The sequence below is a fragment of the Sarcophilus harrisii genome, chromosome 5 (assembly GCF_902635505.1).
Source record: "Sarcophilus harrisii chromosome 5, mSarHar1.11, whole genome shotgun sequence".
In the NCBI taxonomy this organism is placed as follows: Eukaryota; Metazoa; Chordata; class Mammalia; order Dasyuromorphia; family Dasyuridae; genus Sarcophilus; species Sarcophilus harrisii.
This window is the reverse complement of record NC_045430.1, coordinates 218,058,532-218,202,710: the sequence shown is the minus strand read 5'-3', so window position 1 is coordinate 218,202,710 and position 144,179 is coordinate 218,058,532. Positions and strand designations below refer to the sequence as shown.

Below are 144,179 nucleotides of genomic sequence, written 5' to 3'. Positions count from 1 at the left end.
AATTGTATTTCAGTTTTAATCACTGGAAAATTGGTCTAGATCTTCCAAAATTTCTTTGGACATACAAATAAATGATATTGAATGTAGGTCCAAAAAATCATCAAAGTGATAAACTCAGTCAATTAAATGGAGAAAATGACAACAAGTGCTTTTGTACTAGATTTTTCATTTCACAGGTATAGCAACATATTGCATAACTCTCTGTTTTACCACTAAAACTGTTGTGCCACAGTTCCCATCTAATTGTCCTGCCTCAGTTTCCCTGAATAGTTCTGCCTCAATCTGCCTCAATCCCTTTGGATTCTAGGAGATGATAGTCTCATTCAGCCCTAGAACCAAAACATGGATCTCTCCCTTTTAATTAAAATATTAAAAACTCTCTAATCTGTATCTTGTCTTAGTTTCTGCAGCATTATAAAACACATCTGTGATCTCATTGATACAGAGGGTCCCACCAGTGATGCACATTGCAATTCATCTATGCCTACTCACCTTAAGTGACTCCCATCCATGCTTTCCCAAAAGTTTGGCACAGAAAGTATGTCTAAAATGATGGAAATATTCCTCATTATTCCCCAAATCAAGCATAAAGCAGTAGAACTGGTCATCTGGCATCTATCACTCTTATCATATGACCAACCCATCTTTTCTTTCTGCCATATAATTCTGTGATGTCATTCTTTACTCAGAATTCTGGGGTGGTTATATGTTACAGACAATACATCCACCATTCTCCTTTCCTTTGTCTTCTAGATGAAACTCATCTTTACTTCTTCAGAGTCAATTCTGTTCCAGGTTTCACAGTCTTAAGGCAATATCAGGAAAATATTTATGTTGAAAACAAGGACCTTTATGGGATATTGGTCATCAGTTAATATTTTTGCAATTCCTTCCCTACCCCCTCTACCAAAAAGAAAAATCCAGCCTGATTTTCTCTTCCTTATCAACTCAGGAATCAGCTAATTGTTTACCCCAATTATATCTGCTGTTGAGTCTTTAGGATTTCTATTCAATATCATGGTGAAATCTGGGCACTGAGCAATCTGCATCCATTTGATCTTTTTGTTTGTTTGTTTGTTTGTTTGGGTGGATATTTCAAGATATTCTAAATGATAAAAAAATATCTTCCAGGAGTCTCTGGGGGCATTCCAGGAGGGGATGTACTGGGGCTTGAGACAATCAACACAATGTCACTGATAAACAGGAGCTTTTTAGAATACCTTGCAATCCACAGGGAATCCCTTCTCATCTTATACTCCCATAACTGGATCTGTTCCATCACATCACTCAGTACTTTGGATGATTATACATCTTTTTGTTTCATGCCTCACATAATGTTTATCATCAGAAGGTCATTGGACACATTATTTCTATTGTTCCATATTCCAAAAAATTTTGAATTATTATAAGAATATGAAGTACTGCTGTATAAGGGTCTGTAATGTAATGCCAGAGGAACTGAGGCATGATAGAGATTAGAGAGTATTTAAAATTTTATTTAAAAGGGAGAGATATACTGGGAGCAAATAGATCCATGATTAGGTCCCAGGGCTGAATGAGACTATAGTCTCTAAGAATCCAGCAAACAATATGAGTTCTCAATGATATACATACCATGGCTCAGACTCAGGGGTTAGACTGAAGCAGGGGCAGAGTCAGGTGCTTGAGAGAGGGAATGGGACTCTGACAGGGTAGGGTGAGCCACCAGAGATGGGATAATATAGGAGATGGGATGACCTAATGGGGGAAGGAATAGGGAGATAGGGAAAGGCATCTTGAGAAGACAGCATCTGATATTCTGATAGCTTGGAATGGGGAGAGGCATTCTGATAAGCTAAAACATAAGATCTTTTATCCTTATCAAATATTCTGATAAAGAGGTAGGGGTGGTTTTGCAGGACTGAGCTTTGAGCTGACAATTATAAACTGAAGCAGAATAATTAGGGAACCTGAGTCTGGACTGGGTCAGGATAATTAGGGAAAGTGAGTCAGGAAATAAAACAGAACTGTGGCACAACATTCCACACTTTCTTCTGAAAATTCAGATCATTGAATTACCTTCCTCTAGAAGGTCTTAGCACCATAATTTTTTACCAACCCTATGTAAAACAAATAAACTAAAATAAAACTAGAAAAATGCAGAGATTTATGGCAAGGACAAGTCTATCCCTGATAACCCCAGAGTTATTAGCATAAAAACAGCATCCCTTATTTAGGAAGACACACAGGCTTCCCTGTTGCAGAAATAGCAGGTCCTTTGCAGTTGGGGAGCATCTTAGCCGGAGAATCCAGTTTGAGATGGACAGTTCACTGTGAGTTAGGTCTGTGGTCATTTGTGCATTTAACTCAGCCTCTGCTGAGTAGCAGTGCTCAAGACAGTCCTGCTGCCCATCCTAAGAGGGGCTCCTCAAGTCTGTCAGGGACTCCAAAGGGGGAAAAAAGTAGGGCCTGGAGTAGCTCCACCTGTCCCCTCTCATAGAATAGGAGCTGCTACTAGGAAACAGATTTCTGAGCAGATTATGCAGTTAGACCAAGGTAGGCAACCCCAAACTATTAGAGGCCTAATACCAAAATGCTGAAATACTAATTAAGGAACTGGGGTAACAGGAATGAAGAAACAGATCAGAGAGACTGCTAATCCCAGGGCAGGTATCTGATTTCTGGTTGTTTCCAAAAAATAATCCCCAAAACTAAGTCTGCCAGAGCAATTCCAGCAGAATAAGAGATTTCAAAGTTAAAACATAACAAGCAAATCATAGTCCAATAAATTTTAAGCAAGGAGTAGAAATGAAAAGGACTGTTTAAAAAATCTCCAACTCAATGGGAACTAATGAGATAGGGGGCAGGGCAGAAGTGCCTAAGAAAAATATACCAGTTTTCCCAATTTCCAAAACAGTTTCAACCAGTTTCTTTCTTTTGTTTTTTCATGGAAAGGAATTATCAAATAACCATTCCACATATAAATCCCAAGAGTGAATCAAAATTCCTGTGCATAACAGACTGGTACAGTAAGTTTCCTAAAAATCCCTCAAACATACAACAATAGCTACAGTTACAAATCTTAAACACAGTAATACAGTTAAAATTTTAACAATAATTCAACCACTTTTCCACTCCCCTATATCAGTCCAATTTACATCAAGAGCAGTGGTCCCAAAAACTGCTTCATGCTGAGGATGGTCTGAGATGCTCCGTACAGGGAGAGGATGGGTGTGGCCAGGCTACCTGCTACCAAGGCTTCAAATAGCCTGATCTAGGTTCCAGAAGCAAGTCAATACCTGTAATTTGAATAAACTTTAGAACAGAAAGCACAAATCTAACAAATGAAGGTTAGAACAGACTGATACAAAATGTGAAGAGGCCAGTATGAATTGGTCAGCAGCTTAATAGATTTTCTTCACAGGACAGGCTCCATAAATAAATAGCAGTTAGGTCTCACTGTGCTAACTGTCCTCTCATTATTTAGAAACCTTTAAAAACTTGAATATCCAGACACAACTATTCAGTAACAGATAGATGACCAGGACAAATACTCATTTGCCAAGTACTGAGGATATAATGATTACATATAGCCAGGTTGGAAAAAGCAAGGTATAAGGTATAACCAGATTGGAAATAGCAAGGTATGACATAATTGAATTACATTAACACGTTCTTATTGACCATTGCTCTGATCATAGAAATTAGTTACAGGAGGAAAAGATGCAGGGCCACAACTATAACATAAGCAGTTAAAACTTAACTTTCAGCAAAACAGGATGAAATAGCTTTTTACTCCAGTTAACTGTCTCATTAACTGTCAGAGGGTGGAGCTTTAAAACTCCCAATAGCATTAACTATAAGCCTAAGGAATTTTACTTTCAATAACAAATTCCATTAGCTGAAGTTTCAGATAAATGCTAAATAGATATTTCCCATGACCTTATTTATAACAGTAAAAATTTGTCTCAGTAAATTCATTTCTTTCATATCTAAATAGATGTTTCCATAAGTGAACATTACACATATAAATCAGTTTGCCTTTAAAAATACCCAATACATAGATAAATAATCCAAATTACATATTGTCTATAACAGAAACATTTTCAAAAGGACCAAAAGTATTATTTTCAGAGGCTTTTCGAATGACCCCATGATGACCCACACAATCAATTAAAATTTAGAATATCCTATAGAGAATATCCTAATACCACATAAGAATCCAAGAGGTTCTTAAAACTATTAAACTTTTTAAAATACCACAACCTCATATTGATAACAGTAATAAATTTGTTTCAGTAATTTCACAAGTTATCTTTCATATTTAACAGAAACATTTTCAAAAGGACAAGGGAAAAATTATTATTATTATTTTCAGAAGCCTTTAAAATGATGGGCATAAACTCAGGATACAATCAATTAAACTTATACAGAATACCTAATTCTACATAAAAGAATCTGAAAGATCCTTAAAGATATCCTTTAGACTTTTAGAAATAGCTCTACCAAATTATAGATAACTTAAAAGAAGGCCTATCTCTTGAAATCTTTTGCCAAAGCCAAGCCTTTGCAGAAAGAGGCTGGAACACACTTAGTGAGGAGTGAGGGGTGCAGAATTCCACCTCCAAAAAGGCAGAGGGGAGGAAAGGTGAGCTAAACTTCACCCCAGGCTAACTAGGTGTTCCATAGCTGAAGTAGCAGAAAGCATTGGGGGTGAATTTAATCTTCAGTTTTGAACACAAAGATCTCTACCCCACCCAACCTTTAAAGTGGCAGAAAATAGTGGAATGGGGGTGGGGGTGAGGATTCCACATGGCCACCCTTTCCAACTTTGGCCAGAGTTGGAATCTTAAGAAAAATCAAGACTTTTTTTTTTTTTTTTTTTAAACCTAATTAGAGGCACATAACTCCTTTCAGGTAAGTTAACAGAACTTCACTTCCACAAGTTCTTAAGATCTTACATTCAAAGATAACTAAATCTAGCATGCATAGGCAACAGCAAAATTATTTCCCACAATTTTAAAATCATCCTAAAATTCCTAATCAGATGTTTTTCCCAGCCTGAGTTTCTTTCTTTTAAAAAAAAAATTAATTAATTAATTTTTATTATTAAGCTTTTTATTTACAAGATATATGCATAGGTAATTTTTTAGCATTGACAGTTGCAAATCCTTTTGTTCCAACTTTTTCCCTCCTTCCCCCCCTTCCCTCCCCCAGATGGCAGGTTGACCAATACATGTTAATATGTTAAGGTATAAGTTAAATACAATATATGTATACATGTTCAAACAATTATTTTGCTGTATAAAAAGAGTTGGACTTTGAAATAGTGTACAATTAGCCTGTGAAGGAAATAAAAAATGCAGGTGGACAAAAATCGAGGGATTAGAAATTCTATGTAGTGGTACATAGTCATCTCCCAGAGTTCTTTCCCTGGGTGTAGCTGGTTCAATTCATTACTGCTCTATTGGAACTGATTTGGTTCATCTTCATTGTTGAAGAGGGCCACGTCCATCAGAATTGATCATCATATAGTATTGTTGTTGAAGTATATAATGATCTCCTGGTCCTACTCATTTCACTCAACATCAGTTCATATAAGTCTCTCCAGGCCTTTCTGAAATCATCCTGCTGGTCATTTTTTACAGAGCAATAATATTCCATAATATTCATATATCACAATTTATTCAGCCATGCTCCAGCTGCTGGGCATCCACTCAGTTTCCAGTTTCTGGCCACTACAAAGAAGGCTGCCACAAACATTCTTGCACATACAAGTCCCTTTCCCTTCTTTAAAATCTCTTTAGGATATAAGCCCAGTAGTAACACTACTGGGTCAAAGGATATGCACAGTTTGATAGCTTTTTGAGCATAGTTCCAAATTGTTCTCCAGAATGGCTGGATGTATTCACAATTCCACCAACAATGTATCAATGCCCCCCATTTTCCCACATCCCCTACAACATTCCGCATTATCTTTCCCTGTCATTCTAGCCAATCTGACAGGTGTGTAGTACTATCTCAGAGTTGTCTTAATTTGCATTTCTCTGATTAATAATGACTTGGAGCATCTTTTCATATGGCTAGAAATAGTTTCAATTTCTTCATCTGAGAATTGTCTGTTCATATCCTTTGACCATTTATCAATTGGAGAATCCCAGCCTGAGTTTCAGAAACTTTATTGCTAGAGTACTAGCAGGCTCAGAAAACCTGATTCAAGGAAAAACTGTCTGCCTTTTTGTTACTTTTATTCATAAATTAGTACAAAAGGTTAAAAGTTTAAAATCACAAGCAAATTTTATACTAAGTACAGAGCAACACTAAAATAACCAATTCCCAAATTTATTAATTTAGCAGAGTTCTGAACCAAACAAGTCACAAACAAGTGACACAGAAAATAAGTCACACAGACCACTCAGACATTGACTGACAGTCAAAAATATTTAACACAGAGACTAGGAGCTATGTGGAAAGAATAGCCATGAGGGAAGTTGTCAATTTGAGAGTCTTCCCTCCCAATTTGGTGCATTTCTCTGCCTTCATAGAGAATGCCCAGATTAAAACAAAGTAGTACCAAAAGGTACTCAGGTATCCAAAGGGTACTTCAGATAATGCCATGTAGTATCCTACTGGCATTTCCCAGAGTTGTATGGCTCATCAGCCCAACTTTCAGCAATTGGGAACCAGATTTTCTAGCATTCAGACCTGCAAAAAACTTACCCTGCAGGGGTTTCAGACCAGATTCTCCCCTGACCAAATGGAGGTGTCCACCATCAGGCATCAGGTACAGGTACATCCAGCACCAGGTTGCTGGAAACTGCACTTTCCCGGAGCCTCTGGAAAAAAATCCAGAGGGTCAGCCTCTCCAAGCAAAGAACTCAGATTCCCCAGTTGCCCTGAGACCCAAAGCGGAGACCCAAAGGTCTTTGAATCTCTAATCCTGCTCTCATTTTCTCAGATCTTGGTGGGAAGCCTCCAAAATGTAATGTCAGAGAAACGGAGATGATAGAGATTAGAGAGAATTTAAAAGGGAGAGATATACACTAGGACCAAATGGATCCATAGTTTGGTCTCAGGGCTGAATTGTCTTCAAGAATCCAGCAAACAATGTGAGTTATCAATGACATATATATACATGGCTCAGATTCAGAGGGTAGATTGAGGCAGGGGCAAAGTCAGGGTGCTGAGAGTGGGCACAGGATTCTGACAGGATGGGGGTTGACACAGGAGATGGGATGACCTAATGGGGGGAGAAACCTTGGAGATGGGAAGAGGCATATTGATAAGACAGTATCTGACATTCTGATAGGTTGGGATGGGGAGAGGAATTCTGATATGCTAAAACATAAGATCTTTGACCCTTATCATATATTCTTATAAAGAGGGAGGGGTGGTTTTGCAGAACTGAGCTTTGAACTAACAATTATAAGCTGAAGCAGAACAATTAGAGAAATTGAGTCAGGACTGGGTCATGATAATTAGAGAAACTGAGTATTTTTCTTTGAATATAGTATTTTTTTCTCATAATTAAACAATAAACATATTCTCATCATTCTGTTCATTGTGAGATAGTCAATGTATGTTCTATTGTTGAATAAATTTCCCTACTTTTCCCTTTATTAAACATTCTTTCTACATGTTTCTACCTAGCTATCAAAAAGAGATTTTGTAAAGATCAAGCACTGGCATATCATGCAACAGTTACATATATTTTCTCTGACACATTATATGGGAATCCATAAGATCTGATACTTTTTGTACATCTTTTTCACTTTCACTGCTCTTAGATAGTGTCTCAATTATTCCCTTCATATACTCATAAGTTTATCACCTCTGATATACATATTCTCAATTTAGAATCATTCCAATCTGTCTGTTTTTTCTTTCTTCTTTCTCTTTAGTGGCATGCATCATCATCATCATCATCATCATTAGAGTTTATCTAGTGTTTTAAAATTTTCACACATTAAATGATTTTATACATATTATTTTATCTGTACACCCACCCTAGGACATAGGTATTATGATTATTATTTGAGTACTTTTAAAAAATTCTTAAACATCAGGAAAATGTAAAAGATGAAAATTAAATGATATGCTCAAGGTCACACAGTTACCTCTGATGCATATATCAAGGACTCATCATAGGAACATAATGTTTTCACTGGACACACTTTAGGAAAAATTCTATGTTTGCATTTTAGTTTACCAAACCAAATAGCTTAATTAATCATGTAACCAGCAAAGAATAAACACAGAATGTCTTTTGTCATCTGAACCTTTCAATCAATGGTATAATAATAAATGAGATCTGCTGGGGAAAAATAGCTCTTGTGTGTGTGTACATATATAGTTACACATATAGTTTCATATATATATATACACATGTGTACAGTTATACATGTATTTACATATGTATGTACATATGGTTATAGTTACAATAATACTTATATATATTTACATAAATAGTTACATATTTTATAGATACATAGTTTTATTTAGATATAGTTATGTATATAATTATATAGAATATATAATTACATATATAGTTATGTATATAGTTATATATGCATACATAGTTACATATATAGCTACATAGTTATATATCATCTATTGTTACATATAAAGTTACATATAGCTACATATATAGGCACACATAATTATATCTATATGCTTATATATTATATGCTTATATATTACAAAATACAGCCATATATAAATAGTTACATATAGAGTTACAGATATAATTATATAGTTACATATACAGTTATATTTGGTTATAAATCTATATTTATATCTATATATTTTTATTATGTATATTACAAGTTAATCTGTCTCTATACTTTATTTTGAATCTTTTTATTGTATTACAATCATTCTCACAAAGATATTATAGAAATGACAAAGGATGGTTGAAAATTAGTTAAATTAGGATAGAAGATAAAGCACTGGATATGGAGTTAGGAAGTCCCAAGTTCAAATTTTACCTTAGATATTTACTTATCTATCTGACTAATTCACTTAACAAAGTTAAGGAAATTTTGAGTTTTCTTATTTGTAAAAAAGGAAATATAATGATAGTATCTATCTCCCGGGTTGCTTTTAGGGTTAAGTGAAATAATGTTCACACCTAGACCATTGTAGAAATAATAGCTTTTGTTAGTAATCATACACCTTCCCCTCTGCCTTATTATTTAGTTTTTTTAATTTTCTTTAAGATAACAATTGTGTTATCAAGATCAACATATATCATATATAATTTTTTTTTATTTGAAGGCCCTATATAGCTACATTATAATTTTGATAGTAATGTTTGAAAATGCAGTTTCTTAATGCTATCAAAAAAGAAATGCCTCCAGAACAGATTTCCTCTATTTATATTCTGTTCCATATGTTCTTCTCTCTCTCTCTTTTTTCTTTCCTAACATTTCTACTACTTTCTATAGCATATTGGGCAATGAAAGATTAGAGCTTAAATGTGGTAGTTCCAAAATCATTAATGAAGAAAATCTTCATTAAGAAAACATTGACAAATATGTTGCATATTACAGATGTTTGTTTTCTTCTTTTGCTAGTCTTATATTTAATTGCACTTGAGATGATCTAGCTTATCTTAGCCTCACAATAAGTTTTTTTAAAATCTATTTCCTCCCATCATTCCCCAAGGTTTTATGAGGCCATACTGCTCATATTCATTCACCACCCTCCTCAGTAAAGGTTTTACAATGTCATTTGTATTCTAAAACAGTGTTGCCCTTGGCTGTTATGACTTGTCTTGGTGAGAAGCACAAGTGCATTCTAGCTATGATAGTTTCTAGCCTCCTTTGACTTCCTTAAGATGATTGTTTTGCAACTGTTAAACTTTATTTGGAAATAGTAATTGCCCCAAAGTCATAGGATCATGGCAATCATAATAATTTATGCCCTATGATTTTTGGGGCATATTGATAAGACAGTATCTGTTGTTCATCTCATTTAGCCCTAGCATGCTAAAGTTCTAGAAGTTAGATCATCACTTTTGCTAAATGTCATTACCTGAAGATATGTGACTACCTTAACACATGAATTGGATCTGATATAAGATTTCAGGTCAATGTTTACTACAATTCAGCATTCAATCTCTTTGACACTTCAGAGATGTAGGCTAATTGTATTGCCTGAATCCTAACAACATCATGTGACAAATGATGGACATCTCATGACAACAGGAAATAACACAAATTTTTCATTGATGCAAATTTATTTTTAATATCAAAACTCAAGACTAATTTTCCATTTCCAATCCTGCTAGGATGTTAAGATTGCTTGGTTGGGTGATCAGTATAAAAGAGTTCTAGGTCATAAAAATACTTGGTAATTTTTTGTTTGTTTGTTTGTTTGTTTTTATGATCATTATTGATACACTCAAGGAGACCAAGGCTCAGTTTTCCCAGAGGAAGGCCTAGTACCTGGTCTTGAGTCTGGAAGTGACAGAAAAATGACTATCCTTTTTTACTAACTTGCTGGCCCTACTAATATAATGGTTAAATCACCTAGAAACTATGTCTCGATCCTTTTTAAACATCATAGTTATGGCTAACCACAAAAGAACCACAGAATGTTTTTATTTTAGATTTTTAACAAGGAGCTACTCTTAGTTGAGTTCATCTGAAGAGTTTCTCCATAAAGAGTGCTTTCTGCTAGGACTCTGGCCATGATGTGACCCACTTTTTACTCACTTTAGTAATTTTTATGTGAGTAAGCATGTATGTGTCTGTATCTGTTTTGGGGGTATGTGGTGCAAGTTTTTTTTTTTTTTTTTTTTTTTTCCTCTTTCCTAATTTTCACTCTCACAGAGATGCAATTCTCAGGTAGATGCATCTACTGGGGGAAAAAAAATCTTCTGAAATAAGCTATATGGAAATAAGAGGGAGAAAATTTGTATGCAGAGTAAGGGGCTACCCTAAGGAATTAGGGATATTCAACCTATGAAACCAATTACTAGTAAATTCTCCAAAGTACTAGTAATATATTTCACATTTCTCATAGGATTGAAGTTTCAAAAAGGGAAATCCAGTGGGCCAATATGCCCATATAAACTAAGCTATTTTTGTGTATAATTAACTCTTTTATTTTTGTGGTTTTTACTGAGACAATTGGGTTTAGTAATTTGCCCAGAATCACACAGTTAGGAAGTGTTAAGTGTCTGAGGTCAGATTTGAACTCAGGTGCTCCTGACTTCAGAGCTAGTGATCTATCCATTGCACCAATAGCTGTCCCAGAAATTAACTCTTTAAGTAAAGGTGTAGAGGTGTGTAAAATTGCGCAAGAGGCCATCAAGGCCCTATTCTTAAAGTTTTCAGGCAGTGGTGTATCAAAAAGATTCTTGCTGTTAGATAAAGTAAGTAAACTAAGTGAAACATTAAAACATGGAAAGAAAGGTTTTAATCTCAGATTTTCACCTTTTGGGTAATTAAGACTCTGTTCTGTCTGTCCCTGTGTCCATTTGTGTGAGGTTTTCTAAGATTAGCCTGTTAAGTAAGGGAACTGAAAAAAGAAGAATGAGACTCTCCCAGATATTAGTTTGGGAGGTGGAATCAGAGAAGGGAGGTTTCTTACCAAATAAAAATGTTAATTATTAAATGTCAACTCTCCAGATTGTAAAAGGTGAAGAGCAGCAGGACAAAAAAGACAATAAATATGATGTTTAATTTGGAAAACTATTAAGTAGGCAATCAAGTCCTTTGTAATTTGTTAATGGATTTGAGAGTAGTCAGAATGCAACTCTTGTATTTTTGGGGGAACATCAAATGCTGTATGTCTCATAAGTTTGTTTTTTTTTTTTTGTAATCACTAAAAAAAAAATCATAATTAATTTCTTTCAATTGCTTTTCCTTTATTGGGACTAAGAATAAACAGTACAGATTTCTATCTTTTGAAGAGAGAATGAGAGATTTGAAGCTCTATGATATCCTGGCAAATACCTGAATTTTGCTTTATGCATATTAATGAAGAGAATCCCTTGGGCTGAAATTCACTCCATATCTTAGGAAAATAGGATTATTGTAAGACATTGGTGTGTGCAGCCAGGGTTATAGTTGAAGTATAAAAGAAAGTTTAGTAGTCTGAGTAATGGGTTTGAAAAATATTAGAAAGAGAAATAAAACCTTGAGCAAAAATATAAAAGGTATGGGGGCAAATGAGATATACTCTGTCCACAGTAAACAGGCAGGAGCAAATCCAGGTGTTCCAAGACCTTCCAGTAACTGGATAGTTCCTCTGAGTATCCTTGTGCCAGTTTCAAATGGTTTAAACATGTTGAGAGGAAGTGAGAATTTCTTTTTGTTTTAAGTCACAAGATTGAAAATAAAAATGTTGTAACTTAATTTGGAAGTCAATAGACAAAATTATAAGGGATAAGAAGAATCAAAAGGGGGGCAAACCTCTATTTCAAGCCCCTCTTTTTACATATGGTTACTTTCAAATCTTTTGTAATAGGTTATCTAGAAAAAGTGAATTCCATTATATGAAATGTTTGGAATAAATAATCCTTGTTTAAAATATAATACTAAATAATTGAAATTATAAATTGAGGTGATATATTTTGAATCCAGGTATAACTGAATTTATTCTAGTCACATTTTTAATTGAATTTATTATTATTATTATTATACCATATCAGGAAACTTGTTAGCCATGTAATTTTAAGTTATTCCAGTTATATTTTTAAAATTCATAAAGATAATGCTTAATATTAATTTGATAATTTATTGTATTAGCAATATTTTGGATTATGGATTTAAGTTTCTAAAAGACTTGTAAAAAAAAAAAGAATATATTTTAAGCTTAGTGCATAAATTCAGTTAAGAACTAGAAATTTCAAAGCAAAAGATATTTAGAAATCAGTCTAAAAGTAAGGAAAGATCACCTTGATGAGATCCTGAATGATTGGGTGTGGGGCAAAGGGAAACTGAAGTATTAATAAAATTATTCCTAGGGAAGGTAAGAAGAAAGTTCTGATAATGGAGATCAGCCTAGTTTAGTGGTTCCACCCTGTGTGGACATAATCCAGTCAAAAATCCAAGTTATATCAAATCCCTGAGGCTAAATTTTCCCAATAAATGTACTTATGGTCCAGGGCTTCAACATCATACTCCTTTGAGTCTGTCCATGATGACAGACACCCTGCCTTATGATGTCTTTCACCTTATTCCTTTCCAGTGCCACATGGTATCTTTCCTAACACCTACCAGTCTTAGGGTGTCTTTCTTTTCCTGACCCCACTTCTCCTTATAGCTAACTCTTTTGGGATGCTAAATCCCTTTCAGGATGTAGCCTGCCAGTTAAAGGCATGTCACAATCTCACGGGGTGTTTTCTTAATTGGTGGAACTTGCCTTTTCCATAAAACACCTTTCCATGCTTTTCCAACCCTATTTCATATTTACCATTCCTGGGGTATATTATATTTCTTCATTATCTGTAATCTCTTCTAAATAAATGTACCTTTTGTCAAAGAGAATGGCCATTGTGAATTCTTTGCATGAACAAACCCCAATATTTGGTGCCTATCATTATCTGATGACTACATCAGCACATCAGTCTGATTAACCATGTCCAGCCCTCCTTTCAGCATAAATATGTAGGAAGGTCTTATTAAATTTAAACTATAAAAATATGGACTATGATAAAGGTATTGATTATTGTGATTGTGATTATTGTGTAAAGTCTTAAATGTTTTCTTGTACTATTCATTTATCTTATTATTTTAATTCAACCATTTAAATAATTATAAAAACTCAGTTTTTTGCCTGGGGAAATTAGATCATGACTTGCTGCCATTAAATCAAATTCCTTATTTAGGTCTCTTTGCCTGGGCCACAAAGCAGCAGTGCAGTTTAGCCCAGCATATTTTAAGCTAAGCTAATGATAACAAGTGTGATTTTAAACTGTTTGCAAAACTATATATGTATTTCCTAGTATAAGCAGGAAATTCCCAAGAGAATAGGAATGGAGAGCTGGTATATTCTTTATCTGATAATTCTCAAATGTAGAGGCAGACGATTCTAGCTTTTAAGTATAGCAAAAGTTTCTAGGAACTTGGAATTGAAGCTGCTAATTGTCAGCAAAATATCTTTAGAAGAAAAAGAATATTATCCATACATTAATATATTTCCTTTTTTTAAAATTTTAAAGACTTTAGAAATTAAAATGTGTTATCATTAGTGACTGTTAATTTGGATTTGATTTGATTTAAGCCAAAATATATTCTGAAGGATATAAGATTGGGAATGGAGAATTGTGTCCTTATCTCTCATAAGAGGAAAAAGATATTTGTTATTTGGCATTAAATTTTCATTAGCTGTATGGTCCCAAGAAGGTTCAATTTACCTAAATTTATTTACTGTTCCATAAGGGGAAAATAAAACTCACCTCCTAGGATTATTGTGAACAGGCCTTCTTAAACTTGTTTTACTTGAGACTGTGAGAACTGGATGAGTTTAATTTCCAGTTACAAAACTTAAATTAGAGAAATAAAGAGAATTACAACATAAATCAGGGGGAAAAAATTGAAACCTATGAAATGGAATCTAAAAGTTAACAAGAGGAAACAAAAACTTACAAAAGAGGAAGCCATAAATTAGAATAAGAAACATATTATAAAATGTAATTGAGGGGTAGAGAATCAGACTGACAGATGGAGAGAAGATTTAATCAGAGATTGACACTCACACTCAAGTGAGGTAGCCAGGAGATCTAATAATGTAATTGGGATTGGGACACATGTGGGGAAATAAGACTCTAGAGATAGATTGTAACTTTTGTAGTACTCAGCCAATTAGGAATCAGGGGAACTGCACTACATCCAAATAAGGTGAACACCAAAGGGAGCTGTAATTGGGAATGAGGATTTGCATTCATGTAGAGGGATTAGGCAATCTAGAAATTGCTATAACCTGTTAGAAGCCAGTCAATGGAGAATCAGGGAAGGGACTTGCATTTCAGGATAGGGAAACTTTTGTGCTTCATGGGCAGGCCTCTTTTATAGGATTCTCACTAATGCATTTGTGTAATAAAATGGATTTTTAACTTGACCTTTTCCAAATTCAGTGGATTTATTTCTCACAGAGATCAGTTTTCACAGGAGAAATTTTTTTTTTACAAGATCCTGAGTATAAAGATATATAAAACATATATACAAATCAAACATTTACTGATAAAAAATCATAATTTCATAACCCCCACATTCAGTTATGCAACTGCATATAGAGTTGCAACCCACACTTTAAGAAACCTTTGTTATAAAGAAATGATGTATGCCAATGATCTTGTGATGAAGAGAGCGATCTACACCCAGGGAGAAGACTGTGTGAACTGAATGTGTATCACAAGATAACATTCTCATTCTTTTTATTATTTTTCACTTGCATTTTGTTTCCTTTTTGTTCTGATTTTTCTTGTGCAGCAAGAGAATTGTATAAATGTTTACAGATATTGGATTTCACATAAATTTTAACATATATAGCATATATTGGATTGCTTGCCATCTAGCAGAGGGGGTGGAGGGAAGGAGGGGAAAATCTGAAACACAAGGCTACGCAAGGGTCAATGTTGAAAAATTATCTGTACATATGTTTTGAAAATAAAAAGCTTTAAAAATAAAAAAAAAAAGAAACTTTTGTTATAAGGATCATATGATTAAATAGGTCTCAACATTAAGTAAATGTTGTATAAATGTTGTTTTTATTATTTAATTAATTGCAATTTCTTCATACATGATCAGTATACATTGCCAACAGAGATGAGATGAATGATTTTCTGTGCAAGGTAATTTGGAAGCACATGCAAGTTAAATTAAGGTCATCTTATTGGTAATAAATTTTCTTCAACTTTTAAATATCACACTATTATTTGTGGTGGTGTTATATTTCTAAATAATCTTAAATTATATAATTTGGTAAGCAATTATATCAACTATGTTGTTAGAAATGTAATTTCTCTTTTAATCTATATGTTGTTAGATTAAGAATAGGCCTTAAGGATTAAGAATAGAATTAAGAATCAGCCCTGTTGATCACTTGCTGTGATATTTTAAAGAATTGTAATTAGGAATTTATGAACTTTTAAGTTTTGTATATAATTAAAAGTGAGTTTCATTTAAAATTATGTGGATATCACTTATGAAAATTATGACATTGTTCACTAAGGTATTTAAAGTTATTATTTTAATCAAGTATTTACATACGTATTTTTTAAAGGGAAAAATGGTAATTGTAAATAAAGAAAAGACCTTGTAAAATCACGTCTGCAAACCTTTAGAGATTCTTAGAATCATCTAGTCATAAATTCTTATCAACTCTGCAAGACTTTTCTGTGTTGTGGAATTCCTAATGAGCAAACAGGATACAGATAGCCCGTACAGAAAATGAAAGCAAAATTTTCAAGCCTACCTATAATGTGGAATGAATCCTATATTCCATCTAAGGTTATTTGTATATCATATGTGAAGATTGTATATATCAGAAACAACTTGGTCTTAACAAACTCATTCATTCATTATTTGTGCCTCATTCTAGAATCCCACTATTTTTCTTGATTTCCAGTGATATGTAAAGACAAAATGATATTGAATAAAGATATTGAATATTTTTTTTAAGGCCTGGTAAACTTTGTTATTGTGAAAAGGCTAATTTATTTGGGTATGTTCTTTTTGGTTTTTCTTACTACCACAAAAGTCTTTTGATAAGAATAAGGTGGTGCTTAGGAATTTGCAAGATTAGGTACTTATTTTGTTGTTATATCATTTTAGGATTTATTTATGCTACTTAAAAACATTTAGAACTAACTTAGTCTTGATAAATTCCAATTTTAAAGGTTATTAAGGTTGGGTAGTATAATATTATCTCTAAAATATAATATTCTCTGTGGAGGTTTTCTTGGGGTTTCTGGAGGCAGCCTTCCTTTCAGTTCAGTAATCACCACATGAGTGGTCCAAATCCTTTATAGTCTCCTTCAAAATCTTATCTCCTTCACTTGAGGCTGGACTAGTTTTCTTAGAGGCCTATCTCTTTCTTTGATTAAACTCCTGCTGCCAGTCCTTTGTCTTCTCTGATTCTGCCAGCTTCTTGAGGTCCTGCTGAATGCGTCTTGGCTTCTGTGGGGGAGGCAAGAGGAACACCACCATAGTCTGTCTTCCCTAGTTCTCATTCTGGCTGTGTTTGTTCGAGCTTATATATTCTCTAATTTAAGGTGTGAATCTTGTAGAACTATAGTACATGTACTGAATTAGAGAACTGTTAAGCACCATTGTCTCTATCAATTCCACTGACTTAATACTTTGTTTCAAGGTATTTCAAGGTATTGGCCCATAACAGGGTAGAGACCGTTCCTTTTGTCTAGATAGGTGGAATCTAGGGGTGGTCTGAATAGAGATAATTTATCTTTCCTGGTGTTATTCTCTGCCCTTCATTGAAAAGGATATACATTCTTTAACTACATAGCTTAAAGCAATGTATGGTCTACTATAGAGATACCTTCCCTATCTAAGAGAAACTCAGTGTTTTGGTTACATAAACTAAAGTGAGTCTGCCACCATGATTTATTTTTGATCTGAGAGAGATGGCTAAATGATCATCCTTTTATTTGTAACTTCACTGGCATTATTAATAAAATTATTAAATGACCCAGAAACTATACCTTTTGATCTTTTTTAAAAATCACACAATTAAAGCTTTTCTGAGGGATTGTGTGGCTCAGGCAGAGAGATGAGTGACCAACATATAATAAAATAATTGGAGATAACTCTAGGAGCAAAATGGAGATTTATTATAAATTCTCCTGAGGTCTTTACTGTAGTGGAATAAGCAATTGAAGGGAGAAGGTGCCTTATAGAGACAGAACAGCAGATTAAATAGTCCCTAAGGCAAAAAAGTCTGTCCTACTACAACCCTTGTCTTCATTGGCTGAATGAATGGGTCTTAACATTTTAAAAGCAGGAACTACCCGAGGAAATTGAGCTTTTGCCAATAAATCATATTTGGTTTAAGTTGAGATAGCAAGCAAATAAGGTCATGGAAAAATAGCAGGAAGGGAAGGAAGATTTGTCCTAATGGATGTTGGTTTAGGCCTACACCAACTTTGGGGTTAGTTAAGTTTTACTCAATTTTCAAGACAGTCTGAGAGATCTTACTCCATCTTGTTTAGGACCAAGCAATTATTATTACCAAGTAATAAAAACAATTACTGCTAATTCTTCTGTAGCAAAATAAACAAACAAATAAATAAATAATATGTTGTTTGAATTTGGAAGTATAGCAATAAAACTAGGTAAAAAACCAACCTCCTATTAACCATTGCTAGGAAGAAAAAATATGCTTTTGGTGAGCAAGAACATGACAAGACAAAAAAAGCAATTTTTACCTCTTTTTCATTCAAAATTATGGCCAAACTTTTTTCCCCCTGAAGAAAATCAATGATAACCTGGAAGAATTGGGGGAAATATCTTGATTTATGAGTGAATTGGATTTAATTGATATAGAGTTACCATCCTTACTTTCTCTTCCAGAATCATGGAAGTTCAGGAAGAAGACCAATTTCAAGATGACTAGTAATGACTTGGGATGCAGTAGATGAGCTAGGATGAACTATTCTTCAAAATTCTCCTTGTTATCTAAAGTAATGTAAGTTTGATGAAGAATAAAATAATTTTCTTATGATTTTTATTAATTTATTGCAAATTATGTAAAACTAATAACTGCATAGGACATTGAGTTATGAAGATGTTTTAATGCAAATATCATAGATTATTAAATCATACTAAAATAGTTAACAAAAAAAAGCTAACACATTTTTTTTAAAGAAAAGGTCAAGTATCTGCTCATGTGTTATAATTTCAAAGTTTTTAAGAATGCTTCTTGCCTCTCTTATTTCATATGTGTCCTTTACTTGATTACTGAGTTCTAACATGTCTCTATAAAGAGACACAGCTTTCTCTTCCCCCCTAAAAAAATCAGAAAGAGTTATGGGGTGCTTATTATGTTGGCTTAGATTATCAGGACACAGAAAAACATAATGACACACAACCCTCCCATCTCTTCTAGAGAATTATAATACAATGGAGAGATAAACAACTTTCTATGTGCTAACACAAGAGTTTCAGAGTTCTTTATGACATTGTTTTCTGTGATTGAAAATAAGGCTTAAAGAATATATGCTCCTGAAAGAGGAATTTAAATTGACTTAAATTCATACAAAAGTGAAAATGACTGATATAATTTCCTTTTCTAAGAGAAGGTTTGGATGACAATGGAATGGATCACAAAAGACAGAAAGTGTCTATAAGGAATAGATAGGAATATATTAGAAATTGGGAAATGGGGGGAGGGGACAAATTAAGGATAATAATGAAAACCTTGCTTTCTTCACAGATTGGGCAAAGTCCAGCTCCACAATTGTCTCTATGAAGTGTTAAACAAGTTTCTAATTTTTTCCATCCAAATGAATAGCTAATTTGGGGCTTAGAACCATAGACCCTCAGAGTGTGGAAGATGCATGCAGTATTTACAGAGTCCAACCCCTCTTCCAACCCCTATAACATCTATCTCTAGCATTCATATACATCTGCTTTATCATCACCAGAGATAGAGAATTCACTACCTTTTATAACAGTCTTGTCTAGTTTTCAGAGAGCTCTAATATCTCTAAAAATGCTTTAAAAATAATAAAAGGTACAAAAGCACCAAATATATCTCATCACTTTAAAACCACAAAGGAAGTTTTGCCATCTCCAATTTATAATGTTTTCTTAATTTTCTTTAGTTTTACTAAAGAAAAAATTCTTGTTATTAAGGCTCATCTTTACCTCTTTTCTAAATACTAAATATCTGAATCCCTTAATCTTTCAGCTAAGGTTCCATTTTCTAACCCCTACATTATGAGATTAATGAAATAATTTTACAAAAATGAAAACGGCTTTGGATTTTTCAAAGAACACTATTTACAGCTAATTAATCTATCTAAGATTAACAAGTGCACTTAATTCTTAACAACTGAGTTGTTTTCTTGTTATTTTGCTTATTTTTTCCTCTATAAAACTTATTCTAAAGAGGTCTTTCTGCTTGAGTCATGGCAAGTATATAGGCAAGTTTTAGAACAAAGATTATATATATATATATATATATATATATATATATATATATACATATCTTGTTTTGTTTTGCTTTTATATTTCTGTAGTCCTATATTTTCTTGAATTTGCTTACTTTATGTTTTTGTCAATTAATTTACATTTATCCATGCTTTTAAATTACATTTATCCAGTATTCATCATGTCAGTCATTTCTTAGCACAGTATTATTCCGTTACATTCATGTTTCACAATTTGTTTGGCCTTTCCACAATCAATGAGCATCCATTTTTTCTAGTTCTTTACTATAAGAAAACGTATTGCTGTAAACATTTTGGCATAGATTGACATTCTTCTTGGGATGTGAGGTCAATATGATACACATATACATACATATATACATTTATCTATTATGTAGAATATACATTGATATATTAATTTTATATTTTTTTTGAGTGAATTGGATCCACTCCAGAACCAATTTGAACTTAATCACCTATCTGTCCTAATGTATTAATCTAATAGTGCTGTCATAAAAGAAATGACAAAACTAAATAGCTAACATTTGAGGTTTGCAAAACATTTTTATACCCACAACAACCCTTGGAGTTGGTTGTTAATATCATACCCATTTTACATATGAGGAAACTTTAGTTGAAAAAAAAGTGGCTTGTTTGAATTCGAACTTTAGTCTTACTAATTTCAAATCCAATGCTGTATCATTTGTGGCTCATAGCTGCTTGTAAAAGAAAGTTACTTTGGCACAATATGTTATTGATGTATTCTTTATGCCTCAAATCTACCATTAAATAGGACATTGCTATTAAGTAAACAATTGAGGAAGTAAGTTCATAATGTTAGAATTGTGTTGATATTAGCTTTGGATATATATAGATTTAGATATGTATATATGTATATACATACACATAAACCTCTGTGTATATTTTTACTTGCTATTTGTTAAATTCATTGACCAATTTTACTACAGTAGATCTGGGGATTCAGTATAAACACATTAACCAATTAATTTTAATATACCCAAACTGAGCTTTATAATTTATTTTAGAGAAATGGATATTTTTTTTTAAAGTACTCTGAGGCTTCTTTCTAGGGTAATTCCATATTAAAATATGAGTTGAAATTATTCAAATAATATTTATTATGTTTCTGCTACATATAGAATTGTTTTTCTTTAAACATAATCTCTAGTAATTTTCTAAATTTGAATTCAACAAAAGCAAATATATTAGTATATAATCAATTAATGCCATCACTCAGGGAAGACAATCTATGTTTCCTGACTCAGATGCTTGGGGAGGGTTACATCAAAACTGGATACTTGTCCCCTTGTTTGGAAAATACCTGATAGGTGATGATTCTCAGACTGATCTTCACCCATATTAGATGGCCTAATAAATTCAGATGCCAGAGGTGGATCTGAAGCTAATTTCTATTTCCTGAGTTTCATGACCAGATTGAAGGTGGAGAATTCCCAAATATGATCTGTTTTAGATGAACAGATTTAACAATGAAACAAAATCAACTAAGAGTCAGAAAATGAGTGGTAAAATTGGGTAATGAAGTATATCATATACTTAGCTTCTTTATGTTGCATGGTTTTATGGGTATTTTGTGAGTACACATCTGCTACCATACCTTAAACTATCCCACTAGGAAGGCATTCATTTAAATTTTTCTTCTTAATTATTTTTTTTTTAGAAATGATATCAATTACTCACAGATTAGTGTGAATTTGTATATCAGATCACCATCTTCTAGAATTGTTTAGCTAGCTGAGATGGAGAGACAAAGAAAGGGAGGGGAAGAAGGGGGAAGATAGATAATTTGAAAGGGAGTGGATTAACTCACTGGGTAATAATAGGGTTATGAGATTATAAAAGAAGTGAAATTCATAGAACATAAAGATTTAAGGAAGTCCAAAATGACAAATTTTATCTACTCAATCATTTCTTTCCCGGGATGCCCATGAAATTCATTCCATTGCAGTAAGAACCAATTTAGACACTTTCACATTTATGTGAAGAAAAGAGTTAATACAAGAATCAAGAAATGGAAATTCTATTCTCTTTTGCTTCTGAAAGTCACCTTGTTACCTTAGAATGCTTTATTGTTTTAAGTCTCAGTATCATCATCTATAATGTGAATAAGTTTATTTCCAAGGCGCAATTCGGGTTACAACCTTACAACCAGTCATAATGGGGTCTCACTAGCACACACACACACACACACACACACACACGCAAGATTTTTTTAGGCAGATAATGGGGGAAGATAGCTTATATTCACATTAAATCAGGGCAGGGGGAAAGTAGAACAGGTAATTTACTCTTTTAAGAATTGTCCCAGCTTTCTGGACAAAAATAGTCATTCCCTGACTGGCTCTTCAGAGAAGACCTAGCATATTTACAAAGAGTTTGTTTTATTTCCTGCTTCCTGTAGATGGAGCTAAACCACTAAAGTGGGTGGTGAGTATGTTTACATATCTTTGAATTGCTGGAAAGGACAACTCAAAAGACAAAATTAATGTCTGAGAAGTGGAGGCATTTCATTCTTTCCATTGCAACTAAGGTTTTAATGTGTGAGTTTGGGAGCTGAAGAAAAAAAAAATCTTTTACTTTCAGCTGAGACAGCACTTGTCGTACAGATCTGGGTTGTATTGTTTGAGGGCCTGATTCTATATGAGCACTGCCACTACTTACTGTTGAACTGTTGACTTTTTTTTTTTTTTGGCCAGAGGGATTTGAAATGTAAAATGGATAATTATCCATTCACTGCCAAAGCTGACTTGCATTTCCTGTGCTCTGCTTCTGCTCCCTGCTCTATAGAATGAAGGCATTACATATGACCATATTTGTTAATGAGTTCATAGTCCTTCCCTCAGTCACTTAACTAAACAAACACTGCATATCTTTGGACACAGAGATACACTTTATTACTTCCACATATGGCTTGAAAGGGATATGATCCAGAAGAACACAATGTCCTCAGACCAACAGGAAATTTAAAAAAGGAAACATTTAGAAAATAGCTCCAAAGAACTTGATTGGGTTCCCACCAAGTTCCTTGTGGTACAGTCATTCCAAATGCATACTGAGAATTCTTTTTTACTTTAAAGTGAAGCTAAAGGATATTCTTAAATACTTAAAATTCCATGAAATCTTAGATGAGAGAGAATGTCAAGTTGCCTTTTTAATGTTTTAGTTCTTTTACAATAATTTACTACACATTTAAAGGAACCATATAAAATACTCTCTTTGATATGTACACTAGGTAAATATTAAAGATATATTCCATTATCTCTAATAAAGAAGTTAAGTGACCAATAGCTAGTGTTAGACATGAAGTCAGAAAGAAATTAGCATTTGTGTGACCCTTGGGAAGTAATTTACCTTTCCCAAACTCTGTTTCCTCATCTGTAAAATAGGGATGATATTATCATCTAACTCACCAGATTATTTTGAGGAACAAATGAGATAACATCTGGAGAGGGTTTTGTAAATTGAAGGAACTATATACATGCTAGATATAATTTTTTCTAATTAGAATCTTTTACTTCCATTTTTGTGATAGCATATTAAATCTTGAAATATGCAAAAATAACATAAAGAAATATTAAATAAAACTATTTAATTATAACAGGTGATGTTATCAGTTTTAAAAGTCAGGGAGGCTTTGAAATTCTTAAAAGTAGAAAGGTAAAGCTGCTGATATTAAAAGAGAATCTATTTTCCTGATAGTTTATATTGGTATAGACATCATTTTGGAATCACTGTTTAATCTTCTTGTTTACACTTCTTTTCAAAATATAAAAAGTCCTCAATAGAAATTCTACGATCGGCCATGAAAAAGACTACCATGGAACATGGAGCACATGGAAAAACAAATATTTTACTGGTACGTGACATCCAGAATATGTTATTGCTTAAGTTCTAAAAGAATTATATGAGAATACTTAACTTTTTTAGAGAAAAACCTTTCATACAGTGAGTGCTGAATAAATATTTCCTGAATTGTGAAGCCTTACCGTCCAAGACCCTAGATCATCTATGAATGTATATGAATCAAAAGAGAGAGAGGAAAGTTGAAATAGAGGAAAGATGACCTTCATAGTCAGGGGACATAGAGTCAAATATCAACTTTATGATCTGGAGTGACACAAAACCTCTATGCATAGTTTTTCTCATGGGTAAAATAAGAAAAATTGGACTAGTTGATCTCTCAAATTCCTTTCAACTTCAAATCAGTGATAGTGAGAGCTGTGAGGAAATGGAATAGGAGTGAAAAAGGGGATATGTTAGAAGGAGTCTTTGAATAGATTTTTTTTCTTAGAAAGGGAAAGTGAATAAAAGTAATTTAAATATATTTTCATGAAATGCCACTTTTCAAAATCTGATTATCTTCTATCAATAGCGTCTTTGTTCTATAAATATCTATGATAAAATTATAAGCATCGTAACTGTAAAAATTTATAAAATTGTGAAAATTTTAAATATCATAGTTGGTATATTATTTCTATAAATTGTTTAAGATCAAAAAGGACAGTGACGGAGGAATAAAATGTGGCTATTGTGATTTATAATTCTGCTCCTAGAAATCATTTTTATAACCACAAAATTTAATTTTCCTGAATAGCTAAAGCTATTATTATATTACCATTCCCCTTTTCTTATTCCTAAAAGATTAAGACATTAGCAGTAATGCTTTTTATAAGCATTTTTGTTAAGAAGCCATTCAAACAAATGACTTTCCAGTTTGTGTCCTTTCTTAGGTCATCTAGCAATTCTATAGCCAGTGCAACAAAAGGGATTTCAATTCAAAACCCTTTTCTTATTATCCTGAATTCCAAGTGATTAGGAAGCTTTTGAATCATCTAGGAATAGTCCAATTTCCTTAATGGTGGGAGAGAAATGAATGTCAGAGACAATAAATGCTTGTCTATTCATTTTGGAATGTGCCCAGGTTCTAGAGGGTGTGAAGTCTGTGTATATATGTGTTTAGGGGGTTGGAGGAGAAGGTGTCAAGAGACAAGGAGTAAGAAAAATAAAAGAAAATGTTATAGTTGGAATTTCAAAGAAAGTAAGGTTCAATTCCATTGTTCTCACCCACACAAACCACAAACCATTAAAGCCTATTGTTCTATATCCCCTGGCAGAGCTGTCAATCACCCACCTCCTGGAGGACTGAGTTGGAAAACCAGATGTGTGAAATTCATTGACATAACCTCCAGTTACTGGGTGAAGGGATGTTTAATATAGTACTCTCTAGAAATTATAGAATCATCTTAAAATTATAATGTTAGAATATGGTGATTTTTGACAGATCATTTTAACAAATGTTTGCAATGACTCTCAGAAGAGGAAAACATATAGATTTTTTTTATGTGTATATAAAGACATTAAGTTATGAATACATTTTCTTATACATGGTTTCTTTGTGCCATCATGTTACTCAGTCTTTCATATTCAATTCCCTGATTTTCTAAAACCATTTTACAAATCAAATAATAATAGATATACTCTGCAATAACTATCCCTAATTCTTTTGCCCAGTCATCCTACTCTCTTGTTCTAATAATTCCAGTGGCTTTCTATTATTTCTAAAGAAATGGAAAGTCCTTGACTTACTGTTCCAGGTTTATTGTATAGTGCTTAGCACAGTGTTTGTTGACCTGATTTACTCCCTTCATATACTTTCTACTAGCTGAACTGCATGACTTGCTAATTCTCTTAGAGAACTATTTTTAGACTCTGTATCTTTGTGTACTTTGACCCACTACACTATATCCTTAACACCATTTCTTAGAATCCCTTGATTACTTCAATGATCAGCTGATCAGACCTAACACAAGGTCTATCTTGACTCTCTCTTCTATCCTTAATAAAAAATTACAACACTTTTACTTTATTTGTACTTTGCATCAATTTCAATCAATCAACACATATTTTATTAGATACGAAAAGTGGAGCAGACATTGTGCAAAATACTAGAGAGATAAAGTAAAAAATATTTCCTCAAGGAGCTTATGTTCTAATTGAGACAACATATAAATAATATTCACAGGGGTACATTCAATACAAATAATAGATGAAGATGATATGAAAGCAAAAAGTATCAAGAAATGCAAGGGATTCAGAAAGTTCTCTGGAACTAATTCTTGAAGGAAGCTAAGGAAATTAATAAGTGAAAGTGAGGGAGCAGAGCATTTCTGGCATGTGAAAAGGGACAGAGATGGAAGGTAGAGTGTTATGTTTGAGAAACTACAAGTGGATCAATGTAAGTGGATTGGTATAGAACATGGACATGAAGATGAGTGAGTAGGTAGACTAAATTAGAAAGGATAAGAAAGGAATAGATTAAGAATGCCTTTAAATGTCAATTGATGGAGCTTATATTTGATCTTGAAGACAACAAAGCACCTGGGAAGTTGGGAGGAGGTGAGGTCATATGGTTAAAACATTTTATAAAGAAAAAAATTATCTTTGTAAGGAAAGGAAGATGAATTGGAGTGAGGAGAGACTCAGGCAAGAGGTGATGATGGCCTAAACCAGAGCTGAAACTGTATGAATAGGAACAAAAATATTTTTACATACCTACACCTGTATACATATGAATGGATCATTAGAAATAGTGTAAAGATAAAAAGGACACTTTGATAACAATGAATAGGTGACCTGAATGAGAGGTTGAATACCATACCAAAGTTGTAGGAATGAATAACACTGAAGCTGACAATGCCCTTGACAGTAAATGTAAAGTTGAGGACTGGGGTATGTTTATAAAAAAATGAGTTTTCATTGTGTAATTTTCATATGTGTAATTTTACTCAAAAGAATATGAAGTCGTCGAGGGCAGGAATGTTTCAGTTTTGTCTTGGCAGCCTTAGTACCTTGCCCAATATATTACATAGTAGGTATTTAATAAATTGTTCTTAAAAAGATGAATTCATATGCCTGAGTGCATAAGAGGAAAACAGTTAATCAAGAGCTGATTGTCTAATAAAGTCAACAGGCATTTATTAAGCGCCTACTACGCATTAGGCACTAAACTAAATGCTGGAGATAATAAAGAAAGACAAAAACAAACCTGCCTCTCAAGGAATCCTAAAACTAATGGAAGAAGACAGCATACAAACAACTAAGTAGAAATAGATTTTGTGCAAAATTAACTGCACATACTCTTTCAGCGAAGGTCCTAGAATTAAGTGGGGTAAGTGTTGATTAAAACTTCTTGCAGAATTTAGCATTTTATATGGAAAGGTTTTAGCTTCTAACTATTCCTGACAGGTTATCATTCCAGGAGAAAACTTGGCCCAGAACTACAAACATTCTCCACAGGCTTATTTCTGCAAAACTTCATATTTAGTTTTTTGAGTCTTGGAAATTGGACTTATCACATCTTGACCCATAAACAAAAACCATCCTTTGGAGATGATGCAATATATACAGAGAGATAATAAACAGTGGTACCAGTACAACATGAACTGTACTCAATGTGAATTAATGTAACAAAACCTTCTTGTTTTATAAGCCATTTATTTTTAATTGCTGCAATAATGTTCACATCTTCAGTGGCCAGTCCAGTATATTTTTCTAAGAGTGTACAACATGATTATATAGCCTTTAGAGAATGTGGAATACATTACGTCTTTTCCTCCCACCAAAAGATGTCTGTGTTTAATCTTTCCTGCTAATTCTTCCTTTTGTGTGATCACGTCTCCAAACACTAGTGGGACCTAAGATAGAAATGGGGAAGTATCACTAATGCAACCAGGGTAATGAATGTCCCTTCCAAAAAAGAGAAAACCACCACCACCACAACAACAAAAAACAGACCTCATGCCAGAAGAATAAAAAGAACACAAGCTAGAATGTATCCATTACTTCAATATAAAAATTAACTAGAACAAAGGTTTTCATTTCATGTAAAGAAGATAAATGTTCCTACCTGTCCACAACTTAGTGAGAACATCTTCAAATACACTTCTAGATTTTCTAGGGAGTCACTGTCGAGGGAATGATTAGTGTTGAGCAATGAAGGGGAAAAAAGGGTTTTCTTTGAGAAACCTGCTAAAAGTGCATTTTTGCAAGGAGTCATTTTCCTTTTGTTCTCTGTTCATTAACATCTCTTTATTCATCATAACTTTGAACAAAATTATCCTTTTCACAAAACTACTCACATTGTTTCCTATTCCTTGGCACAATGAAGCCATGCATATGCATGACACATCACAGAGTGTCGTTTTAGGAAAGACCCTGTTATTATGCATATGCACAAGGATGAGAGTTAAGTTATTGTAACCATGGAAGCCACTTTATTTGAACAGTCTTTGGCATTCTGAAATGGAGGAGGGGGAGAGAGAGGAATTGCTTTTTGAATATGATTCTGGGGTAGGTTTTGTATCACTATGTATGGTGAAATGGATTACAGTATGCAAACTATTTCCATAGTTAGACTTCAACCTCAGCGTTTTATAAGAAATAGACACAGCCGACTATCTTTAAAGTGATTAAAGAACAATACTATTAAAAATAAAAGCGCTGTCAAAAATTTAAAATGATTTAAACTCAATCTTCTCTTTTTAACTCCATGTACTGATTATATGGGATCAAGAAACATTCAGAAAGCTTGCTTGGCTAAAAGTGAAGATATGAACTAATAAAATTTATAAGGGAAATTGGACCATCTCTAAAAGAAATGGCATTATTTCCACCAGCAGATGGCAGAGCAGCCCATTTAATGGAGAAAAGCAAAGCAGAGTCACAGCTGGAACCTTTTTCCTTAGTTTGCAATCAGTAACATTCTAATATGGTATCTTCAGCCCCTGCTTATTAATACCCAAATGGATATAAATAAAAATGTAGTGATGTTAATACTAATAACACACAGTTAAAGCCATAATCTCAGAGGCAATAGTAACTGAATTAAGAATTATAATATTTGAGAGGCAGTGTGACGTAGTGGATGCAGAGCCAGACTCCTTTTCAAAGAGACCTAATTTCAGGTCCTGTGTCTGATACACATACTGACTCATAATGGTTAAGGCAACTTGGACATTATAAATTGGAGGGAAAGTGTTAAAATGCATTGCTGGAATGTGTTTTTTAAATCAGAGAACTAACATGTCTGACCCAAATCATTATTATTGATGAAAGAAGGATAGCATTTTCATATCTCAAACTATGTTGCAAAGTTACAGTCATTGAGACAATTTGGTAATTGTAAAAAAGACAAAAGAAAAAGAGATCAGTGGGATAGAATAGTTAAGAAGGAATCATAATAAAACCAAAAACCTATCTGATAAACCCCAAAAAAACATAAATAATGAAGGGAAAAAATCATTTTTGTTTTGTAATAAGCAATGGGAAAATTGACAATAAATCTGGCCCAAATTAGGCTTAGAACAGTATATTATACTATTTGCTGCATTCAAATGGCCCTAATGTGAAAGAAGATACCATTAAAAAAAGAATAAGAAATCAATGTCTTTAGTAGTTATGAGGAAAGAGTAAATTAGAAATTAAAAGGGAGTAGAAGGAATTACAAAAGATAAAGTAAATAATTTTGATTATATAATATTGAAAAGCTTTTGCACAAATTAATATATATATAAGATAACAAGGAAATCAGTTAAATGAGAAATATCATTAAACCAAAAATATCTAATAAAGATCAGATATTAAAGATATAGAGATAATAAAGAGAAATATATAAAACTAGATTAGTGAAGGGATATGGGGAAAAGCATACAGTTCCCCAAAAAAGAATTGGAAATTTTTAATAATGTTACAAATGAATGGTCAAATCATAAATAATAGTGAAAAATGAAATTATACCTCAATACCTAGAAAATTGGAAAAGAAGAGAAAAGATGACAATAGTCGAGTCTGGATGTGACTTTTGAAAGTTAGAAATTCCATTTCATATTTGGTAGAACTATAAACATTCTGGAAAGCAACTTGGAATTACATATATCATATGTCTACAATATCTATACACTTTTACCCATGGATTTCAGTGCCAGATGTATACCTCATAGAGGTCAATGACAAAAATGAAGGTTCCATATATAATACAATATTTATAGTACCATTTTCTGTAATAGCAAAGAATGAAAACTAAAATAGATACCCAAATTATTGGGAATCAGTTAAATAAATTATTGTACAGAAATGTTATAAAATACTATTCTACTTTTAAAATAATGAATATGCAACTATGGAAAGACGCATAGGAAATGATACATAAAGAAACAAATGGAACTAAGAAAAGCATATATTTCTGAAACAATATAAAGAATAACTCCACAATCAAAATTGAATGCTGTGAAATTATAATGACTAAACTTTAACTCCTCCCCAAAAAGAGATATTAAACAAAATACTTCCCACCCATCCCCTTTGAAGAGGTACAGTTCAGTGGGTGTGGTAGATTGCCTAAAACTTCACTTTTTTTCTATGTGTTAATTGACTTTGCTGAGTTTTTTTTGGGGGGGCACAAATATAAGACTATATTTTTTGTCGTTAAATATTTATCCTTATTTAGAACAATATAGTTTGTCAAGAGCTTTTTTAATGGTCACTCTACCAACTCTTATGTAAGTTTTCCAGTTTCTATATATTTGACAAGGATTATATTTAGGCCTTTAATTCAAAGGTTTCTTTGAAATTATAGTTTCTTCTGTAAAGAAATCTGATACAAACATTCTTCCCTGGTAAATTCTAGTGGTGAACTCGTTTCATGATGACACTAAATCATAATATAGTGCTCTTTAGTTATACCCATTTAACCAGTTGAAAATACAGATAATAGTACTATTGACTATTGTATATCTTTCCATTCCCCCCCCCCATAAAAATAACATGAACTTTTGTGGAATGTTTGGCAAAAACCTAGGTGAATTGTATTCAAATTATTGTTCTTGTCTAATATTAGTCACCTTACCAAAAAAAAAAAAATAGTGAAATGAGGCAAATCAGTCATACCTTATACTTGTTCAATATGCTGACTCCATGAAATCACTGCTTTCTTTCTAGATTTCTAATAACCATATCTTTAAAAATAGATTCTAGAATTTTGCCAAGGAATTTATTGACTTCATAAACATTATTTTATCTACCTAATATAGTCTTTCCAACCAAATACTAATGTGAAGAAATGAAATAGTTCCTGCCTTGAGGGAACTTACATTATTTGACATAATACAATTCTGATTTTCATTGATTTCTGTGAGTATATATGTACATATACAAAAGTTAGAGAAAAATATTGGTAATACAATATTCACTTCATCATCATCTTTTACTGATAGCTCCTTCAAATTTTACTAAATAGTCCCTTAGACTCAATTCAATTCAACAAACTTATATAGACCATTTAGTAATCATAAAATAGGTACTATGTTAGACAGAAAGCAGAGAAGAAGAGAAAGAAAAAAGAAAACAAAAGAGAACAAATTAACAACTCCCGGATTGTATTTTTAAGCTTTATCAACTTTGATATAGCTGGGGCTTTTATGTTCTACTGGTATGGACCTGGAGAACTTAGGTTCTATGTCCAAGCTTTGGGACAGAATTTTCATGAATTGAGTGAATGAGAACAAAAGTACATGACATGTTTCTTTTAGAGAAAATATTTATCATTCAGCTTTTTCAATTATTGTCTAATGATTGATTTTTCCTTAATCCTTTTCAGAGCAAAAGATTGATTATAGACATCATCACTGATTTTTTTTTTTCCTTTTTACTTTACAGGGTACAGCTACAAGTGCTATATCTCCTTGACAATACTGAAATCACCATGTCATAGATGTGAAGGTGGAAAAGAGGTGGAGAGGTAATTAGGTTCAATTCCTTCATTTTAAAGCTGAGGTAATTGAGTCCCAGAGCTGTAAAGTGAGCTACTCAGATTCACAGTGTTCATATGGATGGATTTGAACCCAGGTCTTTCTACATGATTCCAAATCAAGTGCTCTAGCAACTTCACCAGGAAGCCTTTCAAATGCCATTACTCAGTTGCTAATGTTAATTAAAAATAAATTCTTCTTTCCCTAGGCAATACTGTAGATGGTTTCTTTCTTTCTTTCTTTTAATATTAGCAAGCTATATATGATTTTTATTTCCCCAGAAGATGCAAAATAAACACCTATCTCCAAGCCATATGTTCATAGATTATTCTTTATGCCAGAATATAGATAACACACATATATGTTTGTGTGTATGTGTATGTGTGTGTATCCACATGAAAAGAATTATGGAAAATATGAGTGAGGAAAAGTTTGATCTAATATAGAAGAACTCTGGTTAAACATTATCATCATACTGGATAAATTACAGTAACGGATATGGAATTTATAAAATAAACAAAAAGGCCCCACTAATATATTTCTGAATTCTTGAAGCTTCACATTAGTAAACTTGATTCCTTTTTTGTTAGCTTAAATATGATCTATGGAATTTTAAGACTTGATGTTTGGCTAAAGAGACAGAAAAATTGATCAATGTTAAATAATATTTACTTGAAATTCAATTCAGCAAACATTCAGTAAATTACAGAGTATGATATTAGGCACTAGGAACTTGGTGATTAATATAGAGAATATGTAATGAGGAAGAGTTCAAAAGATAATGAGTAGTAGGTTCGTTAGTAGGATGATGTTTTCTCTAAAACTAGAACTTTGATATCTGACCTGAATTTTCTCCTCATTATTGATCTGGAACATAATAATAGAGAATCAATCCATTAATTTCTTATTGAAGTTTAAATTCAAAAGAATGTCCAAACCACCAGTTACAAAGGCAGAATAAAGCAAAGACAAAATCTACATGATAACATTCATGAATGTGAGGAAAGACAGAAATTCAATACTAAAATATGACAAAAAAATCAAACTCTTTAAAACTATATCTTGGAATTTCTGAAAATTTAAAGAGTGATCTTTTCTTTAAAAAAAAAAAAAGTACAATGTAGATCCACAGAGAACTTGATAACCAGATTAGATTGGGAAAAAAACAAAGAAAACCAAACCAAACCAAAAAACACCTTCTTCCAAGAAGGGACAGTAAAACTCAATATGAGCTAAAGCTAATGTAGGGGAAAAAATAATAAAATGGATATTTTAGCTTTATTCAGATCACTGAAGAAACAAAGAAGGAAAGAGATTATGGTAGGATAGAAGGGAATCTAAAAGATAACAGAAGCGAACAGAACCACTCAGTCTTTATGCTTCTATTTTTCTCTGTAAAGTAGAATCCTCTTTAGACAACAACAAAATCAATCAATGAATATGCATTTATTTAGTACCTACTATGTGCCAGATACTGTACTAAACACTGGGGATTCAAAAAGAAGCAAAATATAGTCTGTTCTTAAGAAGTTTGCTACTTAATGGAGATGACAAATAATAAACACATATACACACATATATAATTCAATCTATATATGATTAAAAGGGAAATGATTAGAAAAGGGAAGGTACTAGAATTAATAAAGTTAGGGAAGGCTTCCTGTATAAAGCAAACTTAATTCTGACTTAAAGGAAGTCAAAGAGATCAGTAGATGGAGCAAATGAGGGAAAATGTTTCACGTAAAGAGACAGTGAAAAAATGCCTTGAACCAAGAGATGTAACCCTTGGTAACTGAGAATCCCAGTGGGAAACCTTGTTCTGAAAATAACCAGGTGGTTTAGGGAATAATGTGTTTAAAAAAAAAAACTGGAAAGGTAGGAGATGACCAGATTTAAAGGATTTGAATGCCAGACAAAACATTTTTTATTTTTGCCTAGTGGCAATAGGAAGCCAATGAATTTTACTGAGTAGATTGGCGACATGATCATACCTATATTTTAGGAAAATCACCTTAGTGGCTGAATAGCTTTTTGCCTGAATAGAAGATGAATTAGAATAAAGAGACATATGAGGGAGGCTATCTCTTGCAATAGTTCAGGCAAAAGGCTATGAGGATGTGCAACAGAATCATAGCAATGTATTCAAGACATGTTACAAAGATATAATCAACAGGCTCTGTTAATAACTTGGATATAGTGAGAGAGAGATGGTGAGGAGGAACTGGCAGGATCATGTTATTCTTTACATTAAATATATTTTATATTATATACATATAATTATATATGTTATATATATAATTTATATTAAAATAGGAAGGGTAAAGTTTAGAAAGATAAATAATGAATTATGTTTGGGATGTTTGAGTTTAACTTGTCTACTGGACATCCAGTTGAAGATGTCAGCATGGCAATTCTATATGGGAGACAAAGTCAGCAGAGATAGTGGGGCAGGAAAATAAGAGATGGAAACTAAAGCTTTTAAGGCCTTTTAATTTAAGGTAGTGAGGTGTATCCGGTATAATGGACTGAGACTCAGGTTACAAAGATCTGAGGCCAAATCTGGCCCCTTCATTTATTAGCTATGGGACTCTGAACAAGTCATTTAACTTCTATTTGCCTCATTTTTTAAATCTTTAAGTTGGAGATAATGATAAGACCTACCTTCAAGGGTTATTGTGGAGATTAAATGAGATAACAATTGTAAAATATTTACCACAATGCCTGGCCATAGTAAGTGCTATATAAATATTAGCTGATTACTATTATTATTATCTATACCACATGGTAAATATAATTATCATGATCCTGTTAAATTGTGAAACAACAACTTTAAATAGGTACTATAGAACTAGCACAAATGTTTAATTAAAAATAAAAATGAAAAAAAAAAACAGGAAAATGGAGTTTGTAAACTATAAGTTGGTGAGTCTAACTTTTACTCCTGACAAAATTAGAATATAAAGAGATGTATTGAATTAAGGAGCCAGCAGAGCTTCATTTTCTCATGTTTACATCAAAGATTTAATGTAATCATTATTTTGATTATTAATAGATTACGTGATTGGGGAATTTTATACTTAAATTTCATTAAAATATTTCGTAAAATCTGTAAAACTCTCTCTCTCTCTTTCACATAAAGAGTTGTGGGTTACACATTATATCTATATCTCCACATACACACACACAACTTAATATGGGAATCATTTAAATGCATTTGCAAAGAGTAATAATTAATCTTTTCCAGTCTTACCTTGGAATAGAGTCTTTAACAGCATGCCTCTGGCATTTATATATGACTGAGAATTCATTCCTATTGTTTTCACCAAGACTTGAACAACACCACAGACGTAATATTTACAAAAATTTATGTATGATGCAAAAGTTGTGAAAAGGCCCAATATTTTGGGAGAGTCCAGATCCAGATATTGTCCCACTCAAAACCTTAGTTTGAATATCATAAGATGGAATTTAATATGATGAGGGTAAAAACAACAACAAAAAATTTTACAAGTACAAAATGGGGTAGGAATAAATAGTAATTTGAGAAAAACTCTGGAACTTTGAGGGGATTATAATTCCAGTGGAATATGATAGAGACATAGTTTTCAGAACAAGAGAACTTATAATCATATTAAACTTCATTGGGAATAAGCATATTGGGAGAACTATGTTCTGTTCTGAGCAACACATTTGAAGAAGGGCAATAGTCCAATATAAATGAGAAATTAAGATTTGTCTAGAATTATTCAGCTTTATAGGAATGTAAGTATTTTGCTAAACAATGAATACTAGTATATTACAGATGGGGCATATAGGAGTATATAAGAAATAAAAGAAGAAGGTAATGAGGAAGGAAAGAGGCACCAAAATCATATCTGGCAAAAATACAGATCTTGGTGTCCTTTCACTACAGATTGCTAAAATAATCTTCCTCATTTCTAATTCTATTCAGCTTAATTGCAATCTTCTTTGCTACCCAAGCTCCCACTCTTATTTTAGAGAACTTCAGTAAATATGTTAAAAGTTCCTTCAAATGGCCCAATTTATTAGTTCCTGAAAATACTCTTCTCTTTTGACTTGTTACTCTTTTCTATTTTACTTTCACAAGGGTTAGGACAAACCTTGATCTTGCCATCACCCTCAACTGTTTTACCTCCTCATTTAATAACTTTGAAATTTCTTTATGTGTTCATAATCATTTATATTTTGATTCCAATAGATTATAGAAAGATGTAAATCTACAAATCTGATATAACTATCAATTACATGTAGATAGAATAGAAATATGAATAGAGATGGTGATAGGCTTACTCTTTTAGGTTTGGAAATGACCAAAATAAAAACAAAATATAGTAGAACTGAGAAAAATGGCTAATGAATATATAGTATAGAGCATTTATTAGATCCTCCATCTAGGAAATAGAACATTTGAGGGTGAAGGTACATCGGTATTCCTTATTGCCAAATATCAGAGTACAATGTCTATCCATTTTTATTAAGCTAATAAAACTTTAAAATGTGGACTCTGAGAAACTGATATATCACTTAAGATTTAGTCCAGGTATATTCAGAGAGGATTATCACCAAGCTATTTATCTATTAAAAAAAAAAAAAAACCCACAACTTTTTTCCCCCCCAGACACAACCATTTCTAAAAACCATAAACCAAGTTTTGAAGGGAATGTTGATAATAATCATTGCATATTATCCTGACTAGTGAAATTTCAAGATATTACAATATTGGGAAAAAAAATACCACATAGGCTTGGGAACAGGGACATGCCACTTTTGATTTTATAAAATGTGAAAGTTGAAGTAAAAGTTCTCTATCTTCCCTCCCAACTTTATTCTTTTAATTCTTACCTGTATAAGATAAAGTGGATGTTCTCTTTTCTTTCTAAAATTCCATAGTGAATGACTGGTCCCTAAAATAAAATGCTAAGATTAGGAAGGAGTCAATAGAAAAAATTCAGTATTTTGAGTTGAAATCATTTCTCCAGAGTAATGACTTATCTGTTACTAAAGCATTAGAAAAATTACTGAACGAAAAAACTGGCAAGACATATACTTGGGAACAATTCTGTACCATTCAGGAGATACACATGATGACTTAATAGCTTTTATCCACATCCACATAAAAAATCATAGTTTGGCACAGAATGTGTTTTCCATTAGACAAAGCTTGTTGTATTATATTAAATGTATTGCCATTCTTTGAGAAATAAACTTAGAAAGAGAAAGCATCCAAAAATTGCTACAATAAGAATGTTTTATGGAGAAAACTTGTGTGTGTGTGTGTGTATGTGTGTGTGTGTGTGTGTGTGTGTGTGTGTGTGTAATTTCCAGAATTAAAAACAACAACAACAATAATAATAATAATAATTACTCAAAGTCTTCAAACCTTTACATTTTATGAAGCCTAGTTGTTCTCTCATTTCCTAGAGAAAAAGTCATCATAATGTAAATTTATCTTCTTGGTCACAAATGAATTTTGTCATTCTAATTGCAATAGGATAACATTAAGAAGGCAGAGACTGTTTTACTTTTCTATTTATATGTTCAAGGCTCATGCTTTACATGCAGTTTTATTGTCATTCAATTGTTCAGTCTAATCCAACTCTTTGTGACTCCATGTACCATACTGTCTATGGGGTTTTCTTGAGAAAAATACTAGTCATTTGCCATTTCATTCTTCAGTGTTTTGAGTCAAGCAGAGATTAAACAACTTGGGCAAGGTCATGCAAAAAGTGTCTAAAACTGGATTTGAATTCAGGTCTTCCTGACTCTAAGCTAAGCACTCCTTCAGCTTCCTAGCTTCCTCCTTGAATATAGTAAACACTTAATAAATCTTTCAGTTAACAAGTCAATGAGCATGTAATAAGTGTCTCCATAACACATGCTAGGCACTGTTCTATGCACCAGAAATATACAGAAAAGCAAAAAACAATCCCTGATCATTTATACAAAACAGAATAATACTGGAGAGGTTTCCTTAATAGGCTTTTTTTTTTTAATTGGAGTTACGGGATTTGCCTAGTCACACAGTTAGTTAGGAAGTATTAAGTGTCTGAGGCTATATTTGCTCTTAGGTCCTACTGATTCCATAGCCTGTGCAGATCTACTATGACATCTGGCTTTCTTTTTAATAGTTTCTTAAAGAAAGGAAAAAAGCAAAGAAATAAACATTTACATCATACCTACTATATGGAAGAATCTGTACTTTAAGCACTTTGGAAATTTCTTGGTTCATCTTCACAACACCGAGGGGCAAAAACTATTATTATCTCCATTTTGAGGAAAGTAAAATGAATGGAAGTTGAAAGTTAGCCAAGTGCATCTAGCTAGGAAAGGTTCCAACCAAAACTTAAACTCAAGGTTTCCTAGTTTTAAGCCCAACACTCGAAACACTGTGATGCTCTTCTATGTGTACACACACACACACACACACACACTCACACACACACATATACCCACAATGCACAAAATTTTTTGCCTTCCTTTCATACCAGGGAAGAAATCTGTATTATTATATCAAAAAATAAGATATAATGATATTATATATTATACATATATTTTCTGCATTTCTAAGCTTCTCAATGTTTTTTGTTTTGTTTTGTTTTGTCTGTTCGTCTTTTTGTGTCCTTTGTAGCTTCCACTAAACTTCCCCTAAAATTCCCACTTGATTTTTAATTCCAATTCTAATACATCAAAATTTATTTATGATGGGAAAAATCACCATGTGAAAAGAACATATATATATATTTCTATATATATGTAAATATATAGATGCACTCATACACACAGATGTGCAAATGTATAAATGTATATGTATAACTATTTCTCTCCACACACACACACACACATATATACACTCACACACAAGCTTTTTTCTACACACAGAGACATAAATCTAGAACCCTGCAGTAAAGTCAGGAAATTTGGATGCAAGTTTGAGCAATGTTAACAATAAGTTATGCCATCTTACTCATATCATCTTCTCTGGTCTTGAATCTTTCTAAATGTAAAATAATAGAATTGGCTTGAATAATATCTAATGTCCTTTTAAAGTATAAAATTCTGGGCATATCTCTATGATACTTAGTATCAATACTAATCATTCATTGCTGGTCAATGATTCTAATTGTCAGTTAACCATAGAGATAAACTTGGGATTCTATGAGATATCTTTTGTAATAGAAGAATGGTTGAAAATTAATACATGGTATCTCACTGATTGGCTATCTTCATGGTGTGATGTAAAGTACATTCTGATCCTAATGAAAACCTTTGTAACCTTTGCAGACTATAATAGTTATAAGTTGTAATAAGATGTGCTATTAACACCAGAAGAGTGGTTGGGATCTTTAGAAGAGGAATTCTCTTGAACTTTGCTCTTAGAGAATACACTATTCCAGTATTTGCTTCCCACCAAGTTGTATACTTGGGGTGAATAGGAAGTCTTAAAAGGACAGAAAATTTGCAGTTAGGAAAATGTGTTTCAGAGAACCCTGAAAAATCCTAATACTAATTGTTTTTTTTTTAAAGACATAATTAAATTAATGAGTTTATAAGGAAGCTATTCCATAAGCAATATTAAATAATGTTAAATACTATAATTTCATTGATGTGTTTGAAAGAGTGTGTGGATGTATGTATATACATACCCATAGATACATAAGTATATATGTAGATTGGAGACAGAGGCAGAGAGAGAGAGACAGAGGAGACAGACAGAGAGACAGAGACAGAGAAGATATTTTATATATATATATATATATATATATATATATATATATATATATAGACAGCTCAGGAGACTGCTTGTGTCCTATTTCTGACTTTTCAAAAAAGAATTCTGTCCCTGTACTCTGTGGAATGTTGAGAATTAAACAAGTATTTACTGAGTTCACACACCACATGTGAGCAATAAAATGCAATTAGTATGTAAATACTGTTATCATATTTTGTACTATACTCCCTGGAATGCCTCTTAGGTAATGTGAGTTATTTTTTTTTAATTTCGCATTTAATATATGCAGATACTGCTTATATAAGTAAAATTAATTTTTTTAAGATGGTGGCTCACATGGAATATTAATTGGAATTTTCACTCTCATTGAGGATTTCAAAGCCATTTAAGTACAGATGCTATTTCTAACTGTATCATATGAATAGAAATTTCATTCAAGCTTCATGGGTTCACAGAGTTTGAGCTGGCAAAGAGATTGGAGACTATCTAGTCTAACTATCCCTTTTTACAAATGAGGAAACTGAAGGCCAGAGAGGAGACTTTAATATATTCCCCTAAGTTCTTATCTATTAGTTGTTTAAGTCATGATCAGCTCTTAGTGACTCCATTTGGTATTTTCTTGGCAGAGATGTTGGAATGGTTTGAAATTTTCTTTTCAAACTTATTTTACAGATGAGAAACCAAAGCAACCAGAGTTAAATGACTTGCCCAGGCTCAAATAGTTAGGAAGTATGTGAGGTAGGATTTGAATTCACAAAGATGAACCTTTCTGACTTTAAATGTGACTCTCTATCAACTACACCACCTAACTGATGTGGCCATATAAGTAGTAAGTGAAAAAGGCAAAATTCAAACCGAACTTGTCTATCTAAATTCAGCACCCATTTTATTTTGTTATTCTGCTAAATTTTCTGTTATATTATATGTTATTAATTAATTAATGTATAATATATTATATGTAATATTCTGTTATTGATGCCCAATAAACTGAGCCTACAAAATTAATAAATGGGGCAACTTGTAAATAGACAGATGAAAAAAAAATCCTATCATATTATAGTCTTTTCTCATTTGTCCACAGTGATGGAAAGTACAAGTAGAAAATATAATAAGAAATGGAAGATAAGAGAAATAAAAATCTAGAAAGAGCCAAAGATTTTGTTTAATTTACAATTTACAAAGGAAGAAGCTCAGAGAGATGTAGTACCTTCTTTTCCCAAGGTTGTACAGAGAGTTAATGACAAAAACAGAACTGCCAAGCTACCTTTTGAATTCCAGTCCAGCATTCTTTGAAGTAAGCTAGATATTGTCATGTATTGGCCTTTAAAATGACTGTATGTACAAGGGGGATATTTGAAAATCACTTTGTCTGCCATACAGATAATTCATAGTACTTATGAATAAATGATAAAGCCAGAATATGAAGATTCAGTAAGTTGTCTGTTTTTTTAAATGTACCTTAAAATTAGAATAGCTATGCCATGTGTTTGAGGGCCGTGCTTTTGAATCATATGAAATTTCCTCTTTAAATTCCCCTTTATCTATCTACATATCTATGTATCTCTCCATCCATCTATCTATTTATCTTTCTATCTATCTATATTTTCCCCATTAACCATTATACACCTATGCTTAGTAGAGTATCTGGCATATAGTAAGCAATCAAATAATGTTGATTAAGTAATGCTTCCCCAGAACTATAGTGATATTATTTGTTTTGTTATTAACATTTTTTTTGTTTTGTTTTATTTCTCCTTGAAGCAAGCAAATGGCTCAATGAATAGAGACCTACGCTTGGAATCAGGAACACCAGAGTTCAAATCTAGCCTATCACACTAGTTTCAGTGATTCTGGGTAAGGTACTTAATTTCTGTTTATCTAATTCAGTGGAAAAGGAAATGGCAAACCACTCCAGTATCTTTCCCAAGAAAATCTCATGGAATGTGTATTCCCTGGGGTTATTAATAGTTGGACATTACTGAACAACATTGCTCTACTTGCTAACTTCATGCTAAACAATTGACTTTCATATCCATGCCTTTAAATAATGTGTCATTCATCTGGAATGAATCTCTTTCTCATATCCCTCACCTGGAATGACAAGTTTTCTTGGTGTGTGTGGGAACAGGGGCAGTTTAATCACTTCAAATCCTTTACTGTTATCCCCAAGTGCTTATCCCCCCAAATAATTACTCTTTATTTTATACTTATTAACCTTTGTTTGTGTTGTCTCTCTTGATAAAGGATAAATCTCTGGAAGTCAGAGATTATTTCTCTTCTATCTAATGTTATCAATTACCTATCTAATATTACCAAGTGTATAATAGTCAGTTATGGTATGCTTATATATTAAAATATTTCTAGCTCTCTGACTTTTATCTTCATTTGGCAATTATATGTGTCACTAAGCCAATCATAAACTTTGATATGGCTTTTCCATTGTAAGTCAAAATCTAAAGGATAGCATTAAAAGGAAAATAAGCCTATGTTCAAAATTATTCATATTTATTTACACAAGCAATGACATGGAGAACAAAATGGGCAGATATTGTTGATACCATAGGTATAGGATTAGCCTTATGATTTCATTCTTTTTTTTATTATTTATTTTTTTTATTTATTTAATAGCCTTTTATTTACAGGTTATATGCATGGGTAACTTTACAGCATTAACAATTGCCAAACCTCTTGTTCCAATTTTTCACCTCTTACCCCCCACCCACTCCCCCAGATGGCAGGATGACCAGTAGATGTTAAATATATTAAAATATAAATTAGATACACAATAAGTATACATGACCAAACCATTATTTTGCTGTACAAAAAGAATCAGACTCTGAAATATTGTACAATTAGCTTGTGAAGGAAGTCAAAAATGCAGGTGGGCATAAATATAGGGATTGGGAGTTCAATGTAATGGTTTTTATTCATCACCCAGAGTTCTTTCTTTGGGCGTAGCTGGTTCAGTTCATTATTGTTCCATTGGAAATGATTTGGTTGATCTCCTTGCTGAGGATGGCCAGGTCCATCAGAACTGGTCATCATATAGTATTGTTGTTGAAGTATATAATGATCTCCTGGTCCTGCTCATTTCACTCAGCATCAGTTTGTGTAAGTCTCTCCAGGCCTTTCTGAAATCATCCTGTTGGTCATTTCTTACAGAACAATAATATTCCATAATATTCATATACCACAATTTATTCAGCCATTCTCCAGTTTCTAGCCACTACAAAGAGGACTGCCACAAACATTCGTGCACATACAGGTCCCTTTCCCTTCTTTAGTATCTCTTTGGGATATAAGCCCAGTAGTAACACTGCTGGATCAAAGGGTATGCACAGTTTGATAACTTTTTGAGCATAGTTCCAAACTACTCTCCGGAATGGTTGGATTTGTTCACAACTCCAACAATGCATCAATGTCCCAGTTTTCCCGCATCCCCTCCAACAATCATCATTATTTTTTCCTGTCATCTTAGCCAATCTGACAGGTGTGTAGTGGTATCTTAGAGTTGTCTTAATTTCCATTTCTCTGATTAATAATGACTTGGAGCATCTTTTCATATGACTAGAAATAGTTTCAATTTCTTCATCTGAGAATTGTCTGTTCATATCCTTTGACCATTTTTCAATTGGAGAATGGCTTGATTTTTTATAAATTAGAGTTAATTCTCTATATATTTTGGAAATGAGGCCTTTATATGATTTCATTCTTATATAAAACTCTTTCTACCAGTGTAGACCTACACCTACTCTGCAACTTACAGTATTAGAGTGGCTCAGTGCATTAGGAAGGAAAGTAAGTGGTCCAGAATCATACTATGACTGAAGAGGAGTTTAGTCTAGGGTAATTTGCTCCAGGAGCAAATCCCTAGCACTATGTGCATTATTGTACTTTTCATTATTGGTGAATCAGTAAAATACTATTGTGCCACTCACAATAAAACATGGCAAGAATACAAAGAGAAATAGAAAGCTACATAAGAAGTAAGCAAAAAACTAAGAAGAAAATGTCCACATTGACTGAAACTACCTTTTAAAACTACAGAGGCAAGGAAATTTTAGAAAGATGGAAGGGAAGGCAGAAAAAGGAAGAGAAAACAAGTAGTTTATAAGTCTAAGAATTTTCAAGAAATTCACATTGCCTTGTTATTTTTTCTCAAATATAAATATACCCAGTAGGAATTTGAAGGCTTACTTCAAAGACACACAAAGTATTTTGCCCATTTCCCTTTGAAGGGATTGTAAATGATCCCTTTATAAAAACAAATAATCTTTGTACTGCTCCTTTCATTTTGTGTCTTCCTTTCTGAAATCAGTCTCAGGTTTTTCCACATTATGTAATGATGTTGATAATGATAATTGATGCTGGCTGATGAAATAATACTGTAAAGTTTGTATAACACTTTACCAATTTAAGTTTATCCCCAAACAATAAGTGGTAATCATTATTTTTATCTCTATTTTACAGACACAGGTAAACTAAGGCAGGTACATGTTAAATGATTTCTCCTAGGTAACCAAGATAATAAGCATCTGAGGCTGGATTTGAATTTACAAGTTTAGTACTCTATTCATTATGACACCTCACTACCTCATTGAATGGCTCAGGGTTGATATTTGCTCATTCTAGTAAGAAACATCATTAACAACTGAGGAATCTGGTAAAGCTTCATAAAGAAGGTGACATTTGATCAAAGTTTGAAGGAATCAGAATACTAAGATTTGAATCTGAGGAGGAAGGGCATTTCACATGAAGGAGACAGCTTGTGTAAAAGCAAAGAGAAAAAAGCAAGTACCATGCAAGGAGAAAAAATAAGGCCCCTATGACTCAATGATAGTAAGCTTAGAAGAAACAAATATATAATAACTAGAAATTGTAACACTATACAAACAAGACTATTAAAACTGTTACATTATGAAGATGCCAAAAAGAGTTTTTATTTGATCTAATAGTTCCAATCATGTATCATTCACACATTCAGTTTTTAGTTGAAAATGCTCAAGAGGGCTCTCTTCCTAACACTGCTATTTTTCTGACTCATCTTTTTTTCCCCACATCCAGTCTATTCTCATCACTATCTCTTCTTATCACCTACTATCTTTTCATGCTGATCTTAATATATTCAGTTTCTTCCAAGAAAGAGGGAAAAAGGAGGTTAAAGTATTTGAGTATTCTCTACATGGTAAGCACTAAAGTAATTCTAATACCTGAGCCAAATATCCACAAATCAACTTTTGGGACAAAATTATTGGAGCTAGAAATGGGAAAAGGAAATACAGTAAACCTTAACTAGAATCCTTAAGATACTAAGGCCCAGAGGGGGAAAGAAGGAAGACCCTTACAAACGATAGAATTAGAGTGGCAAAGTTACCACAAAAATGGAATATTGCAGCTTACCAAGAGGAAAAAAAAAGGGGCAAGGGAAGGAAAGAGAGAGATAAAGATCATGTTAGGACTGGTCCAGGAAGAAACTCACCAGCAGTGAGGTCACCAGAAGCAAAACATTTATTATCTATAGCTTCTTTTTAAAATCAAATTATGTTTGCTAACCAGGTTCTTCTCTCTACAGTAAAAGTTCAAGCCTTCTAAATTTTGGTGCCTTCAAGAAAAGCCATGGACCCCCACCATACTAGTAATAGTTATGCTTATGTGTCTATTGCAATATTGGATCATTAGAACAAGCAAGATCTTAATTCTAATGTGGAGGTTCTTAATATGGGATGCACGGTTTTAAATATTTAATAAAAACTTTTTATATAACATTATGTATTTTTATGCATTTAAAGGTATTATTCTGAGAAAATGTCCATATATTTTAGTAGAGTGATTTTGTCATCCATGACATTGTTCATTATGGGGAGTCAGGACTATAAGCTGGAAGATATTTTAAAAAATCAAAGGAAAGGTATCAACAAAGCTACCTAGCATTTATACATACACACATAAAACTATTTCTATGTATTTCTATATCTATATCTAAAACCTATCGATATGTAGATATGTATGCATGCATATATATAGATATATATGTCTGTATGTATGTGTGTATCAAGTATGCATAGTGTAAATAAGTCAGTTCATTGTACTGTCAGTCATTACTAATGTTTCTTGAGCCCTTTCTGAAATTATTCTTACTTACTTGTCAAGGACATCTAGTGCTCTAGATTTTAATTTTACTAACATACTTTTCCAACAAAAAAAAAAAGATATTCATATAGTGAAGAATATGAGCCATAGTGAATTGAAATAGCTTGCCTCACAAAAAATAAATTAGGTGTGGAACAAGAAATGTAACTTCACAATGCTCATTCTGGTCTTTTACTTGTTATGAGCCAGCATTCTTCAATGAATCAATCAGTGTTCACTTATCCCTTCCCTATAGCAATCTTGCAGTTAAAAAAAGATGTTTCAGCATTTTATTCAGCATATAAATTCCTACTACTTACACATTTAATATTGAGATGTCCCCTTTATCACCAATCCCATCTCCTATTACTTACCAATACAACAGATGAATAAAATAGGTCCATAACAATTATATTTGAAATAAATTTGCCATGAAAAGACAGATTTCTAGGGAAAATACTCAAATAAATGAGCACATGCTTTGCAAATAATTCATAATAATGAAGGTTGATTACTCCCATCAGAGTCAATATTCAAGAGCTGGTTCTATTTTTATTCATTGCAAAAATCCGCATATATGGCTACTTGTACCAAAGAACTCCTTTTAAAATCGTCTGACATTTTTAAGCCTTCAATTGAAAGAAAATTTCCAAAATATGTGCAATTAAAAGTTTTTAAAATATAGGGACTGAACAGAAGAAACCACAATCATGTAGGATGAATAAAATAATATGATCAGTGGCATTCCATCCACCTGTAGTATTCTTCTGAAGATGCTTCCAGTGAATTGAAAAAAGATGCATGAAATTTCATCTCAATAATTCCATTCTGGGGGTGGAGTCAAGATGGTAGAGAAGAGACATGTCTTTATCTGAACTCTCCCTGATGTCCCTCAGATCAAACCAAATCAAGTTTATGAACTGATTTTGGGGTGACAGAGCCCATATATATTTGCAATATAACACATTTCCAGCAGAAGATATTCTGGAAGAACTTAAGAAAAGATATGTTTCAATTGGGCATGAGAGGGACTAGCCAAGTGAAAGTGTAGTGCAGAGACCCAGGGTAGTGTGGGCTCCCTGGCCCAAGGAATATAACGAGAAATCTACAGCAGTGTTGGCTGTTCTGTCCTGGTTGCAAGTCAGTAGATCAACAGATTCACTGTAAGACATCCAAACAAATAAAAAAGGCAACCAGGGAGCCCCTAAATCCCAGAATAACTCAGAGCCAGGCCACACCCACCCAGAACAAGAAATTAGTGAGCACTGACCTAGCTCAGCCACTGTCACCTGTGGAGGAAACTTGGACAATCTCCCCTTTTCCCTAAAAGCATACCTCAAAAAATGAACAATAAAGCAAGAAGAATTCTGATCATAGATAGTTTTTATGGAGAAAGAAAAGAATTCAAACCTGAGCACACTAAAAGCAGATCATCTTCAGATGAAGTCTGAAAAGATTATGTGGCTTGGTGCCCATTTCACAACAAGGCTCTTTTAGAAGAATTCAAAAAGGATCTTAAAAGAGAGTTAGAAGAAAAATGGGGAAAGAAAATGAGAACTTTGCAAAAGGGTTTGGATAAGGAAATAGAAATTCTCTGAAGAAAACTTCTTACAAAATAGATTTAGTGAAATGGAAAAAAACTTTGTAACTCCTAACAAAATAGATTTGACAAAATGGAATAAGAAAACAATTGCTTGAAAAGCGGAATTTATGAAATGGGGACATATTCATAGAAAAAACAACTCATTTAAAAATTCAATTAGCCAAATACAAAAGGAGCTTAAAGAAAAGGTAAATGAAGAAAATAATTCACTAAAAAATTAGAACTGTACAAATGGAAATGAAAGGCTCAGTGAGACATCAAGAATCAGTCAAACAAAACTAAAAATAGGAAAAAATAGGAAAAAAATAGAAAATACTTCATTGGAAAAACAATTGACCTGGAATAGATTTAGTAGAGACAATCTCTAAGCATTATTGGACTTTCTGAAGATCATGATGAAAAAAAGAGCCTAGACATCATCTTTCAGGAAATTATCAAGGAAAACTGCCTTGATATTCTAGAACCAGAAGGTTAAATAGCCATTGAAAGAATTTACCAATCACCTTCTGAAAGAGACCCCAAATGAAAATGCTAAAGAATATCATTGTTAAATTTCAGAATTATCAGGTCAAGGAAAAAATAAGTGCAAGCTGCGAGAAAGAAACAATTCAAATTTCGAGGAGCCACAATTAGAATTACCCTGGACCTAGTAGCTTTCACCTAAAGGATCAAATGACTGAAATCTTGATGTTCCAAAAGGCAAAAGGAACTTGGATAGCAGCCAAGAATCAATTATCCAGCAAAATTGAGTGAGCATTATCTTTCAGAGAAGAAGATGTTCATTTAATAATACTGGTGAATTTCAGTTATTTCTGATGAAAAGATCAGAGCTGAACAACAAATTTGATCTCCAAATATTGAACTCAAGAGAAGTATAAAAAATATAAAGAGGAAAGAACTCTTGAGAACTATATCTTTGTTATAGGGTGCAGGTATAATTTGATTTTATTGTGATAATATAAAAAAGAAACTAGAGGTAGAAAGAGCATTGTACTAGAAAAATGGGAAAATGGAGGTGAAATAAGGGAAATTGCATCTCATAAAGAGGAAAAGAAGACCTATTATAATTGAGGAAAAGAAGGGAGGGGGATGAACATTGTGTGCCTCTCACTCCCATAAGATTTGACTCAAAGAGAGAAGATTAGAATTATCTTTATTTGCAGATGATATGATGATATACTTAGAGAATACTCGAGAATCAATTAAAACAGCTAGAAACAATTCACAGTTTTAGCAATGTTTCAGGATACAAAATAAATCCACATAAAACATCAGCATTTTTATATATTGCCAACGAAGTCCAGCAGCAAGAGAAGTAAAGAGAAATTCCATGTAAAATAACTGTAAATAATATAAAATATTTGGGCATCTATACTTGCCTAAGCAAAGCCAAAAATTATATAAACACAAGTAGAAAACACTTCCTATACAAACAGATTCAGATCTAATCCCTTGGGAAAATATCGAGTGCTCATGAGTAGCCCTGCTAATATAATAAAAATGAGAATACTACCTAAATTAATGTATTTATTCAGTATCATAGCAATCAAATTACTAAGAAATTATTTCACAGAGTTAGAAAAAAAAATAATAAAATTCATCTGGAAGAATAAAAGATCAAGAATTTCAAGGGAATTAATGAAACAAATTGCAAATGAAGGTGGCCTAGCTGTACTAGACTTACAAATATATTATAAAGCAGTAGTCATCAAAACCATTTGATACTGGCTAAGAGTAGTTGATCAGTGGAATAGATTAAGTTCACCGCACAAAATAGTCAATGACAATAGAAATCTTGTATTCGATAAACCCAAAGATCCCAGCTTTTGGGATGAGAATTCACTATTTGACAAAAACTGCTGGGAAAATTGGAAACTAGTATGGCAGAAACTAGGCATTGACTCACTCCCAACATCCTATACCAAGATTAGATCAAAATGGGTTCATAATTTTGACATTGAGTGATATTATAAGCAAATTAGGAGAACAAAGGATAATTTATTTCTCAGATTTGTGAAGAAGGAAGGAATTTATGGCCAGAGTAGAACTTGAGTATATTATTGCATGCAAATGGATAATTTTGATTAAATCAAGTTAAAAAGTTTTTGTACAAAAAAAACTAATGTAGACAAAATTAGTAGGGAAGCAATAAACTGGGGAAAAATTACATTGAAGTACTCTGATAAAGGCCTCATTTCTAAAATATATACAAAGAATTGACTCAAATTTATAAGAAATCAAGACAATCTCCAATTGATAAATGGTTATATGATATGAACAGGCAAATTTGAGATGAAGAAATTAAAACTATTTCTAGTCACAAGGAAAGCTGCTCTAATCACTATTAATCATAGAAATGCAAAATAAGACATTTGTGAGATACCACTCAGATTGGCTAAAAGGATAGGAAAAGATAATGATAAATGTTGGAGGGGATGTGGGAAAACTGGGACACTAATACATTTTTGGTGGAGTTGTGAAATGATCCAACCATTCTGGAGAGCAATTTGGAACTATACCCAATGGGTTATCAAATTGTGCATACTCTTTGATGCAACAGTGTATCTACTCTGCTTGTATCCTAAAGAGTTCATAGAAGAGGGAAAGGGATCCACATGTATAAAAATGTTTGTAGCAGCCCTTTTTGCAATGGCAAGAACCTGGAAAATGAGTGGATGCCCATCATTTTGAGAATGGCTGAACAAGTTATGGTAACTAAATGTTATGGAATATTATTGTTCTATAAGAAATCATAAGTCAGATGATTTTAAAGAAACTTGGAGACACTTACATGAACTGATGTAATTGAAATGAGCAGAAGTAGGAGATCATTATATGACTAGCAGCAGCAAGATTATACAAGATTAATTCTGATGGACATGGCTCTAGTAAACAATGTGGTGATTTAGACCATTTCCAGAGGTCTTGTGATGATGAAAGCCATCTATATCCATAAATAGCACAGTGGTAACTGAATGTGGAACACAACATAGTATTTTCACTCTTTTTGTTGCGGTTTACTTGCATTTTGTTTTCTTTCTTATTTTTTTTTTCTTTTTGATCTGATTTTTCTTGTGCATGATATTTGTGGAACTATGTGTAGAGGAATTGCACATGTTTAACATATATTGGATCATTTGTCAACTTGAGAGAGTGAGGAAAAGGGAGGGAAAATGAGAATACAGTGTTTTGTAGGGGTGAATGTGAAAAATTATGTATATATTTTGAAAATAAAAAGCTTTCTTAAAAATACTTCTATTCAATTATAGTAGCATTTTATCCTGTGTAATAAATAATTTATTTAATTCCAACATACAATAATAAAAGAATGTCTTGTCTTATGACTCCCCTTCCCCCATTTTTCTTTAGTTCTGTGTAGTGAAATGAAGAAAATAATTAAATAATAATTGTTACTTTTATGGTAATTTAAGGTTTGGGAAGCACTTTAAAAACATTATCTTATCAGATGCTTATTATCTTGGTTACCTAGGAGAAATCATTTAACAATTTCCTTCTTTAATATATATATATATAAAATATCCTTTTGCAGTTCATTATACAGTGGATAGAGCTCTTGATCTGGAGTTAGAAAGTTATATAAGAATTCTAATTTTGCTTAAGACACATTAATTGCATGATCCTGGGCAAGTCACTTAATTTCTGCTTGCCTAAGTTTTCTAATTTGTGAAAGGGGCATAATAATAGTATCTAATTCTCAGAATTGTTGCCAGGATAAAATGATATTCGTAAAGGATTTTGAAAATCTTAAAGCACTATATAAAAGGTATCTAATATTATTATTACTATTACTATTATCATTGTCATTGTTTGATGTGGTTGTTGCATTTTATTCTTGCCCAAAACAAAAAGCCATGTATGTGGTAGGGGATGTAATTGTTCTCTTTGTATTGATCAGAAAACTCAGGCTAAAAGATGCTGTACTATGTTTTTTTTCCCAAATAAATTCTCTGAGGGCAGGAACGATTATATATATTATTTTTGAATTTTCAGTAAACGACCTTGTATCTAGTGCTAAATATTTAATTAATATTTGTCAAATTGAAAACAACTTTTGTAAGCAAACCTCTGGGAATTACTCTGTTCTTACTATCCTCTTTGAAAATTTAGGGATTTTCAATAATAGTATTCAGAATAAAGGAAATGGTTTTCCCCAATCCTATTACGACATTGAATGTCTTTGTGTCTTATGAACTATGACTAAGCTTTTTATTCTAAAATCTTAATCTGTACTAAATTGGACTTTTACCACTGAGCCCCAGATATATTTGCAAATGCTAAAATATAGGAAGTAGTTTCCTTTTGAAAAGGGCACAAAAAATATTGTCTTGGATATTGAAATGTTTAGAAAACAATTGCTGTTGATCACCACTTATTCCCATCCTTGGTATTTTACGTCCCAAATTCCATGGCTCATTCTTTTAGTCACGACCTTTCAGAAAGTTCACAGAGCCAGAAGCTTTCCAATTTTCTGCCAGTAATAAAAGTTCCTTTTGCACATCTCCTCTGTGTACAATAACCTATTTAATTCTGTTCTTATCTATCTGTGGCATTTAGAAGTAAATTGTTTGCCTACTCCACTCAGGCTTAAATGATTCTAAAAAAGCTATTAATAAGTTTCAGGTATATCCATATTTTCTCCTAATGTGGAATCTTTATGGCAAAAAATCACATTCTGTGGCACCAAAATTGTGTTTGTTTTTGATAAATAGTAGACTCTTTACTTGGCACTAGCTGAAAAAGACTCTTATTCCAGATATTATTCTTGATGCCATAGTTTTTATACTCTAAGTTATTAATTCAAAAATATGGGTAGGTTTAAAATAAAGTATGTAATTTATTGAGTAAAAGCAACAGTACAATAATTCAAGTCCATTAGTAAAGTACTCAGAATCACCTCAAGTCAGTAAGAGGCAGATTTACACATAGAATTTGTAACAAATAATGGCAATTTTCTGCTTTCTTGACTTGGGGGAAAAGATAAGTTTGGTAAAAATCTTTTAAAAAAATCATACATTCTTGAAAATGTTTTTCTATCCTTCCCTCATGCCTCTTCCATTTCCCCAAATGAAGTTTACTTAGAAACTCATATCCTTTACTTTGGAACTGAAGTAGAACATGTGATTCCATTGGTTAAAGGTAATTTGCACTGAGGAAAATCCCTTTGTCAATTAATGTTTTCATTTGCAAGTTATATATTAGACATTTTCTTGGGATATTGAGATGTTGAGTTGCCCAGGAGCCTACAATCAGTCTATGGTAAGATTTGAACTCGGGACTTCCTGATATAGAGGCTAGCTTTCTAAGCTATATAGCATAATGATTTTTCTTCCTTTATAAAAACATCATAAATGCTCAAATAGACTTTAAGGATTTGCAGTGCTCATAAGATGTTTTAATTGAAAAAATCTCAGTCACTCTTTTTTTTTTTTTTTTGCTCCTTGCTAGTTTGACAAGAGGGAGGAATCTTCATTCATTGTAATAAAGAAATCTACCTACTTGCTTAGTTAGATGAGAAAATGGTTCTGATTTTAACCCTTAAAATGTCATACATAAATCTAATAAACTGGATAATAAAAAACTTTTTTCCCACTTGTTCAAAATAACGAAAATGAGGAATATGTTCTATATACTTGCTGAACTTAGAAGTTGAGTTCTGTTGTTTTTGGGTTGCTCATTTCCCTCCCCAAATATGCCAGTGTTTACAAACTCTTGAATACTCTGACATTTACAAACATGTTTATTTAAACTTATCAATAAAATTTATTAGGATACATTATGACCAACTCAAATGATGACATCCAAATGATCTGTCCATACTATGACCAAAAAAAGTCTATGATGTAAAATAAGAAGCAACATGATTTAGGGGGAAAGCTTTAAACTCAGTAATTGAAGAATAGCAGTAAAAAGATATAAAGTGTGCTATTGTTGATGCCTGAAGAAAATTACTTATTTACTCTTATTTTTTTCCATTTATGAGAAAAAAGGACTAATTTTAAGAAATATGGAAGAAGTAGAATTGAGAGGAATTGATGAATGATTGGATGTGGAGAAGGACAGGGAAAAATCACAGATCATTCCAAGGCTTCAATCCTGGCTACCCACAAAGATGACAGTCACATTAACAGAATTAGGGATTTTGGATACAAAGGAAAGTTTTTTGGTTGAATAAGAATGTATTCAGTTTCCAACACAGTGAGTTTGAAGTTCAGAGAATCAAACCAGATTGGGAGGGGCGTGATCTCCTGAGATAGTTGATTATAAACAATTTGAACTCAGAGGAGTTTTATCTGGACCTCTCTCATTTTCATCCATTTTCTCATCTTTCTCTCATCTCTTTCTCTGCTTTCTCTCTCTGTGTCTTTGTCTCTTTCTCTGTCTGTCTGGCTCTTTCTGTGTCTCTGTCTTTGTCTCTTTCTGTCTGTCTGTCTCTCTCTAGCTCTCTCCCATTAGTAACTTCTAGCCTGCATTATATCTCTGAGAAGCCCTAAAATGTTGATCTTGTGAAAACTAAATTTAATTATTTCAAGTGAGTTCTAACTAGATTAGATGCTATGATATTATTTATCTAATATGATTTAATGAAATCCTTCCTCAATGTATTCCATGCTAGGCTACACAAATCTTATTATTTCATTCACACCAAGTCAGGAGTGATATCTGCTTACTTTACAGCCTCTAGGTGTAAATTTTATTGCTGAAAGGACAAAAAAAAATTTATGTCAATCATGGTTGTTCTAATCATAGGACTCACTACTATATGTCAGACTAGAGGATTGTGTTAAAGTTGCCATTGCTAATAATAACTGCAATTTTCATGGTAGTAATAATATGGCATGGGTGGGAATAGTCAACATCCCTGGTTGACGTTGTAAAACTGTCTGTCCATCTTTCATTCCTCATCTCCATCTGATACAAACTGGTATAGCAAACTATTAATTGAGGAAATGTCTATTACTAATGCAGGCTGTCACGTTTTCAATATTTTCCATTGTTAATTGCCTAGTGAATTTAGCCTCAGTGACTTGTACAGGGTTATACAACCAATAAGTGGCGATGTAAGTGCTTAAGCATAGATCTTTCTACCTTCAAGACAAAAATCACTATCCATTATATAATACTGCCAACTGACACTTTGGTGGTAGTAATTTTGAAGATGATGATAACATAGAAACAAAAGAAGTAGCATAAGATGCCAGTGTAGGTGTTAGACTTAAAAGTTTGAATGGCTGGAGCTTTAGTCTTGATTTAGACACTATCTGTGTGACTTTGGGGAAATCACTTCATTTCCTAAACCACAAATTATTCATCTCTAAAATGAAAGCTACTAAATTCAATTGTGTTTAATGTCTTTTGTAGCTCTAAGGAAACAAGATAGTATAAACTACAAAACAACTTGTCCTTATAATAGCATATTGTTTTGTAAAGTACCTTGTTTGCCAAATCCTTTATATAGATATGTGTGTGTGTATTACCTCATTTGTGTCTTCAAAGTCTCAACATCTCACACAAAAGAGGAAATGACTCTTCAAGATGGTAGCACTTCAAAACAACCTAACCTGTGATAATTTTTTAAAAATATATATCTTTCCAAGTATTTAGAAGTGAGGAAATTAAAATGATGTTTAATAAGACAGGGAAACTGTCCGCTTCCTTCAGGATGGTCTTTTTTCCTAACCATAATCTCATTTTTATTTGAAATGTTAAGTCACGGTTTAGCAGATGGGTGCTCCTGTTGAGTAGATGAGACCAAAATGGTCTTCAAAATATAGCCCTTCAGATATTAAAACATGTGTTGCTCAATTAAAACAGACAGCATTCTGTGTCTTTACAGGTGACCTGCCACAGCATTTCAGAACAAAAATACATTACTTAGCCCCAGGCAAAATATTGCAAGCTGCTGAATGAATCAGAAAGCTCATTTTAACATTTGACCTCTCATTTCTGCTAGTGATGTGCTATACCTGTCTCCAAAGTATTATTTATAGGTTAATAAATAATTACAAATTCTTCTTCTAAAATATGTTTTACATTGCTTTTCACTAATTATTGCTTTTACAGATCTATCTGATACTTTTGTTGAAGCCAATATATTTGTACATTGAAAGTAAGGTAACATATAAGGGACCAACTTCTCTTCAAAATGGCATGCTGGTCATGGGGTTTTAATGGGCATACTATCAGAAGTAAGGGAGAACTTATGCCTATTTCACTAATATTCCACTGAAGTAATTCTATCAAGTGTGGTTTTTGAGGACTATTTACATCTTTGTGTGTATGGGGATGAAAATGAAAGCAAAGAGGGAAACATCAGTTTCATCTTGTTTCTACTCTTTTGCCTTTGCTTCTGCCAGCTTCAACCTCTCCTCTTCTGAATGCCCAGTTCTGCCCGACTGCAGTCTCTAGCTTTTCAGTCTCCTCAACTAACTGACTCCACTCACTCAGCTCCTTTTTATGCTCTTTTAGAGGTGCAAACTCAAAGGCTAACTCCTCCTCTGAGAGTGGGATTGTGGAAGGTGTAAACTTGTGAATCTCAAACTGAATCCTGACTTGTGAATCTCCAAACTTGTGAACTAATGTGTGAGCTAACGTGTGAACTCTCAAAGCTGTAGACATAAACATTGTTTCTATTAATTGTAGTGACTTAACACCTTATAAGGATTCTAACAATATACTTTCATAAAAATACATAACTTAAAAAGAGACAATAGTTCCTAGCAGATAAAAAAATGGAAAACTTGTGTTCAGGGAGATCTAGGCTCAAATTTTGAGTCTGACATTTTGTAGCCATTTTATCTGATTTCATTTGCCTTAAGAAATTTTCAAGAAAATTCTGATCAACACAATGACCAATCACAATTACAAAGGACTTATGATGCAGTATGCTATATACCTCTAGATAGAGCTGGACTCAAAAGTGAAGATTAAATCATATTTTTTTCCTCCTTCCCTACTTTACTTTCTTCCTTTTTACCTTCCTTCTTTCCTATCTTCCTGCTTTCCTTCTTCTTTCTGTCTTACCTTCTTGTTTTTATTCTTTCTCTGTCCTTCCTTCCTTCCTTCCTTCTTTCCTTCCTTCTTAGAAGGTAGAGGAGAGAGAAGCAAAAGAGAATTTAGAATTGAATATGAAATAATATTGAATAAAAAAGAAACAATGTGAGGGATAAAAAGATGGGTAGAAGGTAGGAAAGAAAAGTTATGTACATATATAAGACTATATAAGAACCTATTGAGTGTTTCATCTACTGATAAAATAAGTTCCTCACATTATTTGTTTAGGATTATAAAACTATTTCTCCCCATTTTCCTAATTAGGCCCATAAGTGAAACAGAATTATGGGTTATTAAATAATGTCAAAGAATTTTGGGGGGAAGTCAGGTTGATTATGGAAAGAAATAGATTTCCAAATAACTTAGAAATTCCATATTCTAAACCCTAGCTTAGATGAAATTTACATCCTACTGGGGATAAGTTGTGTGATGCATACATAAATAATAACAATAAAAGATAGATAAGGTCAGGGCAAAGGAGAAAAAAGAAATACAATAAAACAGGGAAAATTGGGAGTGTGAGTAATTTGAATGGGGAAGAAAATGAATGGACACCTAAATTAATCTTTGAAGAATTCAGAAGATAGGTAAAGAGGGAACAGATTTAATCTATAGGACATAGCCGACATAAACACAAAGAATAAGCAGACACAATGAGGCGAGGAAACAACTAATGAGTTTGGCCTGTATTTGGAGTTTATTAACAAGTAAGAAACAGAACTGTGAGTTCACTGATAGAGTCCTTTCAGATGATGAATTTTCCTCTATTAATTAAGATTGGCACATTTTCTGCAAATTACAGAGTTATTTGTAGACTTAGTTCTAGAGTTCTGAGAATTTGTATTATGGTCACCCAACCAGTACATGGGTGTGATTTATACCTTAGTCTTCCTGGGTTTAAGGCCAGCTCTCTACAGTGAATGCATATCTCCTCTTCTATTTTACAGGTTAGGAAACTGAGATCCAAAGAAATGACATGAATTGTCCAGTATGGTAAGCATTTATGGTATTTGAGTAGATAGAATGGAATTTCTTAAATGGGGCTCTACTATACCTCTAATACGCAATAGTTAGCTAGTCTTTATCCTTGCATTTTTGTTTTCTTGTTTTTGTTGGCCACAAAACCCATTCCAATGCCTCCCTGTTCCCTTAGACATAAACAGCCAATAGAATAAAATTACCTTTTATTACAAGGCAATTAAAATTAAACTGAGGAAAATTATGTTTCTCACAAATTTTACCAGGGCAAATTCATTTATGTAAGAAAACTTTGTGTGATTTTGAGAAAAATAGGTTTAATTTAAAAGCATTTTCAAAGAATTCACATAGCTCAGCAGTTGCTTTGGATGCATGCCATCGACTGGATTATGCACTGGGAACATATATGATAAGTAATAGCCAAAAATAGCATTATGGAGAACATCAAACATATTTTAATACTATTAATAATAAGTTATCATTACTATTGCACACAAATCATCATGAATATTGAACATATATCTTTGGTGGCAAGGGGGTTCTGTAATTGATTTCCCTGATGTGATTAACTCCCTGGTGAAGAAATTCCAACCAGCCATGCAGAGCAGAAACTCATCTTAATTTGTTAAATGACTTATTCTTTTTTAGCAAGTATGTGTGGGAGTCAGGGACCTAAAAAAATGTATTTAGACCTAAAAATGACCATAGAGATAATCTAATTCAACTGTCTTACTTCATATATGATAAAAACTGAAGTTCAAAGAGTTTGAATGAGTTGTCTAAATGTCACATAAGCAGTAGAAGTTTTTCTGGAATATAACTAGTATGATTCCAAATCTGGCACATTTTAGACTGGGTTACTCTACCAGAATTGGAATTCAGGCCTACTTAAAATGGGCTTTTTGTCTATGATGCCATAATATTTCTCAAATATATTCAAAAATTTTAACAATGACTATACATTCTCTCAGAGTCAGTATTGCTTGTGAAGTAAGGATAATCTTGAGATAAGTTCTGCCTCTGATTTATACTCAATGAGAGACTATCAGAAAGATGGTTTACAGATGTGTCAGTAAAGGGTTTCTATTTCTACTCTATTCTAAGGGTTCTTCACATGGAAATCACAAGACTGAATGATATATCTTTGGAATAGAAAATGGACTAATAGGGTTAATGACTGCAGGATAATGATTGGGAGGAAAGTATATTTATCATAAGTATCTCTAGGTTGGCAAGCAAGGAATAAAAGATGGCATCTGAGCCTGCAATGTTATACACAGAATGCTAAAGATATAATAAAATGATTCTTGAACATTGAGTAGATCAATGAAAAAATAATTTTTTAAAAAAATTATTAAGCATCTTCTATATGGCAGGCACCGTACTAAGTGCTGGGAATAAAAAAAAAAGGCAAAAAATAATCCCTGCACTCAAAGAATAATGAAGGACACAATGTGAAAAAAAAAACAAAAACTACACACAAGACGTACACAGAGTAAATTAAGAATTAATTAGAAAGGAAGATACTAGTATTAAAGATGAGGAAAGATTGCTTTTAGATGAGATTTTAACTTGAAACTGAAGGAAGCTTGAGGAGTCTGAATGTGGAGATTAGGAGAGGGATTGACATGAAAGAAATTCTAACAGATAAAGTTCAGAGCATGAATCATTCATTGGTAAAATTAGCAACTGTTAACTTTTTTCAGTAATTTAGTCATGTCTAACTCTCTGTGAGCCTGAGAACTATAGTATATTAGGAACCTCTATTCTCCACTAAACCTCAAACTCTCTCCAAATTCACATTCATGATTTCAGTGGCACCAGTTGACCATTTCATTCTGTTATCCTTTTTTTCCCCTTTTGCCTTCAATCTTTCCCAACATCATAGTTTTTTTTTTCCAATGAGCCTTATCTTATTATATGACAAAAGTTTGAAACTTCAGTTTCGTTATTTGACATTTCAGTAAATTGTCTGAATTAATTTTTATAAGTATTGAGTATTTTGATCTCCTTGTGATCCAAGGTACTTTCAAAAGTCTTCTCCAGCATGACAATTCTGCACTGCTCAACTTTCTTTATAGCTCAATTCTTACATATATATGTTGCTACATAAATGGAGTCAATGGTCAATGACCAAAGACAGAAGATAATGAAATATACACAATAACATTGTAGGCCTAAAAGCAGCCACCAATTAAGAAAGAGTTAAGGTGACAAATATAGTGACAAGATGACATAGCAAAATTTCAATTGGCAGAAATGTCATCTTCTGATTGACTAGAAAGTTAAAAAAAAACACCTCTAACATCAGTTTGATATTACATTTGAATTTCCTCTTTTGAAAGATCCTTCAAGTATAAACAAGATATAGGATTCAGGCAATCTGGAAGTGGTTATAGTAGATTAGATTAAATTACTCTAAGATTCAGATTAAATAAGTTTTTCTGGAATGTGTGTGTGGGGTTACATTGTAAGACTGGAGGCATGAATGAGTAGATTAAAAAGGGGGGCTTTAGAAAAAGCTTTAGGAAAAATACAACACTCATGCCTATCAAAAAACACTTGAAAGGACAGATATCAATGGATTTTTCCTTCTTAAAAGTATTTTAATTTTCCCAGTTACATGGAATACATGTTTTTTACATTTAAAAATATTTTAATATACATTATTTATTAATCATGTTGGGGAGGAATATCATAATAAAAGAGAAAAAAACATGGGAAAGGAAAAAAAACACAAAAAGAAATGAACATAGAATGTGTTGATTTACGATCAATATCCATAGTTCTCCCCTCCCCCTACCCTACTGGGATGCAGATGACATTTTCTGTCCAAAATGTATTGGGATTGCTTTGGATCACTGAACCTCTGAGAAGAACCGTGCCTTTCATAGTTGATTATCACATAGTCTTACTATTACTGAGAAAGCATGTGTGAAGTTTTGCAACACATTCCCATAGATATCAAATAGTGAAAGAAAATCATAGATCTCCCCTATACTTTCCCAGCCCCCAAAAAACACTCAAGAAAAAATAAAGGTTCTCTTTTTGTTTGTTTGTTTGTTTGTTTGTTTTGTTTCAATCTGTATTCAGACTCAGTAAGTTCTTTCTCTATGGATAGATGACATTTTCATCATAAGTCCTTCAGAATTGTCTTGGCTCACTGTATTGCTGAGAACAGCAAAATTATACACAGCTGATAACCCTACAACATTGCTATTACTTGGTATATAGTACATTTTCCTTTGCATGACCTCATGGAAGACTTTTAAGACTTTTCTGAGAAAATCCTACTTATTCTTTTCCATAGAAAATTGGTATTCCATTATAATGACACACCACAATTTATTCAGCCTTTCCCTAATTAAGGGGCATCCCTTTAAATTCTAAATCTTTGCCCTGAGATAAGAGCTGCAAAAAACATTTCTGTTTATATAGGTGATTTTTCTTTTAAAAATATATATTTTGCTAAACCTTCCTATCAGTGATATTGTTAGGTCAAGAGCTATGCATGACTTTATATCCCTTTTGGCATAGATCATATCTTTTGATCAAATGGGGAATGGCTTCTTTTTTTTTTTATTTGACTCAGTTCCCTGTACATTAGAGAAATGACGCCTTTATCAGAAGAAATTACATCAAAATTATTTTCACAATTACTATTGCTAACTGTATTCTACCATTTATTCTATTCTCGCTCTCCTTTTACCCTGTCCCTACTCAAAAGTGTTTTTCTTCTGACCAGCTCCTTCCCCAATATGAACTCTATTATCCTCATGCCACTTCTTTTATACCCTTCCCCTCCCCTACTTTCCTGCAGGGAAAATCCATAATAATTCCTAAACCCATAATGAATTTATATATTATGTCCTCTTTGAGCCAATTCTAATGAGAGTAAAGTTTTCTCATTCCCTCACCCCTCCCCCTTTTCCACTCCATTGCAAAATCTTTTTCTTGCCCACTTTGTGTAAATAATTTTTACCATTCTACCTCTCCCTTTCTCTTTCTGCCACTACATTCCTCTCTCACCCCCTTTGTATTCAACTCACAGCTGTGTATATATATATATATATATACATACACACACACACACACACACACACATATATTCTTTACAACTACCCTAATAATAAGAAAGTTGAATAGGGACAGAAGTCCCTATTTTCTCCAAAATACATGGCACCTTCACATAAATTGACTGTCACAGAAGTCCTCAAACTTTTTAAATAGGGGGCCAGTTCACTGTCCCTGAGACTGTTGGAGGGTCAGACTATAGTAAAAACAAAAACTTTGTTTTGTGGGCCTTTAAATAAAGAAACTTCATAGCCCTGGGTGAGGGGGATAATTGTCCTCATCTGTTGCATGTGGCCCGCAGGCTATAGTTTGAGGACCCTTGCCTAGAGTATTAAAAAACCTCACTTTCAAATGCAGAAAGGCAGAATTAGTAAATGCTTCTTTTTCAGACCACAATGCAATAAAAAAATTCATTCAATAAAGGGTCAAGGAAAGATAGACAAAAAACCAATTGGAAATTAAATTATCTAATCCTGAAAAATAAGTGGTCAAACAACAAATCACAGAAACAATCCATTATTTCATCCAAGAGAATGACAATAATGAGACAACATACCAAAACCTATGGGATGCAGCCAAAATAGTTCTTAGGGGAAATTTTAGAAAGAAGAGATCAAAGAATTGGGCATACACTTAAAAAAGGTAGAAAAGAAACAAATTAAAAACCCCCAATTAAATACCGAATTAGAAATTCTGTAACTCAAAGCAAAGATTAATAAAATTGAAACTAAGAAAACTATTGAACTAATAATTAAAATTAATAGTTTTTATGAAAAAAAACATAAAAATACACTTTGGGTTAATTTTATTAGAAAAAAAAAGAAAGAAGGCGCAGCTAGTTTGGGTAGTGAACAAACAGAGCACTAGTGCTGAAGTCAAGAGAACCTCAGTTCAAATGTGGTCTCAGACACTTAACACTGCCTGGCAATGTGACCCTGGGCGAGTAACTTAACCTCTATTGCCTCAGCAAAAAGAAAGAAAGAAAGAAAGAAGGAAAGAAAGAAAAAAAATCACCAATATCAAAAATGAAAAGGTTGAACTTAGCACCAATGAAATAAAAATTAAAACAATAATTAGGAACTATTTTGCCCAACTGTATGGCAGCAAGTCTGACAATGTAACCAAAATCGATGAATATTTATAAAAATACAAATAGTCCAGATTAACAGTAGAGGAAAAATTTACTTAAATAAATTATTTAAATTAAAATTAACTCTCTAAGAAAAAAATCTCCAGGGTCAGATAGATTCACAACTGTTAATTAATTATCAAATAATTAAAGAACAATTAATTCCGATATTATGTAAACTGTCTGGAAAAACAGGTACAGAAGGAGTACTGCTAAATTCCTTCTATGACACAAATATGGTACTGACAGCTAAATCAGGAACAGCCAAAACAGAGAAAGAAAATTGCAGAAAAATCCCCCCTTCCTTCCCTCCACTCCCTCCCCCAGATGGCAGGTAGATCAATACATGTTAAATATGTTAAAGTATATGTTAAATACAATATATGTATACATATCCATAGTTATTTTGCTGCATAAGAAAAATTGGGCTTAGAAATAAGGTAAAAATAACCTGAGAAGGAAATCAAAAATGCAAGAGGACAAAAGCAGAGGGAGTATAAATGCTATGCTGTGGTTCACACTCATTTCCCAGAGTTCTTTCACTGGGGGTAGCTGGTTCTCTTCATTATTGAATAAATGGAACTGATTTGGTTCATCTCATTGTTGAAGAGAGCAATGCCCATTAGAATTGATCATTATATAGTATTGTTGTTGAAGTATATAATGATCTCCTGGTCCTGCCCATTTAACTCAACATCAATTCATGTAAGTCTCTCCAGACCTTTCTGAAACCATTCTGCTGGTCATTTCCTACAGAAAAATAATATTCCATAACATTCATATACCACAACTTATTCAGCTATTCTCCAATTGATAGGCATCCAATCAATTTCTAGTTTCTAGCCGCTACAAAAAGCACTTCCACAAACAGTTTTGCACATACAGGTCCCTTTCCCTTCTTTAAGATCCCTTTGGGATAGAAGCCCAGTAGTTACACTGCTGGATCAAAGGGTATGCACAGTTTGATGACTTTTTGAGCATAGTTCCAAACTGCTCTCCAGAATGGCTGGGTGTATTCACAGTTCCACCAACAATGTATCGGTGTCCCAGTTTTCCCCTCCGACATTCAGCATTTTCTTTTCCTGTCATCCTAGACAATTTGAGAGGTATGTAGTGGTATCTCAGAGTTGTCTTAATTTCTCTGATTAATAGTGACTTGGAACAACTTTCCATATGGCTAGAAATAGTTTCTATTTCATCTGAAAACTGTCTATTCATATCCTTTAACCATTTATCAAATGGAGAATGGCTTGGTTTCTTATAAATTAGAATCAATTCTCTGTATATTTGGGAAATGAGTCTTTATCAGAACTTTGACTATAAAAATGTTTTCCTAGTTAATTGCTTCCCATCAAATCTTGTCGGCATTAGTTTTGTTTATACAAAAGCCTTTTAATATGATGTAATCAAATTAATTTTCTATTTTGTGATCAATAATGATCTCTGGTTCTTCTTTGGTCACAAATTCCTTCCTCCTCCACAGGTCTGAGAGGTAAACTATCCTCTGCTCTTTTAATTTATTTATAATCCCATTCTTTATGCCAAGGGCATGAACCCATTTTGACCTTATCTTGGTGTATGGTGTTAAGTGTGGGTCAATACCTAATTTCTGCCATACTAATTTCCAATTTTCACAGAAGTTTTTGTCAAATAATGAATTCTTGTCCCCAAAGCTGGGGCCTTTGGGTTTGTCAAACACCAAATTATTAAAGTTACTGACTATTTTGTCCTGTGAACCTAACCTATTGCACTGATCAACCAGTCTATTTCTTAGCCTATACCAAATGGTGTTGGTGACTGCTGCTTTATTATATAGTTTTAAATCTGGTACAGCTAGACCACCTTCACTTGATATTTTTTTTTTAATCAGTTCCCTTGAAAGTCTTGACCTTTTGTTCTTCCATATGAATTTTGTTGTTATCTTTTCTAGGTCATTAAAATAGTTTTTTGGGAGGTCTGATTGGTATAGCATTAAATAAATAGATTGGTTTAGTATTAGTCATCTTTATTATATTCGCTCAACCTATCCAAGAGCACTTAATATTTTTCAAATTGATTAGATCTGACTTTATTTGTATGGAGAGTGTTTTGTAGTTTGCTCATATAGTTCCTGACTTACTCTTGGAAGATTGATTCCCAAATATTTTATATTCTCAGCAGTTACTTTAAATGGAATTTCTCTTTGTATCTCTAACTTTGGATTTTGTCAGTGATATATAAGAATGCTGATGATTTATGTGGGTTTATTTTGTATTTTGTAACTTTGCTAAAGTTGTGGATTATTTCTAATAGCTTTTTAGTACAATCCCTGGGGTTCTTTAAGTGTACCATCATATCATCTGCAAAGAGTGATAATTTCATTTCCTCATTCCCTACTCTAATTCCTTTAATCTCTTTCTCAACTCTTATTGTCAAAGCTAGCATTTCTAATAGAATATTGAATATTAATGGTGATAGTGGGCAACCTTGTTTCAGCCCTAATCTTATTGGGAATGGTTCCAGTTTTTTCCCATTACATATGATGCTTACTGATGGTTTTAAATAGATGCTAATGACTATTTTAAGGACAGATCCATTTATTCCTATACTGTCAAGTTTTTTTTTTAACAGGAATGGAGGTTGGATTTTTTCAAATGCTTTTTCTGCATCTATTGATATAGTTAATTATGCTAATAGTTTTCCTAATATTGAACCAGTCCTGCATTCCTGATATAAATCTTACTTGGTCATGGTGTATTATTCTGAGGATGATTTTCTGCAATCTTTTTGCTAATATTTTATTTAAGATTTTTGCATCATTGTTGGTGGAGTTGTGAACGAATCCAACCATTCTGGAGAGTAGTTTGGAACTATGCTCAAAAAGTTATCAAACTGTGCATACCCTTTGATCCCGCAGTGTTACTACTGGGCTTATAACCCAAAGAGATCATAAAGAAGGGAAAGGGACCTGTATGTGCACGAATGTTTGTGGCAGCCCTCTTTGTAGTGGCTAGAAACTGGAAACTGAGTGGATGCCCATCAGTTGGAGAATGGCTGAATAAATTGTGGTATATGAATATTATGGAATATTATTGTTCTGTAAGAAATGACCAACAGGATGATTTCAGAAAGGCCTGGAGAGACTTACACGAACTGATGCTGAGTGAAATGAGCAGGACCAGGAGATCATTATATACTTCAACAACAATACTATATGATGACCAGTTCTGATGCACCTGGCCATCCTCAGCAAGGAGATCAACCAAATCATTTCCAATGGAGCAGTAATGAACTGAACCAGCTATGTCCAGAGAAAGAACTATGGGTGATGACTAAAAACCATTACATTGAATTCCCAATCCCTATATTTATGCCCATCTGCATTTTTTATTTCCTTCACAAGCTAATTGTACAATATTTCAGAGTCTGATTCTTTTTGTACAGCAAAATAACAGTTTAGTCATGTATACTTATTGTGTATCTAATTTATATTTTAATATATTTAACATCTACTGGTCATCCTGCCATCTGGGGGAAGGGGTGGGGGGGTAAGAGGTGAAAAATTGGGACAAGAGGTTTGGCAATTGTTAATGCTGTAAAGTTATCCATGCATATAATTTGTAAATAAAAGGCTAAAAAAAAAAGAACTGAAAGAAATTCAAAAAAAATTTTTTTTTGCATCAATATTTATTAAGGAGATTGGTTTATTATTTTCTTTCTCTGTTTTCAATCTACCTGGTTTAGGTATCACTAAAACGTCTGTGTCATAAAAGGAATTTTGTAGGAGTCCTTCATTCCCAGTTTTTTCAAATAGTTTATATAATATTGGAATTAATTGTTCTTTAAATGTTTGGTAGAATTCACCTGTAAATGCATCTGGTCCTGAGGATTTTTTCTTAGGGAGTTGATTAATAGCTTATTCTATTTTGTTTTCTAAAATGGGACTATTTAAGCAATTTATTTCCTCCTTTGTCAATCTGGGCAGCCTATTATTCTTAAGATAGTCATCTATTTCACTTAGGTTAACAAATTTGTTGGCATAAAGTTGGGCAAAGTAACTCCTAATTATTGCTCTAATTTTTTCCTCTTCATTGGTGGAAAATTCTCCCTTTTCATTTTTAAGACTAACAAATTGATTTTCCTCTTTCCTTTTTTTAATCAAATTTGACAAGGGTCTATCTATTTTGTTGATTTTTTAAATTTATTTATTAATGCAATATATATATATATATATTACTTTCAACTTTATTAATTTCTCCTTTTAATTTTAGAATTTCAAGTTTAGTATTTGATTGTGGGTTTTTAATTTGCTCTTTTTCTAGCTTTTTAATTTGCAACCCCAATACATTGATCTTCTCTTTCTCTATTTTATTCAAGTAAGCCTCTAAAGATATAAAATTTCCCCTTATTACCACTTTGGCCGCATCCCACAAATTTTGATATGTTTTCTCATTGTTGTCATTCTCTTGAGTGAAATTATTAATTTGTGTCTATGATTTGCTGTTTCATCCAATCATTCTTTAGGAAGAGATTATTTAGTTTCCAATTACTTTTTGGTCTATTTACCCCCTAGTTTTTTGTTGAATGTAGTTTTTATTGATCTGTAAAAGAATGCATTTAATATTTTTGCCTTTCTGCATTTAATTTTGAGGTCTTTATGTCCTAATATATGGTCAATTTTTGTATAGGTTCCATGAACTGCCAAGATGAAAGTATATTCCTATCTGTATCCATTCAGTTTTCTCCAAAGATCTATCATACCTAACTTTACTAATATTCTATTTACCTCTTCAACTTCTTTCTTATTTGTTTTGTGGTTTGATTTATCTTATTCTGAGAGTGGAAGGTTGAAATCTCCCACTATTATTATTTTGCTGTCTATTTCTTCTTGCAATGCTCTTAAGTTCACATTCAGGAATTTAATTGCTATACCATTTGGTGCATATATGCTTAGTATATATTGTTTTATTTTCTATGCTACTGTTTAGCAAGATATAGTTTCCTTCCCTATCATTTTTAATTAGATGAATTTTTGCTTTTGCTTGATCTGAGAGAAGTATGGCTACCCCTGCTTTTTTGACTTCACCTGAAGCATAATAGATTCTGCTCCAGCCTTTTACTTTTGTATGTATCAACCTGCTTCAAATGTGTTTCCTGTAAATAACATATTGTAGGATTCTGGCTTTTGATCCAGTCTGCTATCTGCTTCTGCTTTAAGGGAGAGTTCATCCCATTAACATTTATGGTTTAAATTATTAATTCTGTATTTCCTGCCATCTTATTATCTCCAGATTATGCTTTTCTTTTTTCTTGCTCCCCTTCCCTTCCCTTCCCCCCTTCCCCAATATGGGGAATACTTATAGGTATATCTTGCCTCATACACCTCTCCCACTTTTGAATTCCTCCCACCCCCTTTGAGTCCCTTCTCCTTTCCTATACCTTTCCCTATTTTCTTTTCCTTTTTCCTTTTCCTCTCCCGCTTTTTAATGAGGTGAGAGAAGTTTCTATTTAAACCAAATATGTTTCATATTTTTCTCTTTGAGCCAAATTTGATGAGAGTAAGATTCACACAATGTTCCTCCCCCTCTCTAAATTCCCTTAAATATGATAGGTTTCCTTTGCCTCTTCGTGGGATATAATTTCCCTCTTTTTATCTCCCCTTTTCCATTTTTTCTGATAGTATTCCCTTTCCACATTTACTTCCCTTTTTTTTGTATTATAACAATAAAATCAAATTATAAGCATACTCTTTATACATGCCTGTAACAGAAATAAAATTCTCAAGATTTCTTTTTTATCTTTTATCCTTCTCTTGAATTCTATATTTGGAGGTCAAATTTTTTGTTTAGCTCTGTTTTTCATTAGGAATAAATGGAATTAACTTGTTTCATTGAATGTCCATCTTCTTCTCTGAAACAAAATGCCCAGCTTAGCTGGGTAGTTTATTCTTGGCAGCATTCCTAGTTCTTTTGGCTTTCAGAATATCAGATTCCAGGTCCTTTGATCTTTTAATATGGAAGCAGCTACATACTGAGTGATCCTTATTGTGGCTTCTTGGTACTTGAATTGTTTTTTTGTTTTGTTTTGTTTTGTTTTTTCTGGCTGCTTGTAATATTTTTTCCTTAGTCTGATATTTCTGAAATTTAGCCACAATATTCCTTGGAGTTTTTATTTTGGGGTCTCTTTCAGAAGGTATTTGATGAATTCTTTCAAAGCCTATTTTACCTTCTGATTCTATTACCTCTGGGCGGTTCTCTTTGATGATTTCCTGTAAAATAATGTTTAGGGTCTTTTTTTCATCATAATTTTCAGGAAGTCCAATAATGTTCTGATTATCTCTCCTAGATCTATTTTCCAAATAGTTATTTAACATTTTTTCTTTTTTTTTTTCATTTTTTTTGGTTTTGCTTGACTGATTCTTGATGTCTTAAGGAATCATTCATTCATTTCTATTTGTTCAATTCTCATTTTTAATGAGTTATTTTTTTCATTAACTTTTCCTACTTCTTTTTGTATATGTCCAATTGAGTTTTTAAATGAGTTGTTTTGCTTTATAGAATTTTTTTCCATTTCACTATTTTTTTTACTGAGTTATTTCTTTCCCCAATTCACAAATCCTACTTCCCTGGGAGTTCTTTATCTTTCCCAATTCACAAATTCTATTTCCCTAAGAGTTCTTTACCTTTTCTAAATCACATTTCAGGAAGTTGTTTTCTTTTTCCACTTTATTGAATTTTTCTTTTCATGAGTTATATGCCCTTTCCATAGGCTCTTGCAGAGCTTCTCTTTCCTTTCCCCATTTTTCTTCTAACTCTTTTTAAAGATCTTTTATAATTTCTTCTAGGAGAGCCTTGTGTGATGGGGACCAGGATATATCCCTCTGGTGCTTTGTCTGGAGACTGTCTGCTCTTTTTGTCTCCTCAAGATTGGAAATCTGCTCTCTTTTTATATAGAAGCTATCTATAGTTAGAGCTTGCTTGAGTTTTTTATTCATTTTTTAAAAAATGTCCTTGGGGTCTGACTTTAGGGCAAGGAGGTTACCAGCTTCCTCTATAGAACAGGGATAGATGGACAGTAGCTGTCCTGTGAACTAGTTGTGAAGAGCGGCTGAGCGGTGGAATTGTGACTGCCCTTGGAAGAGCCCCCTTGCTGTGCAGAAGTGTGACTTCCCTGGGCAGAGCCTTTCCCCTCCTTCTCCCCAAAAGTGTGATTGCCCTGGGCAAAACCCCATGCTGTGGAATGTGGCTCTGCAGCTGTACTGTGGTCAGTGCTGAGTCACTTCTGGTTCTGGGTGGGTGTGGCCAGATCCTGTTAAACTTTGGGGTTTTGGGGTACACTCTACCTTTGGTGGTTGCATAACTTCTCTGCTGATCTACTGCTTTGCAACCAAAGCAGAGCAGCCAACGCCATGGTAGAGTCCTCCATGCAAATTCTTCATCTGTGGAGACCACACCTTGCCTGTGGTCTGCTCAATGTGGGCTAACCTCTGTGTTCTGCTTCCCTATCTTCAGTGGCTTTCTCCCATGCCCATCAGGACAAACCTTTTCTGGTAGTCTTCAAGATTATATTCAGCTGGTAATTTGTTGAACTCCCAATATTCATGGATTCTACCAGTCAAGCACTATTTTAGAGGCTGAATTTGGTAATCAGTAGTGAGGGTAGAAGGGGAGCTTAGAATGAAGTGTGTGTCCTGTCCATCCTCTTGGCTCTGCCCCCAGAGACTTTCTCTTCTTATAATTTTGTTTACCTTTCTGTGTTTGATGATCTACCATGTCAGTGGTTTTTCTTTAAGCAATTTACTACTTAAAACTACTTACAATATCAGTCTTTATATATTAGAAATACTGTTGATATTGATTGAGAGATAACTCTCACAGAGAGAACACACAAAAGAATTCAAAACTGTGACAGTTTAACTAGAACTTTATGTCAGGCTAAAGGTTCTACATACCTGAAAAAAAAAACCAACTTTTTTTTTTTTTATTGTTCAGATAAGCATAAATACTTACACCATGGAGTCCTAACCAATGATTCAGCATTAATGATAAGCACAAGTGGACAAATATTAAAGTGGGGCTTTTGCAATTTACTTTCCCATTGTTACCTTAGCTTCATTTTGAAAGAAAAATCAAAAAGTCAAAGAAAGATGAAAAAAGAGAAGGGAATCGATGTGGTTTTCTCTTACAGGTAGGAGTTGCCCAGCCAAGAAATGGTTAGAAGCAAATAAGAGTGACAAGAGCTACTATTACAGCTTCTATTAGATACATGCTTTTTATTCCTCCATTTTGGCTGTTTTTTTTTTTTTTGTGTGTGTAGTTTCTATAGGCTACTCTCATTTTTAAATTCCTATTAACTTAACTACTGGCTATCACATATGTCACATATTTAGCCTATTTGGATTAACTAATGCTTTAAAAACTCACTTAGCTTCTTCACTCATTTACACATGAGGATACTAAGGCCTAGTGAGAGAAAGTGGAATATACTAAAAGAAATGTTATGAATTCTAGAATGAATTGGTGTTTCTATGAAGCTTATAGAGAAATAATATAAATAAAAATTTCCTTTAAAAATTATTCAGTGGTAGAATGGGTTGTCTTGGGAGGTAGTTTATTCACCTTTAAATAGATGATCTGGTGATAAGTCCTGATAAGCAGTAATTAGGAAAACTATAAAGTAAATTTATTGTTAGGCACAAAAGCCTCTGAAGTCCTTCCAATACTGACATTTTGTGGTTCTACCAAAGCCAAAAATGTTGCACCAGATAGATTTGAACTTAGAACCTTGTATCTAAATCCAATACTTTTTCTCTAATATTATTTGTTACCAAAGATTTTCTACTGCTCAGGAAAAAAATAGAGCTGTATTATGACATTAGGCTTTCAACTGAAAGATTCTAGTTCCTAAACAAGGAATGGTGTCCCAAGTGTGCACTCTAGTAAAAAAAAGTCTTTTGATGTTTTCAAGCCCATTGTCTGCCTCTGAATACCAACAGCAGTATTGTCAATGAAAAATGAAATGCAAAGATTAATGTACATCCACATATCCAGATGTGTTTTTCCTTTGGCAAGTGCATCACTAAGACCTACCAGTACTTAGGGGAACTCTTGCATTTTTCAAGGAGCCCATTGCCTTCACCTCATGCCTGACTCCTCTGCCATCTGCTGAATATCCAACTCCCTGTGGCTCTAAAGGACATTTGAGGGAAAGATTTGGCATCAGGGAGGAAAGAGTACCTTTTTATTTCCCTCAGAAAAGGAGCTGCATATCTATATCATAGACATTTGGATTAGAATCAAAACTGAAATGAGATTTTATGTTGCTAGCTAAGGTTTTGTTATATGGGCAGCAAGAGTTGCCATTATAACCTTGGAGTGCTCGGGTTCTTTCACCTGTCAATTAATAGTCTCTTTTCTTGTTGGGGCATTGATTCATTTTTAAAAGGTAAAATGATGAATGGAAAATAGAGCAAAAGGGCTTTTGGCTTTCAAAAGACTTGCTGTTTTATGGAGAACCACTATTCCCCAATGATAAATTTATGTATACGATTTACAGCATCAAAATCTCAGCTTCTGCCTTCTTCTGTTCATTATTGCTAAAAATCAAGGTGGCAAAAAGAGGACACAAATAAGAAAGAAAAATAGGTCCTAAAGGAAGGTTTTGCCATAAAGAATTGTGTAGAAAATTTAGATGATGCATATGATGCATGCGACAACATCTGATATATTTCTTCTCTCCAACAAATCAGACAAGATGTACTTTGAAATGGAGCCAGGACTTGTAACCAGCTTGAAGGTAGAAGGGAAACTAGTAAGAGCAGATAAATCCCTACTCATTTATTTTACTGAAGATATAATCATTTTAAATTTGCAAATTTTACTGAAGTTTTGGACTCAATTTGTTAATGTAGATCAGGAGAATGGTGCAACTCATAAATATTGCTCAATAAGCCATGCACACAAAACTCTTTTATTCTTTCATTATATTTTGCTTAGAGACACTCCAAACTGACCTATGGAATATTATGTTGTAGGTTGCAGGTATATATTGAAACATGACTGCCTAGAATCAAATTTTAAATTATTTGTGCATTAACTTTGATATTTGAAAAGACATATGAGAGGTATAGGAAATTTGATGGAAACAGAACCTAGAGGCAAAATTGTTAAAAACATCATATTGGTCAGATCTATAGACACTCATATACCACAGGATAAGCTGAACAAAGACTCCTATCAGGAACTAATTTACACTCATATTAGACTTGTGAAGTACACTGGTTTTCTTGGAATCCCAAATTCAAAACAGATTTTTGGTGATGAAAAGTGAGAGAAGCAAATGGCATTTAGTTGACCACAAATTCTTCATTCTGGTCTAGTTAAAATTTAAGGAAGCATTCTTTCGCGGTCTTATCTTTATACTTTAACAGAAAACAAAACAAAAAACTATTATTTTCAGATAAATGTAACTATACTTCAATAATTCTCTGTTTCTAATAGTAAATAAGATTCACAATAGATTGTCATTTTCCATTGTAACTGTGTGACTTGCACAAATGAAATTTGTCATTGAACCAAATATGAGGTCTTTTAGATGGATCAAAGAGAGAAGTTGTCATGGAGGAAACTTTCATATTGAAATTGGCAAGATTAAATTGTAACCCCATGCCTTTGTCTAGACCTTAAATCCAAAATGCACTCCATCTTTATACCCTTTCTTTTAGATCCTTAATTTTCAAAATTCAGTTCAAGGATTGTCTTCTATATGTCTCCTGATCATGCCCCAGTATTTTCCCCTCATCGAATTACCTTGTTTTTATTTTATAAATAATTATATACAAATTTATACATATGTATAAATAGATGAACGAGAATAAATTTATACTAAATATATGTGAATATAGCAATATATACATATCTATGGGCTGTTTGCCAACATAAAATGTAATATGTTTGGGAAAGATATTTGTTTATATCTCTGTTTTCCTCTAGCAGAATTCTTGAATCATTGTAAATGGTTAATAAATGATATTCTTCAATCTTGTTTATTTAGTACTCGTAAGAAACCATGATAAATGAATGATTGCCACATGAAGAAAGATCAAACTGTATTTGTTTGTTTGTCTACCTTTAGGGCCTAGATAAAGGTGCTTCCAATGAAATCTGAAAACAAAAGCAGAAGCTGTTATGAAAATAGTAAAAAAAATAAATTATAATAATTAGAGTTGTTCAAAGGGACCTGTGCTAACTGATGTAGCAGGTTCATCCGAATTAAAGATCTTCAAACAAAGACTTGATGACAACTTGCTTATTAAGTTGTAATGAGGAAGATACTTGTTTAAATCTGGATTGGACTAGGATGACTCCGACATCCCCTTTGACACATATTCTGGGAACTATCTTCATGTTTATTAGATCTTGTCACTCCATTCCTAAAAAGTATTGTCACTTCATTCTTACAAAATCTTCTATGGCTCCATAGAAATGAAAAAATAAATTTCCAGCTCTTTTTTCTGATTTTTAAAACATAGATTATTTGGAAATTCCTAAACTAATCAGGTTATTTAAAGCTATTTTTAGCTTTGTAGTATAAAGTCTCCCCAAATAGAATAATATTTTATCCATTCTTTTTAATTCTGTGACCTTATTCATACAGTCTCTTATGCCTAGCATGGAATCTCTTCCTTGATTTATTTGTGGACCAATTATTTCATTCCTGACAGTGTCCTTTATGTGACATCTACAATCTAATCATCATCCTTATTTGTTCCCAATAGAACATTGGACTCTGCTCCTGCATCCTCAATCCTGGGGCCCTGGTAGGTATATTTTTTGACTTAATTTGGGATAGACCAGATCATTATATACCTAATCAACCAACAACCAACAAGATGAGCCAATCCTGTACTCCCCTTTCAATGATCTAGATCTGTTTTCTATCATTAGAATAAAAGCCCCTTGATGCAAAAATCTTAAATAAAATATTAGCAAAGAGATTACAGGAAGTAATCCCAGGATAATACACCATGACCAAATAAGATTTATACCAGGAATACAGGGCTGCTGAATATTAGGAAAACTATTGGCATAATTGACTAGATCAATAACCAAATGAACAAAAATTATATGATTATCTCAATAGATGCAGAAAAAAGCATTTGAAAAAATTCAACACCCATTCCCATTATAAACACTAGAGAGTATAGGAATAAATGGAGTTTTCCTTAAAATGATCAATAGCATCTATTTAAAACAACCAGCGACATCAGATGTAATGGGTATAAATTAGAACTATTCCCTATAAGATCAGGGTGATACAAGGTTGCCCACTATAACAATTTCTATTCAATATTGTATTAGAAATGTTAACTTTGGCAATAAGAGAAATTACAGGAATTAAAACAGTTAAGGAAGAAACCAAATTATTGCTCTTTGCAGATAATATGATGGTATAATTAGAGAATCTTAGAGAATCAACTCAAAAATAATTTGAAACAATTCATAACTTTAGCAAAATTGCAGGATACAAGGTGAATCCACATAAATCATCAGCATTTTTATATATTACCAACAAAGTCCTACAGCAAGAGATACAAAGAGAAATTCCATTTAAAATAACTGTAGATAATATAAAATATTTGGGAGTCTACCTGCCAAGGCAAAGTCAAGAATATGTGAACACAATTACAAAACAATTTTCACACAAATAAAATCAGATCTAATCTCTAGGAAATATATCAAGTGCTCATGGGTAGGCCAAGCTAATATGATAAAATGACAATACTAACTAAATTGATCTACTCATTTAATGCCATACCAATCTAAGTTCCAAGAAATTACTTCACAGAGATAGAAAAAATAATAAAAAAAATTAATCTGGAAGAACAAAAGGTCAAGAATTTCTAGGGAATTAATGAAACAGAATGCAAATGAAGGTAGCCTCGCTGTACCAGACCTATAACTACATTATAAAACAATGGTCATCAAAATAATTTGGCTAAGAAATAGAGTGGTTTATCAGTGGAAGTGGTTAGGTTACAGGACAAAATAGTTAATGACTATGGTAATCTAATGTTTGATAAACCCAAAGATCCCAACATTTGGGATAAGAACTCACTATTTGACAAAAACTTCTGGGAAAATTGGAAATAAATGAGGCAGAAACTAGGCATTGACTCACACCTCACACCCTTTACCAAGATAAGATCAGAATTAGTTCATGATTTAGATATAAAGAGTCTGGAGTTCAATTTGGAACTATGTCCAAAGGACTATCAAACTGTGCACACCCTGTGATCCAGCAGTGTTTCTACTGCACTTTTATTCAAAAGAGATCATAAAGGAGGAAAAGAGACCCATATGTGCAAAAATGTTTGTGTCAGCCCTTTTTGTAGTTGGAAGAAACTGGAAACTGAGTGGATGCCCATCAGTTGGAAAATGTCATGGTATCTGAATGTTATGAAATATTATAATTCTATAAAAAATGATAAACAGGATGATTTCAGAGAGACCTGGAGAGACTTATATGAATGGGTGATAATTGAAATGAGCAAGATTATACAATGATCAATTCTCATGGACATAGCTCTTGTCAATAATGAGATGATTGAAACCATTTCCAATGGTCTTGTGATGCAGAAAGCCATCTGTATTCAGAGAGAGGACAGTGGGAATTGAATGTGGACCACAACATAGTATTTTTACTCTTTCTATTGTTGTTTACTTGCATTTTGTTTTCTTTCTCTTTTTTTTTCCTTTCTGATCTGATTTTTCTTGTGCAGCATGATATTTGTGAAAATATGTATAGAGGAATTGCACGTTTACCATATATTGAATCACTTGCCAATGGAGGACATGATAGGAAGAAAGGAGAGAAAAAATTAGAATATAGAGTTTTGTAAAAGTGAATGTTAAAATTATCCATATATATATTTTGAAAATAAAAAAAGCTTTAATTAAAACAAATATCCTTAAGAAAAGGGACTATTTTTCTTTTTTATATCTCTAACCACAGTGCTCAAAAAAGTGCCTGACAAATAGTAAGCACCTAACAAATGCATAACTATCTCTCCATCCCTCTATCTTCTCTTTAAAGGTCAGCTCAAATTCCACTATTATTATAAGGCTTTACTTGATTTCATTTAGTAATTATATTTTGCCTCTTGGATCTCACGAGATACTCTGTTTATCATATCTTTGCCTTATATGTTATTTCCTATTAAAGTAATCATGGTACATATCATATTCTATTCTTAAATTATAGACTGCATGAAGACAGGAAAGATATTTTTCTACAACTTATATCTTTTCTTTCACTTAGCATGGAGTTCTGTGTCTAGTAGCTATCAAGTCAGTTTTGTTGCTTTTTTAAAATGAATTAAATTTTATTGAATAAAGACACCAAGACCTTGACCCTTTCATACTATATGGTATTGAGTAAGACATAATCTCTCTGAGACTCAGTTTCTTTGATTATGAAGTAGTAACATCTAAGGACTTTTCCAAGTCTTTCTTTTTCCTGAAAACAAATTCAACAATCAAGATAAAATCATTGTTCTACACCTATAAACTACTTCAAAGATATCTTACTTAATCTTCTGATTTTTGCAGATGAGGAAACTTAAACTTAGGGCCAATGTTATATATGTAGTAAAAAAATGCTAGATTAGAACCTAAGTTCTCTGAGTATAGAATCAATACATCTGAACACCATTCATTCAGTGATTTCCCTCAGCAGACCAATATCTATTGAGTTAAATAGATAAATAAGCCAAGACTATGATATACACTGGAGATAGGGATATATGCAAGCAAAGCAGTCCATTCAATTAAGAAGTTAACAATAAAAAGAGGATTGTTGACTGAATGTGGACCATGACATAGTATTTTCACCTTTTTTGTTGTTGTTTTGCTTGCTTTTTTGTTTTTTTCCTCATTTTTCTTTTTTTAATCTGATTTTTCTTGTACAGCATGATAACTAGAAATATGTATAGAAGAATTGTACATGTTTAACATATATTGTATGATAGTAAGTAGGGGAAAGGAGGGAGAATAATTTGGAACACAAGGTTTTGCAAGGGTGAATGTCAAAATTTATCTTTGCCTATATTTTGAAAATAAAAAGTTATTGTTAAAAAAAGAATCTTAACAATCTTATGGATAAAGACAGCACTTAGAAAAATGTAAGAAAGATATAGGGAGAGGGGACCCAGTTCAACAAAGGAAATATAAGGAAGTATGTTGTAGGCCTCAGCTCCCATAAGAATTAGGCAAAAGTTCTCTTATCAGTGAAGAAACATCCAGAGGCAGAATCCAAGATCACACTGAGAAGGAGATGGAGATTCTGTCCATCAATAATGTCTGTTGAGCATCTATTATAAAAAATAGCTAGCATTTAAGTGATTCAGTATTGTGTGGATTCACCACATTTCAAATCTTTTTATTCCTGCTTAAAACAATCAGTTTTATAAGCCTGGGTTTTCAGTTTAGCCATCATGCAGCAGAATAATAGATGGGGATTGAAAGTCTACTTGGAAACAAGGAAAATGACAGGGGTGGAGCTAACATGCTAGCCAAAAAGAGATTAAAAATATCTAAGAAGTAAATACAGAGCTGCTCTGTATTATACTATAATGCAATAATGTAATTTCATAATGATGACCTCAAGGTAAAAAGTAAGTTTCCTTCAGTCTGAAGGGAAAGGAAAATATATATGTTATAAAGATTGCTAAGTTTTAAGATAAAAGGTTTGTAAATCAGTGTCACGGAAAATCTTACAGGGGCTTGTAGGAAATGCTTTTCCTAGTAAAGTCTGAATCAAATAATTATTTAGTAGAACTACTAGGAATTGAGCTGTTGCTGGTTGGTACAGAGCACAGTCTAACCTGAGTATAGTAGAAAGGCTGACTATTTTGTAAGAAAATTTGCCTCCACAGAGATCCCCAATTGTCCTTAAATATCCAATTCTGCAAGGAATTAGGGTGGATAGAGAACTTCACAGAGCTAGGTAAATGCTGTGTGAAAGCATTTGTAGTTGTCAACTTGTAGTTGACAAGATCCATTGCTGAGCAAGGAAGAAGACCATGCGACTGGGGAGGAAGCACACCCTACTTCATATGCTACAATAAATCAATGCTAGTTGTGACTTGTCAATAACAATGATTTGATGTTAATACATTGACTTAAAGTCATCCCTGTATATATCTACTCTACCCAAATGGATTGAAAGTTTGTCAAGAGCAGGGGGCACTGCTTTTTCTACCTTTCTAGCCTTTTCTATATACAAGGGGATTTTTCAGCAATTATTTTTATTAGAGAGATGATAAATAAGATTTTTTTTAATTAGGTACATTCCCCAAAGTGTCAACTTTATATAAATGATTGTAATAAATGAGCCAAATTGCTTAAATTCTTTGTGTCTCCATTTCCTCATCTATAAAATCAGGAAGATTTTAGATGCTTTTTTAACTCTTTATAATCTATGAGTATGAGATGATTTAATTTCTCCTTCTTATTAAAATCTTGACTAGACAGTCCCTCAAATAGTGGGATGATTCGACTTATATTGATCTATTGATTTCTAGTCTCTGTAGCCCAACAAACTCCTAAATGATGGAATGTTGGTCATTAAAAACCATCAAACAAAACTGACCTGAGTTTTCTATATTTTATTGAATGGTTACTATAGCAATATTAATAGGGGAAACACAGAGCAGGTCCCACTAGTTAATGACTACTGTTATACATACATTCACTTTACTAAAAACTAAGACCTAATGATAAATACTAAAATTAGCCCCAAACCAAGAAACCAAAGTGAGCTGTTACCAGGAGATGGCAGTCATGTTAAAGCTGTCAGCAGTTTAGTACTTGGTAAAGAAACTTAATTACCCTCTAATTATGTCATACTGGGTTGGGGGGAGGACACAGTGCATAAGATTATCAATAAAGTCAAATGAATTACTCTCTATATGTCATAAACACTCCCCAAGAACAATAATTAATTTTGCTTTAAAGAAACTCCAGATTAGTTTTCTTTCTTTTGCCCTTAACCAATTTATATTTTTATGGTCTGAATTCAAGCATAAACTATTCAGGATATTCAGGCTTAACTTAATTCCTCTTATATCTGAATCTTCCCCAGTGACAGGAATCTGTGACCTGCCTTCTTGTGAAGGTTGGAGACATTTTGTGTTTTAATCCACAAAGCTGTTGCTTTTCTCTCCGGAGAAATTTATTCTAACAAGCATTTAAAAGATGATCACCTCCAACCCAGAGCTTTTAAATGATATTTTCTGGTCTGGCTGTAGACAAAATGCATAGGCAGCTGCCAACCTGCTTCCTTGAAAAGTTATTTGATATTTATAGGAGAATGATGGCCCAGAGGTAAAATGCACTTAACTAGATGTAGGTATGAAAAATGTCCATTAGAGACAACCTCTTATTCACAAGGTAAGGAGGAATGTTGAACAGAAACATGAGAGCTCTACTTTCTATTCTGATAAACCATCTTCTCAGTGCCTCCTGAAACCTCTTGTAGTTCAAAGGGTTAAGAAAAGAATGGAGACTCAGGAGACCACTGTATGAAGTCCTGGTTCTGTCAGAGCCTTTAAATTTGACCTTGAATAAATTGGTTAAACTCTCAATACTTCTACATTCCCCCAAATAAAAGATGGCAAAATGGTCACATTTATATAGCTTGAGTGTAAATGCTAAGACACAATTCTAAAACGCTTTGAATAAATGCTTTAAAATGACATATTAAAAATAAGATTTCCTATTCTGAAATGATACTAGCCTGACACACAGCTGCATTTGCAGCATCAAAGATAACTGACTAGATATTCTACATTGATGTGGGAATTTCTTACCAAGTATGAAGGAGTGTTATAAAAAACCAGGGGGTTTTCTCTTTTAGTAAACAATATATATTTTCATGTGAATTATATATAGTCAATGTGATCTTAACTTTGCTTTCCTATCCTTTCATTGATTTTCTTTAAACTTTTGTATTGATATCTAAAAGAAAGTCAAACCTTAATAAAGGAAGGGAAGCAGCACTTTCTCCAAGTTTCCTTGGAGGAAAGGAAAGAAAAATGAGAGGAAAACAACTGAGAAATCATGTCAGCTTGTTAAGTCATTTGAAGTATTTTGGACAATCAGAGCACTTGGGGTAATTTCCTTGCAATTCATCGGCTGCATAATGATGACTGCCTATTCCACTCTCTGACACAGAGATATATTATACCCAACTGTGATCAGCATGTATAAACAATAAACAGTGTAAAATATATACAATGTCAAGAAATAGGTCTCGGTGGTGCTTTTAGAAAGACAGATAAATCACACTGAACTTGAAAAAAAAAGATGACTAGGATATAGATAACTAAAATTTGCTGAAATGTGTGCATTTTTTTCTTTTGTAAATTTACACACTCATTCAGTTAACAGAATTGATTATAAAATATGTCAATAACACATTACTGTTGGTCCTTTTAACCTCTTTTTTGAGGGCTTTCCAACTACCTAAATTCCTCATTTCATTCCACTGAGCATGATTAATTTCTAAATTTGTTGGCAATGGCTGATCCCATTTATTTACAGAAAGTGACTTGAGTTTTTTCCAAGGTATATTTGAATTTGTTTGGATTTGCCACTTAGGCATGGAACTATCTTCGATAAATATTAGTCACCAGCCCTTGAAGGAAGACTATATGAAACAATCAGGAATGTTTGAACCACTTCAAACATCTAAGATCACGTGAAAATGTGTTCACAGACAGGTCAGTTGAATACCAAGCCTGTATAGTGTTATGGTGTCGTTTCTGAAGTATGTTTCTTCAGAAAGAAAAAAAGAAAACAGTGAAAAAGAATATAACAGAAATCCAAATCTCCTGGTGATTTGAAACAGCTCTTTATTTCTGAACTTAAAATCATAAATTCAAGTCTTGGCACCAGATCTGTTCCATTTCTTAACTATCTAGAGATATACAACCCTTTAAATCCTGCTTTTCTGCATTAGCTCAATATTGTGCCCACTCTCAAAACTCCTTAAGAGAATAATGTCATAAATCAAAGGAATAGTATGCCTACATTGTACTCTGCTGATGGCTCAATGCCCCAAGAAAAATATATAACCTAGCTTGATCCCACATTTTTCATAATACAAAACAATGAGGTAGGCTTAAAGTTGGAAGCAAAACTCAAGCACCTGTTTCTCTCAGTTTTCCAGGGAAATTTCTTGGGATCACATATCTAAAGTTCCAAGGAACCTCAAAAATCATTTAGTCCATACATCTCATCTTAAAGATAAGGAAACTAAGGCACATGGAGAATAATTGCCCAAGATCACATAGGTAGTAAGCATCAGAACACAATTTGAAGCCAGGTCCTCTGAATCCAGAAACTGATGCTCTATACTATATTATACTAGTCTGTTAGTAGATGGACAGTGCTTGATTTATGAATATATTGAGTGGCAATAGTGTGTATTTCAAGTAGTATTTTTGGAACTTGGATCATATTTTCCCATTAAAATATGATAGATACTGTGTTTAAATTATAAATGATTTGATATCATTTATAATTCACCTAAAATATAAATTCTAGAAAACCTAACCTTACCATCCTGTGACATCATATTTGTGGAAAAATGCATTCAGATGTTCATTTCTATACTAGTATCATCAGATTCTGGTATTTGGCAGGTTACCTGATGACTGAATTATTGATTGAAATAGTCTTTTAGGAGCATACCAGTATCTCTTCAATTTTCTCATTTGATTCTCACAGCAATCCTGAGAAGCAGACCATCCCCACTTTTCAGTCTAGGAAACTGAGGCAAATAGAGGTAAAATGACTTGTTCAGGATCATACAGCTAGGAAATAACTAAGGCTGAATTTGAACTCAGATCTTTCTGAATCCAGCTATAGTGCTCTACCCACTGGATCACCTAGCTGACTCCAGAAAGTCTTGGATAAAGGATTATAAAGCAAAATTATAAAATTCTGGGTACAATTCTAGACCACAGGCTATTTTGAGGGCATACTCTCCCACCCCCGCCCCCGCCATGTGCCTAATCATTTAGTCAGCTGATATCCTTTCAAATACCAAGGTTTAAATTCTTCCTCTTGAGCTTTGCTCCCTCCCCACATTCATGAGCTTCCTTTTAATTTATCCTAGAGAGAATTAGACATAAATGCTAATAGAGGCTTTGAGAATTTAAAGATTCATTTATGTCTTGGAGGAATAGTGAACATTCATTTTCAATGGAATATTATCACTCAATATTTGACAGAAAACAAAGAACTGGAAATTTCAGGAATGTCTACCAATTGGTGAATGGCTGAACAAGTTGTGGTATATTTTATGATAGAATATTACTGAGTTATAAGAAATTATAAGCACAATGATCTTAGTAAAACATGGAAAGACTTATACAAAATAATGAGCAAAACGTGAATCAAGAGAATGTGGTATACAGTAACAGCAATATTATTTTAAGAACTACTTTGAATGAATAAACCATTTTGCAATTATAAATATCCAAATTAACAATAAAGGACATATTAAGAAAGACACTATCTGCATTCAGAAAAAGAAGTAATGGAGTATACACACATACACACACACACACACATATATATACATATATATGTATAAATACTTATAAACATGCACACATACACAGACATTCATTGATACACAAACAGAGCTATTTGTGTTTGAGGGTAGCAATCTCTAGGGCTGTGGAAAGGGAAAATAAGAAGGAAGAATGTACATGACAACTTCATTATATCTTCAAAAGAACAGCAAGTTATATACAATAGATTTGCAGATTCAAGTGCATTCAATTTTTTTTTTTCTTATATAATGTTGGGGGGGCAGAATTTGGACAGAAAGAAAGATTTTAAGATAATGAGTAATGTCAATCCTTTGGAAAAAACACCATGGTCTGGTTTACAGATAATTGGGACTGACAGGAATGGCAATGATGAAGGTAGATAGCTAGAGCTGAATCAAGGCTCTTAACCTCTGTTATATCATGGACACTTTTGGCATTGTTATGGAGACTATAAATTCTGTCCCAGACAAAAATATAAGTAAACATTTAAGAAAATACTCAATTTCAGTTGTTAGTTAAATAAATATAGATACTTACAAACACACACACACACACACACACACACACACACACACAATTTCCCCCTAATTCCAGTTGATGGATTATCTGAAATCTATCCCAGATTCTCTTGATGATCCATGAATCCAAAATTAAGAATCCCTTATCCAGAACAAAAATCTATATCCTGAACTGTATCCACATAATTGCTAGCATTTCAATGTTTTCTTAGCTGAGTTATAATTCTGAGCACATAGTACAAAATGTAGCCATAGAAAGCAAACTGATGCCTCAGTTGGGATATAGAATACAGAATTCCTAGGATAGTAATCTCAGGCTACTGCTGGGAAAGTCTGGTGGAATAGCTTACCAGCTGGTAGTGACAAACTGGGTGTTAAGGTCTATGGTTTCTAGTTAGTGAAGTCATACAAGTCTATCAACTCTCTCTAATTGTCAGGCCTTCTAAATTCTATTCCATCTGATCATATCAATATTAGTTACAACATGTATTCCTCAAATTTTTAGTGGCCTAGTATTGGATACAATAATTATTACTTATATCACTATCATGGGGTATCCACTGTTCTATTATTATGCTATCTAACTATAATGGGCTTGGCTTCTAGCTTGAAGAATCCCATACTTTAGATCTTTTGTCTTTTCCCATCTTCCTGAACTTGCCTACCTTGTTATCAAATGAGATAATATTTATATATCCCTTAGCCCATAATACCTCCTTCTGTGTATTCTAAGTGAGCAGGCAAACTTACTTGTGTTAAGTTATGTTAATAGATGAAAATGCTTTAACTTTCCTAATAAAATCATTTAACCTAGGAATTTAAAAAATGCTTGATTATCAAATGCTGAGTGGCAAGTAAGTGATACTAAGTCAGAGGATGTAGGTTCACCTGTTACCCCTGTCACTAAAGGCAGGACCTTGGATAAGTCACATCACTTATATCCACTTCAATTCCATCACCTATAAAATCAACTATTGGCCTTCATGACTTCTAAATGTTCTTCTAAGTCTGAATGTATAATCTTATTACCCTATTTGGGAATAGATAGGCTTTTGTTTACATTCTTTAGCATACAACAGACATTACTATCCACCTTCCCCCTCATAATGATGTCCTTGTTTTTGTTTTTCTCCCTCAAAACTCCAGGACCTAAATTTATTTACTATTCATTTAATTGATTTATAGCAACTGCCAAAAGCAGCACAAAATGCAAAGTAGCTTAAGATTTTACATTTATTAGAGCAAATTCCTTTTTTGAATGCAACCCCAGAAATTATCAGTGTTCAGGTGGCTTGTGTTCAATTATCAGAAATGGGATGATACTTTATGGAGAAGGATGAATGAATTTCTTAAAAAGCATGAGGTTGCTAGAAATAATTTGCATTTGAGGTATCTGACCTTGTCTTTATATAAATCATCTGTATAAATGTGATTTTGAATCAAGTTGTAATATTTTCTTAGCTATAAGAATTTGTTTCTTTCAAGGCAGTGTACTTCAGTAAAAGGAAGATTGAGTTTAGAATCAGACAACCTGGGTCTGAACCCTGATTCTATCACCTAATACCCTGATAAAATCACTTAACCTCTGGGAGAGATCATGGTTCATTACATAGACTAATAGCCTTGAAAAGGAGAAAAGTTATTAAATCTTGACTTATTAATTTTAAGCTTTTCTATTGAGGCCAATGACATTCCAGATTTCTTGATCTTGGATTTTTTGACCAATTGTCTTAACCTTTGCCTGGACTTTTTCAGCTGTAAAGAGTTTGGATTGTCTTCTCTATGGTTACTTGCAACTTTCTACACATGATCCTATCATCATAAAGCACATTCTCCATCTTCCAAATAATTACTATACCACAGAAGAACACAAAAATGGGGCTGAATAAAAGGACAAAAACTTTATTTTTAGCAAGATTTATAAGACTTAGAAGTTGAACCATTTTGTACTTTAATGCTTCATTTGTTGCTAGCCAATCCTATATGCCTCCTTTATCAATTTACCATCCTACTTTCCATAGGAGCTTCTCCAAATCTTTTCATCTTTCTTCAAATTTCCCATAGTTTCCAGTTTTTTTCATCTTCAACTGAAAACCTTGTCTCTATTTCACAGGGGAAAAAAAGAAAAATAAGTCATTCTTTGTGAGCTCTGTTTTCTCCTTTTCCTCATTTTCTAATCCACAGATGTATTTTTATCACTATTTCATTTTCTCTTCTGATATACATCTGATGAAGTAGTCTTAGTCTACTAAGGCTAATTTCTCTAGTTCAGGCGTCCTCAAACTATGGCTCATGGGCCAGATGTGGCCAGCTGAGGACATTTATGCAGCCCTCAAGGATATGGCAAAATTAGACTGGAAGTGACATTCGACCTAAACTTGCATTAGCAACACACACTTCCGGCACCGGGCTGAGGTGGTGGAGACAGAGTGTGGGGCGATACTGGGGTGAGGTGAGTTCCCATGATAGGGTGTGTAGTGTGGGGAAGGGAGAGAGATGCAGAAGATGGAGAACTGATGGCCCACAGCCTTGTACAGTAACGGCAGCCACCACAACAGATAGGCGTGGGGGATGTATGTGTCATGGCTGCTGCAGGGGGAATTCACTGCAGCAGTGAAGGTTAGAAGTGGGAGTCTGTATTTCTAGTCATATGAAAAGATGCTCCAAGTCATTATTAATCAGAGAAATGAAAATTAAGACAACTCTAAGATACCACTACACACCTGTCAGATTGGCTAAGATGAAAGGAAAAAATAATGATGATTGTTGGAGGGGATGTGGGAAAACTGGGACATCGATGTGTTGTTGGTGGAGTTGTGAACAAATCCAACCATTCTGGAGAGTAGTTTGGAACTATGCTCAAAAAGTTATCAAACTGTGCATACCCTTTGATCCAGCAGTGTTACTACTGGGCTTATATCCCAAAGAGATACTAAAGAAGGGAGAGGGACTTGTATGTTCACGAATGTTCGTGGCAGCCCTCATTATAGTGGCTAGAAACTGGAAACTGAGTGGATGCCCATCAGTTGGAGAATGGCTGAATAAACTGTGGTATATGAATATTATGGAATATTATTGTTCTGTAAGAAATGACCAACAGGATGATTTCAGAAAGGCCTGAGAGACTTACATGAACTGATGCTGAGTGAAATGAGCAGTGACCAGGAGATCATTATATACTTCAACAATAATATTATATGATGACCAGTTCTGATGGACTGGCCATCCTCAGCAATGAAATCAACCAAATCATTTCCAATAGAGCAGTAATGAACTGAACCAGCTGCACCTAGCGAAAGAACTCTGGGAGATGACTAAAAACCATTACATTGAATTCCCAATCCCTATATTTATGCCCACCTGCATTTTTGATTTCCTTCACAAGCTAATTGTGAATATTTCAGAGTCTGATTCTTTTTGTACAGCAAAATAGCAGTTTGGTCATGTATACTTATTGTGTATCTAATTTATATTTTAATGTATTTAACATTTACTGGTCATTCTGCCATCTGGGGGAGGGGGTGGGGGGTAAGAGGTGAAAATTGGAACAAGAGGTTTGGCAATTGTTAATGCTGTAAAGTTACCCATACATATAACCTGTAAATAAAAGGCTATTAAATTAAAAAAAAAGAAGTAGGAGTCTGAAGAGTGGGATAGAGAGTGTGGGAAATGAAGGCATCACAGCACAGAGGTAGCTTGGAGGAAGTTGGGCATTGCAGTCTGTATGTCTTTGTGTGGGCAACATTATTGCTGGTATATTGTTTTGTACCGTTATTTTATATATATATATATATATATATATATATATATATATATATATATATATATATATGTATTTTGTAATAGCAATTTGGAATCCCTAGGAAATAATGATGTCAAGAAAAGAAAAATAGACTCGGAGTGTAGGTTATTCAAAGAAGAGTGGACTTATGATTACTTTTTCATGCAGTACAAGGAAAGAGCTATATGTCTGATACGCCAGAATATAGTGTCTGTGTTCAAAGAATATAATTTGTGTGGACACTATGAAACTCAACATAAAGATAAATATAATTGTTTCGTTGGAGAAGTGAGAAAAGATAAAATATTAAAACTGAAAATACATTGACAACTCAGCAAAATACTTTTGTGAAGTAGAAGCAGCTAATTATTTCATCACTGTGAGCAAGTTTTCAAGTTGCCAAGCTAATAGCATGCACTGGCAGATCATTTGTGGAGGGAGAATTTGTTAAAGAATGCCTTCTTTCTGTTGCCAAAGAGCTGTGTCTAGAGAAAGCTGATTTATTTCAGGACCTACAATTACATGGAGGATTGAAGAAATGGGAGACAATCTGCATCAGCATTTGCAAAACTCCATAAAAATTTTTTCATATTTTTCCTTAGCACTTGACAAAAGCAATGATGTTTGTGATTCTGCACAACTTCTAATTTTTATTCATGGGACGAATGATTATTTTGAATTCATAGAAGAGCTTGTTGCACTGCAAAGCATCAAAGGAACAATTACAGGAGAGGATATCTATGAAAAGGTTTGCTAAACTATTAATAGTTTGGAGTTGGACTGGGCTAAACTAGCCAGCATGACAACTGATGGTGCTCCTAGCATGGTGGGGTCTAAGAAAGGAGTAATTGCTCGCATTAACCAAGAGTTGGACAAATATAACCATTCTCATCCAATAGCCATACACTGCCTCATCCACCAACAAGTGCTGTGTAGTAAATCACTGAAGTGGCACTCTGTTATGAAAATTGTGGTATCTTGTGTTAACTTCATTACAGCTAATGTACTAAATCACATACAATTTCAGGAATTTCTGTCTGAGCTAAATGTTGAGTATGAAGATGTTCTATATCACACAGAAGTCCATTGGCTGAGTCGAGGGAGAGTTTTGAAATGTTTCTATGACTTACTTCCACAGATTACAACTTTTCTGCTTTCAAAAAACAACGAAGTACCAGAGCTCAATGATACAGAATGGAAATGGCACTTTGCCTTTCTGACAGATGTAACAGAGCTACTCAACAATTTCAATATGCAACTTCAAAGAAAGGGGGGGCCTCATCTGTGACATGTGATCACATGTCAAAGCATTTGAAGTAAAATTAGACCTCCTCATCAAACAAGTGAAGGAGGAAAACTTCTGCCATCTCCCCACAACTCAAAATCTGTTAGCAGAAAAAACACTGATTGCATTCCCAAACAAAACATTAGTGGATTCATTGGAAAAATTGCAAAAGGAGTTCCAATTTAGATTTAAAGATTCATCTCCATGAACAGGACATACAGCTTTTCCATAACCCATTTTCTATTGACATTGAAAATGTGGATACAATTTACCAAATGGAACTGGCTGAACTGAAGAATTGTGACTCTCTGAAAGATGCATTCAAGTCAAGCAGCCTTCATAATTTCTATGCATCTCTCCCTTCTGAGACATATCCTCATCTCAGGAACCATGCACTCAAAATGCCAACCATCTTTGGCAGCACTTATGTCTGTGAACAGACATTTTCTAGAAAGAACCATTTGAAATCTCCAACCAGATCAAGACTAACGGATGCACACTTGCATCACTTGTTACGACTAGCAGTGACAAATATGGAACCAGACATTGACCATATCATTAGCCAAAAGCAGGCCCATAGTTCCCATTGAAATACTGGCAAGTTTGTTGATTTAACTTTACTTCATTTTAAATATTGTATTTGTTCCCGTTTTGATCCTTCACTTCAAAATAAGATATATGCAGCGTGCATAGGAATTTGTTCATAATTTTTGTTTTTACTACAGTCCAGACCTCCAACAGTCTGAGAGACAGTGAACTGGCCCCCTATTTAAAAAGTTTGAGGACCCCTGCTCTAGTTGTTCAAAATATCTCATTCCATCCCAAATTCTCCAACAAACCTCCCATTGTTATTTCTACTCTTTCACTTATTTTTCAATCATTTCCTGACTACTGATTCATTTCCTACAGCCTACAAACATGACAATGTCTCCACCAAAAACCCTCACTTAGTCCTTGCATACATACTATTGTCTTTTTTCTCGTCTTTTGTTTGTAGCTAAACTCTTCAAAAAGCCATCTATAATAGGTGCTGCCATTTTCTCTCCTCTTGCTCTCTTCCTAATCCCTTATACTATAGCTTCCAACTTTTAGAATTAAATTGAAATTGCTCCCTCCATAATTGCTAATGGTCTCTTGGTTACCAAATCCAATGATCTATTCTCAGTCTTCATATTCCTTATCTCAGAAGTCTTTCACATTATTGATCTTCCTTGATACTCTCTACTCTATAAATTTTCAGACCATCAATCTCTCCTGATTCTTCTGACTACTGCTTCTCTGTCTCCTTTGCTGAAACCTCTCCAGATTACACTCTAACTATGAATGTCCCTCAGATTCCTAAGACTTCTTTTCTTCATGTTACTTCACTTAATGAGCTTTTCAACTCCAATGAAATTAATTGCCATTTTAATTCTTATAAGTGTCTGAGATTGAATTTAAACTTAGATCTTCCTGACTCCAAGTTTGGCACTTTATACATATCACCTAATTTTCCAAAAACAGTATTACATAGCAATCCCATGGTAAATACTTGTTGGTTGACATTTATTTACTATTTTTGTACAATTAGAAGATTCAACCTTTGCGATTCAAAGAAAAAAAAGTTTCAAAATTTTGAAAAGATGAAGAGATATGCCCAATATGTGGGAAAATTAAATAGGATGGATATTTTTGGAATATGCTCTCTAAATTTCATGCTACAAATTTTTGTTTAATAAAAAAAATAATAAAATGTGATATTCCAAGGGCAATTAGTATACATATAAAATATAATTTAATCCAATGACTTGGTCAGTTTATTTCAAAATTAGTCATTTTAGAGTCATATTAGTTTCACTTGAATGTTTTAAGTAAATACAATTTAATGTTATTTTCTTAATGAACAACAACAACAACAACAAAACCTGTGGAATATATAATATAATAAAATCTAATTATCATACTCTTATAACATAATACAGTTATTCAAACACTTTTCTATCCTCAGTGTTCCACAACACTTCTCAGCTAAGGAAATAACTCCTATCTTAAAAAAAATCTATTTGTTGGAGGTTTCCCTCTTTCATTTCCCCTCTAAAATTATTTCTTAAAGACTATGCCTTAAACCAAATTCACTCTAACTCTCATGGATTGGCTAACAACAGACCAAGCCACAACTGCTCACTGTTTCTGCCCTGATTGACTCAGAGTAAGTTGCAATTACTTCTGTGATCAGAAAGCCTGAGGATTTTCCCCTCCCAAATTTATTTATTTATTTTAACCAAGTGAAAGAGGCTATTCTTTGCCTCAATTGCTGCCCATACTAAATCAGTGAATGAGTATGGCCTCAGTCAAACTGTGACCTATTGAAGATATTGGATTAAAACAGCCAAAGACTAGGACCAGTCATTCTGACCTATATCTAGCCACTGGACCCAGATGAATCTGCAGGGGAAAATGAAGCAAGTGTCCTTGCAGAGAGCCCTTCCTCAATTAAATTCAATCCATTAGAATGTCATGGTATCACCTCCCTGACATCATGGTCTTTTTTAAGAGCAAAGGACAAACAATAAACAAAAGTGAAATGATGTTTTTCTTCTTGCTTAAAACAGTTCTTCTGCTTTGGGAAAAAAAGTGCTAGATATTGAATTTTAGCCTCTGGGTTCAAATTCCCCTCTCCTACATCATTTGTATTACCTTTTTCAAGTTACAATCTCTATAAAAATTATTAAATATTCTCAATTGGAAAATTAAAGGACTGAAGAAGATAACCTTTGAGTTTTCTTTTCACTTTGTTTTTGTAAGCTTATGGTTCTGGGATGATTCCTTAATCTTACCCTCTTCCATTTCATCCTTCAAGCTTTCCCCACAATCACCCTTCCTGTAATCTTCAACTCTCTCAATATTTTTGTGTAGGTATACATATAAATGCCTATGAATACAAATATAAATAAATATGTATATTCAGACACACATACTTATATATATTTATCTCTTCCACATTGTGACTTTCCCCATCATGGTTTCAATATGTTGTGGGCTGATATAATAAATTAAATGTAATTTTGGGTTTTTTTGCAGATATGTGGAAGCAAATTGTGAAGAGCAACAGATGACACAGAAAAATTTTAGAAACTCAGAAATGCATAAAACTATATTATGACACTGTATAATATCAATCCATGTTTTGCAATACGGTACTATAACACCCCATAAAAAAAGAAAAAATCAGACCGCTAGCATGAAGCTCTCTAAAATTTTTATGTGAATTTTCCGGATCTTAAAGTTGTTGTCATCCTAACTCCTGTGATGTGGAAGGAATAACTCAATATACATATATAAACATAATACATATATGCACATACTTATGCAATCTTTTGCCATATGCCCAAAATTTCTATTCATTTACCTATATCTGTTGAGTCAACACCATTCAAAGGTATACTAGCCACAAAGACTCAAAATAGGAAACCCCTCATCCATTTTTTACTCCTTACACTGCAGACCAAAATCCAATCACTTGCTAAATTTTATTATTCTAATTTCATGTCATTTCTCATTTCTGTCCCTTTCATTCTATTCATAATATGTTAATTCAAGCTCTCAAAATCTCTCACCTAGATTTTTGTTCTTCTCTAATTGGTCTTCTTCCCATCCAGCTACTCCCCGTTCCAATTTCTTTTCTCTATTTGTGCCAAAATGATATTCTGTGAGGTCACAATTAATTAACTCATTTGCTCATGCTGCAGGGACTCCCCTTTGCTTGACACCTAAATCCATTCATAATTGGGGCCCAGCAACATGCAATCCAAATGCCAGCCAAAGTAGCTTATTTTATGTAAGATATCCTATCTTCCTATTCTGTGGAGGGGGGACTCATCCCCCATTCCTTGAATGAGGTACTCTTTCCTTTCTACTTCTTGGAACACTTACCTCTTTCCAGTCACTTCCTTCAAAAGGACATTTCTGATTTCTCAGAATCATTAGTACCCAAACTTCAGCATCTATTTTCATTTGTTTTGTATATAATCTATACTTAAATATGGGAATACTATTCTTCCCTAGTGAAAGATATTTCTTTAAAGAAGATATATTATCACTTCTTCATTTATATACCAATTCATTGATTCTAGACACAATGTTACTAAAGTGTTATGGTCTTTAATATAGTGGCTAAAGGCAATTGTCTCACCAAATTTGTGAATGTTCTGAACTTTGATTTGAAGACTTCATTTTAGATCAATCTAATCAGATATTGCCTTTAATAAAGAGAAAGAAGTAAAGGTAGAAAAGGCCAGTAAAAAAAGCTATTGTAAATTATAATGGGATTTACCTTCTGCTGTTGGTAAAATGAGTCATAAGCATAAATTTAATCTTCTTATATAACTTCTAAAATGGAATTAATTCTTGGTTTGGGAACACATGGAGGTGAGGAAGGCATCAGATTAATAAAAAAGCCTCACTTCTGAATAGTAAAGAGAGAAATAGATTCATAAAGGGGTTATAACTTTAAAAAAGGAACTATAAAAGCCTTTTGAAAGCTAAGACTTTCACAACTGAATTTGGAGAGCATAAGCAACTGAAAAAACAATTGTAGATATCTTGGGAGGGCAATAAATTCTTAACAACTGCAGAATCTGTGGCCCTGAGAAATGCTAAATTTCTATCTTCCCTCCCCTTTATTTCAAAATACAAGAATCGGAAAACAGCAGGCAATACAAATACAATACATTGGAACAAAGCACTTTAAACATATATAAAAAAGGAGAAAAAGAAAAGGCATTAAGAAAGCTCTTGATACATCATAAAGGACTAAGATATGAATCAAAAATGTTAATATTTGGGACAGCTAGATGGCACAGTGGATAGAGAACTATCCTTGAAGTCAGGAATATCTGAGTTCAAATCTGGTCTCAAACACTTAATGCTTCCTAGCTGTGTGACCCTGGCAAGTCACTTAACCCCAGTTGCCTCAGGAAAAACAAAACAAAACAAACAAACAACAACAACAAAACCCTGTTATTAGCATTTATTCAAAAATGCTGTTATCTGACCATTGACTGAAATGAATATGTTTATCTAGTCATCTGAATTGAGTATTCATATTAGAATCAAGTTCGCCCTATGAGGTTTTCCTTTATAAATTCATACCATATTAATTACAGGGAATTTGTACAGACTGATGGATTGGAAATTAATTTACAAAATCTAGAATAATTTTATTTATTATTCAATAAAATACAGTTAAATGGTTCAGTTGATGGAGTGTTCTGGGGTTAGCATTAAGAAGATCTGAATTTGAATCTAGGTTTAGACATTTAATTTTTTCCCTGGAATGTAGTTTAATCCCAGTTGCCTTTGTTTCTTCATTTGTAAAATGAACTGGGGAAAAAAAAAACACAAATCAGTCCAGTACCTTTGTCACAAAAACACCAAATGGATCATAAAGAATTGAACAAAACTCACATGACTGAACAACAAAAATTTAATGCAATTTAGATTATACAAAACTCATATATAGAAGCCTTATTTAAATTTCATTAATCTTAAATGTCCTTTATCCAATAGAATACATAAAAGAACTAAAAATAAATCTATAATTCCAGAAATCATTTTCTGGAAATAGCAAAATTTGCAATGCTTTTCACAAAGAAGACTCTAAAGTTTATGCATATGTCATTTAATAATAAAAATGTTCAAAGAAGCACACTATGAGAATATATGGACTTTTTTTTTCCTTTAGAGAGATCTTTGGCTATTGTCTTCTTTGTGAAAAATGGCTCATTCAGAAATATGATGCAGTGAGAATAACACTGGATTTACAGTCAAAAGCCAAAGACCAACTTTTCTTGAGTATGCTTGGACAAGCACAATGGGCTTCAATTTCTCAAAGAAGATTGAACTTGGCGATCTCTAAAATCCTTTCTAGTTTTAAATTTCTACACTTATGGTCCATTATCTTGAGGTTGATTTTAAACAGCCTAGAATATACACTCAAAGTGATCTAAACAGATTTCACAGAAAATATGTCCATTAAGCAAACTCAATGAGAGTATACCATCAAAGTATAGTTCTCTTCTCTTATGAGGTCCATGATATGGAGCATGTTTAGATTTCACCTTTCTGTTTCCAGCTAACATATCAAGTGACTGTGGAGCATGTTGGAAACAACAGAATTCCTGATTGCTATTAATGCTTTGTTCACACAAAACTAATATTGTCTAGCTGTTTGATATGAAGTGACAGTTGCTGTGGTTCTTTGAGTTTCTCCCACACCATATCTGCATCACATGGGCAGAGTGATGGATCAATCAGGAGAGAGACTTTAATCTCACTCTTTCTCCTACCTAACTCAATGGAAAATTTAATTTCAATACTTTTGGTGTTGAATAAAGAATTGGCCAAATTTTTCCCAAAGCAACATCAAATCAGTCATTCTCCCATGGCAGCTGGTATGTATAGGTATGTATAATAATATCATAAGTGTACCGACCCAGGCCCTAGTTGTCTGATCTCCATAATCTTTTCTTTTCTAAGCAGGTGACCAAGAATGAACAAGATGTCCAAGTTTAAAATTTATTGGTTTTAAGACAGCTGGAAGTTTATTAGTTTCAGAAGATTGGAAGCAAGGAAAAGTTTCTTCTGTGGAAAAAAAAAAATGACCTCTAGAAGAAGGATAAATAGACGTGTTCTGAATGCATACATGTGTTGAAATATGGACATGAATATTCAGAAATTCCTCCAAACGTCTTCATGTTCCAATGGATTTTGAATGTTAGTATCCCAGGAGAGTTTATAAAACATATTATAAATTAAGATACTGAAATCTGTGTAGGTTTTAAGTCATTATGTCATTACAAACTGTGAATTTTGTGCCTTTTAGCTTATTGTGTAGGAAATTTTTCTTTTTTTGGTTCACATTATGCATTATACTCTTTTAAATCTCTCTTTGGAGAGACTATTCATGAACCAAAATGTAAGCTTTCAATAACTTGTCCCAGGATCTCAGGGGCTGAAGATTTTTTTTTTTCAAAAGGATTCAAATTCTTCTTATTAAAGATCAAACTCCTCAAAGTGCTTAGCACAATGACTGCCCTGTACTAGGTGGTATTCCCTTGTAAAGACTGAACCTTGTGTGGTTCATATGTCTGATTTTTAAGGCAGAGAATTTGTGGGTTTAGTGTCAAAATCCCTAGAGTCTTGTAGTGGTTCTTGATGTTAGACATTATTTCCAAAAAGCTTATTTATCAATGTTCTATTCAAATGGATCCAAAAATTGGAAAGCAACACAATTCCCTAATCTCTTGATATTCACTTTGATTTAAATCAATAAATATTTATGTTGAATAATCATGAACATGTTAATGGAGAAGAGGATCAGAGATAAGGAACCTAAGTGACTATAAAAAAGGTATAGATCATTTTAACTTTTCCCTAAGCAAAAGTTAAGTAATTATTGATTCTCCCCCCACCCATTTGCTTTGCATTCTGCTTCGCCTTTATTTGTGCATTCACTAGATCATCTATCTTTCATTTATCCATTTATTCATCAAACATATTATATATTAAGCATAAAATGTATCAATATTGAAACCACCAATTTATATTTTTTGACGGTCAGTACACTCAGGATATTATTAAACTCTGGCCAGTAGAATAACTGACAAGCTGAAATCCATTAAATATACATGTAAAATTTTGCTCAGTAGGTAGAACATTTAAAAAGAAGCTTTCAGCATATAATCATGAGAGTGAAGCCTCAGTTTATTACAAACTTACCCATCTATGGAAATTAATCAGCATATAAAATAATGGAATCTTTAACTATTATAAAAATGAACACAATTAATATTTGCCAAAGGACAATTGCAACTGATTGCTGATTGAACTTTTCTTCAATATGAGGCCATATTAAAAAAAAAAAAAAACTTAAAAGAGAAATAATAGAGGAAAAGATTATTACTTCCATTAGAAAAAGTCACCTTTCATTTATCACTGGCCATGAGAAAGTCAAAATATTCCCTAATTTTTCGCCTACTAGAAGTATAGAGAGTCAGACCAAAGAGGACAAAATCAAAGAAGTATCTATTTTTCTATTAACCAGGCAGAAAAAATGAACCTGGACTTGATTGGAAGAAAGGAAAACAAGGTGAAGATAAGAGTTCAAGAAGACATTATCTTACTGTTCTAGTACTAGTCATTTTCATTCTTTTCTAGTTTAGGTTTGCTCTATTCTCCCATTTTAACAGTAGAAGACATTATTTTCATTTTATGTATGAAGTTCTGCCAAATGTAAAGAAGAACATATGTCCCTCTCTTTGCCCTTACCCCTGTTTCCAAGTGAGAAGTTAGTTTTAAATCTCTGGGTATTGTTCTCTTCATAATAAAAAGTCACATTTTCAGTCCATTCAACACGATCTATTGTAAAATCACTCCTTCCTAATATCTGCTGTATTTTCTAGAAATGAATGAGAAAAAGTTTGAGTTGCTTTTTTTTTTTCTTTCCCTTCACACCTACACACTCTTCTACCATCTAGAAAGAAAAATACTTTTAGTTTTTAATTTCCACTCTTTCCAAAAATGAGAGGCAGGTAGGGAGCTTTCTAAAAATTATGTTGTGAAGGATGTGAAATAATGAATAAAGCATCTTTTATGACCTAAATCACAGTGGTTCACAGAAGAGTAGTTTTACAATGTTTGTCTTTAATTTCTCATAAGAAAAGCTCTATGGGGGTGGCACCTGAATATTTCTAGAGTATTATGAAACACTTAATACATGGAGGATACAGAGAACAGAGAATTCACTCTATGTACACCTGATTTGTCATGGTGAAAAAGTCATAAAAGATAATATTATGGTGAGATTATTTAGTTTACAAAAGAATCCTTTGCTTTATGTAATGATTCCTTAGAAGATTGTTTAATCTAATTGAGAGACAGTATGTCTTAGTTGGACTTAGAGGCAAGAAGACCTGGCCCTGAATCCTGCCTTTGATACTTACTCTTTGACTGGACAGAATCATTATCTCTGAGGCTCAGTCTTCTATGTGAAAAGGGATTATGATTCCTGTAGGACCTAACTCACAAGGTTGTTTTGAAGCTCAGTAAGACAGATAATATAAGTAAAGAGCTTTGAAAACTTTAAAGTCAGCTATATTTAAATGTCAGCTATATTCAATTTCTGCTCCTGACATAATACTGGCTTTGTGAACAAAAGCAAGTCACTAAACTTGATATTCTAGGTAACTTTTGCAATCCATAAATTGCAGAGAAGTTGTTCTCTCATCTGCATTGGTAAAAGGAATTTCCTCACCTGATTAACCTGCATAAGGTGGGCTATTGCCTCTCTTTGTAATTATTATCATTCTTAGTACTAAAAAAAACCTTCCTAATTCATTTAAAATGTGGATTTGAGATCATTTAGAAAAAGGAAGTTTTCATATAATGTTCAGAATACATCTATTACAATATAATATATGTACTAAAAACATTTATTTTTTGGGGGGGGGAAAGATTATTAGAAAGAAAAAGATCAGATTAAAAAACTGTCTTATGAACACATTCTCACCTGTGGTTTGATTTTGGATTTTGAAAGAAACTCTAGACTTTGTATGCAAAAAGGATCACCTAATCTGATTGTGGTTTAAGCATGTGACTTGGGTGTCAGCTTCAGATTGCAGAACTAATCTGCCAACTAATATTTACTTAATGAGATCACCTTCCAGATGACTTGTCAATGATTTCTCTTTGTTATTCCAACATCTAGCTGGTTCATGACTGGAACCTCAAGCTGAGGGACACATTGGAAAAGGTTTGATTTGTTTGTCTTAAAGAGCTTTGTGGCATTTGTGTTCAAAAAACATATGGACTAATCTTTGCCATTCTTCCATCGTACTTCCCTCTTACTATTTTTAGCCATGAGATATACTGGCTTTAAATATCCATCCCATAAATCGCCTATGTGTGTGTTTCTGCATGTAATTTCTGACATTGTAGGTTCATCTTTGAGAGAGTAGAATTACAAAAGTTGTTCATTTCCTTCTAGGTATTTTGCTTTTGATTTAGATAATTGCTAACATTAAAAACTAAATATGTTAACTAAAAGCCTCACCATAGGTAAGGCTATCAAAGTAACAGATTAAAATGATTTTTACACCCAATTTAATATTTTCAACAAAAAAAAAAAAATAAATTACTTTTCTAAAGTACTAACCATGGAATTTACTGAAATTATTAATTATTCTATTTAAAAGGATGACACTATTGAGACCAAAAATTTAATACATATGAGCACAGAGAAAAATAGTGTATTTTACTATATGTTAATATATTTTAATCCTTACATAATTTAAAAGAAATTTTCAAGGTTATATACATTTTTCCATTCACTAAAATATCACTTAACCCTCACCTCAAATGTGACTTTGATTGTTGTCATCCTATGCATGTATATGGGACAGGATCTAATAAAATCTGAATTTTTACCAAAGAAAGCATAAAAACAGTAAAGCAAAAGAGTGAACTATAATTTTCTAGGCAAAAGTTCATGGTATCCACACTAACCCTTCCACCAGACCTCATCATATGCCTTAATTAGTGAAGCTTATATACTACTCTGATCTTGAAGAAAGACTTTCCTTGAACATTTTATTCTAATTATTTGTGGGGTCCAATCAAGATTACATTTTTGTACTAGCAATTCACCTGAATGCTCAGTTAATCCTTCTTCTTCCATGATAGTAATGAAAGACTTGACAACCAGCTGAATTGTGATGATCTGATCTTATTTTTTTGATATGTTATTTTCCCCTATTACATGTAAAATAATTTTTAATATTTATTTTTACAACTTTGAGTTTGATTGTCTCCCTTCTTCCTTTCCCATGCCCCTCATTGAGATGACACATGTAAAGTTGTGCATAAAATTCTTGTTGCAAAAAACAAACAAAAAAACATAGATATGCCACCTCAAGAAAAATCAAGGAAAAAAGTATACTTTGATCAGTATTCAGACACAATCAATTCTTTATAGAAGGATAGCATTTTTCATCATGCCCTTCAGGGTGGTCCTGGATCATTGCATTGCTGAGAATTACAAAGTCATTCACAGCTGATCATCCAACAACATTGCTGCTACTTGTTACACAGTAAGCTTCACTTTGCATGAGCTCATGGATCCAGACTTTTCTGAGAGCATCCTGCTCATCCTTTTCCATAGAACAATAGTATTCCATTATAATCACATATCATAATTTAATCCACTTTTCCTCAATTGATGGACATTCTTCCAATTCTTTGGCCTGAGAAAAGAGCTGCTAAATTTTTTTGTATGTATGTGACTTTTTTGGTTTAAAAAAATCCCTTTTGGGGTGTTCTAAATCACTATTGATCAGAGAAACGCAAATTAAGACAATTCTGAGATCCCACTACGCACTTCTCAGATTGGCTAAGATGACAGGAAAGAAAATGATGGATCTTGGAGGGGATGTGGAAAAGCTGGGACACTGATACATTGTTGGTGGAACTGTAAATGGCCAATCATTCTGGAGGGCAATTTGGAATTATGCTCAAAAAGTTATCAAACTGTGCATACCCGTTGACTCAGAAGTGTTTCTATTGGGCCTGTATCCCAAAGAGATCTTAAAGAAGGAAAAGGGACCCACATGTGCCAAAATGTTTACGACAGCCCTTTTTGCAATATCTAGAAACTGGAAACTGAGTGCATGCCCATCAATTGGAGAATGGCTGAATAAACTGTGGTATGTGAATGTTATAGAATATCGTTGTTCTGTAAGAAACAACCAACAGGATGATTTCAGAGAGGCTTGGAGAGACTTATATAAACTGATGCTGAGTGAAATGAGCAGGACCAGGACTTCACTGTACACAGCAACAACCATATTACATGAGGATCAATTCTGATAGACATGGCTCTTTTCAACAATGAAATGATTCAAATCAGTTTCAATAATCTTGTAATGAAGAGAGCCATCTACACCCACAGAGAAGACTGTGAGAAATGATTGTGGATCACAACGAAGCATTTTCACTCTACCTGTTGTTGTTTGCTTGCGTTTTGTTTTTTCAGTTATTTTTTTTTCCTTCTTGATCCATTTTTTATTGTGCAGCAAGATAACTGTATAAATATGTATGTGTGTGTATATATATATTTAATTTAACATATATTTTAAACATATTTAACATGTATTAAATTAATTGCTATCAAGGGAGGGGGAAATTTGGAACACAAGGTTTTGCAAGGATGAATGTTGAAAAATTACCTATGCATATGTTATGTAAATAAAAAGCTTTAATAAAAAAAATGGGGGGATCTTTTTTGGGATACATTCCTAATAGTGGTATTTTTAGGTCAAAGGGTATGCTTGACTTTATATCCCTTTCAGCATAGATCATATCTTTTGATTATCTTTCAACTGGGGAATAGTAATTTTTTCTTTATATAAATTCAACTCAGTTCTCTATACATTTGAGAAATAAAGTCTGTTTTAGGGGAAGTAGCCTCAAAATTATTTTCACAATTACTATTGCTAACTGTCTCCCCTCATTTATTCTATTCTTGCTCATCTTTTATATTGTACTTCCTCAAAAGTGTTTTGCTGCTTACCAGTCCCTCCTCCAATATGCTCTCCTTTCTATCACCCTCATTCTCTTCCCTTCTTGTATTCCCTTCCTCTACTAATTTTCTGTAGTGTAAGATAGATTTCAATACCCATATTGCATTTGTAAGTAATTTTCTCCCTTAGCCAATTTTGATAAAAATAATGTTCACTCTGTTTTCCCCTCCCCCCTCTTCCCTTCTACTGTGAAAGCTTTCTTGCTTTTTTTATGGCAGAAAATTTACATTATTCCACTTTTTTTCTTCCTTTCAAGTAATACAACTAGTACAACAACTAGTACAATTCACCTCTTAATATTATTTTTTAGATATTATCCCTTCATATTCAATTCACACCTATGCCCCTTTATTTATATATTCTACTTTCAACTGCCCTAATAAGAGAATGTTATGCGTTACAAGTATTATTCTCCCATATAGGAATATAAACAGATTAACCTTATTAAATCCTTTATGATATCTCTTTCCTGATTATGCCCTTATGCTTCTTCTTAGATCTATTTATGAAAATCAAATTTTTAAAGTTCTCTAAGTTACTATTGACTGGAGAAATGCAAATTCAAACAGTTCTAAGGTACCACCTTATACTTCTCATATTGGCTAAGATGACAAAAAAAAAAAAAAAAAAAAGATAATGATAAATGTTTGAGGGGATATGGAAAAACTGGGACACTAATGCATTATTGGTGGAATTGTGAAATAATACAACCATTCTGGAGAACAATCTGGAACTATGGCCAAAGGGTTATAAAACTATCCATACCCTTTGACCTAGCACTGCCATTACACTGGGTCTGTATCCAAGGAAATCATAAAAGAGAAAAAAGGATTCACATGTGCAAAAAATGTTTGTAACAACTCTTGGCTACCCATCAATTGGGGAATGACTGAATAATTTGTGGTACATGAAGGTAATGGAATATTATTGTTCAATAAAAAATGTTTAAAAAGCTGATTATAGAAAGGCCTAAAATAATTTACAATAACTGATGCTGTGTGAAACAAGCAGAACCAGGTATACATTTCACACAATACCAGCAAGAATGTGTGATGGTCAAGTATTCTTCTCAATATTTCAGTGATCCACAGAAATCCCAATAGACTTTGAACAGAAAATGCCATCTACATTCAGAAAAAGAACTATGGAGATTGAATGTCAATTGACATGATATGTTCATTTCTTTTTTTTTTTTTTATCTCTCACATGGTTTTTTCCCTTTTGCTCTGATTTTTCTCTCCCAATATGATTCATAAGGCAATGTGTATTTAAAATAAACTTACTAGAATGAAAAAAAAAAAAAGAAAATCAAATTTTCTATTCAGTTCTTGTTTTTTCATCATGAATGCTTAAAGTGTTCTATTTCATTGAATATCCATCCTTTTCCCTGAAAGATTATATAGTCAGCTTTGCTAGGTAGCTAGAAATGACCTACTTCTGCCAAAAACAATTGTACTCTGATGCCTTATTATAGTGATGAAGTAAGTCTTGAATGTTATACTACTAGCATGCAAGCTCTATATACAACTAGTGTTGTATCAATTATTATAGATGCTACTAACCTGAAGAACCTTTAAATATGTGCCCATTGATAGGTTCTAGGCCTTTTGCCTAAAGACCAATGAACAGAATCCAAAGAATCTCATCAAAAGATGCGTGAACAGAGTTAGTTTTTTAGGAGTAGGTGAGATAAAATCATCTGCTAAGATATAAAAGTATTCCAATCTCTATACACAAAAACAGACTAGGTCTTTTTGCAGTCTGACAACACAACATATTTTTATCAAATCTTTTAAGATTAACATATATTTACAACTGATACCATTAATCATTACCATAGTTCTATACTTTTTGTAGTCTAGCCATTGAATTCTTTTGAAAGTGTATACAGTTACAAAAATAAAACATTTAATAAAATCAACTTTTATACCTTTTAAATCAAGTATTTTTTTTTAAATGGTTTTAAAACATGCATATAATGACACTTCTGGAAAGATGGTTAAGGGAGGAATTATATTCAATGCCAAATGCTTATCCTCCCCTCAGAATAGTTAGAAATACATACTATAAAACAACTGAAAAAGGAACAAAAAAGATAATCCTCACAAAGGAACCTTATAAAAAGAAATCAGTAGAAAGATTAAGAGAAAACAATTGGGAATAAAATAAAGCAAGAAAAATGTCCAGTAGAAGGGAATAGTCCAAAATTCAATACAAATAACATTAAATAAAAGAAAATGAAATGATTCTAGAAATACTAAATGTGGTTGAGAAGCTTAATTTTAAAAGAAAAAAAATGAAGGTATAACTAAAGTGAGAAACTTGAAATTTTATTAGAAAAAAAATATGAGAAAAATATGGAGCAACCAAGAAAGAGTCAATCACAGAGCCAGAGAGTCCTAGGTTTAAGATTTGACCCTAATTCATAAACATAATAGGACACTAATTCTCTTAATCTCTATGTTGTCAGTAAAATAAAACTGCACTCTGAACAGAAAACAGCAGTTTGCATTGGTAAAGGGATAATTCTAATGAGGAATTCCTTATATCTAAGAAATCTAAGCAGTGCCAGTCTTAACAAACAAACATACCTTGAATAAAAAAGACAAGGTTTAGAAAATAAGCTGAAAAATTAACTTCTGGGGGTGGAGCCAAGATATCAAAATAAAGTCAGGAAGTTGCTTACGTTTTTCCAGTTTCCTTCTAAAACTAGATGAAATCAAGCCTCTCAACAATCGATAGAATGAAACCACTTTTCAGCTCAAGGTAGACTGCAAAAACTTCACTGGGGTGAAAAGGGTGCTCATCCATGCTCAAATAAACTCTGGGAAAGCAGGTGAGAGGTAAGAGTTTCTTACTCTTACTCACAGCAAATCAGCAACTAAGCCCTCACTCTTGGTTCAATAGAGAAGAAGAACAGTGAGACAGCATCCAGTCCCAGCTCAGAAGGCAAAGTTTGGGAAACCATTCTGTTTCCTGAAAAGAGAATACAAAGCTATTTTCTGCAAACACAAGGGACATCTGCTCAAAGCCAAGGCTCAGAGTGACATAGGAAGCTTGGGACAATGCTCCCTTGACTATAGAAAGCTAATATGGTCACAGGGCAGACCAAAAGCACTAACTCAGATGAGGTCAAAATGTTCACAGAAGAAATCTCAAAGAGTGATATGAATTGATCACAAGTCCAAAGAAGCTTCTTGGAAGCGCTCATAAAAGATTTTAAAACGCAAATAAGAGAGGCACAAGAAAAAATGACAAAGAAAATGAGAAGTATGCATGAGAGAGGCGACATCTTGGAAAAGGAAAGAAAATAATTGTCTGAAGAAAACAACTCCTTAAACAGTAGAATTAACCAAATGGGAAAAAAAAAGATACAAAAGCTAACTTAAGCAAATCACACGTCAAAAAACTAAAACAGAGCAAATGGAAAGTAATGACTTTGTGAAGCAGCAAGAATCAGTCAAGCAAACTAAAAAGAATGAAAAAATGAAAGAAAATATGAAATATCTTGTTGGAAAAACAGCCAATCTAGAAAACAGATCCAGAAGATATAATTAAAAAATTATTCACCTACCTGAAGGCCATGACCAAAAAAATAGCCTGGGCAGCATTTTACAAGAGATCATTAAGGAAAATTGCTCCAGTACTCTAGAAACAGAGGGAGAAATACTGTTTGAAAGAATCCAGTGATTGTGGTGTTCTCTTCACAAATATAATGGTTCTCTCTCTGGGAGCAGTTTTCTTGGGGAGGTTTTCTGGAGGCAGCCTTAATTTCAGTTCAAAATAATAATCACCTCAAACGCAGCCAGGGATTTAAATAGTCTTTTATTGTCTCTTCCAAAATATCTCAGTTAGTTTTCTTAGAGGCCTATCTCTCTGCTTGGTTCCAAGAGCTCTTGCAGCTTGTCTGCCAGCTTCAACCTCCAATTCTCCTTGAATCTAGGTTCTCCTCCGAATCCTTTGTTCTGCCCAACTGCAGTCTCTAGCTTGTCAATCTCCTGAACTCACTGACTGACTGACTGAAGCTCTAAGAACTTCTTATATATGATCTCCTAAAGGTGTAAACCCAAAGGTTGACTCCTCCTCTGAGAGAGTGGGATTGTGGGTTTCTCACTTGTGAATTTCCCAAACTTGTGAACTAATGTGTGAACTCTCAAAGGTGTGAGCTCTAATGTGTGAATTCTCCCAAAGGTGTAAATCCTAAGCACACAACCATTGTTTCCATCAACTCTAATGAGTTAACAACTTGTTTCAAGTTCTGGCCCATAAGAATTGATTACCTTTAGAAAGAGATCCCAAAAGGAAAATCCCAAGGAACAATGTTGTAAAACACCAAAATTATAATTTCAAGGAAAAAATACTGCAAGCTGCCAGACAACAACAATTCAAATATCAAGAAGCAACAGTGAGCATTGCCCAGGATCTGACAGCTTCTGCAATAAATGATTGGAGGGCCTAGAATACCATATTTTTAAAGGTAAAGGACCTAGGGTTACAACTGGGAATAAATTATCCAGGAAGATTCAGCATCAACTTTCTAGGGAGAGTAAGGAGCTTTGATGAAGTAAGATACTTTAAATCATTTCTACTTAAAAAAAAAAAAACAGAACTAAACAGAAAATTTAATCTATAAACACAGAACTAACAAGAAGCATAGGAAACTCAACAAGGGAAAAACATATTATTTAAGTTTATATTACATCTTTTAGATGAGGAAATGATATCTGTAACTCCTGAGAATTGTATGTATCAATGGGGCAGATAGAAGGAGGCATCACACAGAATGACTATGTGGTTCTAAATGAACTCTGATGTGATAACATCAAAGAAAGGGGTGGAAAAGGGTCTTTACTGGAAAAAGAGAAATGGAGACATATAATGGAAAAAAATTACTTCACATGAAGAGCTGCAAAAGACCTATTACAGTTGAGGGAAAGAAAGAAAAGGGATAAGCATTGTCTGAAGCTTGATCTCATCAGTTGTGGCTCTAAAAGGGAAAAAAATAATCATTCAGTTAGGAATATAAATTTATTTAACCCTATAAAGAAGTAGGAGGAGAAATAAGAAAAGAAAAGGAAGGGTCAATAGAAGGGAGGACAGAAAACTAGGGGAAAAGGTAAAAGAAGGGGGGGCATAGGAGATAAGGTCTTGGGTGGGGTGAGTAAAAATACACAGCAGCAAGTACAGGGTGAAAAGAGAACAAAAGTATATTCAGGGAAGAAAATAAAATGGAGGGAAATACAAAGCTAGTAATCATAACTGTCTATGTGTGTGGGACATACTCTCCTATAAAACAGACGAGAATAGCAGAGTAGATTAAAAAGGAGAATTCTATAATATGTTGTTTACAAGAAACACATGACACAGAGAAACACATACAGAATAAAGGTAAAAGGCTGAGGCAGAATTTATCATGCCTCAGCTGAAGTTAGAAAAAAAGCAGGGGGGTAGCAATTCTGATCTCAGATAAAGAAAAAGTAAAAATAGATCTAATTAAAAGAGACAAGGAAGGAAAGTATATTTTGATAAAGGCTGATATAAATAATGAAGAAGTAATGGTACTAAATGGGTATACACCAAGTTGTAGAGCAGGCAAATTCCTGGAGAAGACTTTTAAGCCAGTTACAAGATGAAATAGATAGCAAAACTATTCTAGTGGGAAACCTCAACCTTCTCCTCTCCGAATCGTCAAATCTAACCACAAAATAAACAAGAAAGAAACTAGAGAGGTTAATAAAAGAGTTAGATATAATAGACCTCTGGAGAAAATTTAATAGGGACAGAAAGGAATACATCTTATTCTCAGCAGTACATGGCACCTTTACAAAAATTGATTATGTATTAGAGTATATAGACCTCACAATCAAAAGCAGAAAGGCAGAAATAGTAAATGCTTCATTTTCAGATCACAATGGAATAAAAATTATATTCAATAAAGGGTCAGGGAAAGATGGACTAAAAACTAATTGGAAATTAAATAATCTAATTCTGAAGGATGAGTGGATCAAAGAACAAATCACAGAAACTATCCATAATTTCATCCAAGAGAATGACAATTATGAGACAACATACCAAAACCCATGGGATGCAGCAAAACCAATTCTGAGGGGAAATTTTATTTCTCTAAATAGCTACATATATAAAATAGAGAAAGAAAAGATCAATGAATTAGGCATGTGATTTAAACAGCTAGAAAAAGAACAAATCAAAATCCCCCAATTAAATACCAAATTAGAAATTCTAAAACACAAAGGAGATATTGATAAACTAGAAACTAAGAAAACTATTAAACTAATAAATAAAACTGAGAGGCGGTTTTATGAAAAAAAAAAAAAAAACACCAAAAAACAAAATAGATAGACCTTTGGATAAACTGATCAGAGAAAGTAAAGAAAAAAAATCATGAGTATCAAAAATTTAAATAGCGAACTTACCACCAATGACAAAGAAATTAAAGAAATAATTAGGAGCTATTTTGCCTAACTGTATGGAAGCAGGTCTGACAATCTAACCAAAATGAATGAATATTTACAAAAATATAAATTGTCCAGCTTAAAAGAAGAGGAAATAGAAGCTGATAAACCTTAAATAGTAAAACACCATAAAAAATATTGAAGGTAAAAGAATTTAGAATATGTGTTTATAAAATGAAACTTATTAGAAAATAAGTCATAGTAAAGAAAAAAAAAATGAAAAATATCCAAGGCCCTAATGATGAAAACAAACAATACATCCTAGATGGCCATTTAAGGAAAACCTTTAATAATATTTAGCTTAATTGGAAGCTTGGTACCAAATTTTACCAAATTAAAAAAGTTATGTTGCCCAGTATTTTTGCAACAAGAAGTCATAGTTAAATTGATTAAATTTATGAGATACCACAAAAGTGAATCCCAGATTTAATTCAACTAGAAATGTCCTTGACAAGATCTACATTATAGTATAAGATGAAATATTACAAAATACTTGAGAAAAGAGAATAATTTTTCCAAGAAGCTCAATTCAAAATCATCCAGCACTAGGCTCCATAGATAGACTAAGCAAAGGCCATAACTTGCACCCAATTAACCTACAAAGTTAAATTTAATAATACCAGGGCTTTTAATGGAATTTATGTCTTCTAATTATTCATTTTTACAGAAGCAGAGTTAGCAAAGTTTTGAATTGCAAACCTAGCAGACAAAAGGTGGGGGGAGCCAAAAATCATTGTACAGCTCACAAAAGCTTGGTGCTGATACATCACTTATATGAAGTGTCTTTAGCTTTTAAAATAAAGCTATTAAAGTTTTAAAATTCCTTTAGCCTTTTGTAATAACCTGCACAGTTTAATATGAAAAAATACTTTCCAGATGTGTTAACCTTGTTTGAAAATAACATAGAAATCAAAGAAAAATTCTGTAGTTACATGCTCAAAACAAAGTAATTAAATGAATAAGAGAAAATAGTGTGTGTGTCAGGGGAGAGCCTTACTATTTTCGAAATGATGACATCACAAAGGAATGCAATTCTACCATAGACATGGAATTGAGAATGATAGTAATTTTAGTCATGGTTTTTGTCTACAGATTATACCTTTCCATCTTTCCCCATAAATCATTTTATACTACTTCCCTAATTGCCAATCAGATTCAACACTTTCTAACTTGACAAACTTTAATGAAGTGCTATAGAAATAATTTAATGTCTTTACTGTTTTGCCCCAGTCATTATGCAACTAAATATATAAAGTCCTAGAAAGGTAAAATGCTTTGCCCAATCTTAAAGAGCTCAACTGTAGTGAAGAAAAGAAAATAATAATAATAATAAATTTAAATGAAATCTTTACTTTTAGAATTTAAGTGCCTCGAGGGCAGAGAGTTTCATTTTATTTTTGTCACCAGGGCTTAATTCAGTGTTTGGCAGGTACCAGGTGCTTAACAAAAGTTTGACTGGGTATTTGATTAGGAATATGTCTTTAGCTTGACATTTTTCCACCACTGTCCCTTATTGCTTCTCTGGGAAAAGAAAGGATAGCTAAAGATGGAAACTCAGCTCCATTTATTAAATTATACAAATCTTCTTTCTAAAAATATATTCTTTCATTTAAAGACTTTATCTAATGGTATTTTCTGAAAGACAGGGCATGCAGAGAGCTACCATTCTCCAAGGCAGTCAAATGTATTCCAAGTGCATAGTTATGGTTTGCCAAGTGATGATTCATTTTTTAAAACATGCTTTGTATTTGTAGTCATTTTAAGCTACAATATGAATAATGAGAATGAAAAGGCTTCCTTTCCTGGAGGGATTTATACACTGCCATGCTTTTTTGTCTGCTATTCAGTAAAAATTATTTCACATACCCACAGAGGTTCCTAGATAAGTGGAAGCAAAAACATTTTTTTAAAAGAAGGCAGAGCTAAAAGGGAGAGGGAAAGGGAGAAGGAAAGGGAGAAGGAAAGAGAAAGAGAGAGAGAGAGAGAGAGAGAGAGAGAGAGAGAGAGAGTTTTTAGTAATATAGATTTTCTAAATCAGAACCTCTGAAAACTTTAATTTCAATGAAATATAGTAACATCATTCCACCCCTTATATAAAATCTCTTTTACCTTGACTTTTACATTCTTTTGATTCTGATGCCTCCCTGATGACTTTTATTCTTCTTTTTTTTTCTTTTGGTCTAGAGTAGATTCTTTTCAGCTTGCACTCTCTTACACAAAAACTATCCCCTCTTTTCTTTCTTCTTCCTTCATCCTTCCCTCCTCTAAAAGACATAGTCTTCAGGATGTACTATTTAGCATTCTACATGTACTGCTAGCATCTTAAACTCAACATATCTCAAATAGAACTTATCTTGCCTATTAATAATAATTCCCTTAATCATCATTCATTGCTCATCCAAATCTTGATATTATCATAGAATCTTCTAATTTCCTACAATTGACTTTCCAGTTTCTATCATTCCCACTTTTGGAACACAAGAAAAGCATTGTAGAACACAGAAAAAATATCATAGTAGTGATTATCAGGCTTCAGCTTGAGTTACAAGTATGTTACTTGTTAACTCAGGTAAACTGTTTACCCTTTTTAAGTCTCAGTATTTTTATCTGAAATATATAAATGATAATAATAATACCCCAACATTCACAATTTAATTATCAGGAAAACATTTTTAGATAGTAGTGATTATAAATGTAACCTATTATTATTTCTCAAATATGACTTTTCTATTCTCATTCCCACAATCATCATATTTTTTTCTAGACTAGAAACAAACACTGTGCAAGACTATAATACTTTTAAGCCTACAATACCTTTAAGCCTATGATACTTCCTAACAGTGGCTGAACAAGATGGAAATGTAATTGAGAAATACTTAATAAAAATTTAAAAACATATAATGTAGATAATGGTAATATGTGGTTTTTTAAGTCATTATCAGTATTCTTCTGTACAGTTTAACAGCTCCATTTCCACTTAAGTTTGACAACATGGTCTAGTCTAATATAACAATTTCCTTATCAACTTTTCTCTACCTAAATCTTTATGTTTCTAAATCCATTTTTCACATTACTGCCATATTATTATTTTTCTTTATTTACAGATCTAATCATATCACCTCTCTACCTCAAAACTATTCAGTGGCATTTGATAACATCAAATCACTTTATCCCTGGATTAAATGAGCTATAAAATATAACACAATCTACCTCACCAGAATTATTTGATATTGTTTCCTTGGCCAAAGTAGAGCTACTATTTCATATAGCTTGTAGATACTACAAGTATTTTCCTTACCAGCACATGATCAGTGATGAAAATGTTTAGCCCTTCTGATCTCTTTCTCCATGAATCATGGTTTCCTAACCTGGTTGCTATAAATTTTCAAAATGTCAGTGAATATATTTCTGGGATCTGTGAGCTTCAATGGAGAAGATAGGATCTTTCTTTTTAGCAATTTCCTTTTATATAAAAACAAGATTGATGGGTTTTACCAAAACACATAAGTATCAATGTCACACACACACACACACACACACACACACACACACTAAGAATTACTTACCCAAATGCCTTGGTTAATTATCCAGGTAATTCAAATAAACAGCTGCCCATGTAGAGTTGCTGTTTTTGTTTGTTTGTTTGTTTGTTTGTTTTGGTGGGGTGGAGCGGGGAGGGAGGATGTCAGTAAAACTCATTCAAGAAAAAGTTTAGTATTTCCCTGAACTTCTTTATCTATGGGAAATGCTGATTTGAATGGGAGGTAAAGAAAAGGGTAATGACAAGGAGGGAATATAAATTTATTATGTTTTACTATGATGAAAACAGAATGGAGATTTGTTTGCAAGATATAAGTAGATACTTTTCTTCTATTACTTGGGGAATGTTTTACATTCAATGGCTGGGAAATAAAAATATAACTACCTGGAATGATGATTTTTAATTGTGACATAGAAGAGCCAGAAGAAAAAATATATCCTAGTCTAGAAATGGGATCAACCATCATCTCCTGGGAGCTGAAGTGAAATAGCAAGTCTTAAGAACAGGTCAAGATAATAACTGGGTTTAACTCTTAAAATGTATCCATGTTTTAAAGCTGAGGATGGTAGATATCTATAACTAGAAATGATGACTTCATGATTGGATGGCAGCAAAATTGGGGGTTACAGAATCATAAAATCTTAGGTGAAAGATATGAGCCAGAGGAGTGATGTCTTTTATGTATGCAGAGATCCTGAGAATGAGGGATTGCCAAACATATATTATAGTTTAACAAATGTAAATTAGTGGGTTTGGAATCTGAGGATTGAAAATCAATCTTGGCTCTTTTATTTACTACATGACTTTGAATGTCATTTAATCATTTTGAGTTTCATTTGTAAAATTAAAGAATTGATGTAAGTAATCTACAAAGTCTTTTCTAGGTTGAAACTATATATTCATTATTCTAAATTAGTAATTCTATGTTCTTTACATTTTCATTTTCTGGATAATTATTAGGCTCAATCCAAATGCTGACTCCTTTGTAAAGTTTCCTCTAATCTTGCTAATCAAAAATGATCTTTTTTTTTTTAAAAAGAAAAGTTTATTTAATTTTTAGTGTTTAGTTAAACATGATATATGCTGTTTTATACTCACATTGTTATTATAAATTATAGGTCCATCAATACCATGAGGATAAAAAACCATAACAATAATTTGTTGAGCACATAGAATGTCCAAGACACTATGCTAGTGTTTTGTGAAATTATCCTAGCCCTTAAAGAGCTTACATTCTTCATTCAACTTGATAAATGATAATAGAAAAAAAAAACTCAATTAGAATCAAAATACTTAGTTTTGAGTTTCAGTCTGACTTTTTTTTGACTATGTTATTATTAAGAAAGGATTAGCATAAAACTGTGATGAGAATATTTTTATATATGAACCTTCTAAGGAGTAAGAGAAATGACAAATAAATTTATCTTAGCATAACTGTTTTTTTTTGAGAACAAAACTATTAGTGATAGTAGTTGATATAAATAGTATTTTTTTGTGTAAGACTATATTTTTGGGGGGAGAATTTTAGATAGCATCAAACTGTTGTCCTAATTGAAGAGAATAATTAGGACTAGAGATAGAGGTTATATGTAGATGACAATTGACATTCAAAGGAACAGATATTCTGGAAATGGAAAAAAAGGGAAGAAAAATATAATGAATATTTTATAAATTTCAAAACAAAAGACATAGTAGGGTGCACTAGGTATAAGGTTACAATTAAAATCTTTCAAGTTTTAGGGTTCAACTAACATAAGTTGCAGTGTGTTTCTTTTACAATGTTTGTGATTCCTAACAATCACTCTCTGATAATAAGCATTACAAGTTATATAACTGTTTTTGGGGGGGTTGCTGATAAAAAATAAAGTTTGAGTTCAGAGTTTCAGAAATATGAAATGAAATACTAGTAAATGAAATTGTGACTCAGTGATGTATAGATAAGGTAAACATGTATCATGGAATTATGGTTACTTGGAATGAAAAATCATATAATTCTATAAGCTCACCAACAAACTATAAGAAACTCAGGTGTCACAAAATGATTTTCTTTCTTTTTTTTCTTTCTTTTTTTTTGTTTTATTTAATAGCCTTTTATTTACAGGTTATATGCATGGGTAACTTTACAGCATTAACAATTGCCAAACCTCTTGTTCCAATTTTTCACCTCTTACCCCCCACCCCCTCCCCTAGATGGCAGGATGACCAGTAGATGTTAAATACATTAAAATATAAATTAGATACACAATAAGTATACATGACCAAGACGTTATTTTGCTGTACAAAAAGAATCAGACTCTGAAATATTGTACAATTAGCTTGTGAAGGAAAGCAAAAATGCAGGTGGGCATAAATATAGGGATTGGGAATTCAATGTAATGGATTTTAGTCATCTCCCAGAGTTCTTTCTCTGGTTCAGTTCATTACTGCTCCATTGGAAATGATTTGATTGATCTCATTGCTGAGGATGGCCAGGTCCATCAGAACTGGTCATCATATAGTATTGTTGTTGAAGTATATAATGATCTCCTGGTCCTGCTCATTTCACTCAGCATCTGTTCGTGTAAGTCTCTCCAGGCCTTTCTGAAATCATCCTGTTGGTCATTTCTTACAGAACAGTAATATTCCATAATATTCATATACCACAATTTATTCAGCCATTCTCCAACTGATGGGCATCCATTCAGTTTCCATTTTCTAGCCACTACAAAAAGGGCTGCCACAAACATTGGTGCACATACAGGTCCCTTTCCCTTCTTTAGTATCTCTTTGGGATATAAGCCCAGTAGTAACACTGCGGGATCAAAGGGTATGCACAGTTTGAGAACTTTTTGAGCATAGTTCCAAACTACTCTCCAAAATGGTTGGATTCGTTCACAACTCCACCAACAATGCATCAATGTCCCAGTTTTCCCACATCCCCTCCAACAATCATCATTATGTTTTCCTCTCATCTTAGCTAATCTGACAGGTGTGTGGTGGTATCTTAGAGTTGTCTTAATTTGCATTTCTCTGATTAATAATGACTTGGAGCATCTTTTCATATGACTAGAAATAGTTTCAGTTCCTTCAACTGAGAATTGTCTGTTCATATCCTTTGACCAACAAAATGATTTTCAATAGTACAGTTGAATTATGTAGATAAAAGAGATGAGATTAGATATGGTTAAATAAATCAATACAATTAAAGAATTAGGAGCCATTCAGATTACAGAATGGATCTCTCTTTTAAATATTACAATAATTAGCAACTTTTGGAGCAATAAAGAGGGATTAATGCTGCTATTATCATTTTTAAAATCATCACTAGACATATCATGGTATAAAGGGAAAATCACAAGCTTCAGAAACTCCCCAAGTTTACCTAAAAAATTTTGGTCAGCTGAAAGTCTTCCTCTGTCTTTTCTGGAGCTTCTTTTTCCTTTTTTTTTTTTTTTTTTTTTTTTTAATATTGTAGTAAGTTTATTTACTCTAATACACATTGATTTGTGAATCATAGTATATAGATACTTATAGTATATAGATATTTATATATTTATTCATGTATCTATAGATTGATGGACTTTCTCATGTATTCATATATTATGGATATAGGTGAGAAAAAAGTATAGATGTATTAAGGTATAGTTGTAAAATAATTTATACTATAAGGCACTATGCTAGACAATGAGGTACAAAGACAAAAATAAAATGGGTCCTGTCTTAAAAAAAAAAAAAAAAAGCTTATATTCTCCAACGGGGAATAGCACATAAACAAATGGAAATTAGTAAAGATCTGAAAATATAAAGAATTTTCAAGGAACTTAGAAATAGGGGGAACAGAAGAAACTTCCTATAGGAGGTTTGAGCTTTGAACAATTTGTATTCCAAAACATGGGCATGAGGAAAGTGAACAAATCAACATGGACTGTTGTATATGGATAATAACAGCAAATAAACTAGTTTGGATGAAATACAAAGTGGGTAAGTTGAGTGATATATATGTAACTATCTTGGAAATTCAGTTGCAATCTCCTTTGGGCCCAAATCCAACCCTCACTCTCCCTTTACCATATTGCTCATGTTCCAACAAATCTGGCCCCTCTTAAATTACTGCAAAGCAAAGTCTAGATATGCTAATACAATATGCCCTGAAGGCAGGATCATTACTGCATTGTTTATATTACTTTAATCACCATCTCCTTCAGGTATGAAAAGCTTTCTAATTTGTTGAGTGGCTTCTAATATAAACATCACATTTGTCATGATTTCAGGAAATTTTCTGAAACTAGAGAAAAACTTAAAGCTCAAGGAAAAAGGGAAACTATATAAAATAGTTAATTGTGCAAAAACCTGACACAATTTCCTTCCTTATCGAAATAAATATTTTTATCATTCTATTTTAAATTCCAACAGTAAAATGGGCATATAAATCAGCAAGCATTTATTAAGAATTGACTATATTGACTATGTCCAATTGGGCCAGCACTAGCATCAATCAGACCAAAATTTTAGTTCATTCAATAATTTTAAAGCATTTATTTCAATATCCTGGTTCCCATTATAATAAGAATGATACTTTGTCTTACCATTTCCACTTTTTAAATAGCTTAGACATATTTTGTTGACATTTTGTACTCAAAATAATCCTATGAGACACTCAGGAAGGGGTTTCTATCTCCATTTTACAAATAAAGAAACTGACAATCAGGAATATTATGGAATTTTTGTACAGGGTCACATAGCTAATAAGTGAGAAGTCCAAGTATAAGACTTTGTCTATAATTATACACTGCTTTATAATCAACAACTAGTTGTTAGTTAGAGAATTGTGTGTTTTCAGGAATGTTGTACATATTTCAAGGGACCTTTATTATATTCTTTCCTCAATTTCTTCGTATTCTCTGTCTTTATAAGAGATGGCATTACATTCTAAGAATCTTTTATTTGGAAGAGACCTTAGATATCATACAGCTTGTTGTTTTTTTTTCCCCCCAAAGAGCTCCAGTAACATGCAATTCACTATCTCCCTAGGCAGTCCAGTTTTGAGTGTTTATAATTATCAAGGAATTGAAATTTGTTTCTTGGACTATATTATACTTATGTATGGGGCCAAATAAAACAAATCAGAACTCCCTTCTAAATGAAAGTCCTTTCAATATTTCAACACTACTCTACATCCCTTCTAAATTTTGTACTTTTTTTCTTTCTCCAAGGAAAACATTTCCAAGTCTTTTAACTGAGCTTATGTGGCATGGTTTTGTAGGTCCCTATTTATATCTTAAAAACTGCCCAAAATGAAACAAAGAGCTCCAGATGTAGACTCACTAAAACTGAGAAGAGCCTCCTACTTCCAACCTTGCTTTTTCTGGATGGTACTACTTTAGTCTGTCAAGGCAATGTAAATGCATTGGTTTTGTGGGTGAATACACGCACCAATCATTATGTATTGTTCTCCCCGTTTTTTATTTTTGTTATAAGATTTCCACCCCACCCCATCCCAATTTTTTATTTGTTCCTTTTACATTATCTCTTAAGAGGCAGCTCTGGGAAATAGATAGGAAGCTGGCCTTGGGACCAGTAAAACTCAATGGATTTCAGTCCTGTTTTTTATATAACCTGACTGTGCAACCCTGAGCAATTTCCTTATAGTTTCAATGCTCTGAGAAACTCGGTAAAACTCTAAACTGCAGATAAGTTTCTACCCTTCATTGGTACAAAGCAATTCTTTTTTTTTTTTTTAATTTTTTAAAATTTTTTTAAAAATTTTAATAGCCTTTTATTTATAGGTTATATGTATGGGTAACTTTACAGCATTGACAATTGCCAAACCTCTTGTTCCAATTTTTCCCCTCCTTCCCCCAATCTCCACCCCCAGATGGCAGGATGACCAGTAGATGTTAAATATATTAAAATATAAATTAGATACACAATAAGTATATATGACCAAACGGTTATTTTGCTGTACAAAAAGAATCGGACTCTGAAATATTGTACAATTAGCCTGTGAAGGAAATCCAAAATGCAGGTGGGCAAAAATGTAGGGATTGGTAATTCAATGTAATGGTTCTTAGTCATCTCCCAGAGTTCTTTTGCTGGATGCAGCTGGTTCAGTTCATTACTGCTCCATTGGAACTGATTTGGTTCATCTCATTGCTGAGGATGGCCAGGTCCATCAGAATTGGTTATCATATAGTGTTGTTGTTGAAGTTTATAATGATCTCCTGGCCCTGCTCCTTTCACTCAGCATCAGTTTGTGTAAGTCTCTCCAGGCCTTTCTGAAATCATTATTTCTTACCAAACAATAATATTCCATAATATTCACATACCACAATTTATTCAGCCATTCTCCAACTGATGGGCATCCACTTAGTTTCCAGTTTCTGGTCACCACAAAGAGGGTTGCCACAAACATTCTTGCATATACAGGTCCCTTTCCCTTCTTTATGATCTCTTTGGGATATAAGCCCAGTCAGTAGTAACACTGCTGGATCAAAAGGGTATGCACAGTTTGATAACTTTTTGAGCATAGTTCCAAATTGCTCTCTAGAATGGTTGGATACATTCACAATTCCACTAACAATGTATTAGTGTCCCTGTTTTCCCACATTCCCTCCAATATAACACATTATCTTTCCCTGTCATTCTAGCCAGTCTGACAGGTGTGTAGTGGTATCTCAGAGTTGTCTTAATTTGCATTTCTCTGATTAATAATGACTTGGAGCATCTTTTCATATGGCTAGAAATAGTTTTAATTTCTTCATCTGAAAATTGTCTATTCATATCCTTTGACCATTTATCAATTGGAGAATGGCTTGATTTCTTATAAATTAGAGTCAGTTCTCTATATATTTTGGAAATGAGGCCTTTGTCAGAACCTTTGACTATAAACATATTTTCCCAATTTATTGTTTCCCTTCTAATCTTGCATGCATTAGTTTTGTTTGTACAACAATTTTTCAGTTTGGTATAATCAATTTTTTTTTTTTTTTTATGTTGTGATCAGTAATAATCTCTAGTTCTTCTTTGGTCATAAATTCCTTCCTCTTCCACAGGTCTGAGAGGTAAACCATCCTGTGTTCCTCTAATTTATTTATAATCTCATTCTTTATACCTAGGTCATGAACCCAATTTGACCTTATCTTGGTGTACAGTGTTAAGTGTGGGTTGATGCCTAGTTTCTGCCATACTAGTTTCCAATTTTCCCAGCAATTTTTGTCAGACAGTAAGTTCTTCTCCCAAAAGGTGGGGTCTTTGAGTTTGTCAAACACTAGGTTGCTATAGTTATTGACTGTTGGTACAAAGAGATTCTAAAAAGAAAAATAAATATGGGAATTCTCCATACCACAGAAATTATGTCCTGTACTTGTCTCCATATCAATTGCATTTTATTAAATTGAGATCATGGACAATTATTTGAATTTTTATTCTACCATTTAATATGTACAGGTTAATAACAATTATTGTCTGATAAACAGAGAATGATTCATGTCTTGATCCAAGTCATTGATTTCTTAAAAAAGTTACCCCAATAAATATATACATACAGATATGTTTGTTTAAATACACACATGTATGTATACATATGAGTGCTCACACATGTTTGTGATACATATATGCATTGGGTATATTTATGTGCATTCATGTATATATATATATATATATATATATATATATATATGTAGATGTATGCATCTATACACATATAATAATGATACACTTCTCTCTTTGTGCCTTTAGAAATTATTCTGTTTGCCAAATATTAGTCATGTTAACTTTTGAAATTTAGTAATATTTGTGTAGAGTTTTGAGATCGAAACATTCTTTCACTCCAATCCTCTTAAAAGCAGTCCCTGCCATATTTATTTTTGTCCTTCCCTCAGGTTTCGTACACCATTTCTATGCCTTTATATTTGTTCCATAGTAAGATAATTCTGAACTTTCACTGCATTCCAAGGATATGTAAATAATAAATATATTCATTAAAAAAAAACAAGCAAAACTCTGAGCTCCATGAAAATGAAATCATTTAAAAATACCACATATTTATCCTATTTTGCTGAACCTCATGAGATATTCCAAACAGTGAAGGGGGGGTTGTTTTTAAATGTTTTCCTCAAAATGTTTTCTCCTGCCCATGAATGGACAATTGATATGAATATCACCTCACTGAAATATGTCTATTTTGGTAAGCAAAGTCATATTAAATGATCTCTCTATAAAAAGCAGCTAAATGAATTAGGAAGATTAAAAACTAAATTACAGGAAAAGCCTCCACAATTGTAATAACAAAATTTTTGAGGAAAATCAACCCTAATAAAACAATAAACCCCATCTTCCCCCCTCCATACAACAGGAAAGAAACAGTTCCCTTTACAAAAGAAAACATGGGTCTAAGTAATTCCATTTCCATATGTGAGCTGCTTTGTTTAAACTTTAGTAAACTAATTGAATTGAAGAAATCAACAAGGTCAGAAAAGGAAAAAAAGCAAAAGGAAGGAAACAAAAGAAAAGAAAAGAAAATGTAGATTAGAGGTGAAGAGAGAGAAGGGATAGGGGAGGGGAAAGGAAGGAAGAATGGAGGAGTGGTGGTAGAGAATAGTGTAGAAAGGGAAAGAGGAATAAAAGGAAGGAAGGAAGAAGAGGAAAGGTGCTATAGAAGATAAAAAAAGAGAATGGAAAGAGAAGGTAGGAAGAGGGGAAGGAAAGAAAAGGAGAAGGGAGAAAGAAAAGTGAACAAGATAGGGAAAATACAGGGGAGGAAGGGGAGATTAGAGAGGAAGAAGAGCAAAAGGTAAGAGAAGGAAAATGGAAGGGAATGGAGAGAAGATAAGGGAGGAAGAAGGAAAATGAACACTCAAGTAGATAAAAGGGGGGGGGGAGAAGTAAAAGAGAGGGATAGAGTGAAAAAGAAAATTCTAGAGGAGAAGAAGGAAAAAAAGAGATGGGAGGAAAATGGGAGAAGAGGGAGAATAAAGAGGAGGGAAGGAAGAGAAGAAGAAGAAAAGGAAGAAGGAGAGAAAGATGTGATAAAACAAAGAGGAAATGGGGATGGGGAAAGAGAAGAAAAGGAAGGGAAGTGAAGAGTGATAAGACGAAATGAAATAAAGGAAAAGAGGTAATGAAGAGTAAAAAGAAAGAAGAAGGGCTTTAAGGGGAGAGGAAGGAATATAAGGAGATGAGAGAAAAAAAGAGAAGGGAGAAAGATGGGTGGAGAAGGAGAAGAAAGGAGAAGGAAAGACAACAAGAGGGGAGGAAAATAGGAAAATGAAGATAGGGGAAGAAAAGAAGAAGGGAAGAAAAGGAGAGGGCAGAGGAGGCGAAAAAGAGCAGAAAAGTAAAGGAAAAAGTAGAGAGTAGAGAGAAGAGATGAAAGAAAAAAAGGGAAAGGAAGGGGAGGAAAAGATGAAAAAGGAGAGCAGAGGAAAGAGATAGTAGGATGAGGAGAGCAAAATAAGGTGAAAATGGATACATGATTTTGGAATAAAAGATAATACCATAAACAAATTAGGAGAGCAAAGGATAATTTACTTAGCAGATCTTTGGAGAAGAGAGGAATTTATAACCAAAAAACTAAAGAACGTGAAAGCCAAAATGGACAACTTTGATTACATTAAATTAAAAAGTTTTCGCATAAACAAAACCAAAACCAACATAAACAAGATTAATCTGATTTCTCTCTCTCTCTCTCTCTCTCTCTCTCTCTCTCTCTCTTTCTCTTTGGTGAGGTAATTGGGGTTAAGTGACTTGCCCAGGGTCCCACAGCTAGAAAGTATTAATATCTGAGACCAAATTCAAACTCAGGACCTCCTGATTTCAGGGCTGGTACTCTATCTACTGTGCCACCTGGCTGTGAAGGTCTCATTTCTAAAATATATGAAGAACTGTGTTAAATTTATCAGAATACAAGTCATTCCCCAATTGATACAGAGTCAAAGGATATGAACAATTTTCAGATGACAAAATTAATGCCATTTATGGTTATATGAAAAAAAATCTAAATCACTATTGATTGGAAAGATGCAAATTAAAATAATTCTGAGGTACCACCTTACACCTCTCAGATTGGCTAAGATGATGGGAAAGGATAATGATAAATGTTGGAGATATGTGAGAAAACTGGGAAACATGCATTATTGGTGGAATTGTGAAATAAACCAACCATTCTGGAGAACAATTTGGATCGATGCCCAAAGGGCTATAAAACTCTGCATCCTTTTGACCCAGCGCACATTTTAGGGTTAGAGTCAGGAGGCATTTAGGGTTAGAGTAGGGAGTCGGGAGGCATTTAGGGTTGGTGTTCATAGAAGCTCTTTTTGTGGTAGTAAAGAATTGGAAAATGAGTAGATGCCCATCAATTGGGGAATGGCTGAACAAGTTGTGGTATATAGAGATAATGGAATATTACTGTTATATAAAAAATGATAAACCAGTTGATTTTAGAAAGTCCTGGAAAGATTTACATGAATTGATGCAAAACAAAACAAGCAGAACCAGGAATACATTGTACACAATAATAGCAAGTTTGTGTGATGTACAAATATAAAAGATTTGGTTCTCAGTGGTTCAGTGATTCAAAGCAATTTTGATAGACTTTGGACAGAAAATGCCATCTGCCTTCAGAAAAAGAATTATGGAGATTGAGTGTACAACAACACATGCTATTCACTTCTTTTTTCTTTTTTTTTTTTGTTTGTTTATCTCTCTCATGGTTTTTCCCTTTTACTCTGATTTTTCTCTCCTGACATGATTCAGGAAGTAATGTGTATTAAAAATAAATAAATTTACTAGGAAAAGAAGAGTTGAGGGGATAAACAGGATAGACAAAGGAAGAGATGGGGGGAAAGAGGTGGGGAGTGGGAAGAAACATGAGAAATAAGGGAAAGGAGAGGGAAAGAAATAGGATAGGAAGAAAAGAAAGACTAGAAAAGGGGAAAAAGAGGGAAGATGAGAGATGAAGGGAGGAGGCAGAGAGGGACATGGAAGATATTTAATGCAGGCAAATAAGTTGACAATTTGTTTTTACATGTAAAAAGCCAAATTTCAGCACTGAATTAGTCACACTTTAAACAGTTCCTTCTTTCCATCCTGCTATCTCTTCTTAAGTTTTTACTGCTTTATTCTTTTATATCTTTATCCTGTGGTTTACAAAACAACTCACAGGAAATCGCTTGGTCAAACTATTCCACAAATGAAATCTTGCCACATCTGTAGCAGTAAGCACTGAGAAAACAAGTCAGTTTATGATCTAGAGTAAATATCAGCTATATCTTCATTGTCATTTGTAAATTACTGTGTGCAATTGTGCACAAATCTAGCTCCCTCCCAATTAATTGTCCTAGAGTAGTCAATTCTATTTTGAAAGCATAATCCTTCTTCTTGAAAGCAAATAATTCAATGCTCCTTACAAGCTGCTTGGTATCATTCACATTGATTCCTCAATCAGACACAAAGGCACATATATAGCTATATCATTTCAGAGTGTTCACAGCACCTATTATGGCTAGTATATGGCCATTTTAATTAGACCTATGACTGTGTGAAACTAAAATGCTTTAACTAGTGTGGCTAAAAATGATTTATTGGGGACCAAACAGGGATTTACTGAGGACCAAATATGATTTACCAGAGGACCAGCTTTAGTAAAGTTTCTTTCAAAAGCAGTTATTGCATTGTTCCTCTTTTTTCTTTTTTATTTTCTTTCTTTCTTTCTTTCTTTTTTTTTTTTTTTTTTTTTGTAGAGTTTATTTGACCCTTTTGCCTAAAAGAATGGTGTCTTCTATTTTTATGGAGTGTTTCTGCAACTAAAAGAAAAAGACGAAAAAAGAAAGAAAATGAAAGCTAAACAGAAAAACTCAGAAAATTATGAGACTAAGAGGGAAGGAGGTGTGTGGGCAGCTCTGCTTCATAAAGCACAGACTTTGAGATCTGTAACAGTTGGTTTCAAATTCCTGAAATACAGGAATAAGAGCTAATTGACAGATCCAAGCATGATGGCAAAATCATTGAAGCAACACATGGGAGGGATCATTAAAGACAAATTCAAGGAAGCAGACAGATTCCATTATCCTTTACCCTACATGGGATTTGCCTTCAAACCTTCCATCTGTCACATCTGAAATAGACTCCATCACAGAAAGTATGGGTTTGGGGGGGAAGCAAGGCTTCCTAGGAAGTGACACTTGTCATTATTCTGTTCACTAAAACAGCTTGCTCCTTTTCCTTCCCCTACCTTTAATTTCATTCATTGTCAGATTATCCAGTGAGCTTTGCATAAAATACAAGAAGCACTTGATTGGTATTTAAGTCACAATGAAAATAATTTTAAACCTTCAAAAATGCAATTTTAACATGAAATGCATTAGCAGGAGAGTTCATTGTAAGGATCAGTATAAATGAATAATTAAGACAATTCCCTCCACTGGAAAGGCTTTGGATTCTATGAGTTTATTATATATTCAGGCATCAGGATAAAACTAAACTAGAATTCTGTCCTTTCTTTGACTTATATTCACAATCCAATTTGACTATGGGCATTTTCAAAACATGAATTAGGCCCATTTTTTTTTTCCCAAAATATGTATCCAAAAAAAATTTATCTGGCTAGACTGAAATCCAGTTTTCTCTGACACAATTATATAGTTCTTTATTGAACAATTTTATATACACACACACACATACACATATGAAAAGTGAGAGCCAGTGAGAGAGAGAATGAGAGAGAGAGAGAGAGAGAGAGAGAGAAAGAGAGAGAGATGGGGTGAGGGAGAGAAATTTCACAGCCTTCCCAGAAGTTTTCCAACTGTTACCATTCATTCTGATGTGGGTTGTGATTCCTTTAAGAATTGACATTCCTTTCTTTCTGAATCCCAACCCCTAATAGTTGATGCATTATCAATCCAGGAAGCTAGGACCTTTTGATTCACAAATCCTGATCCCTTTGAATTCTAATAGAAGAACCAGGCTTGTCCCAGCCCCACTGGGATCTGAGCCAACTTGGGACTTCACCCACAGACCCCTTTAGCTAAATCTCTAATTATAAAAGAGCCAAACTAAAATCCTCTCTTTGCAGAAGTTCCAAATATGCCAGCCTGGCATGCCAGGGATCTCTCTCCACTGGAATCCTGTTTCTAGTGTTCTTTTATCTCTACCTTCACCTATTTCCCTAACTATACTTTAACCTTACTTCCAAACCCCATAATAAACCTCTTTTATCAATCTAGCTTTTTGGGCCTATACATTCCTTTACTGGGGACTCCCACTGCTTCTAGACTCATTTAACTCTGTATCTTTATGCCGAATCCAAAGGGGTTGCAGGGGTGTTCTATTTGACTCCCTATACCCCGAATCTGCCAATAGACCTCAAACCCTAATTTTATTTGTACCCCATATCTAGACCTCATCAATTCCTGCTTTAAATTACTTTGTCTTATATATAAAATCAATTACATATACATTTTTTTTCAAGTTTTTCTTCACATCTCCCATATCTGTATAATCAGTAAGTGTTCATTAAGCACTTTCTGCATTACAAAGATTTTGCTAAGTACTGAAAATTCAAAGGGGAAAGTAAATTAGTTCTGGACTGAAGATACTTATAGATAAATAAAGTAGACAACACATATAGACAGATACACATGTATACACAAGATAGAAACATGTTCTTGCACACATACATTATGTAAATATATGTAATATGCATACAATATTCATGTCAGAGAGTTATGTGAGAGAGGGCATTTAATAAGCTAGGGATTCATAGTGGTATTAGCAGTTGATCTGAGTTTTTTGTTTTTTTTGAGAAAACAGAGGATTCCAAAATATGGGAGAAAAGAGGGAGTACATTCTAGGATAGAGAATGATAGCCAGAACAAAGGCAGAAAAAATAGAAGTGTCCTGTTATTCAAATAATTAATAAGCCAGTATGGCTAGACTGAAGAATTGGAGGATAGAAGCAATATGTGAGAAAACCACAAAGCCTGGAATGTGCCATATTGTGGAGAGATTAAAATGCCAAACAGAGGAGTTTCTATATGATTCTCAAGGCAAAAGAGAACAATGGAAATTTATTGAACATGGTAATGACCTACTCTTTGAGACATGGGCAATACTTGCAAATGTGAGATGCTTAATAAATGTCTGTTGAGTAGAATAGTCTACTGACAGAACTATGTGTAATGTCTTTCCATTTTTATAAACTGGTATAGTCTTTGGAATCCAGAGTCAGTTCCAAGTGATGAGGAGAAATGGAAGTTTCTATATCAAAGATAATTTAACAAATTTTATTTGATAAGAAATCCTTAATTTTTCTATGTCAAGCTTCATTTACTCTCGGCTTACTTTACTCAATATTGGCTGTAGTAAAATTTATTTCTAGACTGAGGACATATTCAAATAACAAAAATAAAATCCTTAATGGAATGTGGGCAACTCTATAAGCCCTATTTCATGCTCGATTATTTCTCTGTTGGTTTAGTGCCAGTGTCTTCATGCCATTCATTTTTCTGTTAATGCTCCATTAACATAATTTGGCCTTTTCATTCAGTTCTTTAGGCAAAACAGTCTTATTTTCACTCCAAGTTAAGCTTGTGGTGCTACTCCCATTATGTAAGCAGTGGGGTTTCATTTTCCTATGTTATCTGTGGTAACTTATTCTACCATGACAACAAGTACCACACCTACTGAAATCTCCTAGATTAATTCTGAGCATATATAACTATAGGGAGGAACAAAAACATTGTAAGAAATATAAACCTCAATGAAAAGGGCAAATGAGGGGGAATGAGAGAGGAGGAAGGATCCTCTAACCAACATATAGCTCTATGGAAGTCAAATCTAGCTATTATTTTACCTCTCAATAAAAGTGGAAATTTTTCTCCTTTAAAAATCCTTTCGTGCAAGACCAGAAAATCTCAGGATGGTGGATTCCTGCTGTACTTCTGCCTTTGAAGCAAGAACCCTGAATTACAAATTTAAAGTTCAAAAATCAGAGATAGAAAACATTTATCTCTAAAATTATCCTTTAGACTTTTTAATTTTTCTAATTAATGTGAAATTAAAATTATCTACTTGTCCTGATTTAGGTCAAATTAAAGTTCATTTCCAGGGTAAGAACTGAGAACATTGGAATCAGAATCCTTAGTTTATCCTAATTGAAAGCATTTGATCTAGAAGGAAAAGTAAGGATAGACATATCCACCTTTAGAAGTTCTTTTGTTGGGGCGGAGCCAAGATGGCAGAGAAGGCACACGCCATTTTCTAAGCTCTTCTCTTACCCTCTTTATCAATATTATATCAAGCCTCTAAAATAGTCTTGACTGCTACAATTCATAAAGATAAGAAGTATAACAACTCACCAGCTGAAGAAAATCTGCAGTCTCGCCAAAAAAGGTTGGTTCCGGGGTTAGGGGGGAGATCAGCACAGACTGGGAGAGAAATTAGGTTCTGAGGAGAGCCTCAAACCGAAAGTGAAAGCACAGATCTCAGCACAAGCTCGCAGCCCCAACCGCAGTACAGGGCTTTTCCTTGGGGCAGTTCCGAACCTGCATGGCAGTAGGGCACAGCCCAGGTTAGCCTCTAATCTGTGCAGTGGGGAGCTCGGCTTGGGGCCATAGAGCTTTTGCAGGGCCGATTTGTTGGGCAGAGACATTGGAACAGAGACTGCTGGGCAGAATCCCAGTAGAATCAGTGGTTTGCGGTCAGCTGCTAATACCCACAGCCCCACAAGAGACGCTGGCCTGGGGCAGTGACACTTTCACCCCTTAGTCTCTAGCCTAGGGCAATCGCTAACCCACACAGCTCTACCGGGCAGTTCCATAGCTCGGCCAGTGCTGAATCCACCTCCTGTTGGGGGAAGGGAAAACTCTCACTTAGAGCACTCCCATACCTCGGAGCCGGAAACCAGTTTACATCTCTCCCAGTTCTGCAGAGGAAGCTGGTAACCCCCTTGCCTAGGAGGCATACCCTAAAGGCTTTAAAACATGAATAAAAAGTTGAAAAGAATTATCGACAGCTTCTATGCAGAAAAAGCAGGTCAGCAAACCTGAAGAGACTAACAGCAAACATGTACCAGACAATACCCCAAAGGGGAATGTCACCTGTCCTCTTTTACATGATTCCTAAGAAGAGACCATTAAAAGTCTCAAAAGAGGTTAAGAAAAAGGGAAAGGAAAAAGCCTTACAAAGAGCAAAACTTCCTGAAATACAATTGAAAAGATAAAAACCCAGGAAGGAAAAAAATTGGAATTGGAAAAAGAAAATCTCAGGAAAGTAAAATTGTGAATTGGAAAAAAATAAAATTTATAAAAGTAGGATTTGTGAGTTGAAAAGACAAAGAATACAAGGCAGGATCTGTGAATTGGAAAAAAGAAAATGATTCATAAAAAAAAATTCCATAATCAAAACAATTCATTTAAAAAACCAATTGGAATATACAGAAAGAAATTTTTAAAAATAATGAAGAAAAAATAATTTTTAAAAATTAGAACTGAACAAAAGAAAACCAATGACATTGGACAGCAAGAATCGTCAAGCAAAACCAAAAACGACAAAATGGAAAAACCATGAATTATCTACTTCAAAAACGACAGACTTGGAAAATAGATCTAGGAGAGATAATTGAGGATTATTGGACTTTCCGAAAATTATGATGAAAAAAGAGCCAGATACTATTTTACAAGAAATCATCAAGAGAACTGCCCAAATGTAATAATCAGGGTAAAATGGACGAAAGAATTCATTAACACCTTCTGAAAGAACCCAAAAATAAAACCCCAAGGAAATTGTAGCCAAATTTCAGAACTATCAGATTAAGGAAAAAAATTTACAAGCAGCAAAAAAAAAAAAATTAAACCAGGTGCAATAAGGATCACCCAAGACGGGCTGCTCCACATTAAAGGATGAAAGGCCGGAACCGATATTCAAAGGCAAAAGAACTTAAGCAGCCAAGAATAAACACCCAATTGGAAATTTTCTTCCAGGGAAGAAGATGGAAAATGAAAAAATGAATTCCATTTGTTTCTAAGGAAAACCAGGACTAAACAAAAATTTGATCTCCAACCAAGGACTAAGAATGCAGAAAGGTAAAAAGAACTCTTGAGAAATGTATTTCTTTTGGATATAAAAAAGAATACTGTATAATTTGATTTTACGAGATAACATAAAAAAGGGAAGTAGATGTGGAAAAGGGATGATAAGGAATACGGTGGGAAGGAAGGATACAAAGGGAAAACCAATCCCAAAAGGGCAAAGGAAACTTATATTCTGAGGGAATTTAGAGAGGGGAGGAACAGTGTTGGAATCTTACCTCTAGAGTTGTCAAAGAAAATAATTGACATTTGTTTTAGAAAAATTTCTTTTCCTCATTAAAAGGGGAGAGGAAAAAAAGAAAAAGTAATAAGGGAAGGAAGGAAAAAGACTAAAGGGGGGGAGGGATTCTAAGAGGGCAAGCATTGGAACAAGGGGTACATAAGTTCAAAAGGGCAAAGATTGGGGAGCAAGAAAAGTAAAAAAATCTGGGGTTGTAGGACAGGAAAAAGAATTAGTAATTCAACATAAAAAATGGATGAACTCCCCATAAAGAGGAGGCAGATAGAGACTGGATAAAAGTCAAACCCACAAATGTTGTTTACAAAAACAATTTACAGGGGGATACATATAATAAAAGTAAAGGTGGAGCAAAATCATTGGCTTAAGAATAAAAAAGAGGAGAGCATCCTTATCTCAGATCAACAAAGCAAAAATTGATCTAGTTAAAGAGATAAGGAAGAAACCACATCCTGCTAAAGGGTGCATAAACAACGAAGCAATTCAATTAAACATATATGCACCAAGGGTATATCCAACCCTAAAGGAAAGTTAAGAGGTTGCAAGAAGAAATGACAACAAAACTCTAATAGTGGGAGATTCAACCTTTTCCTCAGAATTAGACAAACAAACCAAAAAACAAAAAGAAAAATTAAAGAAATAAATAGTATATTAAAAAATTAGGTATGTTAGATTCTGAGAAAATTGAATGGAGATAGAAAGGAATATACTTTCTTCTCAGCAGTTCATGGAACCTATTCAAAATTGACCATATTTAGGACATAAAGACCTCAAAATTAAATGCAAGAAAGAAAAATAGTAAATGCCCAGATCAGATGAATAAAAACCATTCAAAAATGTCAGGGTAATAGACCAAAAGTAATTGGAAATAAAAATCTATCTTAAAGAGGATTGGGTGAAGAAATAATAGATTTAAATTAATATTTCCTCAAGATAATGAAATGATAAAAACGCCAACCCAAAATTTTGGGGATGCAGCCAAAGCGGTAATAAGAGGAATTTTATATCTTTAGAGGTTACTTGAATAAAACGAGGAAAAGATTAATGAATTGGGCTTCAACAAAAAAACTAAAAAAGACCAAATTAAAACCCCAATCAAATAAATTTGAAATTCTAAAATTAAAAAGGAGAAAAAAAAAAAAAAAAAAAAAATAAAAAAATAAAAAGAAACCTTGGTAAATCTGATTAGAAAAAAGGAGGAGGAAAATGAAATTAGTAGTCTTAAAATGAAAAAGGAAAACTTTCCACCAATGAATAGGAAATTAAAAATAATAAGGAGTTATTTTTCTCAATTTCAATAAATTTGATAACCTAAGGAAAATGGATGACTACCTCCAAAATAAGATTCAAACTAACAGAGGAGGAAGTAAATTTTGAATGTCCCATTTCGAAAAGAAAAGAACAGGCAATTAAAAACTCAAGAAAAATCCCAGGCCCAGATGGATTTTTGTTCTACCAAACATTTAAAGAACAATTGGTTAATGTTATAAATTTTTGATTAGGAATGAAAGAGTCCACCAAATTCCTTCTATGACACAGACATGGTACTGATAACTAAACCAGGGGGTTGAAAACAAGAAAGAAAAAATTATAGACCAATCTCCCTAATGAATATTGATGCTAAAATCTTAAATAAGAATTAGCAAAAGACTGAAAATCATCCGAGGATAGTACACTATAATCAAGTAGATTTATACCAGGAATGCAGGGCTGGTTCAATATTAGGAAAACTATCAATATAATTTTAATATTTAAAAATTAACAAAAACCATATGATCATTCAATAGATGCAGAAAAGATTTGAAAAATCCAACATCCATTCCTATTAAAAACATTGAGGTTTAGGAATAAAATGGACTTTCCAAAATAATCAGCAATCTATTTAAAACCATCAGTAAGCATCAATGTAATGGAACAAACCATCCATTCCAATAAGATCTAGGAAACAATTTTTACTATCAGTACTATTTAATATTTATTAGAAACCTTTTAAAAAAGATAGAAAGAGATTAAAGAATAAGAATATCAATGAAACCAAATTATCACTCTTTGCCCGGGATATAGGTTTATTAGGAACCCCGGTTCCTAAAAATTATTAGAAATAATCCAAACTTTAGCAGTTTTTAAAAAATAAACCCACATAAGTCATCAAAGATTCTTATATCACTCAAAATCCAACAGTCAGATTAAAAAAGAATTTTTAAAGAACTATTGATAATATAAAAATATTTATAACTATCTTAAGGGAAAATCAGAAACTTAAAAAATTAAAACTTTTAAAAATTTAACATTCCAATTGGAAAAAAAAAGCATTTTCTTATAGGGGAAAAAATAAATAAGGGTTTTATTTTTAAAAATCATTTATTTGTAACCAACAGTTCCCAAAAACATTTTAATGCCTAGAAAAATAACAAAATTAAGGAAAAAAATCAAAATTTCAAAGTTTTGAAAAAAATCAAAGAAGGTGGTTTAAATGTACCAATCTAAAATTATATTATAGAGCCAAATTACCAAAACCATTTGGTAGGGCTAAAGAATAATTATTTATAGGGAAAAGGTTTTATTCGGACAAAAAACAACAAAAGCCCTAGTCTTTGACAAAAATTTTAAAAAGAAGTTTTGGGAAAAACCATGGACAAAATTGGGGAAAATTGGAAAAATTTAATAGCGAAAAGGCCTTATCCAAAATTAAAATAACCAAATAAAATCAAAGGGTTCTCCTGGAAAAAATGAAATTATTAAAAATTAGAGAAAAATTGACCTTCAGCCTAGGAAGGGAAGGTCTTTATACAAAAAAGAATAAGACAATCACAAAATAAAAAATTTCGATTTAAATTGAAAGGAAAAAAATAATGGAAAGATTGGGAAAATAAATGGGAAAATTTTTTACATCAAATTCGATAAAGGCCTATTTCCAAAAAATTGAAATTAATTTAATTTAAAAATCAAGATTCTAAAGAAAAAGGCGTATGCAACAATTTCAGATGAAGAAATTAAACTTTTAGTCAATGGGAAAAATTAATATTTTAATGAAAATGAAATTAAGCTTAAGAAACCACATGTCAGAGGCTAAGACAAAAAATTGAGAGGGAGGGGATTAAAACTACATTGATGCATTATTTGGGTGGATTGTGAAAACCAACCATTTTGGAGAGTTTTAACTATGCTCAAAAAGTTATCAAACTTCATATTTATCCCCATATTACTACTGGGAAATTCCCAAAGAATACTAAAGAAAAAGGGTGTATTAAATTTTGTGGACCTTTTTATTAAAATAAACTTGGATCCCTCTTGGGGAATGGGTGAAAAATTTGGAATGTATGGGGGTGGAATATTATTGTTCTGTAAGAAATAACCAACAGGATGATTTCAGAAAGGCCTGGAGAGACTTACACAAACTGATGCTGAGTGAAAGGCGCAGGACCAGGAGATCATTAAATACTTCAACAACAATACTATATGATGACCACTTCTGATCGACCTGGCCATCCTCAGCAATGATATCAACCAAATCATTTCCAATGGAGCAGTAATGAACTGAACCAGCTACGCCCAGAGAAAGAACTCTGGGAGATGACTAAAAACCATTACATTGAATTCCCAGTCCCCATATTTATGCCCACCTGCATTTTTGATTTCCTTCACAAGCTAATTGTGAATATTTCAGAGTCTGATTCTTTTTGTACAGCAAAATAACGGTTTGGTCATGTATACTTATTGTGTATCTAATTTATATTTAAATATATTTAACATCTACTGGTCATCCTGCCATCTGGGGGAGGAGGTGGGGGGTAAGAGGTGAAAATTTGGAACAAGAGGTTTGGCAATTGTTAATGCTGTAAAGTTACCCATACATATAACCTGTATATAAAAGGCTATTAAATAAAATAAAATTAAAAAAAAAAAAGATGTTCTTTTGTACCACTTCCTGATCCTCTTAATTAGAGTTGGCCAAAGTTCATTTTTAAGATGTTTTATTATAAATTTAATCTGGCAAATCAAACAGCTTGAACCAGTTGAATAATCATTTGTATTTAAATATATATATTTACACAAAACACTTTTTTCACTTTCTGGTTATCACTATCAGGATTCTTTGTCCTTTATTCATACTTATCCTGAGGGACAGGAAGCAGACTTTCCCCATCTGCCTAGGCCTTTTGTTATGCATTGTTTTTTTTACCATAGAACTTTGAAAAGGGAGAAACTGAGTAAAGATGGTTAGTGGTGATGGTAGTAGTAGTGGTGCTGACTGATAGGCTTGTTGTGAGGCAATGAAATATATATGACTCCCATTATACTATTTACTTAATTTTTTTCACAAGTTGAGGAGAGATGTTCCTTAGTTTCTCTGATTATTACCACCACACGTTAATTGTTTCCTTGAGAACAATTTCAAAACTTGCTTTAAGCTGGTCCTTCAGAACTCCTCAGATATTGTTTGAATTACAATTATATTTCCTTATGTATATGATAACTATATTCTTTAAGTAAACAAGCATTGACTAAGCATGTGCTATGTGTTAGGCACTGGTGTCTTGTTCATTTTGACTCTTTCACATTGACTTGCATTGTATCTTGAACATGGGAGGCATCTAATAAATACTTGTTGATAGAGGAGCTTTCACCAAAGTCCTACTTTAATGCCTTGCTGTGGTCCTCAATTTTTAAAGAAAATTTAAAAATTCATCTTTACATAATATATTAATATATATATATATATATATATATATATATATATATTTAACAAATTGGACTTTTGGGCAGCAAGGTGGCTCAGTGGATAGACCACCAGCCCTGAAATCAGGAGGACCTGAGTCTTAGACAGTTAACACTTCCTAGATGTGTGACCCTGGGCCAGTCACTTAACCCAAATTGCCTGAGGAAAAAAAAATGGACTTCTTCAATACCCCTACAGATTTCATTTCCCAAAATTATTAAATACATTTGATTAGAATTGAAAATATATATGTCATTCCACATCCTATTACTTTAGTAATTTACTGATTATTAAAGAAAAAAGAAAGAAAAAAAAGAATAAGAAGCAGCATAATGAAATGTATAAAGAGCTGGTCAGCTGGTCTTACAATGAGGAAGACTAGGATCCAAGTTCTTGTTATTGTTATGTCTGACTCTTTGTAGCCCTTTGTGGAGTTTTCTTGGCAAAAGTACTAGAGTGTTTTACCATTTCCTTCTCACTTCATTTTACAAATGAAGAAACTGAGACAAACAGGTTAAGTAACTTCTCTAAGGTTACACAGCTAGTAGTGCCTAAGAGCAGATTTGAACTTAGGTAAATGAGTCTTCCTAACTCCTTGACCAGTACTCTCTCCACTGCTCCACCTAGCTGCCCTAGGATTCAAGTCCAGCCTCTGACAAATACATAATATGGTTATCCCAGGCCACTTACAACAGCCTTTTATCTGCATTAGTGAAAAAGATGGTTTTCATATAAAGAGAGATAGGAAAAAAGAAAGGGAAGGAGAGAGGTAGAGAAAAAGAGAATGAGGGATCAGTATTCTAAATATCATAGCATGGTATCAAAATCTATTACTATTTAATCCAAGTTGCTTTTCTGGGTTTCCCACTTCTTAATGAGAACAAAGATGAGAAGTCAGGTATGTGTATATGTGTATGTGTGTGTGTGTGTGTGTGTGTGTGTGTGAAATGTAACCTAATAGAGGAAATTTCTACATTAATAAGATCATACAAGTTTCAAATTCATATTTGAGTAGGCAGTATAGTATAGTGGAAAGAGAAAAAAGATATGGAGTTAAGATACATGTTTTATATGTCAACTTATTATATGCAGTATTTGGGGAGAACTCCTATCCCCCTCTTCTTCACACTTTATTTATCTGTAAAATGAGAAATTTGAAGAAAATACCCACTTCCAACTTTAAATCTATAATCCAGGGAAAAAAGTGAATTAATAAAATAAATGTGTTTATTCATGTAAACCTTTTATTTAACTCATTTATTTTTAGATCACCAATTTGGTATAAGTGGAGATAATTATGCTTATCTTACTGATAATGAAAATAAGGCAAAAAGATTAAAATAAAAACTTTGATTTAATTATTTAAACTTCTCTAAATTTCAAAATATAGGACTCAGACTCTTTCTCAAGTCAAGCAAGGCAGCATGAGGCAGGAGGCTTTCTCTTGAGTGGGCAGAGTTCAGACGTTCTTTCATATGAAATACACAATACCCAACAATAGGCCATAATCTCTGAGATGCAATTAAAGACATCTCATGTCCCTAAATTTCCTGGGAATTTTCTTCAGTAGGGCCCTTCCAATCAATAATTCAAGTTCTTCCCCTTTTCCTTCTGTTTCTATTTATTTCTTTAGTATCTTGCTCATTTTACTATATTCCCTCTACCAAGAAAGTACAGAAGTTATTGTACTTTCTTTGTTTACCATTGACTTGTTTAAGGGCCATAACACATTCTCACCTATTTCTGTTTTTTTCCATATCCCTTTTATGGACCCCAATTTTTTCCAGTTAAGGTTCCACAAAATATATTCATTCACTTCCATTGGACTTTGAAGACTTAGTTATGGCAGTCATGACATGGTAGGGCAATTCCTCTACTTTTGAGTCTCTGTTTTTAAGCATCAATTTTATTTTTCTCCCATTGTGTACTTTTAAAAATCAATACCAAAAAGGTCTATTTTGCTATAATTTCCATTTCATGTTTTCTTAACTGTTTCTCTCTTCCTTTTCTCTCTTTTTAATAAGCTTTAGAGATAATTTTGCTTCAATCCATGTATATTCTTTTTTTTAAATTTTTTTTTTATTTAATAGACTTTTATTTACAGGATATATGTATGGGTAACTTTACAGCATTAACAATTGCCAAACCTCTTGTTCCAATTTTTTACCTCTTACTACCCCCACCCCCTCCTCTAGATGGCAGGATGATCAGTAGATATTAAATATATTAAAATATAAATTAGATACACAATAAGTATACATGACCAAAATGTTATTTTGCTGTACAAAAAGAATCAGACTCTGAAATATTGTACAATTAGCTTCTGAAGAAAATCAAAAATGCAGGTGTGATAAATATAGGATTGAATTCAATGTAATGGTTTTAGTCATCTCCCAGAGTTCTTTTTCTGGGCATAGCTAGTTCAGTTCATTACTGCTCCATTGAAATGATTTGGTTGATCTCGTTGCTAGGGATGGCCTGGTCCATCAGAACTGGTCATCATATATTATTGAAGTTATAATGATCTCCTGGTCCTGCTCATTTCCTCAGCATCAGTTCATGTTAAGTCTCTCCAGGCCTTTCTGAAATCATCCTGTTGGTCATTCTTACAGAACAGTAATATTCCATAATATTCATATACCACAATTTATTCAGCCATTCTCCAACTGATGGACATCCATTCAGTTTCAGTTTTTAGCCACTACAAAAGAACCTGACAAAATTCGTTGCATACAGGTCCCCCTTCTTTATAATCTCTTTGGGTTAACCCAGTAAGTAACACTGCTGGATCAAAGGGTATACAGTTTGATAACTTTTTGACATAGTTCCAAACTACTCTCCATAATGGTTGGATTGTTCAACTCCACCAATATGCATCAATGTCCCAGTTTTCCCACATCCCTCCAACAATCATCATTTTTTTCCTGTCATCTTAGCCAATCTGACGGTGTGTGAGTGGTATCATAGGGTTGTCTTAATTTGCATTTCTCTATTAATAATGACTTGGAGCATCTTTTCATATGACTGAAATGTTTCAATTTCTTCATCTGAGAATTGTCTGTTCATATCCTTTGACCATTTTCAATTGGAGAATGGCGATTTTTATAAATTAGAGTTAATTCTCTATATATTTTGGAAATGAGGCCTTTATCAGAACCTTTGACTGTAAAAATATTTTCCCATTTATTGCTTCCCTTCTAATCTTGTCTGCATTAGTTTTGTTTGTACAAAACTTTTCAGTTTATTATTCAAATTTTCTATTTGTGATCAGTAATGATCTCTAGTTCTTCTTTGGTCATAAAGACCGTCCCCTTCCACAGGTCTGAGAGGTAAACAATCCTGTGTTCCTCTAATTTATTAATAATTTAATTCTTTATGCCTAGGTCATGAACCCATTTTACCTTTATCTTGGTGTCTGAGTGTTAAGTGTGGATCAATGCCTAGTTTCTGCCATATTAGTTTCAATTTTCCAGATTTTTATCAAACATTAAGTTCTTATCCCAAAAGCTGGGATCTTTGGGTTTGTCAAAGACTAGGTTGCTATATTTGTTGACTGTTTTATCCCTTGAACCTAATCTATTCCATGATCCAACTAATCTATTCTTTAGCCAATACCAAATAGTTTTGGTAACTGCTGCTCTATAATATAATTTTAGATCTGGTACAGCTAAGCCACCTTCATTTGATTTTTTTTTAATTAATTCCCTTGAAATTCTTTTCCTTTTGTTTTCCATATGAACTTTGTTGTTATTTTTCTAGGTCATTAAAATAGTTTTTGGGATTCTATTGTTATAGCGTAAATAAATAGATTAGTTTAGGTAATATTGTCATCTTTATTATATTTGCTTGCCCTATCCAAGAGCATTTAATATTTTCCCAATTGGTTAGATCAGACTTAATTATTTGAAAAGTGGTCTGTAATTTTGCTCATAAAGTTTCTGATTTTCCCTTGGCAGATAGATTCCTAAATATTTTATATTATCAGTGTTACTAAATGGAATTTCTCTTTGTAACTCTGACTGTTGGATTTTGTTAGTGATATATAAGAATGCTGATGACTTATGTGGGTTTATTTTATAACCAGCAACTTTGCTAAAGTTGTGGATTATTTCTAATCCACATTAGTGGATTTAGTAGCATCTCTGGGGTTCTCAATTATCCATCATGTAATCAGCAAAGATAATTTGGTTTCTATTGCCTATTCTTATTCCTTTAATTCCTTCAGCTCTTATTGCTAAATCTAGCGTTTCTAATACAATATTAAATAGTAAAGGTGATAGTGGGCAACCTTGTTTCCTCAGATCTTATTGGGAATGGTTGAGTTTGTCTCCTTACATATGATGCTTACTGATGGTTTAAATAGATGCTGCTGATTATTTTAAGGAAAAGTCCATTTATTCCTATACTCTCAAGTGTTTTAATAGGAATGGATGTTGGATTTTATCAAATGCTTTTCTGCATCTATTAAGGATGATCATATGGTTTTTTAATTTGGTTATTAACTTGTGAATTATTTTGATAGTTTTCCTAATATTAACCAATCATTCCTGGTATAAATCCTACTTGATCATAGTGTATTATCTTGGAGATGATTTTCTGTAGTCTTTTTGCTAATATCTTGTTAAGATTTTAGCATCAATATTCATTAGGAGATTGGTCTATAGTTTCTTTCTCTGTTTCAGCCTACCTGGTTTAGGTATCAATTACCATGTCTGTGTCATAGAAGGAATTTGGTAGGACTCCTTCATTCCTATTTTTCAAATAATTATATAGCATTGGGCAATTGTTCTTTAAATGTTTGGTAAATTCACATGTAAATCCATCAGTTGGGGATTTTTTCTTGGGAGTTGTTTATTGCCTGTTCTATTTCTTTTCTGAAATGGGACTATTCAACAATTTACTTCCTCCTCTGTTAGTCTGGGAAGTCTATATTTTTGGAGGTAGTCATCATTTATTAGGTTTATCAAATTTATTGGCATAAAGTTGAGCAAAATAACTCCTTATTGTTTCTCTAATTTCCTATTCATTGGTGGAAAGTTCTCCCTTTCATTTTAAGACTACTAATTTCATTTCCTCCTCCTTTTTCTAATCAGATTTACAAAGGCTTCTCTATTTTATTGGCTTTTGATAGAACCAACTCTTAGTTTTATTAATTAGTTCAATGGTTTTTACTTTCAATATTTTTAATTTTTCCTTTTAATTTTAGAATTTCCAATTTAGTATTTGATTGGGGGTTTTAATTTGGTCTTTTTAGTTTTTGTTGCAAGCCAATTCATTAATCTTTTCTTTCCCTCTTTATTCAAGTAAGCCTCTAAGGATATAAAATTCCCTCTTATTACCGCTTTGGCTGCATCCCTAAATTTTGGTATGATGTCTCATCATTGTCATAATCTTAGTGAAATTATTAATTGTATCTATAATTTGCTGTTTCAAAATCATTCTTTAAGATGAGATTTTTAGTTTCAATACTTTTTGGTCTTTTCTCCCCTAACTTTTTGTTGAATGTAGTTTTATTGCATCATGATCTGAAAGAAAGCATTTACTATTTCTGCTTTCTTGCATTTAATTTAGAGGTCTTTATGTCCTAATATATGGTCAATTTTGAATAGGTTCCATGAACTGCTGAGGAAGAAAGTATATTCCTTTCTATCTCCATTCAATTTTCTCCAAAGATCCAACATACCTAATTTTTCTAATATTCTATTTACTTCTTTAATTTCTTTCTTATTTGTTTTGTGGTTTTATTTGTTTAATTCTGAGAGTGCAAGGTTGAGATCTCCCACTATTAGAGTTTTGTTGTCTATTTCTTCTTGCAACTCTCTTAACTTCTCCTTTAGGAAGTTGGATGCCATACCACTTGGTGCATATATGTTTAATATTGATATTGCTTCGTTGTTTATGCTACCTTTAGCAGGATGTAGTTTCCTTCCTTATCTCTTTTAATTAGATCCAATTTTTGCTTTTGCTGATCTGAGATAAGGATACTACCTTTTTGACTTCACCTGAAGCATAATAGATTTGCTCCAGCTTTTTACCTTTATTCTATATGTATCTCCCTTCTTTAAATTGTTTCTTTGAAACAAATATTGTGGGTTCTGACTTTTGATCCAGTCTGCTATCTGCCTCCTCTTTTATGGGGGAGTTCATCCCATTCACATTTATGGTTAGAATTACTAAATCTGTATTTCCTGCCATCCTAATAACCCCAGATTATGCTTTACTTATTCTTGCTATTCTCTATGATGCTTGTATTTATTTATCTTTCTTGTGTTCCTATCATTTGAAGTATCTGTGTTAAATAATTTGCTAGAGAGAGGGGAGAGCCAAGATAGCGGAGAGGAGACTTGTCTTTTTCTGAGCTCTCCCTATGTCTCTCAAATTAACAGCAAATCCAGCCTCCCAACTGGTTTTGGAATGACAGAACCAACTAATATTTGGAATGTAGCAAATTTCAGTAGAAGATAATTTAGGTCTCAAGAAAATGTCTGTTTCAATCGGGTATGGAGGGAGGCAGGCTGAGCAAAGGCAGCCACAAAGAAGCCTAAGCTCTGGCAGTGCATAGACTCAGGTGGTAGGGCCTCCATGTATGCTGTAGAGTCTACCAGGAGGAATCTACAGCACTGTTAGCTACTCTGTCCTAATTGCAAGTCAGTACATTAGCAGATTAGCTGTAAACCATCTGACACAAATACGAAAGGCAAATAGTGAGTTCCTAAAACCTAGAATATCACAGAACCTGGTCACGCCCACCCAGAACCAGAAGTTAGTCAGCACTGACCCAGCACAGACACTATCACCTGTAGAAGAAGCTTGGATAATCTCCCCTTTGCCCTAAAAAGCAGCCTTCAATCTTTTAAAAATGAGCAAAAAAGTAAAAAGAACTCTGACTACGGATAGTTTTTTTATAGAGAAAGAGAAGAATAGATTTCAAACCCTAAGGACACTAAAAGCAGATTGTCTTAAGATGAAGGCCCAAAGGGTGAAATTAATTGGTCCCCGTCTTACAAGGATCTCTTGGAACTGGAAGCTGAGTGGATGCCCATCAGTTAGAAAATAGCTGAATAAGTTATGGTATATGAATGCTATGGAATATTATTCTATAAGAAACAATCAACAGGATGATTTGAGAGTCCTGAAGAGACTTACATGAACTGATACTAAGTGAAATGAGCAGAACTAGGAGATCATTATACATGGCAACAACAAGATTATACAATGATCAATTCTGATGGACATGGCTCCTCTTAACAATGAGATGATTCAAGCCATTTCCAATTCTATTATAATGGCAGAGAGAGATCTGTGGGAACTGAGTGTGGATCACATCATAGCATGTTCACTTCTTTTGTTGTTGTTTACTTGAATTTTATTTTCTTTTTCATTTTTTAACTTTTTGATCTAATTTTCTTGTACAACAATATAACTGTATAAATATGTATATCTATACCATATTTACATATACTTTTTACCATGTTTAACATATATTGAATTACATGTCATCTAGGTAAGGGGTAAGGGAAGGAAGGGAAATTGGAGCACAAGCTATGAAAGGGTCAGTGGTGAAAAAGTATCCTTGCATATATTTAAAAAAATGTTTCAATAAAAAAATGTAAAAAATAATCAAGAATAAGCCTTCACTGTGTGAAAAAAATACTTTGCTAATATCTAGTTTAATGGTTTGTTTAATCATTTGAATGTTAATTATTATATTATTTATAATTTTACACATGTAATTTATAATTTGTAAATTATAATAAATGAATATCATTTTAATTTGTGTCTATTTTTATTCATTGATGCTTAGACTCAGGTTTTCAGGATATCCAATTTGGGATTGTATGTTGAGGGCCTTTATTTTTCACAATGTTTTTCAATTATATTCTATTCTTTCTCATTGGTATAAAATAATGTTATCCTATTCAAATTCTCTTTCTTTTATATTTGAAGACCTTCTTTCTGGTTAACTTCAAAATTTATTATTTGCTATTCAAATTGATTTAATCAGTGCATATTTTGATGTTTGAAGCATAGGTTAAATTTTGTTTTTGTGTTTCCTTTTCTTTTTCTCTCTTTCCTCTTCCCTTCCTCCATGAAACCTTGGAAGTGATCTGAGGATACTTTTAATTATTATTTTTTTTTTGGTTGTAGTTGCTATTGTAATTGTTTTCAGTATTCACAAGTATTGCATAGTTTTGTTACATCATTTCTTGTATTATTATTGCTGGGGTTTTTGACTTCTCAGGTTCTTCTGGGAAACATGATCTTAAATTGTGTCTGCATTTATCCTATTTATGAATCAATTTTTTTTTTTGCTTGAATAGAGGTAATTTGCTTTTTTATGTAACTGTTTTTTTCAGTTATTTTCTTCCAAATTGTCCTTCACTGCAAGATAACCACATTTTCAATCAGCTGTTCTCTCTTTTATTTACTGAAGACAGCTTGCCATAGTGGATTCATTTTTTTCTATCCCATTTATTACCTTTTCTGTACAAGTCATAAACTTCATCATTCATTCATACATATATATATATATATATATATATATATATATATATATAAATTTCTGATTACTCTCCCTCATCATTCAGAAAACTTACTGTTGTTGTGTTTTCTTGTGAAGCCACAGCTTTTTCTATTTCAAATGTTTTATATTTCAAGAAACATTTTTCTGTCTTCTTGCTTCTACCCCCTGAAATCTAGAAGGCTTGTTTAAGCTTTTGGCTAAATGCAGGCAGTCTTCCTACTCAGAGAGAACATGATCCCACCCTTATAAGTGGGTGAGTATATTTGACATCTGCTATATATGGACATAGAAATATAAAGTCAGCATAGTGACATGGTAAGTTGGCAGAGATGGAAGCATCAAAAGATAAATTATTGAATAGGCCACACAGTACTTGGGCAAATCTGTACCTTATGAGAGTAGAGAGAAGAAAAATACTGAGTAAAAGATACATACTGTTTATTATCAGAATGCTATTTATTAGAATTCTTGGAGCATTAGCTTGAGGCAATAGCTGAAAACATTACAACTCTATAATATAATTATTCTTTGGGCGAAATTTTGAGCGTTAATATAAACGAGAACCATGATATAGTCTTCCATCTTGCTAGTTGCATGATGCAAAATATTCATAGATAGGTTTTGAATTCAGATTCTCTGACTCCAGAGTCCATGCCCTTTCTATTATACAATATTAAAATAATTTACTAATTAATCCCCCCTCAAAAAGAGCTATTTAAGCCATAAAGTTAAGAAATAATAAATATAGTATTTTAAGTATTGTCATCTACATCTTTCCTCATAAAAGTGATATAAACTTAAAGAAATTAAATGTATAAAGCATAAAGTATAGCATTACAAGTATAATTGAACCATGTGTTTATAAGAAAAATAGGTTTCTTCATGGTTTGTTAAATATTACCTATTGTAAACTTATTCAATCCCTATCATATTCTTGGCTATGAAAGGATTGAATAAATTATTCTGAAAAAACTTTAATATTAAGAATATTGATCTCTACTAAAGCAGGAGACAAATGATCGAGTCAAGCAATAAAGTAAGTCAAAAAAGAAAAATTAGAAAATTAGATGTCTTCTTGGAAAGGCCTTCGATATTTTTGGAGAACTTATTTAATATAAATAGGAAATAATAAAATCCTGAGTCCATGATAAATAACATTTAGTAAAGAAATGAAAGAAAAGTATCAGAATAACTGGGCTAAATATTCATCTACCATATGCAAACCTAAGTAAAGCCAGCTTTATAAACAAGAATTTTGGGAAATGTTTATTATGTCCACAGCATTGTGCTAAGTGACAGAAGGTACAATGTTTAATTAAGATCAAGTTTCTCTCCCAGTGAAGTTTATCCTAACTGAAATATAAATTAGTGCATGAAATATATATTATGGAATTATGAAGCAAAGATTACTAGAGAATTTTGAAACAAAGTGCTGTGCAAGGTAGTTGGGATAAAGTCATTATTTATTTCAAAGGTAAATGGTAGAGAGATAAGGAGTATTGCAAGAAGGAAGTGCCAAGTGAAATTGGTTTTAAATAGTGTATACTGCAGGAAGTCAATCTCAGGTCAATGAAAATGTGGTTTAATTTCAAAGAGGACATATATTGGGTGTGTGACTGGGTAAATCATCTTACATCTTAGTGCCACGTAGGTATATTTTTCAGATTAAACATTCCAAAAATGTGCTAAGCCCCACTAATAAATCAAATTTCTGCGTCATTTTAAATCAAATATTTCCTATGACACTGAAATTACAGATTCAGTACTTCTTTTTATCCACAAACTTTAAACTACTAATAAGAACTCCTCAGACTTAAAGATAGAAGGAAAGATACTGGAATAATAAGAAACATCACAAGAAAAATCTATGGAGGAGAGAGGAAACAATTTTTGAGGGAAGGAGTGAAAAGCATATACTTTGATGAAAGTATAATGCAGAATTAAATACTGAATATAGAAGGCAATGATGGTAAAGCTTTTTCTTTTAGAAATGTAATCATATTAGAGGTTGTGACTGTTTCAATCTTTCTATTTATATCCCAAATACAAGCACCAAATAAGTATTTGTTTCAGAACTTCCAGTGGTGGAGCCAGATGGTGAAATAGAAAAAAAACAGTGAGGGAAGCTTCCAACATTCCCT

At 33.1% G+C, this 144,179-nt stretch overlaps 1 long non-coding RNA gene across 1 annotated transcript; it reads left to right on the top strand.

Annotated features, from left to right (window-relative positions):
• Positions 1–31,243: 31,243 nt before the first annotated feature.
• LOC116419440 lies at positions 31,244–96,167 on the top strand. Its single transcript, XR_004229753.1, has 5 exons — positions 31,244–31,327; positions 31,853–31,934; positions 57,446–57,491; positions 74,435–74,476; positions 95,385–96,167. It is a non-coding gene; the product is annotated as an uncharacterized LOC116419440 (long non-coding RNA).
• Positions 96,168–144,179: the final 48,012 nt, after the last annotated feature.